This window comes from Hevea brasiliensis, chromosome 3 (assembly GCF_030052815.1).
Source record: "Hevea brasiliensis isolate MT/VB/25A 57/8 chromosome 3, ASM3005281v1, whole genome shotgun sequence".
Classification (NCBI taxonomy): Eukaryota; Viridiplantae; Streptophyta; class Magnoliopsida; order Malpighiales; family Euphorbiaceae; genus Hevea; species Hevea brasiliensis.
Genome location: NC_079495.1, coordinates 107,542,162 through 107,683,642, shown reverse-complemented (window position 1 = coordinate 107,683,642; position 141,481 = coordinate 107,542,162). Strand labels below are relative to the sequence as shown.

The 141,481-nt window shown below is 33.4% G+C and overlaps 16 protein-coding genes, 2 non-coding genes and 1 pseudogene across 33 annotated transcripts; 11 read left to right on the top strand and 8 right to left on the bottom strand.

Annotated features, from left to right (window-relative positions):
- Nucleotides 1-12,363: 12,363 nt before the first annotated feature.
- On the top strand, nucleotides 12,364-23,553 carry LOC110662543 (myosin-9). 2 transcript variants are annotated; one of them, XM_058144468.1, is made up of 36 exons: nucleotides 12,364-12,518; nucleotides 12,660-12,805; nucleotides 12,883-13,039; nucleotides 13,167-13,225; nucleotides 13,440-13,599; nucleotides 13,712-13,861; nucleotides 13,946-14,082; nucleotides 14,177-14,323; nucleotides 14,441-14,542; nucleotides 14,653-14,710; nucleotides 14,794-14,895; nucleotides 15,100-15,137; nucleotides 15,324-15,450; nucleotides 15,532-15,702; nucleotides 15,855-15,986; nucleotides 16,078-16,187; nucleotides 16,342-16,402; nucleotides 16,634-16,811; nucleotides 16,999-17,204; nucleotides 17,304-17,423; nucleotides 18,296-18,394; nucleotides 18,562-18,783; nucleotides 19,886-20,025; nucleotides 20,207-20,318; nucleotides 20,411-20,452; nucleotides 20,577-20,831; nucleotides 20,938-21,093; nucleotides 21,186-21,392; nucleotides 21,522-21,662; nucleotides 22,170-22,240; nucleotides 22,363-22,462; nucleotides 22,539-22,595; nucleotides 22,695-22,751; nucleotides 22,845-22,925; nucleotides 23,034-23,116; nucleotides 23,211-23,547. In XM_058144468.1, exons 1-36 carry the CDS (start codon nucleotides 12,411-12,413, stop codon nucleotides 23,332-23,334), a joined length of 4,416 nt encoding a protein of 1,471 aa, XP_058000451.1. In that variant the 5' UTR covers nucleotides 12,364-12,410; the 3' UTR covers nucleotides 23,335-23,547. The 2 variants fall into 2 exon arrangements, with proteins under 2 accessions (XP_058000451.1, XP_021677232.2); XM_021821540.2 differs by lacking the exon at nucleotides 12,364-12,518 and having other exon boundaries at nucleotides 12,645-12,805; nucleotides 23,211-23,553.
- A 2,707-nt stretch (nucleotides 23,554-26,260) lies between these two features.
- LOC110662542 (uncharacterized) lies at nucleotides 26,261-28,696 on the top strand. The gene is made up of 5 exons (XM_021821538.2): nucleotides 26,261-26,398; nucleotides 26,546-26,618; nucleotides 26,776-26,824; nucleotides 27,490-27,613; nucleotides 28,298-28,696. Exons 1-5 carry the CDS (start codon nucleotides 26,381-26,383, stop codon nucleotides 28,382-28,384), a joined length of 351 nt encoding a protein of 116 aa, XP_021677230.1. The 5' UTR covers nucleotides 26,261-26,380; the 3' UTR covers nucleotides 28,385-28,696.
- Nucleotides 28,697-30,844: 2,148 nt separating this feature from the next.
- On the top strand, nucleotides 30,845-39,061 carry LOC110662540 (AT-hook motif nuclear-localized protein 14). Its single transcript, XM_021821533.2, has 6 exons — nucleotides 30,845-31,390; nucleotides 35,795-35,847; nucleotides 36,802-36,933; nucleotides 38,024-38,176; nucleotides 38,365-38,665; nucleotides 38,741-39,061. Exons 1-6 carry the CDS (start codon nucleotides 31,012-31,014, stop codon nucleotides 38,803-38,805), a joined length of 1,083 nt encoding a protein of 360 aa, XP_021677225.2. The 5' UTR covers nucleotides 30,845-31,011; the 3' UTR covers nucleotides 38,806-39,061.
- Nucleotides 39,062-41,831: 2,770 nt separating this feature from the next.
- On the top strand, nucleotides 41,832-45,816 carry LOC110662539 (protein EIN4). Its single transcript, XM_021821531.2, has 3 exons — nucleotides 41,832-42,283; nucleotides 42,424-44,238; nucleotides 45,018-45,816. Exons 2-3 carry the CDS (start codon nucleotides 42,487-42,489, stop codon nucleotides 45,555-45,557), a joined length of 2,292 nt encoding a protein of 763 aa, XP_021677223.2. The 5' UTR covers nucleotides 41,832-42,283; nucleotides 42,424-42,486; the 3' UTR covers nucleotides 45,558-45,816.
- A 264-nt stretch (nucleotides 45,817-46,080) lies between these two features.
- On the top strand, nucleotides 46,081-49,387 carry LOC110662541 (uncharacterized). Of its 2 annotated transcripts, none has more exons than XM_021821535.2 (8): nucleotides 46,081-46,436; nucleotides 46,524-46,633; nucleotides 46,739-46,953; nucleotides 47,171-47,232; nucleotides 48,052-48,154; nucleotides 48,295-48,437; nucleotides 48,811-48,934; nucleotides 49,098-49,387. In XM_021821535.2, the coding sequence occupies exons 1-7, from the start codon at nucleotides 46,206-46,208 to the stop codon at nucleotides 48,931-48,933; spliced, it is 987 nt and encodes a 328-aa protein (XP_021677227.2). In that variant the 5' UTR covers nucleotides 46,081-46,205; the 3' UTR covers nucleotide 48,934; nucleotides 49,098-49,387. The 2 variants fall into 2 exon arrangements, with proteins under 2 accessions (XP_021677227.2, XP_021677226.2); XM_021821534.2 differs by having other exon boundaries at nucleotides 46,082-46,436; nucleotides 49,085-49,387.
- A 5,537-nt stretch (nucleotides 49,388-54,924) lies between these two features.
- Nucleotides 54,925-56,641, bottom strand: LOC110662537 (AT-hook motif nuclear-localized protein 19-like). Its single transcript, XM_021821526.2, has 2 exons — nucleotides 56,233-56,641; nucleotides 54,925-56,037 (listed from the first exon to the last, which is right to left on the bottom strand). Exon 2 carries the CDS (start codon nucleotides 55,934-55,936, stop codon nucleotides 55,085-55,087), a length of 852 nt encoding a protein of 283 aa, XP_021677218.2. The 5' UTR covers nucleotides 55,937-56,037; nucleotides 56,233-56,641; the 3' UTR covers nucleotides 54,925-55,084.
- A 5,110-nt stretch (nucleotides 56,642-61,751) lies between these two features.
- On the top strand, nucleotides 61,752-64,829 carry LOC110662536 (uncharacterized; annotated as a pseudogene).
- A 424-nt stretch (nucleotides 64,830-65,253) lies between these two features.
- LOC110662533 (pentatricopeptide repeat-containing protein At4g21065-like) lies at nucleotides 65,254-67,962 on the bottom strand. Its single transcript, XM_021821524.2, has one exon. It carries the CDS (start codon nucleotides 67,855-67,857, stop codon nucleotides 65,431-65,433), a length of 2,427 nt encoding a protein of 808 aa, XP_021677216.2. The 5' UTR covers nucleotides 67,858-67,962; the 3' UTR covers nucleotides 65,254-65,430.
- A 50-nt stretch (nucleotides 67,963-68,012) lies between these two features.
- Nucleotides 68,013-70,421, top strand: LOC110662538 (peptidyl-prolyl cis-trans isomerase CYP19-3). Its single transcript, XM_021821527.2, has 2 exons — nucleotides 68,013-68,189; nucleotides 69,553-70,421. The coding sequence occupies exon 2, from the start codon at nucleotides 69,575-69,577 to the stop codon at nucleotides 70,097-70,099; it is 525 nt and encodes a 174-aa protein (XP_021677219.1). The 5' UTR covers nucleotides 68,013-68,189; nucleotides 69,553-69,574; the 3' UTR covers nucleotides 70,100-70,421.
- Nucleotides 68,601-68,726, top strand: LOC131179001 (small nucleolar RNA snoR86). The gene has a single exon (XR_009148008.1). It is a non-coding gene; the product is annotated as a small nucleolar RNA snoR86 (small nucleolar RNA).
- Nucleotides 69,179-69,309, top strand: LOC131179000 (small nucleolar RNA snoR86). The gene has a single exon (XR_009148007.1). It is a non-coding gene; the product is annotated as a small nucleolar RNA snoR86 (small nucleolar RNA).
- A 1,265-nt stretch (nucleotides 70,422-71,686) lies between the features above and the next one.
- Nucleotides 71,687-73,458, bottom strand: LOC110662534 (rubisco accumulation factor 1.1, chloroplastic). The gene has a single exon (XM_021821525.2). The coding sequence runs from the start codon at nucleotides 73,322-73,324 to the stop codon at nucleotides 71,966-71,968; it is 1,359 nt and encodes a 452-aa protein (XP_021677217.2). The 5' UTR covers nucleotides 73,325-73,458; the 3' UTR covers nucleotides 71,687-71,965.
- Nucleotides 73,459-76,679: 3,221 nt separating this feature from the next.
- On the top strand, nucleotides 76,680-77,775 carry LOC110662508 (ethylene-response factor C3-like). The gene has a single exon (XM_021821483.2). The coding sequence runs from the start codon at nucleotides 76,846-76,848 to the stop codon at nucleotides 77,521-77,523; it is 678 nt and encodes a 225-aa protein (XP_021677175.2). The 5' UTR covers nucleotides 76,680-76,845; the 3' UTR covers nucleotides 77,524-77,775.
- Nucleotides 77,776-84,903: 7,128 nt separating this feature from the next.
- Nucleotides 84,904-101,724, bottom strand: LOC110662624 (uncharacterized). 13 transcript variants are annotated; one of them, XR_009147734.1, is made up of 10 exons: nucleotides 101,481-101,723; nucleotides 101,196-101,377; nucleotides 97,408-101,112; nucleotides 97,230-97,335; nucleotides 96,140-96,292; nucleotides 95,215-95,282; nucleotides 95,061-95,111; nucleotides 94,928-94,987; nucleotides 94,425-94,843; nucleotides 92,296-94,337 (listed from the first exon to the last, which is right to left on the bottom strand). XR_009147734.1 is itself a non-coding variant. In XM_058144466.1 (7 exons), the coding sequence occupies exons 2-7, from the start codon at nucleotides 88,149-88,151 to the stop codon at nucleotides 85,398-85,400; spliced, it is 636 nt and encodes a 211-aa protein (XP_058000449.1). In that variant the 5' UTR covers nucleotides 88,152-88,254; nucleotides 97,408-97,942; the 3' UTR covers nucleotides 84,904-85,397. The 13 variants fall into 13 exon arrangements, 2 of the variants coding, with proteins under 2 accessions (XP_058000449.1, XP_058000450.1); XR_009147739.1 differs by having other exon boundaries at nucleotides 94,425-94,860; nucleotides 97,230-101,112; nucleotides 101,481-101,724; XR_009147740.1 differs by having other exon boundaries at nucleotides 94,425-94,743; nucleotides 97,230-101,112; nucleotides 101,481-101,724.
- A 14,254-nt stretch (nucleotides 101,725-115,978) lies between these two features.
- On the bottom strand, nucleotides 115,979-117,458 carry LOC110662530 (uncharacterized). The gene is made up of 3 exons (XM_058143404.1): nucleotides 116,681-117,458; nucleotides 116,222-116,599; nucleotides 115,979-116,120 (listed from the first exon to the last, which is right to left on the bottom strand). The coding sequence occupies exons 1-3, from the start codon at nucleotides 116,896-116,898 to the stop codon at nucleotides 115,979-115,981; spliced, it is 738 nt and encodes a 245-aa protein (XP_057999387.1). The 5' UTR covers nucleotides 116,899-117,458.
- Nucleotides 117,459-117,466: 8 nt separating this feature from the next.
- LOC131168889 (uncharacterized) lies at nucleotides 117,467-119,126 on the bottom strand. Its single transcript, XM_058143403.1, has 2 exons — nucleotides 119,056-119,126; nucleotides 117,467-118,270 (listed from the first exon to the last, which is right to left on the bottom strand). The coding sequence occupies exon 2, from the start codon at nucleotides 118,256-118,258 to the stop codon at nucleotides 117,467-117,469; it is 792 nt and encodes a 263-aa protein (XP_057999386.1). The 5' UTR covers nucleotides 118,259-118,270; nucleotides 119,056-119,126.
- A 2,298-nt stretch (nucleotides 119,127-121,424) lies between these two features.
- On the bottom strand, nucleotides 121,425-124,451 carry LOC110662529 (uncharacterized). The gene is made up of 7 exons (XM_058143402.1): nucleotides 124,281-124,451; nucleotides 123,488-123,560; nucleotides 123,319-123,386; nucleotides 123,165-123,215; nucleotides 123,032-123,091; nucleotides 122,514-122,947; nucleotides 121,425-122,009 (listed from the first exon to the last, which is right to left on the bottom strand). Exons 1-6 carry the CDS (start codon nucleotides 124,449-124,451, stop codon nucleotides 122,687-122,689), a joined length of 684 nt encoding a protein of 227 aa, XP_057999385.1. The 3' UTR covers nucleotides 121,425-122,009; nucleotides 122,514-122,686.
- Nucleotides 124,452-128,834: 4,383 nt separating this feature from the next.
- On the top strand, nucleotides 128,835-136,655 carry LOC110662528 (serine/threonine-protein phosphatase PP1). 2 transcript variants are annotated; one of them, XM_021821514.2, is made up of 5 exons: nucleotides 128,835-129,029; nucleotides 129,177-129,373; nucleotides 133,750-134,309; nucleotides 134,686-134,958; nucleotides 136,304-136,655. In XM_021821514.2, exons 2-5 carry the CDS (start codon nucleotides 129,199-129,201, stop codon nucleotides 136,325-136,327), a joined length of 1,032 nt encoding a protein of 343 aa, XP_021677206.1. In that variant the 5' UTR covers nucleotides 128,835-129,029; nucleotides 129,177-129,198; the 3' UTR covers nucleotides 136,328-136,655. The 2 variants fall into 2 exon arrangements, with proteins under 2 accessions (XP_021677206.1, XP_021677207.1); XM_021821515.2 differs by having other exon boundaries at nucleotides 128,836-129,373.
- Nucleotides 136,656-139,660: 3,005 nt separating this feature from the next.
- On the bottom strand, nucleotides 139,661-141,135 carry LOC110662526 (phosphoenolpyruvate carboxylase kinase 2). Its single transcript, XM_021821513.2, has 2 exons — nucleotides 140,287-141,135; nucleotides 139,661-140,159 (listed from the first exon to the last, which is right to left on the bottom strand). Exons 1-2 carry the CDS (start codon nucleotides 141,068-141,070, stop codon nucleotides 140,113-140,115), a joined length of 831 nt encoding a protein of 276 aa, XP_021677205.1. The 5' UTR covers nucleotides 141,071-141,135; the 3' UTR covers nucleotides 139,661-140,112.
- Between the last annotated feature and the right edge of the window lie 346 nt (nucleotides 141,136-141,481).

Here is a 141,481-nt window from a genome sequence, read left to right as displayed (position 1 = left end):
CGTCCGTCTGGACATGAGCTACAAAATCCTGAATCTAAGCAGGTTTAGAAATGGTCCTAGTGCTATGTCTGAGTTGAATAGGAGGTGATGTAGGGCTAGAAATAGGTGAAACATGTGAAGAAGGATAGGAAGACTCTTTTAAAGTTAATTTTGGGAATATAGTTGGTGATTGTGGTAGGGGGAGATTAGAACCTGGGAGTGAAGAATTAAAAGGACTGGCTTGTGAATTAGAAGAAGTGTTGACTGGAGGAAAATGTAAGTCTTGTATAGAAAATAAGGGAAGTGGAAGAGAAAAAGAAGAAACTGAATGCTTAGTATTTCTGAAAGGAAAGATGGATTCATGGAAAACAACATCCCTTGAAATATAAAGATGATTTGAATTAAGATTATAGAGTTTATACCTATAACATCACAAATTTTTTTAAATAAAAATTATATTCTAATTTCTGGTATTGTGGGCTTCGCATAAGTACCTTCATTTCACAGAAATTTCACCGGTGCCCCCGTCTATATTTTCGAGCCGAATAGAAAAGCTGCCACAGTTGCCCTGCAAACAGGTTGAAATTACAATCCTCGCCACCATTTTCAGACGCCCCAGACACATTTCAAGCATTAGAATTGGCTTAGGTAAACCTGAACTTCGATTGTTTAGGAAAAAAATTCATAAAATATTCATGGGTGATTAGAAAATTATGATTCCTTTTGCAATAGTTTTATAGCATTGTTAAGGACTGCAGGAGAAAAATTTTAGAATTTTTAGAGTTAGTTTGAATGACTTTTGCAAAATGTCAGTTTTAAGCCTTATAATTGAATTGTCGGACTGTGTGAGATTTGTCTGTATTGGAGGGTTCAGAAGGGGCCAGGTGATTTTGTTGAGTTGACTTGTGACTTTAAAAGTGTAATTCGAGCTACTTTGCAGGTTGGGTAAGTCCTAGGTATAGAGAAAACTCTGCCGAATTTCTAGCATAAATTAGGGTGTCTTTTGACTCTTTAGAGTCTTATTTTGAGTTAGTGCTGATAAATTTATAACATAATTGTTTAGGTAATCAGGGTCAGCCATCCTCCTCCACTCAGCTGCTACAGTGATTCCCAGTGTACTGTGAGTAGATATTAATTGTATTTATAATTTCAATATTATTATACATATAAGGCATGCTCATGCATTCACTTATAATTATATGTATATAGCTATTATAGGTTCGCTTTGTGTTACATTATTTGTCACACCTTACCCCTCTGTAAGGCATAACTTGATTTCGTAGTATACCTAACGAATTACCGACTCCGTCTACCGATAACCCATTAAATACACTACAAGGGATTTTAAAATAATTTTCTTACTTTTTGAAAGTGGTGAGCATTTCTAGTAGGCATTAAAAACATTTAATTGAAGTTAAGTTATGTAAAATTTTTGTCCATTTTTATTTTTTTTGCAAATTTTGAAAAAATTTCGGTAGAGTGCCAGATGTAATTAAAAAAAAACTAAAATTTTTGACCTGTAGAAAAGTACTTCCTATAATTCACTTCATCAAAATGAACCACCATCACAATTCAAATCAACACAATTTTTCTCAACTCCACAATTCAAGTCAATACTCAACTCAATCATTTTCAAAACTAATACTAAAGAATTTCATTCACATTCCATTAAAGAAAGATTGATTTACATTCATTGGTTTAAATTCACATCAGAAAATCTAAAATAATATTAATACAAGTTCTGTACAACTGCTCAAGACCAATTTACAACCTGTATATCCAATCATATACATCAAAATAAATATGTACAAAGGGTATAATTTAATACTCGGCAAAATCTCAAAGGCAGTACTGTAGTCCTCAACAGCTTAGTCGACTGCTTTACTAGTCATTCTACCAGCGACAATAATAAAAAGCCATCGCTGAGTACAATGACTCAGTAGTGCACAACATACTAAAAATACTCCTTTCTGCATAATTAAATCACAAATATCAAATTTTAATGATGAAGTCAGTAAATAGATACAAAACATAATTTTAAATTTTCATCAAAGCATTTCTGTTTCAGAAGTCACAAAACAAACTTTATAAAAATACACAGTCATATCATGTCATCAATATAGTGTTTATCTCAATAGCCAGAGGCTTATGAGGCATATCAAGGCTAGCTAGCTCAAACTATAGGTACCCATTCAAATTTTTTCCTCTACTGGCACACACCTTAACACTTCAGCCAGAGAGGGAATTCAAAACTATTTCCTCCCACTAGTCATGCTAGTGAGGCATTTAGATATATGGTCATGTCACTGTGTTTTCAAAACTATCTTAACAATTTTCTAAACATTTATTTGCAATTCATCACATAATACTAAATTTTCCAACAATTTAAGTCAAAAGCATATTGTCCCATTAAATCACAATTTCCAATACAAATAAGTCACAATTTATTCATTCAAAACAATTTGCTAAAGAAAATTTACAGAAAAATTCTATGTTGTGCACAAACCTCGTGTGAGTCGCCTCTAAGCCTTGACTCGATGTTTCCTTTCCTTTCTCCGTATTCTTCTAAACTCAATCTTTGGAATTCAATCACCAATTTCTTTCACTTTTTCTTCTTTCTTTCTTGCTCAATCTTCTTCTCAAGTTACCAAAGTAAGGTTTAAGTAGCTAATTTGGAGAAATTGATAGAAATTTGGGGGTTTAAAACCTTATACTTAAGCTTTAATGGAGGTAAAAGAAAAATTTGAGAGAGAGAGGAAGAGGAGGTGACGGCAAGGGTGAAGAAGATGACCAATTTGTTTGTTTTTCTTTTATTTTTAAGGCATTTCATGTCTTATTTGACTTAGTCAAAATTTCCATAAACTAAACTTGAATTATGATGTCATGGTGAGGTAATCTTGATGATGTAATAAAGACTTTTCTTTTCTTTTTCCATTTTCCTTAATCTTTCCATAGTTCTTTAATTTAATTCACTATTCTGAAATTTTCATTTCTCCAATTTTATTGGACAATTAGGTCAGGAGTCACCTCTAGGGGTGAATTGACCAAATTGGCCCTCGTTGGTTTGACCCGGTTTGCAAGTAATTCAATATTTCTTCCGGAGTCTTGACCTAATTATTTGACCTACTTATCAACTCTTTTCTATGATTTTCTCTTTTTCACTAGGTTCACAACAGTCCTTAGGACCGCAGTGTCACATTTTTCGATTCAAAATCAGGGTTAGGACTGACCTCGCAGTCACTTCCCGGTAAGGTCACCCATCGCTGTGACCCCCGGCTCATTTAATTTTTTATGTTATGTTTTTCTTATTTATACTTAACCATCTGGCATTCACTATTTATTTTCATTCAGGATTTTCTAATTGTCTTAAATGTGGTTCTAATCCCCTTAATTGTTCGGACCGACACTGGTCACCGGAACATTGAAATATACCAGGCTATGCATATAGGGGTGTTACATTATTATTTGATGAAATTGATATGGATGTCACCTTAGGATAATTTAGAGCCGTGTATGTGTGTCGACGTGCATGAGGTGTGATACTGGATATGGGTAGGACAGACAGATAGGCTTGAGCTAGTCTCACTTGGGGCCCGATCCTTTTTGTGATAAGTTGAGGTGAGTACGGATTTGAGTTGATCTCATTGATCCCTACATTTGGATTATTAAGAGAAAGTTTGGCTCGAGTTGATCTCGCTAGCAGAAATTAGAATTAAAAGAGCTGTGTAGGAGATCAGTTCCCATATATATATATATATATATATGATTGATATGACACACAGGTGTGTGAGTGCTCTAAATTATTCTGCGCGGATATTATTTAAACTTGGTGTTGATATATGTTGCATTTCATCCTTATGGATGCATTAGCTCTAGATAGTTATAAAAATTGTATTTAAAATTAATATCTTATTCTATTAGTCGAACGTTCACTCCTGTTTATCCTATTTTTTTTCCAGGATACAAAAGAATTTATTTGTGATTAACCTGCTTCCTTCCTTGCAAGTCTATTAGCAGCAATTATCAATATTATACAGTATTGATTACAAATCTAGAACTCGGCATGTGTTATAAGTATTTAATTGGTTTGGGATTGTAATAGTTTATTTATTTTTGAAATTTTAAACCTAATATTTAAGCGTGTATGGATATATAGAATGGGTATTTCTCTTGGATGGGGGAGCTGAGCTCCCATTTAATAAAATTGTTGTGTTGAGTATTATGAGGGTGAGTTAAGCTCCCCAAATGGATATGATGATAGGTCGGGTGAGTCAAGAACTCCCCATTGGATAGTCCAGGTTATGGTCCAACTCTGTCCAGATAGTTTTTTGAATTGAGATTTAGAGTACTACGAGCTTTGGCAGCCTTATGCTGGCCCGAGTTCTAGTGCTGGTTCAGTCCATAATTTGGATCGTGACAATACCCTTTGTGCTGTGGAGTATAGCTAATAAGAACTGAAGGTATAGCTCTTAGAGCAAACTTGTGTTTATGAGGGTTGAGGTTGGTGGCGTAACAAAGACAACCTATTACTCTAAAGTAGTTGTAATTTGGTTGAGTGTTAAAAAGAACTTCAAAAGGGGACTTCCATTTTAAAATTTTAGTAGGTAATTTGTTAATTATGTGGGTTGTTGTAAGTGTAGATTCAGACCAGAATTTGAAAGATGATGAATCTAGCTACTTGTAAGAGGTGTTTATACTTCATTTCAACAATACCATTCTACTGTGGACTATAAACACAAGACCTTTGATGTAATATTCCTTTGGAATTGAAAATTTTAGTGCTCTTTTGGCGAATGACTCAGTCCCATTATTAGTTCTTACTCTCTTTACTAACTTGTTATACTAAGTCTAAACCATATGCAAAAAATTAAGAATGACAGATGGTACTTGAATATTAGCTGCAATCATGTAAGTCCATGTGTATAACATCAAGATGAATAAGCTCAAAAATAGCAGAAATACTAATATTACTGGTGGAAAAAGGTTTTCTTTACTGTTTGGACAAAGGACAAATAATACAAATAGGTATTTTATTGGAACTCATATTCAATACAGTAATGTGGCTCAACTTGGAACAAGAGACATGACTTAGTCTAGAGTGCCAAAGCATGACAGAAGACTCAATAGCAGAAGCTTTATTACAAGTAATAGCATAAACTTGACCAGAGTTGGAATTGACATCAACGTAAAATAGTCCAGCTCTAGCCTATTCCATAGAAGACTTCGTCACTCTACATATCCTGCAATAGGCACTTATCATGGAAAAAAGTTACTAAGATATTTGATGTTCTAGCAAGTGTACTGACAAATAAAATATTACATTTAAAATTTGGTAGAAATAAAACATTGGTCAGTATCAACATTGGAGTTAAGGTAATAGTGCCTGTGTGTGTGACATATTGGGATGAACCATCAGGTAGGTGGACAGATTTTGGGTGCGACAATAAGGTGGTACTAAAAAAATTGAATAGTGGAACACATATGGTTAGTTGCACTTGTATCTATAATCCAAGTACTATTGTGCTTAGAATTCATGCCAACATGACAACTATTAAATATTTCACATGTAAAATCAGTTGTATTGACGCTGATTGGCTCATTTTCCACACTCTTTCCCTTGATCATCTTTATGACTTCACTTGCTAGTGCAAAGAGATTAACATTAGCATTCCAGTCCTCATGAGCTTTCTGAGAGGTATCACTCATTGTGGTATTAACCAAATTAGTTGTGACATTGAATTGCTGCCTACCCTTGCTCTGCTTGAAATCCTTGTACCATTCTGGATGGCCAAAAAATCTAAAGCGTGATTCTTTAACATGACCCCTAACATTACAGTGAGTATTGAATCTATCATCTTTCTTTCCATAGTCCTTTTTTTTTTATATGAAGGTTTAAATCAACCACTTGGTCCACCATCCTTAGAAAAATCCTTCTTATAATTTTGCATTTTAGCTAACATAATAGCGGTATTCTCACTTGATTCAACAGTAGTATTTTGCACTTTCTATTTTTCTCAACCTTTTGTATCATAAAGTAAGCCTTCTGAACACTAGGAAGTGGATCCATCAATAGTATTTGATTCTTTCAATGTTCATAATTTTCATTAAGTCCCATCAAGAATTGTATAAGTCTATCCTCATTATGTATATCTGCAACAACTTTCGTTGAACCACATGCACAAATACCACATGTGCATGCAGGAAAAGGACGTAAACAGGTTAGTTCATCCCACATTTTCTTCAGCTTAGTAAAATAGACACTCGTAGGCAAATTGTTCTGAGTAAATCCACATATATCTCTTTTGATTTGAAACAACAAAGGACCATTACATTGCCCAAAACGCTACTGTAATTCTTCCCAAAGTTCTTGAGCAGAATTGGTATATAAAAAAGCTTCAACAATTTCTTTTGATATAGCATTTAAAATCCATGAAACAACCATACTATCTACCCTTAACCATTTCTCAAAGAAATGTGAGTCAGCAGCAGGTTTAACACATTTCCCATTAATAAAACTCAACTTATCTTTAGCTTTAAGAACTATCACCATGGATTTACTCCATGAAAGGTAATGATGACCAGTCAAGGGTGTGCTTACCAGAATGAGACTAGGATGATCTGAGATCTGCAAATACAGCGGTTCACTGGTATCCCACTCTTCACCCCTGGTGTCTCTTCTATCAAATTCATATTGCAGAGTATATAAAGGAATTTGCAGAAAAAATAGGCAAGTAACAAGAACAAAGAATCATAGCCTTCAGGCTCTGATAACATGTGGAAACTGAGGAAAAATTGTAAAATAAACCATAGCTAAAAATGAGAAGAAATGGGAAGAATGATACCCTCTATTATTTGTCAAGAATAACATTTATATACAAAAAGCAAAAGAAATAACTACACATGCCAACAGCACACAAGCTGACGTGTTGAGCAGAAAAAAAATCTTCTAACAAACTCACAGTTCACACCAAAACCAACTCTCCTAACAAACTCACAGCACACTCCAGCTCACACCAAAACCAACTCTTTATTTACATTTGATTCTTGCACCTACACTACAAAAATTACATATTTACAGTGATTGAAATTCAAAGAGCTGGCTCTCAGAAATATCTTTCCAAGAGAAACCATCCTCAAGCTCTAGTGATGAAGAACATGCATAGTTCAAAAAAATATCGTCTTTACTTTCACCGTCCATAGTTAAACGCGAAGTAGTTTCAGAGTTATTAGATACTTGCAGGGTATTGGTAGATGCAGTACAAGGATCCCAAGTGTCTGAAATCCTGGAATCCTTACCTGTCAATTCTTGAACAATTGCTCGAAACTCTGAAGCATTGGCAGCTCTAACCGTTGTTGGGTTGGAAATATATGTAATCTTCATTGGTTTTTTCTTTTTCTTGGAGGGTTTTTGGCTCTTGGGCCGCAGGAGAAGTTGGGAACTTTGCTGACTAAGCTTGTCCATTTGCGTGAACTTAATTTGTATTGAGGAATGATGAATCCTTAGAGAATAAGGGAAGGGAGAGAGATCTATCAATGATGGGTTTTGTGTTATTCTTTTGCGGGATTTTATAGGGAAGTATGGCTGTGTAAGGAACTGAGCTTCCAAGAAGCATGAATATGTACTTCAAGGAAGAAGATAAATTTGGAAAAACACAAGGATATGACTAGAGAAAAATTGTCATCAAACCATGGTGGGGTCGCACTAGAATTCTAAAATGGCTGCCTTCATCGCACCAGGGTTTGAAAAATTGGGCTAAAAACAACTATTAACATATAACAACTTAATGTTATTTATTGTTTAATGTCGGCTAGCTGCAATCATTCAAAAGAGAATTAGTAAAAACCAAGGAAGTAATTAAAATAATAAATTTATACATGATCTTTCCTTCCAATTTCTAAGGGTTAATCTATATATATATAGCATATTGAGTTGATTGGCCAAATCAGAAATATTTAAGATTTATAAAATTATAAAAAGTAGAGCTTCTTCTTCTTCTTATTATTATTGCAATGAAGGTATTATTGAATCAATTTTTATGCATCAAAAACTCTTCTTCTCAATCAATCTTAAGAACACACTTTTATATCTGACACATTTAAGATAATTAATTTTAAAGTAGTCATCAATGGAATCAAACACTAGTTAATTTTAATAATAATTTATATAAAAAGTTGTATTAAATGAGTGTAAATTAAGTTTAATGAACTACAAATTGTAGTTTCCATATAAATGGAGCACATGAATCTTAATAGATGTAAATTTACACCCATTAAAAAGCCCATAGTTTTAAAAATATTAAAAACTAAAGCTTTATTACTTTGACTTATTATTGTAGTATAATTTTTAAATAATTAATGTTAGTTTTCACCAATTAATTAATGTTAGTTTTAGTATCATCGTTTGGAATTGAACCTTTTATTAATAAGCTTGTTGTAATTAGCTAATTGAAATATAAATTTAAAAAATTATATGTTTCTTTATTTCAATTTAATTTCCATTACATCAGAAATTCAGATAATTTTTTGTATACTAAAATTTTCTTTGTTTAGAAATTAAACAATCATGTAATATCCTTTTTGAAATATAAAAAATGGCTAATTAATATATATGAAATTGTTTTGAAAATTTCATGGATATTTTTATTTATTATTTTATCTATGAAGAAATAGTGTAAGATTTTTGGCTTCCCTCATCTCATGAAAAATAAATAAAAATAAAATTCACACCAAATTCTCGTTGTGGTTATCTAGTGACTATTGAGGGCTGAAACTTACGTAATTTCCATCCTTAATTATGAATAATTTTTTATTATACATATCAATACCTATAATAGAAGTTAGAAACATCTTGATCCTACAATTTTTAAATTAATTATCTTCTTAACAATTCAATCCCATTTTAATTCACATATATTTTTTTTCCTTATAGAATGACATTGAAGGAGTGAGAATTCGAATTTAGATATGTCAAGTGAGTGATATGCTCTTCAACCACTCAACTAAAGTCATGTTCGGCAATAACTTTTAAGATAGAGTTTAGTGTTTTGACTTTAATTAATATACTACTTCTTTTATTTATATTGTTCATTGGCATAGTTTGAAGGTAAAGAGAGTAATTCATAAAAAATTAATTCTTTTAATTTTTAGAGGCTGAAGAAGCATTTTTAACTAAAATCAACAAGACGATGTTATTATTTTTATATTTAATAAGTAATTCAATAATTATCTTTATTGAATTCCTACTTTAAATCACTATATAAATAGCTAATTACTATTAGCTAATTTTAATAATTAATAATTATTAAAATAATTTATAATTATTAAAATAATTAATGTTATTATAATAACTAATATTACAGAACAGGACTTAATTTACCACAAATTTAATAGGAACTTAATAAAACTATAGCAAACATAAACCTTCTTTTTAATTAATTAAACCCAATGAAAGTCAAAATAAATGTTATAATGACTTAATTTTAGCCCACCAACATATTGTCATAGGTAAAAGCACTAAAAATTTAATTAAACATAACGTATCCACATCAAGACTCGTCAAAACATTGAATTGCTGATCCAAAGATATATGTATGTATGTCTGTTGTCGCTATTAGTGTAGTAAAATTTGTGACCTAAAATTAATATAAAAATAATAAAGATTGGAAAATTATAAAAATTAATTTTTATGGTAAATTATTTTCCCACTTTATATTCAAGGTCTATGAAATTATTATCTAGGTTTTATAAGGATTTATCATATTCATTTTTAATTATAAAGAAATAATGAAGTTGAAAAGACTCTTAAAAAGGAAGAACAACACTTTATAATGATTAATGAAAAGTTTTAAAAGTTAAACAAATATTATAATTAATTTTAAAATAAATTTATTAGTTTATTTAATTATTAAAATTATAAAATAATTAAATGAAGATTTCAAAATATAAAAATGATATTTTTGAAAAAATAATTAAATTACAAAATTTAATCTTTATTTCATAATTATAATTTTTTTAAAAACAATTTCCATTTATTTATTATTTTTTAACTACAATTATTCATTTAAAATTTAGAAAGAAATTTTGAGGTACTTCACTACAAGAGAGGAGTAAAACTAAAGCCCAACTACAAACTTTGACCTTGGATTTGAATCCAACGGCTATCACAACGAGCTCTAGCACAGTACGATGAGATTAGTAATAGAGAGTTGAACATTTCCGAAGGGAGGGTGAGAGAAGAGAAGACTTGGTTTGTAGTAAAATGGCAGCCACGAATTGGCGCGAAACCAAAGGGAAGCAAACCGAACTCAGTGCTCTTTCCAACCGAGACTCTCTTCTTCTTTCTCTTGGCCACAACTCTTAACTCACTAAAATAAGAACTCTTTCCACTCTCCGATCTTTCCCTTTTCTTTCTCTCAAACAAACGATTTTCATTTTTTTTTTCACATTCATTTCCTCTGAATTCGTCTTGCTTTTCATTTTCATCAACTGGGTATCTTTTCTTTTGCAGCCATTTCGCTATGCTTGATCCAGTTTTCATGAAACTTTGGTTTTTATTCGTCTTGGTTTTCAAAAGGGTGTGATCATTTTCTGGGATTTTTTTGATCAATATGGTAGAATTTTTCAGCTTTCTAGGAAGTTGAATGGTTAGATTTCTACAATTTATGCAGGTGGAACTTGCTTAGCCACCGGCCTTAGATTCAAAACAGTAAAAAATGGTATGTGGATGTTACTTCTATTCTTTTTTTGCTTTGGTGATACAATCAATACTTTGAAGCGACCTTCACTATAGAATCAATACACTGTCATTTGAGGACTGTAGGTTAAACTATTGAATTATTGAGCTATAATATTTATAATCATAATTTTTCCCCCTTTTCATTTTTCTACCATGATATATTATTTATGGGTTCCAATTTTAAAATGGAAAATAAATGATATTCCTTGATAAGATTTAAATATGCATGCCTCGAGTGATTTTTTTGTGGGAAATGAGGAACACTAGGACATTATACTTGGCTGCTTGGCAAGGTTGCCAATGATAAATAAAAAAGCAGTCAAGTTGGTCATTATAAAGAAAAATATGACCCTGTTAAATAGTTTGCTAATGATTGGAAAGATATCAGGATATGGAATTGTGAAGTGTTGTGAAAATGTTAGGATGTTGCTCATAAATCATAAAGTGGGGAGGAGCAGAAACAGGAATATGGATCAGAAGGGCAATGTAACCAGCAACAGAACATAGTTGTCAAGTAATAATATAAATAATCTGACACCGACTTGATAGTGGGGAAATGTTTGTGAGAGGGATGTCATGTAGAGGTTTCTGTGCTTTGATAAATGTTGCTAGTTACAATGCGAAGGAAAATTGGCTATGCGGATGGGATATTTTCCGTGTTCTCTTAGGGAAGAACATGTCTGTAGTTGTCATTCAATTGTAGGGGTGAAATGATTTATGTTTCATTGAGTTGGCTAACCTACATTGCAGTCAAATTAACCATACAGACAAGTATGCAAATCATTATAACTCTTTCATAAAGAATTATGATATGGATGGGATAAAACAATATACTTGTGGCATTGGTGAACATTTCTTACTACCACTATGCATGCTTATTTTCAAAGGCTGAACAAATTTCATAGATGATTACATCAATTGAAATAAAACAGATATGTAAACATCTTGGGTTTGAGAAAGATTGGAGAGGAATGCTGGAACTATTGACATCATTGAGAGGTCAAGGATAGATAAGAAAAAAAAGAAGATTTTATACTTGAGAAATATTTATGGTAAGAAATTTCAAAAAAAAATTGTAGCACATACATTTTTTGTCTGTTGAGATCTCATAACCAGTTTTGATAAAGTATATTTGATGACAATGAAAATCTTAAGATGACTGATGATAGGATCGAGCTCAAAGATCTAGTTATTGCTGTACATTCACAGAGAATTTATCTACATCTTTAGATGTCACCATGAAACCCTATTCTGTTTAGTTATTAGTATATACATCCTGTATATTCACCTCTGATGTTTGCGTCTGCAGGCAACAACGGTGAATATCATTGAAGGTTCTCATGTCTGGGTTGAAGACCCAGGAGACGCTTGGATTGATGGACGGGTATTGAAGATTACTGGAAAGAATGTTGATATTGAGACTCCAGATGGAAAGAAGGTAAGTATAAGCTAAAAACTGCAGGGAAAAAAAATTGAAACTTCTAGCTATTATTATTTTTCTTTTTCCTTGTTTCATACATGTCTATAATGTGAAAAGGAGAAATTAACCTTGTAATTCATATGTATACTTTAACTAAGTCATAGGCATTGGTTATGTGATATTATAATAAAGTAGACATGATTCATAGTAAATTATATATGTACTTTTCGAAAATTGAAGATTACGGCCACCTTATCAAAAGTATATCCAAAAGATATGGAAGCTCCTGCTGGTGGGGTTGATGACATGACAAAGCTTTCTTATTTGCATGAGCCTGGAGTTCTGCAGAATCTGAAAACAAGATATGAACTGAATGAAATCTATGTAAGTTTTATCTTCCCTTCACATTAGTTGAAAGCGACCATTATAATAGATAATGAGAAAAAGGAAATTAAGATTTAAGGAACTCTTACTTTCTACCTCAGTGGTATGTGCAATAATTATGCTTCTCTGCTTCCACTGCAGACTTACACTGGAAATATTCTTATTGCTATTAATCCGTTTCAAAGACTGCCTCATATCTATGATGCTCACATGATGCAACAATACAAAGGAGCGCCATTCGGAGAGCTAAGTCCTCATGTTTTTGCAGTTGCTGATGTTGCGTACAGGTTATTCCCATTCCCATGTCACGTGATATACATTCTTTATCTGTAGACACTCAATGGCAATGTTTTACTATTATCAGGGCAATGGTCAATGAGGGGAAAAGCAATTCCATTTTGGTCAGTGGGGAAAGTGGTGCAGGTAAAACTGAGACCACGAAAATGCTTATGAGGTACCTTGCCTTTTTAGGTGGTCGAGCTGCTACTGAAGGACGGACAGTGGAACAACAAGTTCTTGAAGTATATTTGAAAACTTGACTTTTTTTCTAAACTTTGATTAAGTTTTACCACTCTATATTGCTTTTAATTGATGAAGTTTATACGCTTTCTCATTTGAATTCTGACAAGACTTTTTTATTATCTTCAGTCAAATCCAGTCCTTGAAGCTTTTGGGAATGCTAAAACTGTGAGAAATAATAATTCCAGGTGAGACACTCCATTTGGACCAAAGAGTATGATATTGATTATAGCCCCTTCACATCCGATGCATACAATGAAAGATAATATTAGCAAAGTTGCTTCACTCTCATTTATCAAATCTTCCTAACTAACATAAGTGACCTCCTATACTAAATTCTCACATTTCAACATGTGTTGGTCATTTGGCATTGATGTTCTCCTACAATTAATACTGGTGCAGCCGTTTTGGTAAATTTGTTGAGATCCAGTTTGATAAGCAAGGAAGAATCTCGGGAGCTGCCATCAGAACTTACCTTTTAGAGAGATCTCGTGTTTGCCAGATTTCTGATCCTGAGCGCAACTACCACTGCTTTTACCTTCTTTGTGCTGCACCACAGGAGGTAACTTGTGAAATGATCGCTTTTCTTGTGATCCTAATTATCCTGTAGTCAGTGCAGATTTAGGTTATTTCTATTTTATGCAACTTCTAGTTGAAGTTAATATTGTTAACAGGAGATTGAAAAGTATAAGTTGGGAAACCCAAAATCATTTCACTATCTTAACCAGTCAAATTGCTATGAACTGGTTGGTGTAAGCGATGCCCATGACTATCTTGCCACAAGACGAGCTATGGATATAGTTGGAATAAGTGCTAAGGAACAGGTATAATTTGTAAACAAGGATGCTTTTAACTTCTACCAGTAAGATTAGCATCTTACTCTCTCTCTCTCACACACACACTTACAGGAAGCAATTTTCAGAGTTGTTGCTGCAATCCTTCATCTTGGCAATATTGTCTTTACTAAGGGAAAGGAAGTTGATTCGTCAGTTCCAAAAGATGACCAAGCTAAATTTCATCTTAAAATGACAGCAGAGCTACTCATGTAAGAGTTCTGTTATCGTATCGCCATCATCGATGATATTCTAATATGTTTGCTTTAGTTTAGATGCAATTATTGCATTTTATTTTTATTTCAGGTGCGATCCTGTAGGCTTGGAAGATGCATTATGTAAGCGTGTCATGATCACCCCTGAGGAGGTTATCAAACGAAGTCTGGATCCTCAAAGTGCAGCAGTTAGCAGGGATGGTTTAGCTAAGACAATTTATTCACGCCTATTTGACTGGTACAAAATTATTGTATTAGATATTAATTAATAGTATTTCTGATAATTAACCTTGAGAATGAGATGAGAATTTTGATAACTACAAGATGCTAATTTTTTCTGTGTGATTTTGTACAGGCTGGTGGATAAAATTAATAATTCCATTGGACAAGATGCTAATTCAAAATGTCTGATTGGAGTCCTTGACATCTATGGCTTTGAAAGCTTTAAGACTAACAGGTAATAACTAATCAAACTACGTATACAATTATAACTGAGTAAATTGCATGTGGTATTGCAGGAAATTGCTAATGGAGTTCTCATAACAATTCACAATTCCTACTGTGCAGTTTTGAGCAGTTCTGTATCAATTTCACAAATGAAAAGTTGCAGCAGCATTTCAACCAGGTAAGTCTCACAGATCATGCTGACCACTTAGCTGGATTTTATTCGTTCCTTTTAACTGAAGAGAGTTTGGTTATTACTTTCAGCATGTCTTCAAAATGGAACAAGAAGAATACACTAAAGAACAGATTGATTGGAGCTACATTGAGTTTGTTGATAATCAAGATGTCTTGGATCTTATTGAAAAGGTTATTCCTCTGTACTCCATATCAAATGTGATTCTTTAGCTATTAACATTTTATTCCATATATCATATCCTCACTGGGTAGAGGTATTACTTCTCTTTGTCCTCCAACTATTTTGAAGTGTTTTTGGGCTCATTCCATTATATTTGAAGCAATACTCCAAGAAGTTACATTTCTTTTTTTTTTTTTTTATCTTGTCTCATGCAGAAACCTGGGGGAATAATTGCTCTCCTTGATGAAGCTTGGTATGTTTTTTTTTCTTTTCCTTATCACAATATTTTACTACTCAAGGAGTGTTGTATCTAGTAATTGTATTATGTCAGAATTTTTTTCTTGACTCCTGTCAGCTCCATATGAAATCTTACTTTAAGCTTGTGGTTGAAAGTCATATTAGTTTTTCTCATTCATGTTAACCTTTCCTTGCTATTCAGCATGTTTCCAAAGTCAACGCATGAAACATTTGCAAATAAGCTTTATCAGACGTTTAAAGTTCACAAACGCTTTATCAAGCCAAAATTGTCTCGAACAGATTTCACCATTGCTCATTATGCTGGAGAGGTATGTTTACTAGAGAATCAATTGCACAGAGTGAGCTGCATTTGCATTAATATTGTCTTCCTCGTACTGTAATTTTTACAGGTCCTGTATCAGTCTGACCAATTTTTGGACAAGAACAAAGATTATGTGGTTCCTGAACATCAGGATTTGTTAGGTGCTTCCAAATGTTCATTTGTAGCAGGCCTTTTCCCTCCACTTCCAGAAGAAACAAGTAAATCTTCAAAGTTCTCCTCAATTGGTTCTCGTTTTAAGGTAATTTTCCTCAAGTTATCTTCATGGCAATAATAGTTTTTTTTTTTTTTTTTCTAACATGAACAATATTTCATGTAATTACTCACATACTACCCACTGCAATGCCTTCTTCCAGAACTGAAAACTAATGTTCTATGCCATAAATGATGCAGCTACAACTACAACAATTAATGGAAACGTTAAATTCTACTGAACCTCACTATATCAGATGTGTAAAGCCAAATAACTTACTCAAACCTGCCATATTTGAGAATGTCAATATCATGCAACAATTGCGATGTGGTGTAAGTACGATTTTAAAATTTATTTAATTTATTCTTTTTTCTTTAAAATGCACTATTTTTTTTTTAATTTCACTTCTGGATGTTCATGTAGGGTGTTCTAGAAGCAATCAGAATCAGTTGTGCTGGATACCCTACTCGCAAACCTTTCTTTGAATTCATAAACCGATTTGGGCTTCTTGCTCCAGAGGCTTTGGAAGGAAAGTAAGTACCTCCTTTTGGATAAGTTTCAGTTTAGGAGGATAATTATTGTAACCTGTTTGACTTGAAAAGTGTAGCCAGATTGAATTTGTTCTTTAATTTGCTGATTAAGCTCCAATAAATGTGGATTTATTCATTGTAAATTTGTTGTGAGCAGCTATGATGAAAAGGTTGCTTGCAAAAAAATTCTGGAAAAGAAGGGGCTTCAAGGCTTTCAGGTAATACAAAATAAATGATATGTAATGTTTTCTGCTGCTTTGACAATAGTTAATGGCCTGATAACCTATAAAATCTTATGGTAATGCTTCCTAATATAAATGGATGGCAAATGGAATATGTTACCTACAATGCATGGTTGAGCTGTGTGTCAAAATAATGAAGGTTCTTGCTTCTGATTATATTTATGTTTATCAAAGCCACTTATTCTATTGCCCTGAAATGCCTTTCAGATAGGCAAAACAAAGGTATTCCTAAGAGCCGGTCAGATGGCTGAATTAGATGCACGGAGAGCTGAAGTACTCAGCAATGCAGCAAAAACTATCCAACGTCGAATACGAACTCATTGTGCTCGTAAACGGTTTATTGCCCTTCGGAAAGCCACCATATTCGTTCAGGCGCTATGGAGAGGTGAATCATTATAAAAACATAATAACATATTCCCCTTTATAAAGAGCTTTTTGCTTGTCTGGATATTTTTCTCATTTGTTCTACTAGGATAATTTATTTATGGTTTTCTTGTTTTCATTTGTCTTTTATCTTTTTGTATCATTCCCTGTTCTTCACTTCTTTTCACATAAATTTGTATGACATCTAGGAAGACTTGCTTGCAAACTTTTTGATCGCCTGAAACGGGAGGCAGCTGCTATAAAAATGCAGAAGCATATACGCAAATATGAAGCAAGAAAAGCTTACAAGAAACTTCATGTCTGTGCACTTCTCTTGCAAACGGGTTTAAGATCAATGGCTGCTCATAAGGAATTCAGATTTAGGAGGCAAACTAAGGCTGCAATCACTATTCAGGTTATATCCTTAATTACATTATATTTCCTGGAGATTTACGTTTTGGCAAATTTGATTGTCAAACCTATTACTTTTTTGATCTGAAATGACAAAATGCAGACCCGGTGGCGCTGTCATAGAGCTGTTTCCTACTACAATAGGCTCAAGAAAGGAGCAATTGTCTCGCAAACCAGATGGAGGGGAAGAGTTGCCAGGAGGGAGCTTAGGAAGCTTAAAATGGTTTGTACTGGATAATCTTTTGCAAATAAGGATTTACAGAATTCACATCTGTTGAAGTTGAGCATTATTTTTTAGGACCTGAGATTGCGGCCTAACCTTTGTGTTGACAACAAGAGAATGGAAAGAAATGAGAGGAATATTAGAGAAAAGACATGGGAAGAATAGAAAGAAGAAAAATTCAGATATCAAGATGAGAGTGGAGAAAATAGAATTACAGTAAAAGAGTAACAATTCGGTTACTGATTTTCCATAGCAAAACTTATCCAATCTCTACTATTTATTCTCTGTGGAACCAATTTTCTAAGGACATCTCAACAAACTTAACAAGCAAAACGTTGAAGTAGTAAAACTTTGACCCAATTGACAAAATCTCAACTACAAATTGACCTTTGATTGCTCACTTTATTCTATCAATAACTATCAACTTTGAGTGCATTAGTCATTGAGCCAAGAAAAGAGCATCATTCAATGAGTGGAATTGTGATGCCTATACCAACGCAGTTTAAGATATGTGAGAAGATTGATCAAGTGAAAACCTGTGGTTTTTAGAAATTGAATTAAAATTTTAGGAAATGCTATAGGGGCACAACCAAAGCTTTCAATTAAATATCTGTGCTAACTACAATGATTGTATAAATGCATATGGTCAACAATTGCAGTGATATACCTGTATCTAGTTACATTTGGGAAAAAATGGTTATTGCGCTATGTATTGGTATGATAACTACAAAAGCTACAATGATGGATAGCAAATATTGATATGCAGCATATCTTGAATAGTTTCTCTCTCTATAAAATTCTCTAAACCTGATTCAGATTAATGCTTCCAGCTTTAAATAGGAATCCTGACATCTACCTCCAATTTTCTGCAGGCAGCAAGGGAAACTGGTGCACTAAAGGAGGCCAAAAATAAACTTGAGAAACAAGTAGAGGAACTCACTTGGCGCTTACAATTGGAAAAACGTTTAAGGGTAACTTTCATCTTCTTGTGGAAATTATTCAATGAGCAAGATATTGATAAGACTTTTCATATGCTTCTTCTTTAGAACTTAAATTAAGCTTATAAGTTATAACGATTACATGACCATCATACCAATATTGCAACATCTTATGCCAAATCTTTAAATTCCATATGCAGACTGACTTAGAAGAAGCAAAAGCAAATGAGGCTACAAAATTTCAGAATTCAATAGAAGAACTGCAAAAGAAGATAGAAGAAACAAATACATTGCTAGTAAAGGAACGAGAGGCTGCAAAGAAGGCTATTGAAGAAGCACCTCCTGTTATCAAAGAAACTCAAGTACTTGTTGAAGATACAAAGAAAGTTGAGTCTCTAACAGCAGAAGTGGAAAAACTAAAGGTAAGAAGGTTCAATGTAGTAATACATGTACCCTTTCTTCTGTGTAAATCAAACGTATTATCTCATAGTCATTTCGTTACAAATAAAAATTTCTTTTTTCAAACAATTCATCTTTGGCAATGTCAAAAAAAAAAAAGAAAAGGAATTATCCTGACTGAAAAGAGATATAAATCAGACAATACTTTGGAATAATGATACTTGTGTTTAGCTTACAATATGTGAAACATTTCCAATTGATATATAATGTGACTAGATATAATCAGTGGTAACAAATGTATATGTGCTGAAATGCCCTAGTAAATTTTACCCGAGAGACACCTGGTTTTGCGTTTCTTATTATCACTGCAATGGCAGAGTTGGTCCATAGTGATTATTCAAACCATGGGAACAGCATCCTTGTAATGAAGGTGAAAGGTTGTAATATCTGACGCTCCAGGGCCTGCTAGAAGTTTCATGCCCTGGGACACCATATTATACCTTATTGTCACTGTTTTCACATTAAAATCAGATTGTTCCATATTGATTAAATATGAAATGGATTGTTGTCATTGTGGGCAACATTTGAAATACAAATTCAAGGACTTGACCTCAAACAATTTGTTAGGAATATGCAAGTGTGGAATTCTCACATTGGAAAAAGATGGAATGAGTGAGAGATATATAAGTGGGAAGGACCCATAGATCCATTGCCTTAAGGATTTGGGTTGGATATGGTGTCAAGCCCATGAGTGTATTCTTTAACAAGGCCCATCAAAGAAAGATTTTCCCTAGGTGCTTTGGGCTCCCCATATCTCTAACACAATAACTTTGAAGAAGACTAATATTAAGTTGACAAATGGTCATGAAAAGGATTGGACTTCTTACTGGAAATGATAAAAGGTTGGGAGTGTGATTTTTCACTGTACTTAATGTTGCCCAAGTTAGCTGTGGGAAGTTGCTATTGGATCTATTTATGAGTCAATCCACAACCATTCATTATATTTATGATTCATTGTTGAACCAAAAAGAAACTTGTATCTGAAAAGGTATTTTTATTACATTGTACAGTAGCTGCATTTCATCTGATATAGTTAACTTTGACTTTGGCCTTGTCTTCTCACAGGAATCTTTGGATTCTGAGAAACAAAGAGCTGATAGCAATGAAAAGAAATACAATGAAGTCCGAGAGTCTAGTGAGGAAAGACAAAAAAAATTAGATGACACTGAGAAAAAGTTTCAACAGCTTCAGGAATCTTTGCAGAGGTATTGTATTAAAAATCATTTCACTCACCTGTTTTAGTTGTATTATATCAATCATGTTTTTCTAGAAAGGGTAACTAGTGGACTGCAAGTTCAACTAGCTGAATCTCTACCATGAAGAGAAAGTGTCCATATTAACAATTTTTCTTGTGTAATTAACCAGCGTTTGTACTTTTTTTATTAGGCTAGAAGAGAAGCTCACAAATTTAGAATCAGAGAATCAAGTTCTGCGGCAACAGGCTGTGTCCATGGCACCAAATAAGTTTCTTTCAGGACGCTCCAGATCAATTATGCAGGTGCTTTCATGATGAATTTTACATACTAGATTTGGATTTTTTTTATTCATAAAAAGACCTGAGAGTTTTTCTGTTTCACTGATTGTTGGCAGCGGGCCGAAAGTCACATTCCAGTGGAAGCAAAGGCAGGCTTGGTAAGTATGGCTTACTTAAATCTACACCATTAATGCCGAATAAAGAACAAGGATTTTATATTTTTCAGTTATTGAAGTTTTCTGTGTTGAGGTTTTTAATGTGTTAACTGATTAACTGGATCAGGAACTGCATAGCGCTTCCATAAACCATAGGGACCTCTCTGAAGTAGATGATAAACCTCAAAAGTCACTAAATGAGAAACAACAAGAGAACCAGGAGTTGCTTATTCGCTGCATTGCACAACACCTAGGCTTTTCAGGGAACAGACCCATTGCTGCCTGTATCATATACAAATGCCTTCTGCAATGGAGATCATTTGAAGTTGAGCGGACTAGTGTCTTTGATCGGATAATTCAGACCATAGGCCACGCTATTGAGGTTTGAAATGGAAAATCTCACATGTTAGCATTAAAATCTATTACTTCTTTTTTTCTCCTACTCTAAATCTGCCTCCTCTAACATATTACTGCAATTTGGATATCAGACACAGGATAACAATGATGTATTGGCATACTGGTTATCCAATGCATCAACACTTCTCTTGCTACTTCAGCGCACATTGAAGGCAAGTGGTGCAGCAGGAATGGCTCCACAACGTCGCCGATCATCATCTGCTACTCTGTTTGGAAGAATGACACAGGTAAGGATAAGTATCTTACTGTAATCAGAGAATGCCAGTAGCAATTTTCTTTTCTTTAACTAATTCAGGTGTTTGCTGTTGCCTTTGTGTAGAGTTTCCGTGGAGCTCCCCAAGGAGTCAATCTTTCCTTAATCAATGGGGGCATTAATGGGGGAGTGGATACTTTGCGACAAGTTGAAGCTAAGTACCCGGCTTTGCTTTTCAAACAGCAGCTTACAGCCTATGTCGAAAAAATTTATGGAATGATTCGAGATAATCTGAAGAAAGAAATTTCTCCTTTGCTTGGATTGTGCATCCAGGTATACTACATATAATATACGTAAAGACTCGTTAAATTGTTATTTGAAACCGTATGCTTCTGTTGATAGATTTTAATCTCTTGTTTTGAATTACTTCAGATAACTTTCAGTTTGAAATATCATTGACAGGCACCAAGAATATCCAGAGCAAGCTTAGTTAAGGGAGTACGTTCAGTTGCAAACACTGCAGCACAACAAGCTTTGATTGCTCACTGGCAAGGGATTGTGAAGAGCCTTGGGAACTTCTTAAACACTTTGAAAGCAAATCATGTAACTGAGATCCCTTTCTTTTGTGTTTCTTCAACTTAGCTTTCCTATTTTCTGCATTACTAATATTATAGGGATTTGTCTCACTTTTCAAGCCTGCTTGCATTCTTTATTCTGCAAGCATCACTCCACAAATTATAATTAAAAGATGGCAAAGAAGATTTGGAAAACTGTCTTTTCCTCGTTTTTTTGAATAATGAAGAAATGAGAGAGGTGAATTCACAAGGGCCTTAGGAGTTTTGGAGTAATCATCCTTCCCCACCATTTCATTTTCTTTTCTATGCCTTTTAGCCACTTCACAAGAATGACTCCTAGGAATTTCACTTCTGTTTCTTCATTTCACTTATACTTCCAACCATACAGACTAGTTGATTAACTGAACTTTTGTTTTCTTTAGTTGACCATTTTCCTGCGTTCGCTTGATCTCTCAGAACATTATGTGAAAGCTCTCCACAAAATAAAAATAGTTTTCTAACTTAATTTCCCCTTCTTGTATGATTCCTTTTCTAGGTACCCCCATTTTTAGTTCGTAAGGTGTTCACACAAATATTTTCTTTCATCAATGTTCAACTATTTAACAGGTAATCAATCTATGGTCCCATTTTCAGTTGCTTTTTAAGTTGCATTTATAGTTTGCCAGAACAATTTACTTATTAATTTGTTTACTCTCTCCCCCTTTGGCCCTTCCCATCCTTCTCTGCAGTCTTTTGCTGAGGCGAGAGTGCTGTTCATTTAGTAATGGTGAATACGTTAAAGCTGGATTGGCTGAATTGGAACATTGGTGTTACAAGGCAACAGATGAGGTATTTCATCCACTCCCATTACTCATTCAGCTTGTAATAGAAATATTTACAAGCTAACCAAAAATTATAAATGCAGTATGCAGGTTCAGCTTGGGATGAGCTTAAGCACATAAGACAGGCTATTGGGTTTCTGGTATCTATTGTTGATGAAATATTTCTTCCACCACTACAATTCATGACAGTGAACAAGGAAAAACAGTGACATCATGAAATTTATTGTTTTCTGGTGCAGGTCATACATCAAAAACCAAAGAAAACATTGGATGAAATAAGCCATGACCTGTGCCCGGTGGGTGATGCATATCAAAGGACATTGAGATACACATGATTCTCAGTTGTCATCTTAACTATATCATAACCATATTAATTCTTCTTTTTACAGGTTCTCAGTATACAGCAGCTCTACCGGATTAGTACAATGTACTGGGATGACAAGTATGGGACACACAGTGTGTCCTCAGAAGTAAGCTTTCAGCAATTCCATTACATAAAATAGGGTAGAGTCATCTCTATCACATGGAAGCACAAACTGACAATGATGACCTTTCCCATGTGAATTGTTCTTTTCTAGGTTATATCCAATATGAGGGTGTTAATGACGGAAGATTCAAACAATGCTGTTAGCAGTTCTTTCCTGTTGGATGATGATTCAAGGTTCATCTTCTATTCTTCATTTTCTATTAATTGATTTTTTTTTCCTTATTTCTTTTCCATAGTATTTCAACTCACAAAATTTTTCCTGTTGCAGCATTCCATTTTCAGTGGATGACTTGTCCAAGTCAATGGAACAAATTGATATCTCAGACATTGAACCACCACCTCTTATTCGTGAAAATTCAGGATTTAGTTTCTTGCTGCCACGAGCTGATTAAACATGCAAGATTTGGGCTTGGTCTCTTTACTGATAAAAAACCAAAAAGGATGCAGATTCACAGTGCAAGATCTTCAATTTTGGATATGTCCTTATGGGGTTTATTCACTACTGATTTCTCACTTATGTATTGAAACTTTTTCTGTTTTGTTGTAAAAGTAGCTGATAATTTTCTAGGAGGCAAGGAAAAGATTATAAAAGCAAATATCATTCTTTTGGCATTTTTGTGTTATTGTCAGTTCTCCTCAATGTTTTAGATATTTATGTGTTATTATTTGAAAAGTGATTTCCTAAAAAGAAACCCATAGCCATACTACCACATAGACCCGGCCACTAGCAGGGTTGGACCTGATTAAATTTTGAGACAAATATCGATTAGTCTCCAAGGGCTCGAATTGAATCAGAATCAGAATCAGGAATATTGAAGGTCGAGCTCCATTTTTTATTTTCTAGGACTATGAATCCGACTGAACATGTGATTCAACTAAACGATTTGGTCCACTTTAAAATTTTTTTAAAGAAAAAATTAAAAAAAAAATCAATTGTTCAATTGTGCGAAACCCTAATCAAATTGAATTTGAAATCATTGGAATCAAACTTAAACCCAACCAATTCTCTATAGAACTGTTGGCTTCGACTTCAAATCAAGTCAAAATCGATCCATAGTTATTTAATTTAACTGTTGAATACAATTGATAAATATGTCCCTCTAGTAGTTGATAAACTATTATTAGTCATTTGGTGGGCATGGTTACTATTGTGCCCATTAAGGCATGGGATGGGTTCTATTTTAGTAAACTCAAAATATAAGGTTTAGAATTTTATTATTATAAGAGTCCATTATAAGTAGATTTTCTATTAGAATGAAAATTGCATCGATAATACAAGTTAATATCAAATAGGAGAATAAAGTAGAAAAATATAAAGATTTGCATTACACAAAAGAGAGAAAAATAATCTTTTTTTTGTGGTTCTATATTAATATTTTTCTTTGGTGTAATTTTGATCCTATTAAGGTACTTTTATCAGATATTTTATTCTCTATAATTTTTTTAAGAATTATTATATGCAATCTAGGTATATTTAGATTTTGAAATTTATGTTTAAGTTGTGGGTAATATGTGATTAAAAGTATACTAGTGATATAATATTGGTTATGAGTTAATATGCTTAACCTAATATAGTTAGGGCCATATTTATTTTTTTTTTTTAACATTGGTATCAGAGTTATTTTCTTATTTTCCTAGTCTAAATATGTTAATTGATATATTAAACACATGTTAGGATGATTAGAATTAAATCTGAGATTTAATTTTGTAAATTTGAATTTATTGAAACATGTTCAATATACCTACTTTGAGCAATTATATCTCTCTATATTTTTATCCGTTATGCATGATTTTTATATCATTATAAAGTAGAAATGACAAACTTTTCACAGGTATATTATTTATATTTTTTTGGATAAAAGATGAGAAAGTTAGGTTTGTATAAAGTTATTAGAAAATCATCCTAAATCTAGTATTAACAAGGTTAAATGAGACCTTTTTTAATAAGTTTTCAGTCAATATTTTTTAGAATATTTTTATTAATATTGTTCTAAATTATTTTCACTCGCTCGAAATATTTTTATTAATAAGTTTATTTTTATCAATATCTAAATAATTTTTAACATTTTAAAATAATTTTTAGATAATTAAAATAAATTTTAAAAAATAAAATTAAAATAATTATAAAAAATTCAAAAAATAATAAAATAAAAAATGTTTCAGAAATTAAATTTTTTTTATCCTCGATAGTTTTAAAATATTTTTAGAACCTTGTAGGAATTTTTTCCATTGAAAAAACTATTTTTCTTAAAAATATCTATTTTATATTTTTATATTTTTTATTTAAATAATAAAAAATATGTGATATTTCCTACTTGTTTGGGTAATGATATTTTCCAAAATAAATAAGAACTCTATTATAAGGTTTTGGACATGCATACGCTCATTGAAAGTCTCCTTCAACCTTTTCTAATACTAGATTTAAGATGACTTTTTAATAATTTTGAACAAATTTAATTCTCTCATTTTTTATCTAAAAAAATACAAATAATATACTTATGAATAGTTTGTCATGTCCACTTTACAATGGTATAAAAATCATATATAACGGATAAAAGCGCTGAGAGTTATAATTGCTCAAAATAGGAATATATTTTAATAAATTCAAATTTACAAAATTAAATCCTTATTTATTTCTAATTACCCTAGCATGTATTCAACATGTCAATTAACATATTTAAATCAAGAAAACAAGAAAATAGCTCTAATACCAATATTTAAAAAAAAAAATCAATATTGCCCTAACTATATTAGATTAAACATATTAACTCATAACTAACTTTATATCTCTTATCTCACATGTATCCACGAATTAAATGTAAAATTTACAGTCTAAATGTATATAGATTATAGATAATTTTCAAGAAAATTATATATTTTTTTACTCTTTTTATTTAGTTTATATGTATGTTATATTCTCCTATTTGATGTAAACTTATATTATCCATGCAATTCTCATTTCAATAGGAAATCTATTCATAATAAATTTTTATAATAATAAAGTTCCAAAAATTATACTTTAGACTTACTCAAATAGAATTCACCATGGATGTTTGTGCCTTCATAGGTAAAATGACTAATAAATATCTATAGTATATTATTTATTTTATTATCGGAATAGATATATACTTATTAATTTATTGGACTATAAAAAAATTAAATGTTAAAAGGGTAATATAACAAATAAAAAATAAAAGTTAATCCAATCACCCCAGGACTAAGGATGGTATAGAACACGCAAGGTGCTATTGGGCTTTGTCTTAAGTCCTCTTTTGGTTGTGGGCTCAACAGTAGCAGTTCTTACAGTGAGGCAGGCCCACCATTCTCTCAGGACAACATATTTTGGTCCGATGATTAATGAAACACTGTGAGGTAGAAGGAAAGAAGCACCCTGTGAGGAAGAAGGAACGCAGCAGACTCAGCAGCAGCAAATAGATCATGATGCGATACAAAGAGGTAATCAATCACTCCTTTTATCTATGTGCACACGATGCTACATTTCATAACCAGGCAAAGACTCTAATTTTGTTGTAGTTACTACGTGATATTAATTGCCAGATCTTGTTTTTGGTACATTCATGACTACCCATTTTCATTTCGTAGGAAAAAGAGGCAAAGAAGGAAGCTTTCAGGAAGTATCTTGAATCTAGTGGAGTTCTTGATTCTCTCACCAAAGGTATTTGCTTTTTTCTTTCTTAATTAGATATATATATATATATATATATATATATATATATATATATATATATATATATATATATATATATTTTTCCTTTCCAGGAATTTTACTCTCTTCGTACTTTTACTTTTTTGTTTTTCAATTATTTCTGTAGTTCTGGTTGCATTGTATGAGCAAAATGAGAAACCTTCCTCTGCCCTTGAGTAAGTCTTCCTTTTTCACCGTATCTGAAGTAATGGGTAGGAATCATTGTCATACTGTTTGGTTAAATTGAAAATTGAAGATGCCCTTTTTTCCCCTGGGGCATCCAACGATTTCAGTTAGTCTTTGGGTAGCATTCAAGCCAATTGTTGGGTAGAATTCAAGTCAATTGTTTTGTTACTTTGGAAATTTTTAAAGGGATAAGGTTGCCAAGTTTTGAACCCCTCACCTCATGCATCATGATGCAAACATTTGATCGCTGGATTGAAACCAAGCAAATTGTATTATCTTTCGTTTGGCCTCATGATATCTCTTTCATGTCAGCTTTTTGGATCTACATGTTGAAGTTTTAATTCGCTTAATCAATATTTATGTAGTAGACAGGGTGCTTAATGAAATCTCAAATTGAATAAATAAAATAAATTACATCTCCATTGGAGAATAAAACTAAATAAACTAAAATTCATTTTACTTGTTATGGACTTCAATATGGTTTCTTCAACCATGTCAGCTTTTGGGTAGGCTTGTGAAGTTTTAATTTGGCTTGATCAATAGCTATGTGGTAACTGGGTCTATTTAAGATTTTTTTTTTCCTTATCAATGACAATTAAACATAAATGCTTGCAATGGTTTTTTTGTGTGGCTAAACATATATTTGTTTTGACAGATTTATTCAACAAAAACTAGGCGGCCCAAGTTTGTCCGAGTATGAAAAGCTGCAAGCTGAAATGTCTGATTTGCAAATAAAGTATAATGATCTTTTGTCAGCACACCAGGAAACTTGCAAAGAGGTGAGATTTAGTATGCCATAACCTAGCATTGTACTCTTAATATTTTTGTGGGATTAACCATTGAGATATTATAGGATGCGAGTTTCTTACAAGGGAATCCTAAAATCTTGATTCATGCCCCAAAGAGATCAGGTTCACATTCTTCAAGAGTCCATGGACTGAGAAATCCATTACAACTCAACTAAGCTTTAATCCCATTCTAGTTTGGCTTTTCAACATCCTTTCAGTTATATAAATCAATTCCTTTTTTTAATCATGGTTTTCTCATGTTCCCTGGTAAGTTATTGGAGAAGTCTGTCAATAAACTGCTGGTCTGCTAAACATCATTCAGAATTTATGTATTTATCCATGCCGTGTTTACAAATACAATATAAAGTATGCTTCGCATGTCCAAGGAAATGCAATAAAAGTTGCTAGTGTTAGTTATCCCAGGCCCCCCACCACCAAGGTGATACACGTGGTATTGATATTGCTGAAGCAATTCATTTGTTACCTAAAGACAAATTTATGATGGTTGTTTGCTTTAGGTATTTGTTGTGTTTTATAATTAGCTAGTGTGTAGGGTGGCCATTTTACTGATGCTTAACTAGTTGCTGTGAATGATATTTACTTTCTTAGTTGTTTTTTTGTTTGAATTGCACATTCCTATTTGACTTTTTCCCCTGATTCTATGTTCTGTTACAGTTGGAGGAACTTAAGAACTTGCATAGTTTCACGTCTACTGAAGAAATGACCAATGGGGAGGCACCAAAAGACGTAACTCAGAACTGAATGTACAGAGGAGAACATGTGCAAGTGCCGTGCTTTACAAAAGCCTTCATTCAGATAGAAATATTGAGGAATTAAGTGGAACCATTGTTCCCAAAGATCAAGTGTTGTATCTATGTGACGCAGTCTTCAGCAGGACTCTTTGCTATGTATAATTGTATCACTGTGCCTATGTTTGTCCATATAACTACAAGGGTTTGCCTGCAAATTTAATTTATCTTCTTATTCTTTTCTACCATTTTAAGAACTTCCCTTTGAATTTTCATTGTAAGCATGGGCTTTGTTTGGATGTATGAATTATGCACATTTCTTGAATGTTGAGGATTCAATCTTTTTGATTGGTGAGATATAATTGGATGCATGTACCAGAATGGCTGGCTATAAGGCTATTTATGTTCTCATAACAATTTAATTATGCAGTCTAGAAATGTATTCTAGTGAATGTGTACATATTTATGTTAATTTACATTTATATCATATAACAAAAACCCTCCCCTCCTCATCTTTCTCATTATTTTTCCTCTCCTCCATATTTTCTTATTCTTGTGATTTCTCTAGGTGGCAACCGGTGAGTGTTTCCACTGGTGATAATCTTTTTCTTTCCTTTTAGGTTTTTCTTTTCTAATAACTTCCAAGTCAATGTCCATTTGGAATGAATTTTGGGCATATATTCTCATATCATTGATGATACAGACTTTGAGTTTGAATATGCGTGCTACCCCTTTAGTGGATTTTGTTATGTTTCTCTTACCGTTATTCTTTATTAAGAAATAAGAGTTTAATATTTGTTAGTGAGTCATTTTAAATTTTTTAGAGGAAATTGTATTACTAGGGATAGATTCTTCCTAAAGTAGATAAATTTTTACAAAAATTATTAGGTATACCCGATGTATATATACTATCTCTCGTAATTATATGGGACTCACTTTTTATATATGGTTCACTTTTTTTTAAGAGAGAAAAAATACTATTTTTTAGTACTATTGATGTTAACCTAAATGTAAATATTATTTAATAGTGGTTCGTAAAATGACTATATAATTGAAAAGTGGAGTGTGTAATAAGTCTATTTGCCAATCTATATATTTATCAATACTATTAGATCTTTCAAATTTTTTGTATTATTTTTCACAAGTAATTAATTTTATTTATGTAAAAATATAATATGTTAATTTGTACTTATTTTTTATTTCATTTCTAATTAATGAAATATTATATTTTTTTATAAAAAAATTATTCTATAGGACTTTTTAAAGTATAAATAAAGTTTAATGGTAAAGAGAAGACTATGGGCCTGTTTGGATTAATTGTTGAATACAACTGATAGCTGTTAGCTGATAGCTGTAAAATTATATTTAGCTGTTGCTGTTAATATGTGAAATGACTAATAAGGGTATATATCATATAATTTATTTTATTATTTAAATAAATATAAAATTATAAATTTATTATATTATATTATTTATTTTATTATTAAATTAAAATATATAATTATTAAATTAATATATTATATTATTTAAATAAATATATAATTATTAATCTTTTATATTATATAATTTATTTTAGTATTGAAATAAGAAAAATAATTATTTTTTTAAGATAATTAAATAATTTTAAAAATATAGATAAAATAATAAAATAATTATTATTGTTAATAGAAAAATTTATAATTAATTTTAAGTTTTTGGATATAAATAAATATTTTATATTTTATGTTATTAATAAAAAATATTTTAACAAAGTTGAAATAGGTTAATTAAAATTATAAATAAAAAAATAAAAATATTAATAATATTAATTTTCAAGTTAAATAAAAAAGGATAATATTGTCAAAATAAAAAATAAAATCATATCAGCTATCACCGAATTTTTAAAGTATAAATAAAGTTTAATGGTAAACCAAATACTCCCTATATTTAGGTGAGAATGGTAATATTTGAAACTCATTTATTACAAAATTTTCCCATACTGTAAACTTACAAAGTAGTTTTAAAAAAAAATGTTAATCCATTTAATTTTTTTTTTAATTTTTTAAATGTCATGAAGAGGTGATTAGGGTCCAACAAGTACGGTTTAGATAGGAATAGGAATGATCTGGTTCAGATAAGGAATCGGTTTAGTTTAATTCAGAGTTGGAATTATTAGAATTGAATCATTTTTTTTTCTAATTTTTAATTGAATCAAAATGGGTCCATTCAATTAAAGGTCATTTTCGGGTGTTCGGATTATCCAATTTAAAACACACGTGGACCAAAAAACATGCCAGATCTCTTTAAAAAAATAAAAAATAAAAATAAAATATTGATAAAGATAATAAAGAAATAAATTTTAAGTAACTGATTTATCGAAAGGAGCTTGAAAGTCAAAATGAAGTCCTCAGATAACCGAAAGGCCCAATCCAACGGTCAGAAATCGCTTGACACAAAACCCAATCCCTTCTTTTCGAAACTCTTGCTTCGGAACTTCAGTAGGTCAAATATGGAAGTCAAACATCACAACACAACAGTAATCCTACGGCTGCAAATCACTTCCCCTTTATAAAAACCCTAAAAAATCACAAATAAATATCAATTCCTCCAAAAAGAAAATAAAAAAAAATATCTCACAATTCTCTTCTCGCTCTTTACAAAATGGAACCCAACGATAGCCAGCACCACCACCTCAGCTCCTACTTCACCACCACCACTCCCACCACCACTACCCCCTCGCCGACCAATGGCCTTCTGCCACCGCCTCCCAATTCCACTACCGATAGTGGTGGGGGGCCCCATATGGTCTACCCTCTCTCCGTGGGTCCATCTTCGGCCGCAGTCACCACTGCACCAGCGGAGCCCGCCAGGAGGAAGCGAGGTCGGCCGAGGAAGTACGGGACGCCAGAGCAAGCTCTGGCAGCAAAGAAAACCGCGTCTTCTTCGAATTCTGTTCACAAGGAGAAGAGGGAAGGCGCTTCTTCGTCGTCTCCTTCTTACTCGGGTTCCTCCAGGAAATCTCAACAGTTGTTTGCTCTTGGTGGGCCTTGCTCTTTCTTCGATTGTTGTATTATTATCTTACTTTTGTGTTGCTTGTTTGTTTGGGAATTTACTTCATTTTTTGGGTTTTCCTTGCAAATCTCATTTTTTTTTTAAACTTTTAGCTAGAATTGTTTTCTTTTCATTATATTTATAGTTCATTTCGTACACTTCATTGCTTCAGCGGAAAAAACGTTTTGATTTTTAATGGAGGGTTGAGAATTTAGCTTACTTTTGGTGGTGTGTAATGGAATGTAATGCAATCAAATATTTTTACATCCCATTACACCCTACCAAACGTAGCTTAGTTGTTTTATAACATTTGTTTGCAAATTATTTTAATTTCAAGGTCAGAAGTTCTGTCGTCATAGTATTTTATTGTTAACGGTCTGTGTGGGCTATTCATGAAATGTTCCAGTAGCTAGTTTTGGAAAGGTGCTGCTTTTATCATTTTCAACTACAGAATTCACTATGCTGAATTTTTTTTCTGAGATTTAGTGTGTTCTGAGTTATTTTCAGTTGCTGGAGGATTTGGTGCATTTTTTGCAACATTTTCCTTGCTTTTGTCTCTGCATGCTCTTTATTTGCATTAAAGGTCTTCTATTAAGTCCCTAGTAGTTCCTCTGCAAGAAAACTTCCATGTGCTGCGTCACTATTTGTGAATTTCTTCAATTCTTGAAGCTTTAGAAGCAGAATTCTTAAGTTTGGTGAGGATTCAACGTTATGTTGAAGTTCATTTTGTGATTTTTGTAGTGGTGATTAATTGGTTTGTGATTCATAATCCCTTAATTTGTTTTTTTTCCTTATTGTATTTGAATTTGTTGAGTTTAGAGAGTTTTATTGCAAATTGCTTATTTCAATGGTTTCAGTTTATTCCATTTGCACCCGTATTTTCTAATTTCAGTTTGGTCTTCTCCATTTGTATCCAGGTGTGATTCACTGTGTGTGTGTGCATTTATCTATCTGTTTAATGTACACATATTTTTTCTTTAATTTTGGAAGAATCCCAACTTGTTGATCTTGAGGGTGTTATTGCAGTTAACTTTTGAATTTAGCAAAATCTTGGAGATTGTTGTTGCAAATTTATGGTGCTTGTAAGGGTTTGGATCATTGTGCCAGTTTATCTCTTTTTGGGTTGTGGTACTGTAGTTACTGATTCTTTCTTGTATTTCTTTTTAATACTTGTTCTGGTGAGTATCTTCGTAGCAATTCATTTTAAATACTTGATTCTAAATGCTGTTTTATTTAATTATGTCTTGAATGTATGCTAGTGTTTGTGATTTTCTAGTAGTCGGATGTTTGTTGCAAATAGTTGGCACTTCCAAGGAGTTTTTGATGCATTGTGTATGATATGAGTCCTACTTTACCTTTTTGTATCAAGTAGTTAGTATTTATGTGAAAAGTGTGTTTGTGCTTGATCTACCAAAATTATGAGGATTTCCTAGTAAATTATCCTGGTTATGTGAGGCTTTCTGTGCATCTTGTGTGAGCTGCCTCCTGTTATGATAGCTGCAATGGGCATAAATCTTCATCCTTTGGCAATTGAGTTTTTGGTGGGATTAATTGCTGTATATAAGTATGTATAATGTATATATATATTCACTTTGGAATTTTATGACTTTTAAGGTTATTTGCTTCTGTTACAATTTAAAGCGTTGATAGACTCATTGATTTTTTTTTACCAGATATTGTTGAGTGATTCATTCATATCTGCATTTGGAAAAGGGTTTTCACAGTTCTTGTAACTTGTTTTATAGAAATTTGATGAAAAAGAACTTAGTCACAACACCACTTAGAATAGTATGCCCTCTGATTATAATTTAGTAATATACAGGATATCACAGTTGGTGATGTGGAAAAATCCAAGATGTTCCCGCTGTTGAATTTTGTAAGTGTTGAATTAAGATATCAGGAAAAACAAATTAGGAATTGTGTTGTTTAATCTGATGGAAGGCCTAAAGTGCGAACAGGCCATTAAGTTAAACATTTCTATTTTCAGTTTACTTTTATATTTGAGAATGACTGTGCTTTTACGTAGTGCAAGGTTTACATTACATGTCAATTTTACCTGTTGCATTTGAGTAATCTGCTAAGGTGTAATGTGAAGTTTTTTTTGGTATGGCTATGATAAATTATACTCTTTTTTTTTTTTTTTGAAAGGTGAGTTAATGCTAAACTTAGTTTTGAATTCTTTTTACTGTATTTTCCCTGCTTGCTGACACTTGCCTTTAATGGGTGGTTTAGAATTAGAATCTTTGGATTGTTTTGCTGATTAGAATTAGTTTCTATGAGCCTTTGTTTTTTTGGTCAGCCATAAGTATATCTATGCATTCGGAGGGAGAACTCTACACCATTGCTTCAGCAAATAAATAACTTGTTCTAATATATACATCCATTTAATTTAAGTTTTTGGTATGCCTGGTAGTCATAAAGGGAAATATTGTGGCATCATCTTTGATACCAGTTGCTACTTCCAGGCATTTCCCATTTTCTTATATACTCATTTCAAATATTTTTACAATTTATCATTCCTGTAAGTCCATGTAAAGGTTTACTCTTGACTACACCGTCTAAACCATGTTGCTTGTTGGACATTCCATTTCCTAAAGCATGCTTGGGTTGGATATACAAGTGTTATTTGAACAAAGTTTTTAATTTAGACTATATGGAAATTCATGTGAATTGGAATTAAAAACAAAGTGATAATCTATATTTATATGTATCTATATAAAGTAGCAAGGCATTCCTCAAGGGCTGACATGTGGCATTGTCCTCAATGGTATTGCCACATGGTGTTTTCTATAGTATTGCCACATAGATTCTCTATTTAATTATCTTTTATTCTTCTTTTAAGTATATTATTATTATCATTACTATATTTTTATTTAATGTTCATATAATGAAGATAATATTTGAATATATTATATTTCTTTAATATATTAGTAGGATATAATAAAATATTGATATTTAAAATGATAAAAATAATCACATGATTGAAACGACTTCAAATGATTCTATATCTTTAATCAATATTTTTATTATATTACTATATTTTTATTATGAAATCTTCATTAAAAAGTTTGAGAGGTAAAAAATTAATTAAAAAATAAACAATATTTAATGAATAAAAAAATAAAATTTGAAATAATTAATAAAAAATTGAGCCATTATTTAATTTTTATATACTGAAATTAAAAAAATATATAAATTAATATTATTTATATATTAAAATTATTATTAGCCACGTGTATTAGTACAAGCAATTTCCTAGTTAGGATAAATTATCCTGGGATATCTTGGTCTGCTTTGTTGGTAATACATCATAATGTAGCCATAAACAAAATCAACTGGACATACTCAAATGACAATAACTTGTGTTCTTTTCTTTAGCTTGTGAACTATTTTAAAGAAGTTCTGCATAGGAAGGCTTGTAAAAATATGAATATTTGATAATTTTGTAAGTAATATTAAATTATGGGTATGCTGATTATATGTATGCATTTCTTCATTAGTTAACTAAAATTCTAATAGCTTTTTGCTTAGTGTGTTTGAATTTGTTCTTTTAATTGATGATAAAAAATTATTTTGCTTAGTGTGTTTGAATTTGTTCTTTTAATTGATGATAAAAAATTATCTGTTCAGTACCATGCTAAATTTTTTATTGTTGACTATGATATGCTTTTGTTTATTGGATTGGGCTTATTTCTTTAATGAGCTATGGAGTTTTGTTATTCATAGTGCCTCTACATGTTGTTAGTTGGTAAGAACCTTGTATTTTGTGACCTGATTTTATCATTCCAGTTTAGAGAGTATTTATATATATGCGTGTGTGTGTGTGTGTGCGTTTGTGTGTGTGTGTGTGTGTGTGTGTGTTACTTGGACTTGGGAATGGGAGTTAGAAATGGGTACATATCTGTGTGTCAGACTTGTTAACTTTCTAAGTAGAAAATATGGGGATATGGTTCTAAATTTGGATACGATTGCTCGGATACGTTATGTAAACCGAAAGGGTTGAGGTAATCTATTCAAAAGGGGCCAGCCACAATTAATTGCCATATGCGACATTGGATTCTCTAAATATTCAATATTTTATAACTTGTTTTGTACCTATCCTTTAATTCAAAGTTGCAACTTGTTTTTTTACCTATCCGTGACTCAATGTGATTTTCATCTTGAAAGATCTTTGTCACTCTTGAGTGTCTGACTGCATGAATAGGTGTCGGACACATATTCCTTTTTGTGTCCCATGTCATGTCATGTTGACACAGGTACGATAGGGCAAAATGAAGAGTTGGAGTATCAGAGCATATTATCTATATTCATTTTTGGGTGACTTTTCATAATTCTCTATTTTACCATATAAATAGAGTACTTACATTTTCCTGCTTCTAATTTTTTGTTGCAGGCAATGCTGGGCAGGGTTTTACTCCACATGTTATAACTGTAGCTGCTGGTGAGGTATGGAAAGTTTGTTTTCTTTGATGATACCATTGGTATTGTTGGTTATCCATTAGGAGCCCTCAGTAAATATGTGTGTGCATTATTTTCTGCATGCCTAGATCTATCAAGAAGCATGCATTCATCATTCCAACTTACTTTTTTGAAATTAGGTGTTGGACTGGTTTTCTGAAAAGCAAATTTAAAGAATGGATCATCAATTGAATATGTAGTTTCTCCAATAATTATCAAGACAAATGTAGTCTTTATTGTCAACACCTTATATGTATACCTCGCATCTAGTAGATAGCTAGATGATGGTCTTTGCCACTTAGTAATTGAGAAGATGTATCCTCTGGGTGGTGTTTGACATTATCTTTGGCTGATTATAAATGTCAGTGCTTGAGGAAGTTTTTACTTTTGAGAAAGGCATGTGTTATACTGTAATGTTGGACAATGATTAGGGGATGTGTATGTGGAAGATTTTGGATTGTGTTACAAAACCAAATTTATGTTCTTAACTCCCAAATGGGTGGAGTAGTTTCAGCTTCTATGAACTGCCAGTTCTAGTTACAAAATTTTTTCCTTATCTGTTTATCTAAATGCTGTATTGGCCAACTTTTAGCGTTTTGTTTCCAGATGGAAAGATATTAGATGCCATTTATTACTAAAAAAAAGGAGAATAAGTAGATAATTGGAGAATCAACATGCATGGCCTCTATGACATGGAAGATAAATTATTTTTCTCATGATCTGGACTTTTTTATGATTGGGGATAATTTCATTTCTGGTCTGTTTACACATGTTAGGATGGGCAAACCTTGTAAATGTAAGAAATATACATACATACATCCATATATATTATTCATTTGTTAATAACTGAAGCAAGTTGGGTGCTGATATTGATGTTTTATGTATAATTCAACATGTCCCTTTGTTTATTCCTGAGTAACGTAGTATGTGAATGCTCAACAGGATGTAGCTCAGAAACTTATGATGTTCATGCAACAAAGTAGGCGTGAGATGTGTATTTTGTCTGCATCTGGTTCAATCTCAAATGCATCCCTCCGCCAGCCAGCGACTTCTGGAGGCAACATTACATATGAGGTAATTGTTTGTGAGTGCACTCACCTTTTAAATTTGGAACCTGTAAATTTATGATAGTCATGGTATTATGAAACAAGAGAAAGAAATATCATCATAACAAGAGCCACAACTTGTACATTTTTGTCAACCTTGTCAACATTTGCTGCTTATATTCGGTCTCTGGTTACTTTTGTCAATATCATGTTTAATTATTTGATTGAAGTATGCTTGTCTGTAGAGTGCAACATGGAACAATATATTGATACTGATATAAAGTTGAGTGTGTTTTAGTCTTCTTTTTTTTTTTTTTTTTTTTTTGGGAGAGAGAGAGAGAGCGGGGAGGGGGGGAGAAGTGTTGGGGTGGAATAAAGGAAATGAACTGCAGAGAGATGAGCCTAACAAAAGTCCTGACTGAGTTCTGACAAATAAATCATGCTTGCTAATATCTTAGAAATTGTTACATTTTACTCTTCTGAAAGTAGAATTGTTCTGTGGAAGTTGAAGAGTGCTTATTCTTGTGAAATATAATGTCAAATATGTCCAGGAGCTCGTGTATCAGATGGTCTGGGTTTGCAAATTTCAAATTCTAGATGAATGGGAATCTGGTCTCAATGATACTGTTTCAGAATCAAAATATAGTGACCAACTTTTAAGAAACAAATTGAAAGTTAATGACTTTAATTTGATTTATGATAAGTTTGGTGACTGTGGGTGACAAGTTCGGTCCTGTGGTCAGACCAGCTAGGTGCAAAAGTATATTTGCAGTGCCCAATGGATGATATGCCATTGCCAAGCCTGATTATGTTACCATGGAACTTTGAGAAAATTCAAAAGCATTTGAAATACTCAAAGTGACATAGAAGATTACTTAGCAGTCAGTGTTGAAAGTTTTACGTTTTCATGTGACCAGAAATATCCTCTTTTAGTGCTTATCCTCATTAAAAAAAGGCTGTCAGTTTACTATTTGCATAAAAGGATCATACCTTTTGACTAATTTGTTTGCTCTGAAAGGAAGCTTCACCTTCACAAATTTAGGCATGGTTGAAGTCCTTGACATAACATAATTGTTAAACTGTCAAAATTAATTGTTGTCTGCATACTCTTAAATCAGGGTCGATTTGATATCATTTCTCTGTCTGGATCATATGTGCACACTGATATTGGAGGGAGAACAGGTGGGCTCAGCGTATGCCTTTCTAATACAGATGGTCAGATCATTGGAGGAGGAGTTGGTGGACCCCTAACTGCTGGTGGCCCTGTTCAGGTATTTCTTTCATATAATTGCTTGGAACAAGAATCTGATGCATAAAATCCAAGTAACCGGCACAATTATTATGTGCATGTGTGTGAGCGAAAGATGGAGAGATTCCTGGTTGTGGAAATTCTATGTTCATATCTTTAATATTTTGAGAGGTGTTTGATATCTGTAATATAGTGTTCAGATATCTACAGGTCATTGTTGGTACATTTCTGCTTGACAACAAGAAGGATGTTAACACTGGCGTGAAAGTTGATGCTTCTGCCAGCAAGTTGCCTGCAGCAGTTGGAGGGGCGTCGATGTCAAACATTGGCTTCCGTTCTCCAGTTGATTCATCTTCTGGGAGGAATCCAATCAGGGGAAATGATGATCCTCCAGCTATGGGAGGAAATCCTTTTATGATTCATCCTCGGGGTATGCATGTGGCACCTTTGAGGTCCACAGATTGGAGGAGTGGTCCGGATACTAGAGTCAATTCCGGTTATGATTTGACAGGTATATTTATTTTCCATCTTAAGAGAGTCAGGAAGGAGGGAAAGGAGAGACTAACATGCATTGTTTTCTTTTCAGGAAGATTAGGCCATGGAGCGCACCAATCTCCTGAAAATGGGGACTATGAACAACTTCCAGACTAGGAGATTAGTTTTAGGGCTTCAAACACCATTTTCCGGTCTCTCCCTCCCTAAATGACTCAGGTACTTTGACAAGAGAAATACATGTACAAACTTTTTTCATCTCCTGTGGACTGTAACATCGTATATCTGTACAGGTTACTTGCACTATTTAACTCTTTGTTAACTCTATTTAACTCTTTGTTAACTCATGCTTTTCTATCCTCTAAATTAGAAGTGTTGGCCTTGTTAATATCTTGGCCTGTACATATTATTGAAATGTTTGCTACTCTCCACCAAAAGGATTTGTTTTGCATTCTGGAGTCATTGGCTGATTCACACTTAGGTTTCATCGAATTTTGATGGAAACTCCCACTGGGGGAAAGGGGTGAGTAATGCAATGCAGTACAAGATTAATCACAGTTAAATAGAATCATCGTCTCAAGGCATGTTGTGTGAAATATGGTCTGCTTCTCTAGAAATGGAAGACCTAACATTATAATTTCAGTTTAGCTGTACTAGTGTAGGATCTATACTGCAGAGAAGTCAAGTCTTGTTTGGCACATTGCGATGCTAAATCCAGTTTTTGACTTGACACCACCTTGTGAAATAGGACGCGCAATTTGTACTGTGATCCCATCTGTGCACCTTGTGGCTCTGTCAACAGATTGCAGTGGGTAGGAATTGCAAATTGCAATAGTTTTGCTCAGAAAATCATTGGGAAACACCGACTTGTGCCGCCTTAGCTAGGACATTTGATTGCTAATCGAGCAAAATGTAAAACACCAACTTGTTATTTAAAAAAAAAAAAAATTCTTAATCAAAAGAAGTATTAAATCACAAGTTTTTTTTTTTTTTTAAATATTCGCTTTGTATAATGTAATGGGCAATTTAATAAAATATTAGTGAAATATAATTAAGTTTAATCTTTACCTAGAGTTAATTAATGTCAATTTTAAGCAACATCATGAGATAAAATATAACTTAATTAAGCAAAATTAGTGAAACTGGAATTTGGGTTTTTTTTTAAAAAAAAAAAAGTATACTGAAGAGAGATTGAACGCATCTGACACGAACAAAAATCAAGAAAATGGTTAGTGACGCATAGGATGGTGTCATATTAGTGAGCAAATTGAGTCTTCTTCTATAGTACAAATAAATTCTGCTAAAGTCAGCCAATTGCCCTTCAGTGTCAATGTCACGTGAGCCACATGATCAGTTCTTGCAAGCATTGCTCCCATAGATCTGAGGTAACAAATGGATGGGAAGAATTTGATCATTCCTATTCGAATCATTTGACTTTGTGGGTATTTTAATGAAATAATTAAATTTTTAAATAATTTAAATTAGACTGATCCGATTTTTCAATTATATTCATTTTCTGTTCTAATTCCGCCTAAATAGTTTGTGTTTAACCGATTTCAAGTCCGAATAAAGGAGGAGGGTTGCGGTAGGTGACAATCAACGTAAAAATTTCGTCACACCTTATGATATATGATCGCAAGATTCCCAATAAGTTGAACGAAAAATTTTACCGGCTATGTTATATGGTAGTGAGTATTGGGCACTGAAGGAGTCGTATGCGTCTAAGATAAGAGTTGCAGATATGACAATGTTAAGGTAGATGAGTGGCCATACTAGACTAGATAAAGTTAGTAATGAGAGTATTAGAGAAAAGATAGGAGTGATACCAATTGAGAATAAATTGAGAGAAGAGAGATTGAGATGGTTTGGTCATGTGAAATGTAGACATACGAAGGCTCCAGTTAGACAAGTAGAGTATATTAAGTAAGAGTATATAAAGAAAAAAAAATAATAGACCTAAATTGACTTGAAAGAGAGTAGTACAACATGATCTAGAAAAATTATATATTTCTGATAATTTAATCCAAAATTGTTTAATGTGGAGAAAGTGAATCCATATAGCTGACTCCAAATTTTTAGGATAAAGGCTTAGTTGGATTGAGTATTCATTTTCTGCTCCACTCTAGTAGGTGTGAAAATTACATTAACTACTTTTATATTTATATGAAAATTACGATATTAAACATTTTATAAAGGTGAATTTCATGGTCACTTCAGTTTAAACAAAATAAAATGACTTTATTTTATAAAAATTTATTCTATAACTCACAATTTGGTTTTTTGAAAAGTTACACACATAAATTAAACACACTAATCTTTCAACTAACTATAATTAATAAATATTTTTATTAATTAGAATACCTGGATGAAGCACTCTTTTGGTCTTTTATTAGGATCATGACAAAACTTTTTCTCTAAAAAAGTGAGTATCCATGTGGCTCAACATATGCTTAAATTTATTTTATCAAAAATAAAAACTTAAATTCAAGGATTTATTATTTATCATTTAATAGGGGAATAAATTTATATATTTTTTAAATTAAAATATATTACAAAATTATTATATATATATATTATAATTGTATATATTTTTTTATTTAAAATTTTTCTGCTATTTTAATATATATTCAATCATTTCAGTAATTTTTTAGGATTTTTACACATAAATTAAAAAAATAATTAAATAATATTATTTTTATAGAAAAAAAAATAATTAACTAAAGCATTCATATAGTATCATCAGAATATAGAAAGATTAAAAAGAGATAAATGCATTGTGAATAATAATAAATAAGAATTTTTTTTTAATTTTTAAAATAATTAATAAAGTGAGATAAAAAATTTTTCTAAATCACCTACCATAATTTGAAAATCTTGAAAAAAGAAAAAAATGCATACTTAAAGAAGAAATAAATGATTCTTTGAAAACTTAGGAAATCAATAAATAGGAAGAAAGAAATGGCAAGGATTAAGAAGTGCCAACTTGATTACAAGGGGATCTTTCTCTGATTGATTATATCCACTAAACTATGCCAACCAAAACACAAAAATAATTAATAATTTTTATTCTAATAAAAAGAAAAAGTATATACAGTAATAAATAAATACCTACTTGTTGTGTGTATACTATTTTAAAGGGTGAGGAGCGTCTAGGTTCTCATCACATACAATCTGTGGGTCCCATTGCTTAAACCCTTACTTCTCTCTCAGGAGAAACAGCACTTTCAGACACACTTGTTTGTCTCTCTTTCAACAGGAAGGAGAGAGAGAGAGAGAGAGAGAGAGAGAGAGAGAGAGGAGGTATAAGATCTCTTGTTCAACATATGTATGTCTCTTTTCTTCTCCTCCTTCTCCTCCTCCTCTTCTTAGTGGGTTATCGCTATTGGCTAGCTCAGACAATATCTACACTGTTTCTTTCTTAATTAAGAGGGCTGATTCTTTCTTTTTTTCATTTTTTTTGGTGAGTTTTGTTTCTTTGATGGTTTTCTATTTCCTTTTTATGAGAAAACGGGTTTCTCTTTTCTGGGGATGATTTAAGAGGGAAATTAAGTTTATCAAGAATCTAAAAGATTTAGTTTTGACATTGGAGGCTGATAAAGCTTGGATTTTGGTAGGTTTGTGACACGGGAGGCACAAGGTGTGTTCTTTTTAGCTCCCCTTTTTGGTGGACGTTTCTTTATCTTTAATTTGTCATTTTCATCCTTTTCTAATTGTAGTTGCTGTCAATTTAGATATTTCGTTTTCCCCATTTTATTTTTCTCTGTTTGTGAATTCTAGTCTGTAAGGGGCTTCTAAAATTGAGGAACTTTGACAAGAATAGCAAGTGTTTGGTTGGTTGCGATGTTAAGAGCATTAGCTCCTGTATTATTCTTTCTCATTTCACGTCTTATGATCTCGGTCTCTGCCATTGACAATGAATTCGTTAATTGTAACTGTGATGATGATGGTTTTTGGAGCGTGCATAGCATTCTGGAGTGTCAGAAGGTTAGCGATTTTTTGATTGCAGTAGCCTACTTTTCAATACCCATGGAGCTTCTTTACTTTCTTAGCTGCTCAAACTTTCCATTTAAATGGGTCCTCCTTCAGTTTATAGCATTTATAGTCCTTTGTGGATTGACACATTTGCTCAATGGATGGACTTATTATGGGCCACACTCATTTCAATTGATGATGTCTCTCACCGTTGCCAAATTCCTTACTGCTTTGGTTTCATGTGCAACTGCAATAACCCTTTTGACTTTGATTCCTCTTCTTCTCAAATGGAAAGTTAGAGAGCTTTTCTTGAAGCAAAATGTGTTGGAATTAGACCAAGAAGTTGGTATGATGAAAAAGCAGAAGGAAGCGAGCTTGCATGTTAGAATGCTAACCCGAGAAATCAGGAAGTCGCTTGATAAGCATACCATATTGTATACAACTTTGGTTGAGCTTTCTAAGACTTTGGATTTACATAATTGTGCTGTATGGATGCCAAATCAGAATAGAACAGAGATGAATCTCACACACGAGTTGAGACCAAGTTCTAAAAATTATCACCTTTCTATTCCTGTCTGTGACCCAGATGTGTTAGAGATAAAAGATACCAAGGGGGTAAAGATCTTGAGGCCAGATTCGGCACTGGGGGCAGCAAGTGGTGGTGGCTCTGAGGAGGCAGGTTCTGTGGCAGCAATTCGGATGCCAATGCTCCGGGTTTCAAATTTCAAAGGAGGCACACCTGAACTAGTTGACACTAGTTATGCTATACTGGTTTTGGTTATTCCAAGGATGAATTCTAGGACTTGGAGCTGTGAGGAAATGGAAATAGTGGAAGTTGTTGCTGATCAGGTGGCTGTGGCTTTATCCCATGCTTCAGTTCTTGAAGAATCTCAGCTAATGAGAGAGAAGCTGAGTGAGCAAAATCGTGCTTTGCAGCAAGCTAGGAAGAATGCTATGATGGCAAGCCAGGCAAGGAACTCATTTCAGAAGGTGATGAGTCATGGAATGAGAAGGCCAATGCACTCAATTGTGGGCCTACTTTCAATGTTCCAAGATGAAAGCATGAGCTTTGAACAGAGAATTATTATTGATACATTGGTGAAAACCAGCAATGTTCTTTCAACTTTGATTAATGATGTCATGGAGATTTCAGCAAAAGATAATGGAAGGTTTTCATTAGATATGAGACCTTTCCGTTTACATTCAATGATCAAGGAAGCTTTGTGCCTTGCTAAGTGTTTTTGTATGTATAAAGACTTTGGTTTTGAAATTGATGTTCAGAGTTCTTTGCCTGATTTAGTGATAGGGGATGAGCAGAGGACTTTTCAAGTGATTCTGCATATGGTTGGATATCTATTGAATGTCTATGATGGAGGTGGAACTGCTATATTTCGGGTTTTCTCAGAGGGTGGTAGTGAGGGCAAGAATGATAGAATGTTGGGGATGTGGAAACCAAATGCTCCAGAGGAGTATGTGTGCATCAAGTTTGACATCGAGATTAGGGAGGGAACTTCTTTGTTGGATGGATCAGTCTCAACCACACATTCTTCTGGAAGGAGGCAAAACAGTGATGAAGTTAAGGAAGGCTTGAGCTTCAGTATTTGCAAAAAGCTTGTGCAGGTGAGCAATCTGAAATGTTTTCTATGATTTCTTTCCTTCTTGTTGATGCCTTTGCTTTTAATGATTGTTGCACTATCTGCAAACTTCATCAGGGAAGATAGCCCATAGGATTGAAATATTGTGATTCTGTTTAATGATATCTAGAGATGAATATTGTTGTATCCCATATTTTTATTAAAATTTTCAAAAGAATGGTCCATTGCCTATTGTTTTTAATGAATGGTTTCTTTTGTGTTGATGAATGGATTGCATTGAAACCATTTTCCTGTCATGAGAGATACATTACCTCTCATGTACAACCTCTTTGTGCTAGTTCTATGTTAGAAAAAATGGAAGTCATTTTTGTGCTAGAGTCAGAGGGAGACTAAAATGCAACCATAAAAATATTTTTGCATTCTATTATTCATGTATACAATCCAGGACTAGCTAAAAACTAATGCCCACTACATGAATTAAACTCATACTTTCATCAAAGTAACCTCAAATGCCACAAGGAATCTGTTCAAAATTTAACTCGGTATTAGATTCAATAAGTCGTTCAGGCGCTCTGTTTTCTGCATCTGCTATTCAAAGTAATCAATTTCACTCTCATTTTTTATTGTTTAAAGTCACACAAATGCCTCACCTCCTTTTCCTTGAGTGAGAAATATGAAATTTGATTTTTCCTTGGACTATCCAAATTAGTATTTGAAGACTAGTCTTCATCATTACTTTCCTTGATGATGCTTTGTTTGTACCCGATTTGTTTTGTCATCCTTAAAATAATTTCATGTCTGCAGATGATGCAAGGTAATATCTGGATATCTCAGAACTCTCTGGGTTTTGCACAAAGCATGACTCTGGTTCTCAGGTTTCAAGTCCGACCTTTTGGAAGAGCTGTATTTGCCTCTGGAACTACCTCAGAACAACCAAATTCCAATTCTCTGTTCAGAGGCCTTCGGGTTATACTTGCTGATGATGATGATGTAAACAGGACTGTAACCAAGAGGCTACTTGAGAAGCTAGGTTGTGAAGTGACTGCTGTTTCATCCGGGTTTGAATGCCTTAGTGCTCTTAGTTCTTCTGAAAATTCTTTTGGTGTAGTTATTTTGGATCTTCAGATGCCTGAAATAGATGGCTTTCAAGTAGCAATGAGAATCCGAAAGTTCCGAAGTCGTAATTTGCCATTGATTATAGCCTTGACTGCAAGTTCTGAGGATCATGTTTGGGAGAAATGCCTACAGATGGGAATGAATGGAGTGATTCGAAAGCCTGTTCTCTTACGAGGGATCGCTGACGAGCTTCGTAGAGTTCTGCAAAGGGCAGGTGAAGGATTGTGAGAGCAAGTTATTTAGATAATCTTGCATTGAAATGTCTCAAGGGGTCTTGGTCATCTCACCATTGAGGTCCAACATGGAGACTGGTATACAACATGTAAACTGTAACTTTTTGCTAACCACTTCATTGATTGAACTCTATGACTAGAACTTCATAGAATGAATTATACCTTGATGTGAAACTTGTCAAACTCTTATCTAATAATGAAAAAAACATGAATATGATTCGCAACATTGAAGTAATACAGACTGGCTTTTTTTATTATTGTCTTGATGTTTTCTGAAAAATATTTTGAATTTTTTGGACTGTGACCTTTGAGCTTTTGGTTTCCTACCAGTTCATCAATTGAAAATATTGATCTAATCTCAATTAAATCGATCTATGAGGGCAAGTTTAAGTTATATGAATCTATTTTCAAATATATAATTAATAAAAAATCAATTAAATTAAATTTTTTTAAAATTTTAATTTTCATGCAATGTATAATATTAAAAAAAAAATCATTGAATTATTTGACTTCTTTACCCGCTATACATTTGGTGGGCTTCGGCCCTCCAGCTGCAAGGCCGTATAAACCCAAGTTTACGATACGAAGAGACCCCACCTCGTTCAGTGTCACCGCCCTCCTCCGTCGAGCCGGGAGAGAAGAAATGAACAAAGAAGCAGAAGCAGAGTACTTCTCCAAGGACTTCGAATGGGAATCTTTAAAACACGAAATAGAGAACAATCCCTCTTATGTATACCATTTACTTCCTTTCAATCAACAACCACAACCACACGAAGAAGAAGAAGAAGAAGAAGAAGAAGAAGAAGAAGAAAGCGGTGATTCTAAGGCATGGCAAATGTTCCACATCCGCCACTCTTCTGGCAAATTCTTCAAGGTTTTTCTCTCATTTTTTCTTGTATCTTCAATACCATAGTTGTTTCTTTTTGCCCATAAATTAAAAAAGGGAAATTGCTAAGTGCAGGAGAGAAGGTACTTATTGAAGGAGTTTCCGGAGTTGGTTTCTTGTGGAGACTTCTCTAAGGTCTTGGAGGTTGGCTGTGGTAGTGGAAGTTCTGTAGTTCCAATTCTGCGGTAATCTCAGCCAACATCTTAATTTTCCTGTTGCTTATTTTCGATTTCCTTGATTTTGAAGCCCGGCTTCGATTTCTGAAAACTATTCTGTTTTTGTTTTGCTAGTGGAAACAAAAGTATCATCGTTTATGCTTGTGATTGTAGCACTGAGACGCTTGAGAAGGCCAAACTGATTGTGGATGCCACTGATATAGTCTCTGTCCAAAACCGTTTTAAGCCTTTCTATTGTGATTTTGCTTTCACTGAGTTTCCCAAGTGGTTTCTTTGTGATTCTTGCCCGCTAATTCCTCCACCAAAACAACAGGAATGCTTCTCCTCAGGTTCTCTAAGTTCCTTTTCTTTTCTGATCAATGTGAATTTTAGTCAATTATGGGTAAATTTTTTATTTTTGGAATTTATGTTTCCTTCTCCTCAGGTTTTCTAATTTCCTTTTCTCTTCTAATCAATGTGAATTTTAGTCAATTATGGGTAAATTTTTTATTTTTGGAATTTATGTTTCCTTCTCAAATGTTAAAGAGACTTGTCCATTTGATGCAGATGATTCATATTGCTTCAAAGAAGGTGGCTGTTGCGTTGGCGGGGTTGATTTTGTTACCTTGGTATGCTTTATACTTTGGCTATTGTCAATTACTATGCATCAGAGCCATTTGGCATTGGGATATACCTGGAAAACATATCAAATAAATTACTAAATGATATCTTTCATAAATTTCTGTACACTAAATATCACTTCAATCAAATGTAGAAGCCGTGTGATCCATGACTGAATATAAGAACTTTGGAACATGGTATGGGTGCAGCAGCCTCCTTGGATGGTTTGGATGCTGTGTTTGATTCAATGGTGACTTTTAATGTTGGGGTTGTGGACCTATGATGTTCAACTCATTCCTCTTAACATGATGGGGAGAGACACGTTCTCAATAGAGTAACTGACTGAGAACACAAAATCCGCAGACTGCCAAGGAGTTCATTAATTCTAATTTCTCACTGAGCAGTAAACGTGGAGTTTATGACATACATATCTTGATAGCAAGATAAGATTCAATAATGTCCCTGTGGCATGTGCTTCCATGACTCTATGTTCCACTCCTTGTTGTGGTTTTAGTAACTATGTAGATGAAGCTACAGTTTCTATGCAGTTGTGGACTTTGCTTTTAGAAGTTAACAGGTTGCACATTTTCAATTCTATTTTTATCTGTACACAAATTTTTTCAGTTCTGGATTCTCTGCGTTTCTCTGTGATGTTGCCTAGCTCTTCTTGCACATAGTCTTTTGCTTCAGTGGACTATATCATCAATACCAAATAAATAAGGAAATGACTCTGGAGTCGTTCCAAGATTTTTTATAAGATGTAAAAATATATTGATATTTGAATATTGAATTACTCCTTTGATTCTTCCCTTGCATTTTTATACCAGATATTCACACTATCAGCAGTGCCACTCAAAAGAATGCCAATAGCCATCTTGGAGTGTTTTTCTGTATTGAAGCCTGGTGGCATGCTCTTATTTAGGGACTATGGTAATGAATTCACAACCATTAATTTACTATATATATATATATATATATATATATATATATATATATATATCCTTTTCATTGGTTCATTGTGTCAACAAATTTGGTAATTGCTGACAAATGTTCAGTTTGATTGAACTTAGGGCTTTATGATATGACCATGTTGCGATTTGAGGCAGACAAAAGAGTGGGGTTCCGAGAGTACATGCGATCAGATGGCACTCGATCTTACTTTTTCTGTTTAGATACTGTCAGGAATCTTTTTGTGGGAGCAGGCTTCATTGAGGTACTGACTTCATTTTTTCTTCCAATATTGGGTTATTGTAAAGAGTTGACATTGTAATATAGATTTCTGTATGATATGATATGTGCTGTTATACCATTGGCAACTTAACTGCTAAGTAAACTGGAACTAAAAAAGATTCTCTCAGTTGTTTGGTATTGGAATGTTTATTCTATTTCTTGATTTTGTTGACTGGTCCTTCTGGATAATTTGACTTGAACAAGCATAAAATCTATCATTAGGTTATAAACAAAGTCATAGGATTAGTCAACAAAGTCAAGAGATCAAATTTAAACATAAATGTTGTTGTTTAGTGATTGAACTCTAAAATACTTTTGTGTCTTATTCTGACTCCAAATTCAATTACTACATGCAGCTTGAGCTCGAGTATTGTTGTGTTAAGTCTGTGAATCGCAGAAAAGAGAAGAGCATGCGAAGGGTTTGGGTCCATGGGAAGTTCCAGAAACCCACAAGTAGAACACAAGATTTCTCTTGTTGAGGTACAATTTAAGATGATGCCTATAGTTTTGGACAACAAATTTTTATCTTATCATCATATAATCTTGTAACGCTATCCAGTGAATTTTGAATTGTGGAAAGAGTTAGGTGAAATTAATTGTTGAAGAAAGCATCTTTATCTTGCTTTATAGGATCTTTCTGCAGTTTGGTTGTAGCGAGATTGTTGCAATGAATGTGAATTGAGATTGAGGAAAAGGTGATTTTTCATCCTGGACAGGTGAGTTGATGATTTAAAAAAGAAAAAAAAAATTGTAACCTAATTTTGGTTCCAGTTAAGTAGGATCCTGAGAAGCTATAAATTACTGTAACGTCACCCATGAAATGCAATGAGATTGCTGAGGAAGCCATTGTACCCATGGAAGCGGTGCTCATGCCAATTCCAGCAAATGACAATATCATCTATTAAAGTTGAAATGCTAATTCTATTTTTTCAATTAGTGTTTCCTATATATTATTTATCTATTATACTTAATATAACAATATGAAATAGAATTTTTCAAAATATATGGTATAGTATATAACATTTTTAATTTTAAATTATTTTTCTATATTTTTCTACAACATCTATAGACAGGTCATTCCAAAAACTGATAGACCCAAAAATTGGTGAAAGTTTTGATTGATAAGTTTGGCTGAATGGGTTATAAAAGGAAAATGAAAATGAAGAATTGAACAAGTTGAATGTGGCCAAAATTCCTAATAACGATCTGCTGGATCAATTTCTAATTACCAAAATTCAACCTTCAAATGAAAAACCGAACACATCCAAATTGTGAATTATTTGTCCCAATCCAAGTGCAGGGTACATGTATCCATGGCCTGGACAGGTACGACCAAATCCGAGGCGGGTCTTGGGGGGGTTTTGCTAAAACGCTCGCATCGCGCCATCATAAAGTCAAAAGGTGGTTCCCAATTACCCTCTAGGAATTCGCACACTGATTTTATTAATCCACCCCCACACTTGTCTGTTTCTTCTTACTCAGTTTAATTTTAATTTAATTTAATTACAATTTAAATAATATCAATCCATTTTTGGAAATGTCATTGGTATATATTTTTATTCTAGGTTTAATTTAATCTTCAAAATTTCTTTTTATTAATTAGTATTTTGTAAGCCAAATCTTCATTTATATTAATTTCCTGCTCTTAATTAATTAATAGACCTAAATTAATTAATGATCACAAATTGCCTCTTGTAATTTGGCAAGTATGCATGTATAAATTACTTAATAATTTGACCAGCTATTAAGCTCATGTTCTTGATGTGATTGCTAAGATGAAGTGAGATAGAAATATCAACAACAATCAGTGCTATCTGTGTAATGACAAATTGGAGCATAGGGTCCTCAATTAATTATTCTTTATTCATATATGCATGATCAGCTAACAAAACTTAATTAGATCCATCGAAATGCAATGAGTTTGTTCTTTTGACTAATCTTCCTTTGGATCTATAAATTAATCTTGATTAGTTTAACTAACACACCTATTCATAATAAATCTAATATATATATATTTTTAATGTCCCCTTCAAGAAGATTAATTGTCGCGTAGCTGATAAAAATGTTCATTTAGATCATTAGATTAATTATACATATGAACCAGTCAATAATTATTAATTAATTAAGTTGTGCATTAAATAAAATTAGACCATTTCTAGAAGGAAATTGGAGCATAAAACAACGTAGACTGCACGGCAAGTGCGAGCAGAAAATATATATTTTTTTTATAATTTTTTAAAAATTAAGGGTAAAGTTCCATTGCTGATGCATGATTCCCCATTATCATTTTTTATTAAACTAATTAATTATATTGATTACTTTATTGTTATTATATATAATTTAGGCTTTATCTGGTGGTCCACATTTTCAGTAATGCTTGCTTTGTTGATTCCTTTTCAAATTATATAATATTGTCTTATTGTTAGACTTTCAAAACAAAGTAATTAAGGGGCTGGGAAACGTTGGTAAAATTAGACTTTAAAAATAGAATTTAACTAACGCTGAGAAAAAAGGAAGCAATTTGGAGATTATTTTAATGAGCTGATCAGATAGATTTAATTATCAAACCCTAGGTGGGCTCCAAGAGCACTGCTGCTTTTACCAATAGAATGTTGTATGCAAGTTACTAGGTCATATATATATAGAATAATAAATTAGGGTTCATTATCAATGGCATGTGAATCCATGTGAAGAGGGTCCTATGTGTTGCTATGAACTCTTGGATTTGAGTGTATACAAAACATCTTTTGTAAGAACATTGTACTAAGCCAGAAACTTATATTGTGCTGATTTAGCCACCCATGGTAAGCTGCCTGTATTTTGATGTTTCAGAAGACTTATTGATCATCTTATCATCTTCTGCAAGATTTGTTTGATACTTAGTATTAGCTAGATTTGTTTGAGAAGTGGGGCTTAGAATTGAAGTGCTTAATTAAGAGAACAGTTGTTGTGTATGATATGCTTATTATTACCTTTCTCAACTATTTAATTTACCTTAAAAATCCCACATCAATCACCTTAATTTCTCATCAGCTTTTATCTTCAAGGTATGTTTCTCCTAACCTCATTATTTCAGGTAAGTAAACTTAAAAGCTGCTGTCAATTATTTAAAGAGATCAATGAAATTAAACATATGCAGCTTCTGGAATTCATTAACAGCTCATGTAAGGAAAAGGGAAACTTATATAGTATGTAATAACCAGTAGAATGAGCTTGCATCCACTAGTTTCACTGAGAAATGTAATATTTGAAGAGCCTAACTTGGATGCAATTGCATAAATTTTTTATAATTAAGCTTGCAAATTAACAAATTATCCTTCATCAAATGTATAGAAATGGATCCTTAAATACTTGAAGCCATAGGCCCATAGCTCTGCAAATCCTTGTTTTCAACTAGTTTCCAAGAATTCAACTGTCAAAGAATTATTAATAATTAATTCACAAGAAAATTGCGCATGATGTATGCATTGGTCTTTTATATATATATATATATATATATATATATATAGTTGCCACCTTCACCCACCTCCACCAGTACCCATCACCCCTGCCAACCAGTGTTCACGGCAGATTAAAGCATTTACCATTGTTTCCACTGGCTAGGAATTTGTTTTCTATGCACAGCACCTGCAATGCACTATCCAGGTGATAATGCCTTTTCCCCCTCACTTTCCGCCTTTGGGCTTCCTTCACGTTCTCTCTCTTTCTCTCTCTCTACACACACACATATGATAAATTATTATTTTAATCCCTGTATTATGTCATGATTAACATATATGTGCCTTAATTTTTAAAAGCCAATTGTTTAGTCAATGTGTTTCGATTCCATCAAACAAATAAGTTCCTCTGTCCAATAAATCTGTTAGGTCAATAATTTAAAGCTGCTCAAAAGAATGAAAATAGTATTTATTCTCAAAAATACTCTTAATAATTCAGAAATTAATCCTTAAACCATTTAATCCCTAAAGCTCATGTTCATTCTTCTCCTTTTCGTTTTTCTTTCCCTTATTAACCCTTTAATACCCTTAATAACCCATAGATAAATCCCTTCACCCTTTAACAACCAAATATTAATGTTGATTTTCATTATTTTAAAATGCCAAACCCTAATAATCTTTAACTCGATGAGGGTAGTTACAGTTATAACAAGCAAAATTCTACCCATTTTCAATTCTGATATCAGAATCAAACTAAATTCACAAATTAAAAACTGTTAAAAAGCAAAAATCAATGACATGGAATGATGTGGGACATAACATGAATAATCGGATTCTGAAAGGAGATCTAAAAATCTCACACCCAGATGTATGCCTCCCGCAAGATCTCACAGCTAAGGTGTGAGATGAATTAGCCTTGTCATCAGGTTTTTGAGAAAATCTCACAATCAAGCTATGAGATTTCTAGTTTTGCACAGCCAGGTTGTGACTTTTTCGACCTGTTTTGAGAAAATTCGATTTTCAATCCTATTTTAGCCACAATTTAAATTTCTGATATGTTTACGTTCCTAATTAGCTCTGATTTATTTCCTATTGAATTTAGGGCTTCTAAAACATTATTTCTATTTAAATTAGGTCTTTTAAATTTTATTCCTAATTAGTTTAGGTCTTTTAATTATTTACTACTTAATTTATGATTTACAACTTTATATATGGTCATGTATTTTCATATTCTACAGCTTTTGCTTTGGTTATCTTTAAATTTTGGATTGATTCTTGTATTAGATGTTATTTATTTTTAAAGGTTTGATTATGTGCCAATTTTTTTCTATCATGGTACTATTATAAACATGCTAAGCTCCTACCTGAGGATCTTGTTGCCTTGAACCAATTGATACATTCTATAGGAGAAAGCACTAGAAGCAGCAAGGAAGATAACCATGGCAATTTATCCCTTATTGGGGATTCGACGGGTACATGGGACAGCTCAGAAGCCACAAAGATGGAGGTCGTCTTAGAGAATCAGCATGTTCTTCATGCTTACCATCCTTAACTTCTTCCTAATCACGGCCTCCGTCATCTTTGTGTGCATCATTGTACTTGTGAATCAATTCCAAATTGATAAATCTCTAGGAACAAGGTGAAATGAAGTTTAGAGAAGTAGAAAGATTATGGAAATAATGTGCAATTTAGGGTGTGGTTCAGTTAAGGCACGTGTTGGCCAAATCTGCGATGGTGGTTTGGCCAATTCACCAGGATGTTACTGTATCAATGTTGGTCATTTCAGGGATGATAGAGATAGTAACTCAGGTGCTGGTGACGGTGGAATTGTGGCTGTTAGAATAGAATAGGAGTGAATCATCTTTGGTGAAGAGGCTGTAAGAGCTTCCTGATGCATGTGTCCTGGTCAGTTCTTGTGAAGCTCTAATTTCAGTTGCTGTGGTTTTGCGACTAGTCACTTTTTTCTAGCTGCACAAATTTAAAATGGCTTTCAGATCGAAGTGATTAAGGCAGTGATTTTGCGAAGGAGAAGTTTGAAACGGTGATTAAGGTGATAGAGGAGGAAATGGGAAGGGAAAGCTGAGGAAGCCAAGGTGAAAGGCTGATGTGGTCCATGGCTAGGTTTTATTTGTTTGTAATTTTCTATTTGGTTACTAAAAAAATAGGTGAAAAGAAAGAACATATTTTTAAGAAATATTATTAAGTGTTTTAGTGAGAATTTTGAATGAAAAAATTTAAATGTTGATTATCAAAATTCAGAGATAAAATTATTAATTTTTAAAAATTAAGTTATATTTCTGTCACTGTAGGACTTTAGATTAAGAAAATATATATATATTTTTAGATGAGTAATATTTTATATGAAATCAATATATATTCATATTTCTTTGATGGACCTTATATGCAACTAATTAAATCAACGGCTCCTTCTGTACTTATATATATATATATATATATATATATATATATATATATATATATATATAAGCTCCTTCTGTAAATGCAATAATTGCATCCATTTTTCTTAATTACTACTGTTCGTTTGCCAAACTACTCAGCTAGAACATGCAACTAGCGATGGCATATGATGACTCATTATATGACTGAAAATCAATTATGAAATTGGAAAGATTGAATAGCTATACCACAAACTTTTAAGATGAAAAGATTGTAGATTATCAAAAATCAAAACAGAAAAAGCAGTGCTCAGAGAGAATTGAAGAATAAATCCTAAACATTTGCCTTGCAAGGCCATTAGCTACAAATCCTTTTCTTCTTTTTTTTTTTTTTTTTTTTTTGTTTTTAGAAGTTTAATTATTAGGATCTGCAGAGCTATACATAGAAATAAACCTAGCATATATGGTATGATGTAAATTAAAAAAAAAAAATTCCTACAACACAATCCAATAGAGCCAGTCTTCTTTAAGAATCAAGGAGCATACGTCTGAGTAATTATTCTTTAAGTTCACAATATAAAGAAGAAGAAGAAGAAGAAGAAAAAGAAGAAGAAGAAGAAATACTTGGTGCTCCAAATTCAAGTGAAATTAAGGCCACAGTCACATACCAAGAAAAATATACAAGATACAGACCTTTGAGTCTCTTTTATTCATCACTAACTTGATTCATTATCTCTCACTAATTTCCAACATAGGCCAGAAGATGAGACGAATCCTTCTCTTCCCTCAATCTTCTTCTAATAGGGTGGCCTGCCATGAGGCCATCCATATCCCTCAAGATTCAATTGTCCGCCATTTGGCAGCAAATTTGGAGGTAAATTATTAAACACTGCCGTTGATGCAGCAGCCGGATCCCCCATTCCCCCACTACCACCGTCTAGCTGCCCTTGGCCTCTACCAACCCCACCCTCCTCCTCTTCTTCCTCCAGCGGCAACCTCTCATAAGTAGCATTCGAAAACGTTGCTGCAATCAGCATAACCGGTCCTGACGCCACCAATGGTCCCATCACACTACCTCCCACCACTTGCCCTTGCCCTCCGGCTAAATATATAGTCAATCCCGTCGCTCCTGGTGGCGCTGGTCCCGGTAAGAAAGCTCCGGTCAGTGACAAAATCTCAAACCTTCCATGTAGTGCCATGACTGCTCCTGGCGCAGATGGTTGCTTAAGGGTTACATTAGTAACCATACCGCTTCCGCTGAGGACACAAACACCTCTTTGCCTCTTTCTTGCAAAGCAAGCTAAACTCTCAGCTACATCAGACCCATTAGCTATCTCCATTACATGACTTTTGAGAGCATTAGGGCTATCTCTGGTAACAAAAATGGGTGGTTTAGGTTTGTTCTTGGATCCTGCTGGGCGACCCCTAGGACGGCGCGTGGCGATGTCTATGGCTCCTTCTTTAGGCTCATCGCTGTTTTCTCTTTCTTCTTCTTGCTCCTCTTCTCTCCTGCCGCTTTCGGTTGGTTCTCTATTGCTGTTGGACATGGAAATACCTAGATCTGGTTTCTTCATAGGAGATGATGAGTTTGTTGATGTGTGATCCATTCCGGGTAGACCCACCTGCCCGGCCCACCACCTGTTCGCCATGGCTGTAAACAAACACCAACCTACCACAAGAAACTCGATATATAGCTAGGTAGGAAGGCTGTTCTCTCCTTTGGATCTTAAGTGAAGCTCAAGATAATTGCCTGTCCATACATTTAATAACAACTAGTAAAGAACTAAAACAATATATGGATCAAACAAGGAAGAAGAAAGAGAAAGGATGAAAGAACAAATTAATATATGGATCAAACAAGGAAGAAGAAAGAGAAAGGATGAAAGAACAAATTAATATATGGATCAAACAAGGAAGAAGAAAGAGAAAAGACGAAAGAACTTACCTTTACATAAGAAAAAGCAAAAGAAAGAAGCAAGAAAAGCAAGTTGAAAGCAACTGTTCAAACTTAAACCTAGGAGTAAAGAAAGAGGTGTAAAAGGCCAAAGATTCGAAGGGAAGAGATGAATATCTGAGTTCGATTATTAGATATCGATGGGTTTTCGTGGATGCGTGTGTGTTTGCCTTGATTTTGGGTGTGTTAAGTCCTTGGGGAGCTGTGGGTTCTTGTTCTTTTCTCTCGTTTAATGTTAGATATCTCTTTCTTTTCTCTCTGCATTTTTCTCTGCACACAACATGATATGTATATATAAAATATTTCGAAATGAGAAGATGATGGTCTTGGTCTACATGGAAATTAGGGTTTTTGAGTGTGGGGTCGCGTGCTCTTGACAAGGTAGGGTGCACGTCCTTCTCTCGCGTCCCGACATTTTTCAATTGATGCTCTTCACTACACCCCGAGAATGCTCCATTAACAATACAGCAGTATTCGTTGGATACTCTGATAGTTGATTATCATAAAATTCATATAAGACTCATTGCGATAAATTTTTTTATAAATTTTTTTTATAATTTATTATTCCCCTCTTCTTCAAAATTTAATATCCAATTAAATTAAAATTTATTGATCTTGTTAATATAAATATATGTATCACATGAAGTTAATAAATAAATATTGATTAAATATTTTAAAATTTCAATATTTAATTAATAAACAACATTATAAACTCATTTATATATTTATTATTTATTTACTTATTAATTTAATACAACATATTTAATGTGAACGAGGGTTATCAATATTATAATTGAAAATCGATTACATCTTATTATTATATTTATAAAAATAATTAATTGCTTTAAATATAATTATGGTGGGATAAAACATTTAGTGCAATATGACACAATGTTTCGTACTAGTGATATGATGTTTCTAATATATTAATATCCTTGATTTTATAATCTAAATGAATTTTATAATAGAGCTAATTATTTTTTAAGTAAAACTAAATTATTTCATTTTGTTGTTTTAGGAATACTAAATTTATTCTGTTATTATAATAATTAATTTAAGAGTTCAATTTATTAAAAATTAAAAAGCATGTCTGTTGAGGGTGGCTGATAATTAGTATTTTATACCGTTGTGGCTGAATATATGATTGCCATTTTTAAAAATATATACATTATTTTAAAGTTTTAATAATATTTAAATATTTATGAGATAATATTTTATGCCATTCATGGATAATTTAAAATAATGTTTACCAGAATTTCGAGTCATGAGGTCTAATAAATTTATGTTACTTGTTCCCACAAAGATTGATGAAATTTTAGAATATTTGCTAATAAAGAAAGAATGTTTTAATAATTAGAGAATTTCTATGTTAACTTTATATTTTTTATAAAATAAATTTTATTTTGTTGATAATAACTATTAGATAAACTATAAAAATTTAATTAAATGATGTAAAATCAAATTAACTATAGAGTACACCAATGTTTGAATTTTTATTAATAAATAACTCTTTTTAAAATATTAAAATGGAAATGGCTATAATAAGTTAGTAATAATTATTATTTTTTTTATAAAGGAGGAGAAAATATAAAGAAAATTTATTGGGTTTAACGTCATTCTAAAAGTCAATTTAAAATGAAGATGTACTCAAGTCTTATATTTAACTTAAATAATTTATCATAAATCATTATGAAATAATATACCACCCTCACGTCTAGACATGAGTATATGGAGTATGAAATTTACAGATAAACACATTTACAGTTAAACTAACATTGAAGTAGAGTAGTCCATAATAAAATATAGAGAAAATATAACGGATCTAATTTTATCTCAAAAATTAACTCAATGAAATATTTGAGTAAATCTTATATTAACTCTAATACCTCATCCCAAGCTACGTGGGACAATACACTTTTTATGTTTAGACATAAAGATTTAAAGTATAACGTTTACAAGCAAGTGACTGAATATTAAAATAAGAGTAAAAAAATAAATTAAATCTAATTTTATTTTAAAAATTAGTTTAATGAGTACAAATTTGCTTATATTTAATGCAAATACTTATCCGACTGTAGAAAAAAAAAAGTTGGCAAATGGCAATTACGAAGAATGCCCAAAAAGGCAAAAAGAAGTGCAGGAGATAAATTAATTAGTTATGATGGATCTACTAATCCACCGTCTTTGCATGCTCTCATTCACTCTCTTGGAGAGGTTAGATTTTTATTATTAATTATATTATTTCTTTTTTAATTCTCCAATTTCAATTTTCTGTCCATCCTTTAATTGCCACATCTACTTCTTCCAGTATTATATTTTAAACTCTTTTTTTCCAATCATTAACATTCTCCAAAGTTTGAGGAAGCTACAATTTTAATCTTTACATGTATAATTTTCTTTTTTTTTTAAAAAAAAAAAAAGACCATTGGCTAGTGTTGAGAAATCAGAAAATTATTTTATACTTTAAAAAAAAATGAACTTAATTTCTGAGACTCAGTCTCTCATATATTTATTATTGTTTTGTTGAAGTCTATGGAGTGAACAAGGCATGACAGTTCTATAACAGGGATGTAAAGACTTGAACTTATCACTTAAAAAAAAACATAAAATAAAATGTTAGCATCAATTACAGCTAGCTAGGTTTAGCCAGTTTTGCAGGCAAGAGGTAGTTGAGCTTTCACTTGGAAGTTCAACCTCAATAACCTTAACAATGCAACAACAAGAATTTTTTTTTTTTTTTTTTTTTTTTTAAGGATAGAGATTTTAGCCTTTCAATGAATAGTTTTAGTTTTATGACAATAGAGTCATCTCTATTAGGAATGACAATGGGTCGAATTTTTATGGATTCCATATATTCACAAAATAGATCAAAATTTTAATTGAATGGATGTTATCTAGGGAGAATTCACTTTGAAGCGACTATTCCCTAGATATACATATCATGATATTTTATTTTACAATTGAATCAATTTGAAAAAGACCTAAAGCTAGGGATTTATCAATAGGTAATGTTGCTCCAATACCTAATCAAAGGGCTACTGCAATACCAATAAAAAATACGGTTGTCACAATTGGACGATGAAATGGATTTTAGAATTTATTAACATTCTCTAAATACATATTCCAAAATCAATACTGTAATCAAGCAATCGTATCTTTTGAATGTCAGTTTTTAATTTCCAATAACAATAGGTAGATGTATAGGACATACACGAACACACACTTTACAAGCAATGCATTTGTCAAATTCAAAATGAATTTGATTACTTTTTAAACCCTACTTATATAAATACTTAATTAAATATAATATATATTTTTTTATACTAATATTTATAATTTTTTTTATTTTTTTATTTTAAATAAAAAAGAATTTAAATATTTTATGAGATTATTAAATTTTTAAATATAAATTATTAATAAAAAATAATTTTTTATGAAAATTATTAATTAAAATATATAAAATTAAATGGGTTCAAGTATTTTTCGAGTAATAATAATTAAAATAGGTTCTGATAATTGAGAATAAATTTTAATCAAATTTGATATTAATTAAATTTTAAAAATAATAATAGAATTAGATAGGGTGATTTTTGCGAATGCTCCACCTCTTACTATTGCTAATATCTGCTATTATGAGATTTGTAATCTCAATCGAAGTCAAATGGTTTTTTTTAACCTTTTATTTTATTATTAGATAAACATTCAATTACTTTGTGATTCATTTAAAACCAATAAATTTTAATTCAAAAATATTAAAATTATCTTTTAAGTTATAAGCTTTCAAATTGAAGTATCGATCAAAGTCATATGAAAATAAATAAATAAATAATTTAATGACAATAAAAAATAACAATTAATTTATTGGTCATTTGTTAATCAATTTAGCAATCAATTTTATTACAATTGATTGAAATAATTACTAAATCGATTAATAATTGAGTTTAATAGATTAGCAATGGTTGCTTATTATTTGTTTTAGTGTTAATTGTTACTTATCAATATAGGAAAATTAATTAATAAAATGAAAATATTAAGAAAAATAAATTTAGTAAGTGGAGAGAAGTGTTTTGACAAAAATGGGAAGCACAAAAAACAATAGAGGTGAAGCCAAATTTTGTTAAACTCAATGTAGTGAGCAGATGGATTCTCGTTTTTGTTGTTATGTTCTCAATTCAAGATGGGGAATCTTATAATGGGTGTGTTTTTGTTAATTAACACAAGGTTTTGGAACATTATATGTGTGGTCACCATTAGAGGAGCACCAACTACCATAGAATATGCAATTATTTTATTAAAATAACAATAAAGATTTTAAATAAATTAATTTATATCAATATGTTCCTTTTTCCCCTTGATTAATTAATTTAATCATGTTAATTATGACTGATTTGATTAGACTTTTTTCTAGTTTATTTAATTTTAATTAAAATTTAAAATTTTATTAATTGACTTGATGAGAATTTAGCATTAGTACAATTTAGGAACATATGTACATATACTTAACTACTAGTCTAAATCTCAAGCATTTGCTTATCTTGGTCTAACATGGTAATTAATTAATATGCTTTCATTTTGGAATAGGCATCTTTTATGATATGATGCCAATTTAATATTAGATGTCAAATTCTTTATTTCACAATTATAGATATATAAATAATAATTTAGTTGTATATATATTTTTTAAAATAATTTTTAATGAATAAAGTTGTGTTTGTTTTATGAAAAATATTTTTAATTTTTTTATATTTTTTAATATTTAAAGTATTTATAAAAATAAATTAAAACAAAAAATTTGTCTGATTAAAAAAATTATGTCTTTTTAAAAAATTATTTTTATTTTTTAAAATTTAAAACTATTAAATATATATATATATATATATATATATATATATATATAATCATATCAACAACTTAATATTTTTTTATTATAATTTAATGATGCCTCTTAAAAAGTAGTTTACTTTTTTGTTATTTTATTATTATTTTTTGATATTAACAAAAGGAAAATCATAGTATCTGTGTTTGACGTTGAGAGAGAGAGAGAGAGAGAGAGAGAGAATTGAAGGTCTATTATTTGGATGGAATTGAAATTTAGAGAAATTGTCAAGTTTAAGGTTTTGGGCCCTGGTTATATCCTTCAATGAAATTTCATTGTTTATAAAAAAAAATTAATCAAAATAAAATATTTTATTGATGATAGATTATAATCGAATTAATTAAAAAATATAATATATTTTTAAAGTATATTATTAATTAAATAAATATTAATAAAAATATTATAATATTTTTTATTTATAAAAATAATAAATGATATTGATTATTAATAAAATTATAAAAATATTATTTTATTATAATTCTAATTTAATGAAGCCTTTAGAAAGCAATTTACTTTTTGGTTATTTTGTGTTTATTTTATTATTATTTTTTAATATTAACAAAAAGAGAATCACATTAAGAGAGAGGAAAGATAGAGAATCCAAGGCCCATTTGTAGCCCAAAATAAAAGGCTTTGGGCTAGAAGGCTCCATTTGGCCCATCAGATAACCATCGTCGTCTTCCTCAATGGAGGAGGAGGAGGAAAAGCCGAAAAGGAAAGTCTTGTAAATTTTCTCGAGTAGTAGAGTTCCATGAATCCTTAGTTGCAGGTGAGAGAAGGAAAATGGGTGATAATCTATTCGAAGGGCTACCACGTCCTTCTAATCAACAGCTACAAAATCAACAAGTAGAAGATAATGCTTTAAATAACAGAGAACCATCTCCATTGCCACCACCACCTCCAGCCTTTGTTTTGAAAAGTGCCCTTAAGCGCTCCAAGCCTATGGAATCCAATCTAGACCCTGAAGGTACTTTCCAAGCTCTTGCTATTATTTACGTATTTTCCATCTCATTTCTGATTTTTTTTTTCCCTCTTCCCTTAATCCATTCTTTGGGTTTTGCGTTTTGGTTAATGCTTTTCGTGTTTGTGGAAGTGAAAATTGAATTGGTTTGTGCAAACTCGAAAGCGAGAAAAGTGCTTTCAGCTAGTGAATCGCATGTTACTCTGTGGCTTTGCGGTAATGCAATTACCTTCTTTTGTCCCTATATAAATTGCACTGTGTTTGGCTCCACTGAAAGATGGGGATAAGGACGTAAATATAACTGCTTGTTAGATTTCTCCCTCTTGTTGGTGAATTTTTATGAACTAAAAAGTTAAAAAAAACTTGGCTGATTTCTCGGTCTTGAGTGGAGACTATAGGAAGCGAATTGTGATTGTGGAGATTTTCGGACTTGCATAATGGTATCGTTCTGCATTCACTTTCTTTATTCTGGTATGTTTTTGGGCATTTTTCATTGATTTGGTGGAGCATATTTGGCAACTGAGAAGACAGGTGGAGAAAAGAAAATTCTGGAGCTTTGAATCTTTAAGGATTTTAATTATATAGGATCTACAGAAGCAAGAACTCCACTCACATGGTACATTTTTCCAATAGTGAAAGTGCTTTTTAGAATATGTTGACATATCTATTATTACTTTTTTTTTTTTTTGGTTGGGTGGGGGTGGGGTGTTGTAATTCAAATTGTTATTTTCCTTATAAATTTTGTTAAATAGAAGATAATGATTGCTGCAATTCTCAGTCACCGTGCCTGAAAAGGCAACTGCACCAGGAAAGCGGTTAAGGTTTAAAACCACCACGGATGCTTCAGAGACGCAACTGATAGAGGCCACGCAGAAGATAGCATCACACATCAAGACTCCAACAAACTTTGCTAAGTCTTCCAAGCTTTGCCATATAGCTAATTCCGGCTGGAAGTGTAAAGCCAGGAACCAGTGACCACTTCTTTGCCATACTTGAGGCTGCAATGTCATCAACCTGCTCTTGTACTGATCCTTCTGTGCGGGCAGATTATCATGCATTGTTCTCAGCAGCACAAGATGCTGCTGATGTGAGTATGTCATTTTCTACTCAATATGTAGATGAAGTTGTTTGGTAGAAAATGTCACCTTTGAGGGTTTCATCTTACCATATTGTCTTTTTGCAGTGTCTCACTAAGAAGCAGAAGAATCAATTGGCTACATGGACAATTAGAGCAGTGGTGGCAAATGACTTATTCACAGATGACAGCTTTGTGGTAGTTACTGCACTTTCGTTAAACTTTATTATTAGGGTTTTTGAATCATGACTTCTGCAAATTTTCTTCAAATGTCATGGAATGGGAAGTGTACCATGTATGCAATAAGTTTGTGTTTTCAAGCATGCTTTGCTAAATTTAGGTTTTTGTCCATTTAACTAATTGAATGAAATCCGTGGTTTTGGTTACTTTCCCCTTATTTGAAATAACATATGTTATTTTCAGCTTTTCTAGCCCATGACTTTTGAAACACTAGATTTGTGACATGAGATTGGCTTAATATGCCTTTTGTGTGATTTGGGTCAGTGTTGTTAAAATTGCTATTTTGTGGCTGGAGAAGGTTACTGGAGATGCGGTCAGATGCACTGTTGTAAGTTGTAACCAAATTATGTTTGTTCAATAATAGCAAGGAAAGATTTTGCATAACTTTGTTGAGTTCTGGGATTCGAATATTTCACTTGTTGACATCAACTTCTATGCTTTGCTTGGTTTTGGGATTCAATTGGTTTTGTTTATCTTATTCTTTTCAATTACTTGCAATTGCGTCTTGTCTGAAAGTATTTTTGTGTTAATGGTGTTATGGACCCTCATGCAGTTCTCAAAAGCAGCTGGACGAATGAAAGAAGCCATAACTAGTCTTCCAGTTGCATCTGAGGATGATGATATAGAAGACGCTGCAGCCCTAAAGGATGAGAAAGGAGCAACAACTGATGAAGACAGTGAAAACAGACAGGATATATCTTCAGGTTCTTCAGCTGATGAAAGTAAGATGGATGAGTCTGATCCATTTGGACTTGATGCTTTTATGAGTAATAAACCAAAGAAAGATGAAAGGACAAAGGGAAAGAAGGATACATTAGCGAAGATGCGGAAGGAGGAGGAAGAGAATAAGAGCTTCCTCAAAGCTCAAAGAGAATCCTTGATTATTTGTTTAGAGATTGCTTCGCGTCGCTACAAAACTCCATGGTAAGTCTTATGCCTTCATGCTATACTTCAATTGGTGAGAAGACTTTTTGCAACTACTACATATGGCTGTTCTCTCTCTGTCTCAAATTATATTGAACTTCAACTGAAGAAATCAAATATTTTCTTTTTAGGTGCCAAACGGTTATAGACATTTTGGTAAAGCATGCCTTTGATAATGTTGCAAGGTTCGCATCTCAACAATGTGATGCAATAGAAAAACTTTGGGCTTCTATACGGGAACAGCACACTCGTAGGAAGCATGGGAAATCAGTAAATGGGAAACTTGATGTGACTGTTTTTGAATGACTTCAACAAAAATATGCAACTGAAAAAATCAGTATTCGGCATTCTGTTAGTGGCAGTGGGGATCGTCGTGCTCAACAGTGGCTTGGTTAATACCTTGTTTCACGCTGTAATACAGCAGTTCTTATGACAGCTGAAACAAATTGAGAATCTTCAGTGAACTTTTATTTACTCCAATATAACATATGCATTACATTGTTTCTGGATTACTTCTACTCGGATCACTTGTTATGTTTTCCTTCTTTGGTTTGTTCCCAAAAATCAAGGGAGAAACTCTCATTATTACAGTATTATGGTGTTAGCTTATCAAAATCAGTTGGCATCTATTTTTGGCTCAAATCCAGCATTACGAATAGAGCGGAGGGATTGTCGGAAGCCCAAAGACCAACCCAAAAGCTATTAAATTGTTTGTTCAGACATAGGAACAGGAGATTTTCATTTTTACAGGGTTGCAAAAGTTTCAGTTCCATTTCTATTTCGCCTTCTATTGCAGTAGGAGAAGATATACCAGCGAGGTTACTTGCATGACTTTCGGAGTCAATTGGGTAATCATTGATTTTCAGAAGAGAAGGAAACTGCCGGTTCAAGTAGACAATTAGGCAAATGATGCTTAATGGTACAATTAGTCGAACATGAACATAACTTTCCTGTAATTATCAGCCTCTACATAAAGAAGGCAGCTCAAATAGGCAATTAGACGGACGACTTCTAATTCAAAAAGAATATGAATACAGCTTTTACTGTTATTATCGACCTATACAAAAGGAATTTATGTTACATTATGCTGTAGTCTTCTGGTAAGAGGTAATGCTACCAATAATCGCCACAGGAACAGGATCCTTCTTTAAAATGATGAAATCGATTACGGTCCCTGACTACAAATGTCCTCCCATAGACCTTGGACAGTAGTTTTGTTGCCGTGTGGCAATCATCGCAAATTCGGAGATTTTTCACAAGCCGAATTGGAGTGCCTGGAGCTGTACTAATAAGACCAAAAGCCATGGCCAACTTCTCACTGTGGTATGCAAGTGCAGTTTCTTTCTCTTCCTCATCAATATTCTGTAGCACTACAGATGTGTTAGGCATGTATCCTGCGTCTTTTAGTTTCTTGCTCATTTCAGCTAACATTTCACTTATTTTTTTAATTTGAGGGTGCGACATATCGCCCATTGTAAAATCATGAACTGAACCATTTACTTCAATTGAGCTGAGACCTGGTTCTTTTTCAATTCCAGTATCCTCCATTGCTTTTCTCATGCCTGCAACATCGTTCCATCTGTTTGCTGCAGCATATATGTTTGACATAAGAACATTATAACCACAATTTTGGGGTTCCAATGCAAGAATCTCTCTTCCTGCTAATTCCCCCAGATCAAGATTTTTGTGAAGCTTGCAGGCAGCAAGCAAAGCACCCCATACAGCAATGTTAGAGGTCATTGGCATGCTCTCAATCATTTCATATGCTTCATCAAGCAGTCCAGCTCGACCAAGAAGATCCACCATACACCCATAATGTTCAACCTTTGGATTCAAGCCAAAATCATGAACCATTCTCTCAAAAAGTCTTTTTCCTTCTGCTACCAATCCAGCATGACCGCAAGCATGCAGCGCTCCAATAAATGTTATGTCATTTGGTTTTATATCTAGTCTTTCCATCTGTGCAAAGAGTTTCAAAGCTTCAGCACCATAGCCATTCATTCCATATCCAGTCATCATGGCATTCCACAAGCAAATGTCTCGAAACATGGCTTCTCTAAAAAGGCTTTGAGCTCTATCTATATCCCCGCACTTAGCATACATGTCTACCAGAGCAGTTTTCAGTACCACATCTACTTCAATGCCTAGCTTGTCTATGTAAGCATGAATCCACTTGCCCATGTCAAGGGCTCCAACTTCTGCGCACAAAGAAAGAAGGCTAACCATTGTCACTTCATTTGGCATCACCTTGCCATCCCTCATCTGGACAAAGAGATCAAAAGCATGATCAATACAGTGAGCTTGTGCATAAGCCGAAATCATAGCAGTCCAAGTCATAATATCTTTGTTCTCCATGCTATCAAATAAAGCCCTTGCACTTCTTAAGTCACCGCATTTTCCATACATGTCAACCAAAGCAGTGGTTAAAACCAGTGACATTCTGGGCCCATTTCTAAAAATGTAAGCATGTAGTCGCTTGCCCAATTGTACAGCCCCTACAAACGCACATGCAATAATCAAACTCAACATTGTAATCGCATTGGGAACCGTATTTTCTTCAATCATTTTAACAAAAAGCCTTTCACCCTCTTGCAAATTATTGGACCTAATATAACCAGCAATTAACGCAGTCCAAGAAACAATGCTTTTCTGACTAAACCCGTTAAAAATGATTCTTGCAGAAGCTAAATTTCCACACTTGGCATACATATCAATCAAAGAAGTAGTTAGAGGAACAGCCATTTTCTCATCAGCACTATTCCTTATAACATAAGCGTGCATTGCTCTCCCCAGTTGAATGTTCTCAAGGTCAGCGAAAAGAGTAACCATGCTAACCATGGCAACCTCACTAGGCTTAACATTAGAAAAGTGCATATCTTTTATAAGTTCCAATCCTTCACGGAACAATCTGTTCCGACAATAGCTTCTAATCATTGTACTCCAAGAAACAACATCTCTTTCACCCATTGTATCAAACAGTAACCGTGCTGATGCTAAACCCCCACATTCAGCATACATCAGCATTAAAGCATTGCGTATAAAAACATCACCAAACAGTCCATTTTTAAGAACGAAACCGTGAATCTCTTTCCCCAAATGGGTCATTGAGATTTGACTGCAAGCTTTAAGAATTGATGGTACAATAAAATTGTCCACTTCAGTGTCCAAAGTCCTCATATAAACATAAATGTTTAATGCGCTTTGGGGTTCATTGTTTCTAATGTAGGCAGATAAAAGGAGATTGTGCAGGGCTTGAGGGCTTAAGCGGGAAGTAAGTGTAGAAGCATGGAGAGAAAACGTGTAAGTGTTATTGAAGTGGGTTTTGATGACGTGGGCATGGATTTGCTTTGTTTGATAAAGTGAGAGAAGATTATTAGGGGTAGGAGAAGAGTTTTGGTCCAGATGAGAAATCTGGGTGAGTCTGAGGGTGGAAGGAAGAGTTGGGAAGGGTGGTTGGAGTTTTTGAAGAGTCATGGGGATGAGGGAAATTGGCTTGCTGGTGAACTTAGGCGTTTCCATCATGTTCAGTTTCGTCTCCATCGTGTTCACTTGTTCAGTTTAGGCGTTGGCTGGGCACCAAACTCTATCATGAAAAAAAAATCACTTACTAGAAGTTGGATAAAGTGTGTGTGTAAGACATCAAAGTTTCTCTATCCTCTGTGTGTCAGCGTGTGTGTGTGTATATATTTATTTATTTATACTGGGCGAAGTAGAAATTATGTGAAAATGCCGGGGCAGTATAGCAACAAAGAACAAAACCCTAAACCTTCATCAGTTCATCTCCTCACTTTTCAGTCTATATAAATTGCCGCTAAAACCCTGTTCTCTCCATCTCTCTATACGGCGTCTCCAGCTGCAGCTTGACCTAAAAGGTGAGCACTTTCTTTGCCCTACTTTCCATTTTTTGTTAACCCTTCTCTTGATTGCATTTCGCCTTTCACTTGATCAATAGAGAGCTATATCCTTGTGTGTGATCATATACGCACATATCGAAGGCTTGCGGTTGATTTTACTAAAAAATCTGTGAGCTCAAAACCTGTGCAATATTATGAATCGTCCACCAATAATACCCTCTTGATTTATGTCACTATTTTTCTTGAGGATTCTACGCTGGATGATGTACATTTCATGACCCATTAGCGTCATATGTCTGTCTGTGTGTGTGGGTAGATTGGGTTTGCTTATTTTTTATGTTCCTTTAACTTGATTTGAGTTCATGTATTCATCATCTGTTTAGATTGTTTTTTTCTGTTATTTTTCTGCTTTTATAAAGCCAATTTGCAGAGCAAGAGCGTCGAAAATGGCGAAGTTTGCATTGAAGGTTGGCGATATAAATAGTAATAGCAATTCTCCGTGCCTGACAAATCTCATTTTCATTTTGATTATGGCCTCGAACAAGTTGCTACATTTTTTTCCTTGTTTATTCAAATACTTTTCCCAAATGGAATTGAAAGAACTGCATTTTAAGTTATTTTCCACTTTGTGGTGTGTGTTCCTTTCTCTTTTTTTTTTTCCTTTATTTTCCTCTGTACTTTGTATTTGGAGTTTTTGGATGATGAATAAAACTATTTGCAAAGCAATAAATCATGTTTAGATCAATAGGAATGGATTCTGTGCTGTGTGGATTTAGACTCTTCTGCTGCAGTTTACGCCTCGAGTCTGTATAAATTTTGTGTATTTCACTGAAATGCTTTATCTTTTGGATGGAGGTATATTTGTGTGTGTGTGTGGATGTGTGTTTTTTTTTTTCTGCCCTTTCATCTTGTTTTTTACATTTGCATCAGTGCATATGCGACTGTGTGTCTGCAGATCTTTCCTTCCTAAATTTTGCCCTTTTTGGTTTTATGAAAGCCAATTTGCAGAGCAAGGGCGTCATTGATAATGGCGTGATTTGCATTGAAGGTTGGCAATATAAATAGTAATAGCAATTCTCCGTGCCTATCAAATTGCTTAATTTCATTTTGATTATGGCCTCGAACAAGTTGCTACATTTATTGTTTTTGTATTTGAAGTTGTTAGCTATAAAGTTGTTTCTATGGAGTCTTAAAAGTGCATTGCTGAAGAGGAAGGAATTGTTTGATTTACGGGTTTTGACTTTTTTGTTTTACTTCTAGTCTATGCATCAGCATAAGCACCTAGTATGTGTGTTCTGGTGGCAATTTAAAATGTTGGATAAGCATATGCAAAATTGTGATTATGGGCACTGAAATACTTGTCCATCTTTTGATTTAACAGGATTTTAATTGGGTAATTGAAAATGTCAAATCCAAAGGTTTTCTTTGATATTCTTATTGGCAAGATGAAAGCTGGTCGAATTGTGATGGAGCTTTTTGCGGATGTCACCCCAAAAACTGCTGAAAATTTCCGTGCCCTCTGTACTGGGGAGAAAGGGATTGGAAGATATGGAAAGCCACTACACTACAAGGGCTCAACTTTCCACCGAATCATCCCAAGCTTCATGTGCCAGGGTGGGGATTTCACAAGAGGAAATGGGACTGGAGGAGAATCAATCTATGGCATGAAGTTTGCGGATGAGAACTTCAAGCTAAGGCATACTGGACCTGGTATTCTTTCAATGGCAAATGCTGGCCCAAACACTAATGGTTCCCAATTTTTTATTTGCACTGAGAAGACATCATGGCTTGATGGAAAGCATGTTGTATTTGGGAAAGTTGTTGATGGCTACAGTGTGGTTAAGGACATGGAGAAGCTAGGTTCAGAAAGTGGAAGGACTTCACAAACTGTTGTGATTGAAGATTGTGGTGAGATAACGGAGAATTGATAAGATGATATGGTGGGCTTCAAAATATAAATTAATAAGTGGCGATTGAGGTTCTTGAATTTGAATATGCCAACCGGGGGTTCAAGATTTTATTGTTCTATTTACCATGGAAAGCTACATTGCTGAACAATGTTTTCAGGAAGAACTTGTAAAGGGAATATTTCATTTGCACAGGTGGTTTAGGTCAAATTTCAGAAAAGTTTATGAATATTTTGTCATTCATTTCAAACTGGTGTCTTGAGGTCAATCTGTACTTTCTACGGAGTTATTGAAGGGCAACAATGCTTTAGGAATATATGTGGGGAAAAAGATTTGTGATGAAGTGTTCATGTTCTTTGTGAATTCCAAATACTTAAAAAAGATAGTTGATTGATTACTGCATGCATGCTTTCAATTTCAAAAGACCTTTATCAGGACCAATCAGCAAACTAATTCTTATTGCAACGTACGTCCGTAGAAGCAATAGGCCATTATGAATTGAATTGATATGGCTTCTATAGTTAACTGTGTTTCTGTTAGCTATATAAGCTCCTCTGGTGCATTGCTCATATGCATGCCCATGTTTGAGGCTCATTTGATGCCCTGTAAATTTTTCCCAAGCATATCATGATTGAATAATGTGCAAAACAAAATTGAACACCAAGCCTAACACCCAATCACGATGACGGTATAGTTTGGACAGATGTATTCGTTGAAGTTGTCAAGACTAAAACCAGACCTAATCAACTGTAATTTGGGTTCATAGAATGCTCCAGATGAGCAGCTTACTTGAAAGTCGATTGGAGATTTAAATTGGAAGTTAAGGGGTACTCAACATTATTTCTTCTGCTTTTCTTTGAAGTAACTGATATAATGGCTTATAATCCAAGAAAAGAGCAAACAGCTGAGCTGCAGGTGCATGCTATAAATTGATTTGCATATGATGACAGTTGCTTGTAATGACTCTGCCAAGCTAAGCCATCAATAAAGTAGGTTCAAACAACCAGGATAATTAAAGTTGCCTGTAATAGCCAAGAAATTGAGAGGGCTGCCAATGACAACTGGCGACCTTTCAATTTAGAAATCCTCAATTCAGGAGCAGTCATTCATATTTTCAAGGACTAGAGAGAAATGCACCAGTTGGGGAACAGTAGAAAATTATATTCCTGCTCCAAAGAATGCTGAAAACCATTATATTTATGCCATACACCGTAAAAAGATTCAGTTCCCATGTCAGGATCTTCAAAGAAGCTGTAGAATACAATTAAGTTCATTTACCTTTTCCCTCTTGATTCTTTGTGCAAAACATTAATTTCCTCGAGTTCTGGTAGTTTCTTCAAGAGCATGACAGTAGATTGCTCTTTACCTGATGAAGCCCAGTTCATAAATAATACATTGCAATAAAAGAATTAGCAATAACTTAAATTCCTCAGATTAATGTTGCTCTCTCTGATATGCACGACTAGTACTGAGGAAAATTAGCTAACAGATACTATCTCACAAGAACACTTGCTAAAACTTCCATTAGTTCAAACCAATTTCTTCTTTGAAATATCATAATAGCTAATCCAAACAATAACTGACAAAACACCCTCTAGAAGAAGATCATTGAACAATCCAATATATATATTATGATAAAGAAATGTAAAAGGACAATGGCTTATGAATTCGTTTGGTAAAAAAAAAAGGCAAAAAGAATTGGCTCTAAGGTATAAGCATTACACCAGCATAGCTAGTTTTGGCAACAAAATGGAAAGCAAAAACCTGCCACTGGGTATTAAATGAAGCCCTCATTAATAAGAGGTTCAAGTTTCCTTCTTTATCATTTACCAGCAATATCCTCCATCTAATCAAGATTAACACTGCATTGCTGTCCCACTATCCTTTTCACTCCCAATCTTCATCACTCAGTTGATCATCAGTCTCTTCTTTTGGTGGTCTTACCACTAATAACACTGTCGCTAAACTCTCCCCAACACCCCTTTTCTTCAACTCTGAACCCCTCTCCACCTTCAATGCACCACTACGACCATCACCATTGTCGTCAACAGCCATCAAGTAAAATCCATCATCCACATTCACCTCCTTCCTTCCCCTATCAGCCACCACCAAAATAGCCTCTTCCTTATACCATCTATTCACCTTCCAAGGTAAAGCCCTTGCATCTGCAAAAGCCACCACCACTCCCCCTTTCTCTAACCCCACCACTGGCTCCCACCTTGGCAATACCACCCACCTTTTCCACCCTTTCTCTGCCACCACCACACCAAACTCACCCTCAGTCCCGCACTCCCATGGAGCTTCTAAAATTTCTCTTTCCCTCTCCTCTGCCATACAAACAGGTAAAACCACTACACTAGTTGCCTCTGCAACCTCACCAATCCTCAATCTCACAACTGGAACACGAATTCCTTCTCCCATTTCCTCTTCCTTCCCATCTTCCCCTTCACCCTCCCCTTGCAGTTCGCTCAAGACCGCACTTTTTGCCTTTTCAGACTCTGCAACATCCAATGCCATCTCCAAAGCATTTGTCCTTAGCTCCGATGGGCTCTTATGCTCTCTGGATTGCCTGTAATACATAAACGACAGACAATCTCCAGGGAGAGTGTAATCAAAGCTCTCCCATGCCTTCTCCCCGCGCCTACGAGGGTAATCCTTCACGGCGCGTGCTAGGTCTTGCGCGCCCTTGACATCTAACTTGTGCTCGATGATGAAGCGGGCGGATGCAGCCCGCTGTGTTGCGCTCAGGAGCCTAATTTCATAAAGTAACTCTGCGCCACCAGTGTCAAATGCGGAAACAATTTCAGGGTCAGTGTTAGATTGAACAAGAGATTCACGAACCTGAGCTGCAACCACTAGACGGTTCTGCTCTACCCCGGAAATGCCCGTAGCTTCCTCAATGGATGGAGGGGTAAAGCCTTCTCGAATGAGGGAGGGAATTAAAGGTGCGTATTCATACCAGAGGCCAAGGCGATTGGCAAGGATATCGAGACGAGAGGCAGTGTCGAGGGAGCGATACTGGGAAGGGAGAGGGGAAGGAGGAGGTCTAAAGGGCTGGTATAATTGCTGCTTAGGAGGTGGAGAGGCGGGGATTAGAGAGGCTAATATGGGTTTTAGAGGGGCTTTTGGGGAGGGCGATTGGAAGATAAAGAGAGGAAAGCAAGGGCCAAGGAAAGAAGAAGAGAAAGGTTTATTGGAATTGGAAAGAGCGATGGTTGTGAGGGTGTTCACAGTTGCAGAGAACATGGTTTGAAAACTGAAGAGGAAAAGAGGTTCAAACTTCAATGGAAGAAGACGCCTGTTCACCTTATCTGATAAAAATGTAATATTTCTTTGATATTTCTTAGGTTTTTAGACTTCAGATTTTGAGATGGGCCTTATTGCATGAGCTAGGTTGTATAAAATCCTAGTTGAGACCTGAAATGAATCTAAAATTCAATTCCAAAGTCTTGATGGGCCCACTATTGTACTAAGAAAAATTTTTATATTTGATTTATTGTAAACTTGAAATATAAATATATAAAATTTAAATATTTAATAAATAAATTTTATTATATATTATATATTTTAAATTTATAATAAATTAAATTTTAAATGAAAAAAATTCATTATATCTAAATTCAATTTATAATTTCCTATTTCAGTGTTGTGTTAGACGATGAAACTAATTTTGTGTGTATAAGGAATTGTATATAATCATATAAGTAGTTAATAAAGAGGGTCCTCTGACATTTAGGGATGGCAAAAATTCTTGAATCTAACCCGTTCTGCCTTGAAATCACGTAAATAATTTATTTTTAAATATTTATATATTTAAATATTATAATTTTAATAAAATATATAAATATATTATTAAAATAATATATAAAACTTATATTTTTAATTATATTTTATTTTTTAATAAATAAATTTATATTATAAATTAAAATAAAATAAAAAAATTTCACATAGAAACCCGTCCCGCCTTGCACCCTGGTAGGGTATGCCCCATTACCCGCTGTCATTCGTAGTGAGATTTATGCCAATATATAAAAAAAGAAGAGAAAATAAACTTGACATTCCCTTCTTCAATAATCTATTCAGTAAGTATTCACTTATCAGTGATAATCCAAGGCAAGGATAATATTAAAATAAAAATTTTATTTAGTTTCATTTCATATTAATATTGAAACTTTTGACCAAATTAAAAATTTAGAACAAGTTGAAAAGGGACTTTCAAAATCTCTCCGGAGAGTCATAATTGAATGGCATCTCCAAATTGACCAACCTCTGCGAAGAGAGCACCATCAAAATCCATAGTTATTAATTTATTTCCTTCACAATCATAATCAGTATAGGTGGATGCCCATATATAATATATAAGCATATGTTGACCAGTGACCATGCACCTTTCTTTCAAAGCAATAATTATAAGGCATTGGTGAATTATAAGCTGTGTGCTAATTGACATCATCGGCTGCAAGGCCAAACTAAAGGATGCTATATATATTTATTATAAATTAATAAATAATTAGCATTCAATATCAGATTAAATTTTGTCGTCGATACTAAAATTATTTCTTGTTAGACTAATTAAAAATATAATATATTAATTTTTATATTATTTTTAATTAATAAAATATTTATTCATTTCTATAAAAAAAATAATTTGGTGTTGCTTGTAATAAAGAAAAAGGGTTCGTAGTGGCACGAGGGCTAATTAATTAATTAATTAAAAGAAACCTAGTTAATTTTTCGGCAGGCCTATGTGACCTATTTAATAGGCCAATGAATTTCCGGGGGAAAAAATCTATGGGCAAATCAAAGCAACGATTTATTTTAATTAATCAGTAATTATTATTTTAATTAAAAACTATGATAAATTTCACTTAAAAAAAATATAAATAATTTTTTATTATTAAGCATTTATATACATTTTAATATAGATAAGAAATTTAATTTTTTTTTACCCCTTTCTATTATAAAAAGCGAGGGATTACAAATTTGAATCAATATTTTTTTTTCTTTTCGACTTTATTTAGAATAAACTATTTATATGAAAAAATTTTAATTAAATATTTATATAATTATATTTAATTTTTATTTTTTAAAAAAATATTTTTTTTAGTTTAAAAAATTCAAATTTTGTTTTGTAAACATAAATTGATAAAAAAATAATTTAAATAAATTCCTATAAAATTTTAAATTTAAAGCTTTCATGTTGAAGTAGCCATGGAATGTATACATAAGAAAAGTACACATAAAACTTTATTCATGTATAAGTTCATTGCACTTATCATGAAGAGTTATATAAAAATAAGCATGACATCATGTATATATATATATATATATATATATATATATATATATATATATATATATATAACTCTTCATGATAAGTGCAATATATATATATATATATATATATATATATATATATATATATATATATATATATATATATTTGGCTTAATTTGAATTCAAATTTAGACCTCTAAATTTTGACTAATCCTTTTCATAATCTTTTTTGAACTTAGACCTCTAAATTTTGCTTTGTGTGTGCTTGAAAACAAAAGGCTTTATTATTATTATTATTGTACTTAGACAATAAAAGAAAAGTATACCTTTTTTTATAAGTAAAAAATTTTATTAATTTAAATGTTTTATTTATAATGGCCAACTAAGAAATTCTTTAAACTTTTATTTTGTTTATCATTTAATTTTAAATCAAGTTCAAATTTGATACTTCATAGATTTAAAAATACCTTTAATATAAAGTTACTAAATTAAAGCTCTTTAATTTAGTAGTTTTACAACACCAAACTTTCATAATCCTGCCAATGAAGAAAGAATTCAAAAACATGGAACTAGCAGCTATGGAATGGAAAAGGCCTGCTTGCAATTAAGTATCCATCCGTTCTCTGCTCTAAGAATCAGTGCTGAATAATAATGCTGCTTCTAGAAGAATATGAATAAAACAATTCATAAATGGTCAAGACATTATTGAAGACCAAACGATAACCCATCCTCCCAGAGAAGAAAATGGCAGAGAGATATATGGAATGTACAATGACGACTTGGTCTTTGAACCAAGAAAATTCAACCCAGTTGCTGGTCAAGGAATTAATTCTGGCTCTTGTTAGCTATATGCATTATTTCGTGCATAATTGACAATACAAATCGAATCACTGAAGCCTATTGGAACGCATTTAGGCTTGCCTTTGTCTGTTTCTTAGAGAACTCTAACTTGGCTTTACCTTGTCTCGATTTTGATTTTTCTTTGTTCATATCGAGAGTTTAGACTATCGCAATCTCTATATGTTTTAAATAGTTCTAAGAAGAAGAAGAAGATATCACTGAAACAAGTTGCCAGGCAAAGGACATTAATCACAAATCAATAATTTGCCAAGTGGAGTACTAAGACAAGGCCCCCCTTGAGGAGCCACCATCAATACCTCCCAAATGAAATCACTAATGCTGATGTCACTGTGAACTCTTATTTGACCTAGCCGCCATGCCCCACGGAACCTTTTGACTCACGTGCATTAACTCCTCTCCCATTAACGACCTAAATTTTCAAAGTGCCCACCATTCATGTAATCTATCCGATCCCTTTAAGGCCTCAATGTTCATTTCCTTCCTTTTTAGTTTATCTTGTGATAGGTTGTTCCTTCTCTATATATATCTTTTGCCTTCAAAACAAAGACCAAAGACCACCTCACTAGCTTAGGGTGTTGAAAAAGAGAGAAGATTTTCTAGTTTCTACTCTTTCAAACTAAGTTCTAGAAATGGATTCTTCTTCTTCTTCTTCTTCTTCTTCTTCTTCTTCTTTCTTTCATCAATACCAAAACTACTATTCCCATTTCTCCCCTGATCAGTCATCTTCTTCCTTCAACTCCCTTGAGTCGTCTTTCTACACCCAGCCTCTTCCCTTCAACGAAAATGACTCAGAAGAAATGCTTCTCTTGGGAGTCCTTAATGAAGCTCCCATTTCCTCCACCAACAGTGCTACCCACTATGAGGAGGTAAGCTCCAGAGATGATTATCAAGAGGAACCTATTCAAGAAATTGCTTACAGAGGCGTTAGAAAACGGCCTTGGGGAAAATATGCGGCGGAGATAAGAGATTCAACAAGAAATGGGGTAAGAGTGTGGCTAGGTACATTTGATACAGCTGAAGCTGCAGCCTTAGCTTATGATCAAGCTGCATTGGCGATGAGAGGTTCAATGGCTATACTAAATTTTCCTATGGAGAAAGTTCTCGAATCACTTCAAGAAATGAACCACGAATTCAAGGAAGGTTATTCCCCAGTTTTAGCATTGAAAAAGAAGCATTCAATGAAGAGGAAATCGGAGAGCAAGAAAAAGATCAAAGACAGAATGGAAAATGCGGTGGTTTTAGAGGATCTAGGAGCCGACTACTTGGAGGAGCTCCTAACCATCTCGGACACCAATACTCATTGGTGACTCTCCTCAAATTTCTTTTAAAAACTGGTATTCAAAGATTTTGAATTCAAATTTTAATAAAATAAAAACGAAATTGAATTCTGATAATTTGATATTGAATTATTAATTCGGAAGTTCTATCACAGTGTTTAAAAGTTTAATATTTTGTAAGTTAGTGGGTACAAATTTTTAGGTGTGATAGTTCTCTTTGGATAATGTATTTATGCGTCGTTATGTAATAATGTTGAAGAATACTGTTAAAGGTTTGATTTTGATTGGCTGTGGAGGCTCTTGGCTAAAGACAGAAACAAGTGTTATCTCACTAATCTTTGTTTAATATAAAGTGATTGGTTTTATTATTCTAAAGTAGGCAAACCAGTGGACAGATTGTGACTGTTAGTGACATAAATCATATAATCTGCCCATGGGTTGATGCAAGAAATCAAAATCAATATAATTACCCACAGATTTAATTAATGGTGCTTAAATATTTGTTTAATTTATTACAATTTGTGTTCACATGGCTGAGTTCTTTAAGTTTATGGATAAATGATCCATGGAATGAAATACTAATTGAAGTTATACCCTTTTTTCCATACTCAGAAATGAAAAATAATGGATTTCAAGGGGAAAAAATTATTTGTAAAATCATTAATTACATTATTTGATTTTAAATAAATAATTTATTAAAAAATTGCAAAAAAAAATCTTAAATGATTATGTATAAATTTTATTTTTTTAGAAATAAATTATTTTCTTTTAAATTTAAAGAATTGAAATTAATTCTTTAACTTTAAATATAAAAATTAATAAAATAAAAAAATTAATTAAATTGAATTATTATAAAATTATAATTTTTAAATAGAAAAAATATAATAAATAAATCTCGAAACCTGTATACGAATATATTCAGGTAATATAAACTAATATGATTGAAAAGCACACTACTTATCTTAATTTATTTATTTATTTTTAAATTAAATATAAAAAAACGCACGTATATAATATAAGAAAGACTTGTTATATACATTTACACTTTCAGGCAATTATTCATTGAAAGATAGTTATGCACACGCTTATATACCACACACGCGATGATGTGGAATTCAAGACCAGAAGCAGTAATACAGGGAAAGCATTATTTTTTTATATTATCTACTTATATATTCTGTCTTAAGTGGCATAAAATATTAATTGTATATTAGCATTCTGCAAATAAATAAAATTTATTATAATAAGATAATTCCTCAGAATTCAATAAACATGCAAATATTTTAAAAAATATTATATAATTAAAAAAAATTACTTCTTGCTCTTGTAAAATGTAATTAGTATTTTACTATGGGAATGAAGCACAACTCTTCTCCTTATCACCAGCCCATTTTAACTTCCACCAATAAGCTCCAATAAAATACCCATCCTCAAAAAAAATTTAAAATATAATCATTATACACATTTTTATAAGTTTATTTAAAAAAATTAAATAAAATTATTATGATTTTAAAGTTTAGTTGCAATAATACAATTAATCAAATTTGAAACTAATACAATTATAATATAACATAAATTACAATATGATCAAAAACAGATGGAGAATGCATAAAATAAATTATATATATGTGATTAATTTGTCTCTTTATTAAATTTTTTATTAGTTAATAAATTTTAATATTAGTCAAATTGCTATTTAATCTCTTTATTTTAGTAAAATTAATAATTAGTTGATTATTATATTTTAAAATATTATTATTTAATCTCTTTATTTTAATAAAATTAATTCATTCTTATATTTTAAAAAATATATTTGTAAATAAAATATAAAAATTTTATCATATAGATATTAAATTTAAAATTATATTAAATTTAAATTAAAACTTTAAAAATTATTCTAGTATTATTCTAAATATTTTGTCATACGGTGATCTTTATTATTTTTCTGATGTGTTGTTATTATTATTATTATTTTAATTAATTAGTAGTCTGCCAAGGATCTTCTTTTGGGTGCAAGGGGCTAGGCCTTTTGGTATTGAGTGGTTCAGCCGTTGGGTTTGTCCTCTCATTTTTTTTTTTTTAATAAAAAAAAATTTGCTCCTGAAGCAATAAAATCAATTAATATAGAATAATTTTATTGTAATTATTAATTATAATATTAATTATAATAAATTCTATTATAATAAAAAATTATAATAAAATCGTTTTATATACGCTGATTTTACCAAATAATAGCCAACTTTTTAGCCTAACAAGCTTACTTTGAGTACCCTTCATTGTAACTGAAGTCAAAATTCTTGGCTGTGAAGAAAAGTTGGATATGTGAATGTTTAATTTGTCAATAGAGCATTTAATTTGTTTGAATATTGAAATCTTCATTTGCACTTCCTATTTAAATCCTAATTTTTTTATTTTTCTTTAAGAGCCTTTCAAGTCAAATTGCCAGCTATTCATTGCTAGCAACTTGCTTCATGTCTGAACCATGTGCCAATCTGTCATTCACAAGGAATTTGTTCTTTTTATAGATTAAAATAATAAAATCAAACATTTACAATACTTAAATTTGATATTATCTTTCAATTTGATTAAGATTTCAAATTTAATTATTAAATTCTTCACTTACTTCTTTATATATAATAAAAAAAAATAAAAAAAAATGGAAATACAATTGAAAGCAGAAGAGACATCTTATTAGTTGAATACTTGTTGAGCAATTGATACCCATCCCAAGAACAAGCTTACAAAGAAAGATCAAAAGGGAGAGAGAGAGAGAGAGAGAACATTAAGGCAATTAATTGGTGGTTTCAGCCTAGCTACGAAGTGGTGGTGCCCTTGGTGGCCCCCCTTGATTACGCCTGGAGTTGAGTTGAGGAGGAATCAGAGTTACAGGAGGCCTTCTAAAACCATCAGCTTTGGCAACCTTCTGCAAGGACATTTTTGCAAGCTCCGTCTTGTAGATGCTGCCATGGCAAGTTCTTGGACCCAACGCAGCAACAAATCCAAGAAGCAATATGATTATAAGCATATATGGACGAGCCTCCATTGCTAATGTCTGATTGAAGGTGAAGGTGTATAATGATCGGAGACTCTATATATAATGGAAAGATGGCTCCAAGTCCAAGGAATGGTGTGAAAATAAGAACTTGTTTTTCGTAAGCGAACCTCTCGAAGTCAAGTCCTCTTAGCTCAAGTCAAATAACTAGCACATGCATGCTCCATTATATTCTCCTACTCTTTTTTTAGGACTGAAATAGAGTATTTAAGAAAATTATTATACTCAAATTGAAATTCGATATTTTCATAACTTGAATTTATAATAATTAAATTCAATTAAAATTTATTTTCAATCATCTAAATTCATCTAAAATTTAATTATTATTACTAAAAAGTAATTGAACCAGTTTAATTTTATATATAATTGATAATATATATGAAAATTGTTTTTAATTAATAATTTATATTTTAAAATTTAATAATTTCATAAAATATTTAATTTAATTTTATTTAAAATAAAAAATATAAATTTTATAAATATTATTACATGGGGACTTTCTTATATACTAATTATTTGCAAATTTAGATTATAAGCATATACATACCATGATCACAAAAAATGAAAAACCTTGATAACGTGCAAGAACTACATATTATAGTGCCAAAAATGCTGTCCCAGTTTCAACCCTAATCTAGCGGCAACATGGTGGTGATGATATTGGAGAGGATGGCGGTGGTGGTGGTGGGGGGAGCTGAGGAGCGAGAGGATTCTGATGAAAAGGAGAATTAAGCACAGGAGGAGGTGGTGGTGGTGATATTCCACCAACCCTTTTGGTCACAACTCTCAACTTGTAATGATAATTAGAAAATTCATTGGAAGGGGGTTCCCATTCAAGAGCCTTCCCTGCAAAACTACCGCGGGGCAGCCCATGGATCAAGAGCAAAGTGAGCAAATATGAAATAACATTCATTTTGGCTCCTGCTGGCCTGCACACTAAGACTAAGGGATTCCCTTTTATATATACTCGATGAATTAATGGCAAATGTACAAAGACTTTGTCAATAGTTTTTATTTTATTAATAGTGATTAGTTAAAATATAGGTTTGATTATGTTTTCACTCTTTCGCATAACGATTTGAAGTTTACCAATTAATTAGTGGTTAAGGAGCCTGTAATCTTGATATTTCTGGGCTTATTTTAATTGTCGTGTCCTCTTCACATGGTATCAATGAAAAATCATAAAAAAATAAACAGGAAAATTTCCAAGGAAAACCCAGAAAAGCATTCATGCAAATAGCAAAGTTTTGAAACCCAACCGTTATTTACCATAAATTATTAAAATCTAATAAATTTCACTATATAATTTTCTTTTAAAATTAAGATAATTTTATAAAAAAAATAGTTTGAAGAATAAATTGAATTGATCATCAAGGATCAACTTTTTTTTTTCCTGGTTGAATTAGCGAAGTCGGTGCAAGTTTGACAACGATAGTAAATGGTTGGTGAAGGCAGCCCATGGATTCAGAATCAATATGAAAGCAAACAAGTGCGAGTTGATAATTCCAATTGCCGAACAAGATGAATGGATAGATCCCATATGCATTAATTACTTATTATTTATTAATTTATCTCAATTAATTAATTCATAAATTTTTTTTAGAAAAATTAATTCATAAATATTACAGTGTGTGAACTAGCTGTTACTGATTAAAACAACTGAACTATATAATTAATGTGCTGATGAATATTGACTTTTGACAATATCCTTTCTTTTCAAGTTTATTTTATCGTATATTAAATTTTCTGTCAAACTTAAGATTAGAAATTTCTATTTGGAGCAATTGTTACAATGATTTAATTGTAATTATTAATTATAGTGAGACCCAAACATCAATTTTATTATATAATTTTTCTAAGATTAGCCTGTTTCATTATAAGTAGTATCATGATAAGCATAGTGACAGATTAAAAACCCAAAGAAAAAAAAATTCTAAATAAGCAGTTTCAAAAGAGCTTTTGAACCATGAAATCTAGTGTGGACATGATGTTGGAGGCGGTGGTGATGGGAGCTGATAAGGAGTAAAAGGATGCTGATGATTAGGACGATTAAGCACAGGAGCTGACGGTGATGTTATATGAGCCCTTCCGGTGGCCACCTTCAACTTATAATGATAAAAAAATTCATTGGAAGGGGCTTCCCATTCGAGGGCCTTCTCTGCATGACTAGCACGGAGTAGCCCATGGAGCATGAGCAAAATGAGGATACAGGAGATGAATTTCATTTTTGGTTCCTGTTGTTGGCACATAGAAGATCCTAAGCAATGGCATTTTATATTTGTTGAATGGAACATTAGACTGCACAACATACATAGCACCCAAATTGATTATCAACTATGTATCAAGACTTTGTCAATAGTTGTCGCTTGTTACTTTGCTAAAGAATGTTATAGAGAAAGTTAGGATCTTGAAAATAAATAAATAAAACGACAGAATAATTTCCAAGGAAGACCCAGAAACTAAAGTATATATGAGTTGCACTCATGTAAATAGTTGATGAAGATCTAGATGAATGTGAACAACTATGACCTGAAAATTCCAATTGCTGAACAAGATAAATAGTTTGGATCCCATCATCCTTCATAGTATTTATTTATCACTGACCATTTCAACCAAATTTCTGCATCTTTACTCCATTCATATTTATAATGTAAATTGATATCATGACGATCCCCAATAAACAACTAAACTAATAAATATGAGTACATTAAAAACCTGGAAAAGAAAAACTAATCTGAACAGAACAAGTGTTGAAATTTAAGCAACAGGGCATTCAAACAAGAAATTGCAGAAAAGTAAATGAGATAAGGAAATGCAGAAATTGAAGCTATCTGCTGCATATTTATTCCATAACTGAAAGTGCACAAGCAAACTGAAAAGGCTGAAAAAACCTCAACTAACATCAGATATTAAGGAACTAACATCAAAGACAAAGTCTAATTTTCACTAATTTTTGAATCAGATTTCAACACAAAGAAGCTTCTGAACCAAGAAAAATATAGCGTCAACATGAAGGCGATTATATTGGATAGGGTGAGGGTGGCGGTGGTGATGGCAATGGCGGTCGCGGTATAGGCCACTTCTGTCGAGGACGATTGTTAAGCTTAGGAGGTGGTGGTGGTGATATTCTATGAAGAGGCCTTCTGGTCAACACCTTCAGCTTGTAATGATGATGAGAAAATTCAGTACAAGGGGGTTCCCATTCAAGGGCCTTCCCTTCACAACTACAAAGGAGCAGCCTATGGATCAAGAGGAAAGCGAGCAAATACGAAGTAACTTCCATTTTTGGCTCTGTTCAAAAAATTAAAAAAAAAATAATACCTAATAAATAAGACAGAAGAACCCGTCTCGGTCTCCGTCATCGAAACTTGTCAAGAGTTGCTGGGTTGTCATTCCAGCGTCCATTCATTCAATATCCTGAGATGCCTAATGAGTGCTTGACACGTCCCCCGCGGATTTTATTGACCTAGATAATTTCATTTCGAATATATGGTTTAAGGTAATGAATTTCAGTTTAACATTTCTGTTAAAATTATCGATGAGAAAAAAAATAAAATATATTAAAAGTATTAAAAATTAATTTAAAATTAAATAAACACATTTTAATAATAAAAACTCTAAAATAATTAACTTTTTTCATATTACTTTTTTAATAATATTTTTCCAAAAAAAAAATTCCAGCCTCTTACCACAATTCTATGAGTACGGTATGAGCTAGTTTCAATCCAAATATGTTAATAATTAGTGTACAGGTGCTAAGAATAAAATACAGCAAAAAGTAACAAGCTAGTGAGCAATATTCACTGATGGGAGGCTGACTTCAATTTTTGCAACAAAAATTAACTTCATGTCACTTGTGTTAGTGTTCAAAACTTATTCCCATAGCAACCAAAGTGAATTCAGGATGGCTTCAGCCCTCTAACTGCAGCAGCCAAAAAAATCTAGAAATCCAAAGATGAAACTTGTCAAATAATGGACACTGAATTACCAATCATATGAAAATTAACGAAGTCTGTTTTTCTGTCTTCTGTTTCTTTCAGAAAGCATTTACTTTGTTCTCAACCAAATTCCAATTTCCATTTAAGGTTGCTCCTTAATAGACAAGGAGTTCCTGACCCTTACACAGCAGAGAGCCTTGTGCATACAGAGCAGCATTTCTTTATGCATGAGAATGGTTACAGTTGACTCTCATCAACGATATCTACTTCTCCATACTTCATACAGAGACAAATGTGAATTAGATGCTTACCTCAATTTTAATCAATCAACAAACAAGCCTCAAACTTCATCCGGAAAAATTATTTGATATGTATTACTTGGACAATGTAACTTGCAAGACAAGCCTGAGGTCAGATAGGTTTTGCTTGTATCACATTTTTCCATTCACTTGAACAATAGAGCATATTCACAATAGACCTTATGACACAGGAATAGAACAACACAAGTCCCACCAAATAAAAAAAATGAAAAAAATACAAAAAAATTAAACAAAGCTCAGAGAGAGAGATCCAATTAGAACCCTTTCGAGGTAATCTGAACTAGCAGAAGAGCATCTAGATCCAATACCTATAATTTTTATCCATGACCAAACACAAGTCCAAATGAATTTGGACTTACATTGAGTCTTAAGAATTCGATACAACAGCCTGTTACAGATCATATTATTAAGAACTTGAGGAAAAAAGTAGTACCAATGAATATAGGTTAAAGGAGTAGGATTCACGCCTTAACTGGAGCTCCAGGAAGCTGTTTCATATCTGTACTCGTTCAACTTTGGCTACTGCTTTCCTCACACTTGATGAGATTGCTTTGTTCTGCCTCATTTGACACAGAATGTATGACATTGGAGACTTCATATAAGCTTTTTATGTTCTTCCAAAGGTTTGCTGTTCACTTGGTCACTTCTAGAATTAAAATTGTTAATCTGGACAGTATTTGCTAGGAGATCTTGATCTTTCATGTTGAACTGAGTAGCTGCTGCACGTGCAACAGCAATGGCTGCTGTGAGACTTGATGATTTCTCCAATTCAGATGCTTTCTCAGGGTATAGCACTGAAATAGACCCTGGTTTTAAGGAAAAAGGATCATGAGGATTTGGAAGGGGAAATTTTACTGACATTGGACCTTTAACTGGAATGAGACCTCTAACTGCAGCTTCATATATCTGTCCAAGGCAAAATACTCATCCAATATTAAATTTGCATCACCAAAAAGGGACAGATGCATTAACTTTTGCTCAAGAAATACCTTCTTTTCCAAGTTATAAACACCTTGATAGCCTCGCATCTCAATTGGAACTAGCAATTTCTGCATCAGGTGAGGAGCAGGCAATTAGTGCACGAGTATACTTTCAAAGATATGGCCAACGCAAATGGCACACCTGTGGCTGTTCACAAAGCCAGCAAAAATCTGTTTGTCCTTCTAACCTTGCCTGTAGGAGAAGAAATGATCCAAATTAATCAATGTGGTACACATGATCAACAATTGAATGCAGTGCAGGGATACTAAAAAGCAAGAAAAACTAGTTTACCCACCCCTTCAGGTACTGCCTCCCAGCTTGCTCGCTCTTCACATCTTGCACAGCCAACTACTTCAACACACCCTATATAATATATGAATAAATTATAAATTATCAAAATTTTGGAATTAAGAAAAGCCAAAATTAAGAAAATCATGTTAAGAATGCTCCCAAAATATCTCCACAGTTTTGTAAATTCAGGGTTTTCTTTAGTCTAAATTCCAAGATTGAAAAAATGGCAAAGAAACAAAGGTATCTCTATTTCAGCTGATCAAAACCTTTTTAGCGTTTCAAGTCATGAATTAAGAAAAACAATATATAGGTAAAGAGCAGAGGAGACCATGTCAATAATATCTGACCCAGATGCTTGATTTTATATACAATAGTCCAATATGGTCTGAGTACTAGTTGTCCTAACCTAAGCCTAGCAGGCTGTGTTCATCACATTCATTGGTATCATGTACGCATGCACACACTAAGTCACCATCAACCTGGATGAATAAGGTCCACTTAGACCTGCACATCCTACAAACCAATTGAATATTTGGTTGATGCCAATGCAATTACCTAAATGCCTAGAAAATCAATGTAGCATCTTTGGAAGCACCATTATAACCACATCTAATTTTTCCAGTAAACTATTCTACAAATTAATCCCTTCATTAGTAAAAAGCCGCACAAATCTAGGACTCAAGATGAACACTAATGGTGGTAGACCTAACGCATGATTTTAAAAGTAAACCTAAATTAAGTAATTAACCCTGCAAATTTGAGTAAATTCCAAGTTTGGTACGTATACTAAATGTGGTAAAAAGGCACAACACTTACTGGATAGAGGGAAAATAAAATAATGAATAAAGCAAGAAGCCGGTCATGCAGTACCCACAGAAACAAAGACTAATCCAGTGGACATCAGCAAGCCAAAATAAATCAACCAAACAACAATAAAGTCTTGAAAAATACCAAAACCGTACCTAAAGGTCTTGAAACAGGATAATGTTCTGGAAAATTAATTTCAGTGACGCCATTCACTGCATAGATTTCCCTATAAAATTCCTCCATTGCTTTGATCGTAGTTTCCTCTGGAACTTTACTTGCAGCATGAATCCAAGCGGCCTTCAAAAGGCAAGACATGATTTGTTAAAATTAATAAAATCTTCAACAAGGAAAGGGGGATGCACTATACATTGTAATGTTAAATATGAATCCAATGCTCCACCTTAAATGAATTAATTATCTCTTGGCCTTTCTGCTCAAACCACTTGTAGCTTTCAATTTAAATCTCGATATGCACCAATTTGGAAATGCAGACATGATATATGACTCATTTACTCAGTTTATGAAATGAAGTGAAACCAAAGTGATAATGTTTCAATGGAATTCATAGCAGTGTATGCTTGAATCTTATGTGAAATAAAAACATTTAGGTTTCAACGAATCACTCTTGGAGTATTTATTACACAATAATTCTAAATCTCACAGTCGCAGTCTCTGCATTGACTTCTCTCTAAATACAAAGATTCCAGTCCAAACTCAACTAGAATAAGATTTCTCCATACATGTTTATTATTTTACAGGTTTTTCAAGATAGAGTTATTACCTAAAATTCCAGAGACATAATCAAGAAAGGGAAAGCATTTTGCAAACAAATCTGGAATTCAAAAACTTAAATCAAGTAACAGAAAAAACATCTAATAACTGAATAAAGATTCATTAGAGAACTTTTCAAAATTACTGCTATTATGGGATAGTGCACGAACGTGGGCTGACATCAACACCTCATACTCTTCCCTTGCTAAAGTCACAGCCTAGTATAATTTCATTGAATGGTAAGACAAGACAAATTTTATTTGCTACTCTTCTTCCTAATCGCATGGTTTTGACAGCATTGAATTGCCTAATGTAAAAACAAGCCTAATATAGACAGTATAAAAAGGGAACGAGTTGCTAGCACTGTCATCAATAAGGCAGTGGAGCATTTGCTGTCTGTGATAAATTAACCTAAAAGAAAAAAAAAATAAAAGAAGGGCAGGACCCCAGGAGGCCAACAGTGAGAAAAAGAATTGTAGGAAAGATAACAATTACCATTCAAAATAAAAAATTTGGCTGAGTGAAGTTCAAAGTTGAGAAGAAAATCAAGTCTCTCAATCACCAAAAATCCAACCTTTTTCTTCTCTTCTTTTCCAAATTCCTAGCAAGAAATCTCCGCATTTTAAATTTTTTTTTTTTATTTATAAGACGTTCCTTATCCCCGTCATTTTTATCTTTCTTTTTGATAAAAAATTTTCGATCTATAACATACGTCAATTTATCATCTCTCACATCACAAATCCTCTACAACTTCTCTAGTTTTTGTAAGTCTACAATTACAAGTCAATACCCCTCTCCACTCTTGCTCTAGCCACTAATTTTGAGTATGAGTATAGTCCAAATTCATGGCAATAGCGAATTTTTATTGATAATTATCATTTTTTATTTTTATTTAATTGTTACATTTAGTTTTCTGATTCTTCTATTACTTGATTCTAGAATTTATTTTCTTATTTTTCTTATTTGTTAATAAGTGATTCCATTTTATACATCTATATTAATTCAAATAGTGAAAGTAAAGTTTAAAATAAATTTTTATATATCTAAAATAATAGTAAATATATTTTAATAATCTTTATATTTATTATATCCTAACATACCATTTAGCTAATTCTATATTATATTATTTTTTTAAACATATTAATAATAAAAATCATACAATATAATACTACCTTATATTAATAAATCATGCAATACTCTATACTCTATCCGAACAAGTGTAAAAGTGAAGCCCATGGTTGGTGCATGGTCCAGCAGGGGTTGGTGTAATTCCCATGCCCCCTTCTCCCTCCACTGCTCATCACTGGGTTATCAATTTCTTGTCTTTTCTCTTTGTAGTCGGAATCAGCAGTTGGCAGGGTTTCAGGTTGTCTTTTGAGATGGGCTATTTGGCAGTTATGGCTGATTTCTTTTGATTTGATACTTTTAATATTATAATGATTTTCTTTAATTTCTTGCGCAGATTACAAAGACAAGTGAAAAGGAAGTTATAACAATCATAATTTTTAAATTTATTATTTTTATGAATAAATATTAATATTTTATTTTAATTAAATTTTAAAAAATTATTTAAAATTTTTTAAATTTTATAAATCAGGTTCGATTTTTTAAAAATATAAAATTTTGATAATTTTTAAAAATTAATTTAAAGATCATGTGGCAAAATTAAAAATATATTTAGACTCTATAAATTTTTATGAGTTTTCTAAAATTTTTTTGAAATTTTTGGACCTCATTTTCGATCTAAAAACAGAGTAAAAAATTTAAAATTTTATATCTTGAATTGGACCGACCGAATCGAACCTAACCGGATTGGATCTATCAAATCGGACCGACCTTTTCTTTTTCTTCTTCTTTCTCTCTCGCGCGCCCGATGTCCCTCCTTCCCTTTCCGTTTTCTCTCTCCTCTCACCTCCCCACCTTGCCGTGAAGCCCAGCCGCTTCCACCGCGGTTGGCGCTCAGTGGCGGAAAGCGGCCCTCGAGTCCCCTCCCCTGCGCGGTGTGTCTTTCGGCTTCCCGGCCAAAATCCGGTCTATCCGACCACCGATCGGACCGGGTCTTGTGTCAAACTTCATCTAAACCTCGATAGCTTTCCATAGACACCAAGAACACTAAAATCCATCGAGTGGTTTGCCCAATTTTTGTCCAGGAAATTTTAGCTCATTTCGATTTTTGGGTTAGATTTCTCACAAACCGTGAACCCCACAAGAAAACAGAGAGTACCAGAGCTCTCCACTCGTCGAGAGCTTCGCGGCAATATAAATATCAAAATTTTTCGACACCGTTTTTCGGTGGATCCCACAAAACTTCATAGTATTTTTCCGAGCATCAAATGAGTTTAGAAAATTTCGTAAAAATTTTATACTAACCCTCGTGTTGTGGGCTTCTTATAGGTACCTTCAATTTCACGGAAATTTAACGGTTGTCCGGGTCTGTAAATTTTCAGCTAGATAGACAGGCTACTGAAAAAGTCTTTGAATTGGGTTGAGATTTTGGCTACCCCATCGTTGTCCAACGTCACGAGCGCATCCCCGAGGTTGGAATCTGCATAGGTAAACCCGAACCTTGCTTTTTCTTAATTGTCTAGTACTTGAATTAGATTAAAAATCCATAAAATATTTGTGATAGCTCAGAAAATTATGATTCTTTTTGCATTAACTTAGTAATATTACTAAGGACCGCGAGGCAAAGTTTTAGAATTTTTAGAGTTTATTTGGATAGTTTTTGCAAAAGGGTCAATTATAAGGACTAAACTGTCATTTTACATATTGTGATTGATGACTGTTTGGATAGGCCTAGGAGGGGTTGTGTGATGTGATTGAGTTGTGGATGTATGTTTTGCGGATATAGAAGTGCGTTTAAGCCCTTTTGCAGGTTGAGTAGGTTCTAAGTATAAGGGAGATTCTGCCGAAATTTCGGCACGACTTAGAACAATTTTGGTCTTTTCTCAGTTTGTATTGAGTAAAATATATTAAATAATTATAATAAAATTATCAGGTGAGCCGGGACAGCCTTCCTCATTCATCCAGCAGCCACAGTGACTGCGGTTAAGTCTGTGAGTAAAATATTAATTTTAATTGTAATTTCGATATTACTATACGTTCAAGCATGCTCATGCATCACTTATATGTATATATCAATGTAGTTAAACATTAGGCACGTTTTATATTGCATTCTTAATTGATGAATTGCCATGGGTGTTGTTTGTGATAATTTGAAGCAGTGTGCATGTGTTGGCGTGTGTGTGATATGGTACTGGATATAGACAGGACGGATAGACACGGCTTGAGATCTTCGCTGGGACCCGATCATTCAAGGTAGACACGGTTTGAGATCTTCGCTGGGACCCCGTATGTGGTTTATTAAGCGAAAGTCCGACTTGAGATCTTCGCTGGCAGAGGTTGGATTAAGAGGGCTGTATAGGGGATCAGCTCCCATATATGTATTGTTTGACATTATCAGGTGTGTGCGTGCTTTACGTTGCTTTTTTGATGTGATTTGTATGAAATGTATGACGATGTTGCATTTCACTTCACAGGGTACATTAGCTTTAGATAGCTATAGAGATTATGATTAAAATTAATATTTTACTCTCTGAGTTGAACGCTCACTCCTATTCATCTATTTTTTTTCAGGCTACAGGAGGATTTTTGTTGTGCATAACCTGTTCTTCTTCTTCGCAGGACCATTGATAGTTTTTAATGTGTTTTGTTCTATTGGGTTAAAATTCTTAGATTCTGCATGTGTTAGAAATATTTATTTGATTTAAATCTATAATAAAATTGCCATGTTAGACCTGTAAACTTATTAAAAGCATTTATGTTAGACTGGATGAGCCGAGCTTCCATTTATTTCTATTGACATTTGATTATGAGGAGAGTGAGCTGAGCTCTCCAATTTATTATATATTATGTTTACAGGTCGGACGAGTCAAAAACTCCTTGATCCATTTTATGGCCGAACTCTGTCAGGTTGAATTTTTAAAATTGGACCCAAATGGGCCTTAGAGTTGGATTAAGGAATAGTTAAGCTTACTACAAGCCTCTCTAGAGCTTTAGGCTGACTCAGGTCCTAGTGCCTGTCCGGCCTATAGATTGAATCTTGACAGATGTTTTTACTATTTTTTTTTAAAAAAAACAAGTCAAAACCTCCAATTCATGATTACTCATGACTGCATTGCAGCAAGTCCTGAGAAAATCTGTGGCTCATGATGGTAGGCTTGTTACTTTGCTAAAGAATGTTAGGATCTTGAAAATAAATAAATAAAACGACAGAATAATTTCCAAGGAAGACCCAGAAACTAAAGTATATATGAGTTGCAGTCATGTAAATAGTTGATGAAGATCCAGATGAATGCGAACAAGTATGAACTGAAAATTCCAATTGTTGAACAAGATAAATAGTTTGGATCCCATCATCCTTCCTACTATTTATTTATCACTGACCATTTCAACCAAGTTTCTGCATCTTTACTCCATTCATATTTATAGTGTCAATTGATATCATGACGATCCCCAATAGACAACTAAACTAATAAATATGAGTAAATTAAAAATCTGGAAAAGAAAAACTAATCTGAACAGAACAAATGTTGAGAATTTAAGCAACAGGGAATAAGAAATTGCAGAAAAGGAAATAAGATAAAAAAATGCAGAAATTGAAGCTATCTGCTATTTATTCCAGAACTGAAAGTGCACAAGCAAAGTGAAAAGGCTGAAAAAATGTCAACTAACATCAGATATTATTGCCAATACTTCTAGATTCATTCTATCAACTGAAGACAGAAAATTAAGGAGCAAGAATCTACAGCCAAAACTAACATCAAATACAAAGTCTAATTTTCACTATTTTTTGAATCAGATTTCAACACAAAGAAGCTTCTGAACCAAGAAAAATATAGCGTCAATATGAAGGTGATTATATTGGATAGGGTGAGGGTGGCGGTGGTGATGGTAATGGCGGTTGTCGTCTAGGCGGCTTATGTTGAGGACGATTGTTAAGCTTAGGAGGTGGCGGTGGTGATATTCTATGAACCGACCTTCTGGTCAACACCTTCAGCTTGTAATGATGATGAGAAAATTCAGTAGAAGGGGATTCCCATTCAAGGGCCTTCCCTTCACAGCTACTGAGAAGCAGCCCATGGATCAAGAGGAAAGCAAGCAAATAGCAGGTAACTTCCATTGTTGGTTCCTGTTTAAAAAATCAAAACAAAATACCTAATTCTGGAGGAGAACTCCAGAATTATATGGTCTTGAGTTGGACTCTCAGTGAATTATACCAAAGAAAAAAATTTAATAAGACTCGGAGAAAAGCATTAATGGAAGTTAGTACGTAGTGGGTGAAAGAGCAGCTCGTGGATTTAGACCGAATTAATTATGAGATGATTACAAATCCGTCAACGAAACTTATCAAGAGTTGTCGTGTTGTCATTTCAGAGTCCATTCATTCAATATTCTGAAATGCTTAAAGAGTCTTTGACACGTCCCCTGCGGGTTTTATTGACCTAGATAATCTCGATTCCAATATATGGTTTACGATAATGAATTTCAGTTTAACATTTCTGTTAAAATTATTGATGAGAAAAATAAAATAAAATATATTAAAAATATTAAAAATTAATTTAAAATTAAATATAACACATTTTAATAATAAAAACTCTAAAATAATTAACTTTTTTCACATTACTTTTTTAATAATATTTTTCCAAAAAAAAAAAATTCCAGCCTCTTACCACAATTCTATGAGCACAGTATGAGCTAGTTTCAATCCAAATCTGTCAATAATTAGTCACGGGTGCTAAGAATAAAATACAGCAAAAAGTAACAAGCTAGTCAGTAATATTCAACTGATGGGAGGCTGACTTGAATTTTCGCAACAAAAATGAACTACATGTCACTTCTGTTAGTGTTCAAAACTTATTCCCATAGCAACCAACGTGAATTCAGGATGGCTTCAGCCCTCTAACAGCAGCAGCAAAAAATCTAGAAATCCAAAGATGAGACTTGTCAAATAATGGACACTGAATCAACAATCATATGAAAATCAACAAAGTCTGTTTTTCTGTCTTCTGTTTCTTTCAGAAAGCATTTACTTTGTTCTCAACCAAGTTCCAATTTTCCATTTAAGGTTGCTCCTTAATAGACTAGGAGTTCCTGACCCTTACACAGCAGGGAGCCTTGTGCATACAGAGCAGCCTTTCTTTATGCATGAGAATGGTTACAGTTGACTCTCATCAGTGATATCTACTTCTCCATACTACTTATAGAGACCAATGTGAATTAGATGCTGACCTCAATTTTAATCAATCAACAAACAAGCCTCAAACTTCATCCTGAAAAATTATTTGATATATATTTCTTGGGCAATGTAACTTGCAAGACAAGCCTGAGGTCAGATAGGTTTTGCTTGTATCACATGTTTCCATTCACTTAAACAACATGGCATATTCACAATAGACCTTATGACACAGGAATAGAACAACACAAGTCCCACCAAATAAAAATAATAAGAAAATAAAAAAAAATTAAACAAAGCTCAGAGAGAGATCCAATTAGAACCCTTTCAAGGTAATCTGAACTAGCAGAAGAGCATCTAGATCCAATACCTATAATTTTTATCATGACCAAACATGAGTCCAAATGAATTTGGACTTGCATTGAGTATTAAGAATTAGATGCAACAGCCTGTTACAGATCATAGAACAAAATTATTAAGAACTTAAGGAAAAAAGTACTACCAATGAATATAGGTTAAAGGAGTAGGATTCACACCTTAGCAGGAGCTCCAGGAATACGCGTTCGACTTTGGCAACTGCTTTCCTCACACTGGATGAGATTGCTTTGTTCAGCCTCATTTGACACTGAAGGTATGACATTGGAGACTTCATATAAGCTTTTTATGTTCTTCCAAAGGTTTGCTGTTCACTTGGTCACTTCTTAAAATTGTTAATCTGGACAGTATTTGCTAGGAGATCTTGATCTTTCATGTTGAATTGAGTAGCTGCTGCACATGCAACAGCAATGGCTGCTGTGAGACTTGATGATTTCTCCACATCAGAAGCTTTCTCAGGGAATAGCACTGAAATAGACCCTGGTTTTAAGGAAAAAGGATCATGAGGATTTGGAAGGGGAAATTTTACTGGCATTGGGCCTTTAACTGGAATGAGACCTCTAACAGCAGCTTCATATATCTGTCAAAGGCAAAATACTAATCCAATAATAAATTTGCATTGCAAAAAAGGGACAGATGCATTAACTTTTTGCTCAAGAAATACCTTCTTTTCCAAGTTATAAACACCTTGATGGCCTCGCATCTCAAATGGAAATAGCAACGTCTGCATCAGGTGAGGAGCAGTTAATTAGTGCACAAGTATACTTTCAAAGACATGGCCAGTGCAAATGGCACACCTGTGGCTGTTCACAAAGCCAGCAAAAATCTGTTTGTCCTTCCAACCTTGCCTGTAGGAGAAGAAATGATCCAAATTAATCAATGTGGCACACATGATCATCAATTGAATAAAGTGCAGGAATAATAAAAAGTCTGAAAAACTAGTTTACCCACCCCTTCAGGTACTGCCTCCCAGCTTGCTAGTTCTTCACATCTTACACAGCCAACCACTTCAACACATCCTATATAATATATGAATAAATTATAAATTAACAAAATTTTGGAATTAAGAAAAGCCAAAATTAAGAAAATCATCTTAAGAATGCTCCCAAAATACTTCCACAGTTTTGTAAATTCAGGGTTTTCTTTAGTCTAAATGCCAAGATTGAAACAATGGCAAAGAAACAAAGGTATCTCTATTTCAGCTCATCAAAACCTATTTTAGCGTTTAAAGTCATGAATTAAGAAATACAATATATAGGTAAAGAGCAGAGGAGACCATGTCAATAATATCTGACCTAGATGCTTGATTTTATAGACGATAGTCCAATATGGTTGTGTTCATCACATTCATTGGCATCATGTATCCATGCACACACTAAGTCACCATCAACCTGGATGAATAAGGTCCACTTAGTCCTGCCCAGCCTACAAACCAATTGAATATTTGGTTGATGCCAACGCAATTACCTACATGCCTAGAAAATCAATGTAGCGTATTTGGCCATGGTGGAAGCACCATTATAACCACTTCTAATTTTTCCACCAACCTATTCTACAAATTAATCCCTTCATTAGTAAAAAGCTGCACAAATCTAGGACACAAGATGAACACTGATGGTGGTAGACCTAATGCATGATTTTAAAAGTAAACATAAATTAAGTAATTAACCCTGCAACTCTGAGTAAATTCCAAGTTTGGTACGTATACTAAATGTGGTAAAAAGGCCCAACACTTATTGGATAGAAGGAAAATAAAATAATGAATACAGCAAGAAGCCGGTCATGCAGTACCCACAGAAACAAAGAATAATCCAGTTGACATCAGCAAGCCAAAATAAATAAATCAACCAAACAACAATAAAGTATTGAAAGATACCAAAACCATATCTAAAGGTCTTGAAACAGGATAATGTTCCGGAAAATTAATTTCAGTGATGCCATTCACTGCATAGATTTCCCTATAAAATTCCTCCATTGCTTTGATCGTAGTTTCCTCTGGAACTTTACTTGCAGCATGAATCCAAGGTGCCTTCAAAAGGCGAGACATGATTTGTTAAAATTAATAAAATCTTCAAAAAGGAAAGGAGGATGCACTATACATTGTAATGTTAAATATGAATCCAATGCTCCACCTTAAATGAATTAATTATCTCTTGGCCTTTCTGCTCAAACCACTTGTAGCTTTCAATTTAAATCTCGATATGCACCAATTTGGAAATGCAGACATGATATATGACTCATTTACTCAGTTTATGAAATGAAGTGAAACCAAAGTGATAATGTTTCAATGGAATTCATAGCAGTTTATGCTTTAATCTTATGTGAAATAAAAACATTTAGGTTTCAACGAATCACTCCTGGAGTATTTATTACACAATAATTCTGAATCTCACAGTCCCAGTCTCTGCATTGACTTTCTCTAACTACAAAGATTCCAGTCCAAACTCAACTAGAATAAGATTTCTCCATACATGTTTATTATTTTACAGGTTTTTCAAGATAGAGTTATTACCTAAAATTCCAGAGACATAATAAAGAAAGGGAAAGCATTTTGCAAACAAATCTGGAATTCAAAAACTTAAATCAAGTAACAGAAAAAACATCTAATAACTGAATAAAGATTCATTAGAGAACTTTTCAAAATTACTGCTATTATGGGATAGTGCACGAACGTGGGCTGACATCAACACCTCATACTCTTCCCTTGCTAAAGTCACAGCCTAGTATAATTTCATTGAATGGTAAGACAAGACAAATTTTATTTGCCACTCTTCTTCCTAATCGCATGGTTTTGACAGCACTGAATTGCCTAATGTAAAAACAAGCCTAATATAGATCATCAATAAGGCAGTGGAGCATTTGCTGTCTGTGATAAATTAACCTAAAAGAAAAAATAAAATAAAAGAAGGCCAGGACCCCAGGAGGCCAACAGTGAGAAAAAGAATTGTAGGAAAGATAACAATTACCATTCAAAATAAAAAATTTGGCTGAGTGAAATTCAAAGTTGAGAAGAAAATCAAATCTCTCAATCACCAAAAATCCAACCTTTTTCTTCTCTTCTTTTCCAAATTCCTAGCAAGAAATCTCCGCACTTTAAAAAAATAAACAAATAAACAAAAATCCTTGGCGGTTAACTGCAATTACCGGGTTATCGAGATTTCCGCAAGTTGAAAAGTTGAAGGGCTGATTGACCTTGAATAGGAGCAGGCCATGACCTGCCTTCAATGCGTTTGATCCCATAAACTAACCCCTTGTTTGAAGTGTATGGAATGATAATACTATTTATTTGTGAAGATTTTTTTTTTACCAGAAATTTATTTGTGAAGATTGTTAATGTTACGACGGTGGTTTCGAATTGCAAAATGATTATTTTACCACATGTTTTTAAATTATTAAATTTGTAATTTTAAGTAATTTAAAATTTTTATACTTTTTAATTTTATATTTATATAATTTATAAAATTTCAATTACACCTTATTCTTTTTATTTATAAGACATTCCTTATCCCTCGTCATTTTTATTTTTCTTTTTAATAAAAAATTTTCAGTCTACCATATCAATCTATCATCTCTTACATCACGAATCCTCTCCAACACCTTCTCAAGATTTTATAAGTCTATAATATTGCTTCAATATTCCTCTTCACTCTTGCTCTAGCCACTAATTTTAGGTGTTAGTACAAATTCATCGCAATAGTGATTTTTATTGATAATTATCTTTTTTTTATTTTTATTTGATTGTTAGATTTAATTTTCTGATTCTTATATTACTTAGTTCTAGTTTGATCTTAAAACTGGATTTTGACAATTGGGTATTAACCCCTCTGATAGGCCTAAAACAACTTTCTGCATTCCCACAGTGACAAAACTAGGCTTTATTATATTCTCCAATGGAGGCAAACCAATTTTGTAAGGTGCCAGTAGTTCGAGAGATAAATTCTCTGAGAACAGTATGAGAATCAGCACCTTCTCTGAGCATCTAAACATCGAGCCAAGCTTTGAATTCTGCAAGACGACCCCTAAGAAAACAACTAGCTGAATATCTCTGTGAAATCAACAGCTATTATTGTCTGGTGTCTCCCCATGTAAATTGAACAGCACTTGGTCCCATCCGGTCTCTCACTGATGAGCCCATTAACTGAACTCATCCCATGTGGCAAGATTCTCAGATCCAATGGACACAGAGTCACGGGATGCCATTCAAAGTGCTGACCCACCATTTCCTGTACACCGACAGTGGCCAATCAGAAGACAACTCTTCAGATGACTTATCTGAAGATGACAGTGAGGACGGAAGAATGGACATCACGACATTGCTCATGGCTGATCCTCAACCAACTGCATCTCAAATAGGTCCATCCTCAACTACAGATTCCACCAATGGCACTACAGGCCCTCCCACTAGGCCTCCTCAAGCCCAAGATGCATCTTTATATAGCAAACAGCTACGCCAAGAGTTCTTTGACATGCGATGTTGCTATTTAAAGAGAACAGATATTGAAAAGCATTATCAGTGCATGGCTCAGCGGGTTGGTATTTTTCATCATTGAACTTCATTCCAAGGAAGTCAATGTCAGTTTGGGCCAATGAGCTCTTCTTTTCTGATAGCATAATTCCATAGGAATCCACCAATTATTGAAATATAGAGAGAAGTGTCTCATGGGCCGTAACATCTTTGGAGAAGAGAAATTAATAAGTGATTTCATTTTATATATTTATGTTATTTCATCTATTTTATCAATTAAATAATTCAAACAGTAAAAACAAAGTTTAAAATAACTTTTTATATATCTAAAATAATAATAAATATATTTTAGTAATATTTATATTTATTATATCCTATCATACCATTTAGCTAATTCTATATTATATTATCTTTTTAAACACATTAATAATAAAAATGATACAATATAATACAACCATATATTAATAAATCATACAATACTCTGTCCGAACAAGTGTAGAAGTGAAGCCTATGGTTGGTGCATGGTCAAGCAGGGGTTGGTGTAATTCCCATGCCTCCTTCTCCCTCCACTGCTCATCACTGGGTTATCAGTTTCTTGTCTTTTCTCTTCGTAGTCGGAATCAACAGTTGGCAGTGTTTCATGTTGTCTTTTGAGATAGGCTATTTGGCAGTTATGGCTGATTTCTTTTGATTTGATACTTTTAATATTATAATGATCTTCTTTAATTTCTTGCGCAGATTACAAAGATAAATGAAACGGATGTTTTTACTATTTTTAAAAAAAAAAACAAGTCAAAACCTCCAATTCATGATTACTCATGACTGCATTGCAGCAAGTCCTGAGAAAATCTGTGGCTCATGATGGTAGGCTTGTTACTTTGCTAAAGAATGTTAGGATCTTGAAAATAAATAAATAAAACGACAGAATAATTTCCAAGGAAGACCCAGAAACTAAAGTATATATGAGTTGCAGTCATGTAAATAGTTGATGAAGATCCAGATGAATGTGAACAAGTATGAACTGAAAATTCCAATTGCTGAACAAGATAAATAGTTTGGATCCCATCATCCTTCCTACTATTTATTTATCACTGACCATTTCAACCAAGTTTCTGCATCTTTACTCCATTCATATTTATAGTGTCAATTGATATCATGACGATCCCCAATAGACAACTGAACTAATAAATATGAGTAAATTAAAAATCTGGAAAAGAAAAACTAATCTGAACAGAACAAATGTTGAGAATTTAAGCAACAGGGCATAAGAAATTGCAGAAAAGGAAATAAGATAAAGAAATGCAGAAATTGAAGCTATCTGCTATTTATTCCAGAACTGAAAGTGCACAAGCAAAGTGAAAAGGCTGAAAAAATCTCAACTAACATCAGATATTATTGCCAATACTTCTAGATTCATTCTATCAACTGAAGACAGAAAATTAAGGGGCAAGAATCTACAGCTAAAACTAACATCAAAGACAAAGTCCAATTTTTACCATTTTTTGAATCAGATTTCAACACAAAGAAGCTTCTGAACCAAGAAAAATATAGCGTCAATATGAAGGTGATTATATGGGATAGGGTGAGGGTGGCGGTGGTGATGGTAATGGTGGCGGTTTTGGCTTCTGTTGAGGACGATTGTTAAGCTTAGGAGGTGGTGGTGGTGATATGAAAAGGCCTTCTGGTCAACACCTTCAGCTTGTAATGATGATGAGAAAATTCAGTAGAAGGGGATTCCCATTCAAGGGCCTTCCCTTCACAACTACAAAGGAGCAGCCCATGGATCAAGAGGAAAGCGAGCAAATACGAAGTAACTTCCATTTTTGGCTCTGTTCAAAAAATTAAAAAAAATAATACCTAATAAATAATACAGAAGAACGCGTCTCGGTCTCCGTCAACTAAACTTGTCAAGAGTTGCTGGGTTGTCATTCCAGAGTCCATTCATTCAATATCCTGAGATGCCTAATGAGTGCTTGACACGTCCCCCGCGGATTTTATTGACCTAGATAATTTCATTTCGAATATATGGTTTAAGGTAATGAATTTCAGTTTAACATTTCTGCTAAAATTATTGATGGGAAAAAAAAATTAAAAGTATTAAAAATTAATTTAAAATTAAATATAACACATTTTAATAATAAAAACTCTAAAAAAATTAACTTTTTTCATATTACTTTTTTAATGATATTTTTCCAAAAAAAAAAATTCCAGCCTCTTACCACAATTCTATGAGTACGGTATGAGCTAGTTTCAATCCAAATATGTTAATAATGAGTGCACAGTTGCTAAGAATAAAATACAGCAAAAAGTAACAAGCTGGTGAGTAATATTCAACTGATGGGAGGCTGACTTGAATTTTTGCATCAAACTGCAGCTTCATATATCTGTCCAAGGCAAAATACTCATCCAATATTAAATTTGCATCACAAAAAGGGGACAGATGCATTAACTTTTGCTCAAGAAATACCGTCTTTTCCAAGTTATAAACACCTTGATAGCCTCGCATCTCAAATGGAACTAGCAATCTGCATCAGGTGAGGAGCAGGCAATTAGTGCACGAGTATACTTTCAAAGATATGGCCAGCGCAAATGGCACACCTGTGGCTGTTCACAAAGCCAGCAAAAATCTGTTTGTCCTTCTAACCTTGCCTCTAGGAGAAGAAATGATCCAAATTAATCAATGTGGTACACATGATCAACAATTGAATGCAGTGCAGGGATAATAAAAAGTCAGAAAAACTAGTTTACCCACCCCTTCAGGTACTGCCTCCCAGCTTGCTAGCTCTTCACATCTTACACAGCCAACCACTTCAACACACCCTATATAATATATGAATAAATTATAAATTATCAAAATTTTGGAATTAAGAAAAGCCAAAATTAAGAAAATCATCTTAAGAATGCTCCCAAAATATCTCCACAGTTTTGTAAATTCAGGGTTTTCTTTAGTCTAAATTCCAAGATTGAAACAATGGCAAAGAAACAAAGGTATCTCTATTTCAGCTCATCAAAACCTTTTTAGCTTTTCAAGTCATGAATTAAGAAAAACAATATAGAGGTAAAGAGCAGAGGGGACCATGTCAATAATATCTGACCTAGATGCTTGATTTTATATACAATAGTCCAATATGGTCTGAGTACTAGTTGTCCTAACCTAAGCCTAGCAGGCTGTGTTCATCACATTCATTGGTATCATGTACGCATGCACACACTAAGTCACCATCAACCTGGATGAATAAGGTCCACTTAGACCTGCCCATCCTACAAACCAATTGAATATTTGGTTGATGCCAATGCAATTACCTACATGCCTAGAAAATCAATGTAGCATCTTTGAAAGCACCATTATAACCACATCTAATTTTTCCAGCAAACTATTCTACAAATTAATCCCTTCATTAGTAAAAAGCCGCACAAATCTAGGACTCAAGATGAACACTAATGGTGGTAGACAGTATAAAAAAGGAAGGAGTTGCTACCACTGTCATCAATAAGGCAGTGGAGCGTTTGCTGTCTGTGATAAATTAACCTAAAAGAAAAAAAAAATTAAAAGAAGGCCAGGACCCCAGTGTCACGGGGCCACTTCCTAGCTCGGACAGTAGTCTCGTGCGGCGCCTAGACTTTCACCCAATCTAGGCCAGCTTACTCGTATTCAAGGGTCTTTCCCCCTTATAAAGGATCTCAAGTGTTCTTATCGAGGGTCTTTCAAGTATCTAGCCCGATCATCGAGCATTGACATTCCTTGTAGCACGATGTCGCCCTTCATCGTGTACATCCACAAGTATTATCCGAAAGCCTAGCAACACGCATCGTCCGAAAGCAAGGCAACAAGCAACATCCGACCGTATGGCTGAACCCAAAGCCAATCTATAATATTTGTTCCCCTTTACCGAGTAGCATCATTGGCCCGTATACCGAGCAGCATCGTCGGCCTTATATAGAAACCTCGGGCCTAGGAGAGACGCGCACTACAAGCCCCTCGGCCTTGTAGTGTCCATGAAGCTCCTTCTTCATGGAGACACCGAGCTCCTATCTCTCGAGAGCCCGATGCCCGCCGCCTAGTACAATGAGTACGTAGGGAGCTCACTTAGAGTCACGCCCTTGCGCCAGTGACCCCGGGGATGGTGGAGAGCTTGACACCAAATTCGGAGACTAGCTGGGCCCGATCGTGCTCACCGGTGGCCAACTAGTCACACCCCCCTAAAGAGCATTAGGAGCATAGTGACCTCTGGCAGGAGGAGACATCAGTATGTCTCACCCATCACACCCCCCTGGACTTTTCCCTATTTATAAAAGTGTCCGCCAAACTTCTCATTCTCTTCAACTGTGCCCTTATACCATTTCATAGGCCTACGGCTTGGCTGGGTTGGCCAATCCTCGAGGGATAACGGGCTGTCCCCCTTACATTCTCCCCCACTTAGACAATCGATGTCCTCATCGATTTGCCGCGAACACCTCCTATTGAATAAAGCTCTCCATGTTAGTCACTATGTTGAACAAAGCTCTCCCAAATGTGCCTCTTCATGTTATTCATCATGTTGAACAAAGCTCTCCCCAAACATCTTGTGCCTCTTCAAATCTTTCGTTGTGTCTGGTTCCCACATATTGATCTCACGATTCCCTTATGTATCTTTATGTGAACTTGTATATGTCTTTCATACTCCTTCTAGGATTATGGCATGGTTGCCCCACTCGGTCAATGATGGAATGGCTGCCCCGCTTGATTAATAATGACATTACCATTTTCTTCCTTGTGATATTCTCTCCCACTTAGACAGTCGATGACCCTATCGACTACCGCTGTTGCTACTGTGGCATTGCCTTCTAGCGAGTTCTCACTATAATGGATCTGTTCAATCATCTGCATACTCCCCCACTTAATTCTTCACATCTCATGTTGTGATGGTTCTTCCGATGCTTCATTTCTCCGTATTGTGATTAATATGCCTCCGCATGAATTTCATTGGGCCTTCGCTAAGTCATTCTTGTGGCTTTGCCTTATGATCGCACCATCGTAAGTACCTCGCAAAATAATCACAATATAAAACAATAGCGTTATACATGAACTCAAGCATAAGGAAGTAATAGTATTCCATTTCGGAGCTATGCTATAACATTATAGTTGCCAATAAGGAACAACATAGTCATCATGCCAATGAATATAGAAACTTACACATTACCGATTTCGGGTATCACCCCGTTCCTCTCTGGAACTCGCATTATACTCGTGGGACTCATTGCTCATGTTAGTTTTGCCCTCCTTTCCTACTGCACACCCATTGTTTGTATACCCATCTCTTGATGCTACCGCTTATCGATGATAAATAATTCTCGGCTACCAATGGCTTCTGCTCGCCTCATTCTCCTTCTGTTTGGTTTTGATTCACCTTGGGCACCACCAAGTGAGTTTTGCATTTATGTTCTCTTGCGGTCTCCACCTTTTGCTACTTCTCATCTTCCACTTGGAATGTGGTTGACATCTCAATGGGCTACCATATTGCTCATGATTGCACTCTCCACCTGCAAAATTTCCACAAAATTGCCTCGAGGGACTTCCCTTATCCCGCATGCTTCTCATTTTAGTTTCCTCGGTGAAAAACACATATACAAGACTGCCACAGTCATCAAGCTCATCTCGTTATCGCAATCTAAATGCTTGGCTATCACAATTGCTTAGATTTCCCACAAATGTTTAGAACTCTATTTGACACCACTATCGTCACAATGGTGATCCCAAGATCATTCGTTTGCCCATAACTCAATGTCACTTGACAAGTGCTTCATCATCTCTATGTATTCTCACTTCATAGGTATTCAAGGTGGCCTCAAGCTCTATTGGCACACCCAATACATCAGGGAGTCATTACCCTCTCCTCAAAAGACTATATCTAATGAGGCGTGCAGCCCTCCCACACGTGGTATTTCCACTTTTATCACAATGTGGCTCTGAACAGCACCATCTAGCATTTTAACATTGTTTGGGCAAGCTTTTCTCATGTAAGCTGCCACCATCAGTATTATGACCTAGTTACCAGTACTAGGCATCCGAAACTTTTTGAGTTTCATGGGGACATTCGGGCTACCGTTTGCCAATGCAGCTTAATAGTGCTTACATGCACAATTGGGCCTCCGCCCTTTCTCGTGCTACCACAAGCCAACTTGTTACCCTCGAAATTGGACCTTGGGTTTTATACCCTTTCTAGGCTTATCGTAAGCCAATTCAATTTCTACGCAATATGATTTAGGATCCACCTGTCCCTTTTTCGAATTTATCTCATAGCTGATTTTGCTTCAGCCACTCATAGCATCTATCGCTTCGTAATTAAGTGGGATTCAACAGAATCCACACATAATCTGAACTTGCCATCAATGGCATTTCAAGGACCGTCTCGCCTCAAGTTGCACTCTAGCAACAATTTCACTTTCTATGTTATCCATAGAATAGCAACATTCTTTATTTAAGGGACTCAATACATTTCTCACCCTTCATTTGAAGGTTATAGTAGCCAACCGCAATGGCATTCTCCAAGGAGAAAACAACCGTCTCCATACCGATTAGGGTATTCCAACCCATAATTCCGAAGGTTCTCATAACCATTAGCTATCTCGAATTTCCCATCTCTTTACCCGCACAAAATACTTTATCGGCTTAGCAATCCGTTAAGGTATTTTGAAGGCTTTCATAGCCAATAAGTAGCTCCCGAATTCCAAGTTGTACCCCAACCAGGGTAAGACACCATATCAATGAGATACGCCAACAGTTTCGTAACTCTTGGGGATAGCACACCCCATATGTCGAAAGACTTCCACGGTCTATTAACAATTCGTAGCCGTCTTATCAATCCTTGGGGCTCACTCGTCCCCAACATCTCGAAGACTTTCACAGTCTTTTAAGCAATCCCGAGTATTGGATCTCATCACCCGACAAGGGTCATTCACCATCTCAATGGCTTTAGGGCTACCAGTTGCCCCATATTTTCTAATGTTTTCTCAATATCGATCGCCTCATTTTTATCCGACCAAAGTCTCAAATGATGTTACTTGCTTGGCAAATGTCATTTGCCAACTTCGCACACCGTTTTGCCCACGTTAGCATCCTTTGCATTGAGGAGCCCCAATTGGTGTACTGCACTCGCATACCACCTCTTCAGGGCTCAACAACATCAAGAATACTCATTTGCCCAACATATCACTTATACGTTGTGCATGCCACAATATGTTTCTAACAAGGACATCATGCCCTTCCCCCATTTCGGGGTTACATACTCCGCTCACCCTTTCTCAAGGTGAACACACGGTTAGCTTCCATCGCTTTATTTAACAACTATCGCATTCTATCGTTTCTCATTATTTTCATATCTTGTGCGCATCACACAACTGAAGGTTTCTCAAGGAAGGCATGGATCATTATCCATCAAGAGCACTGACCTTGCTCTGATACCAACTGTCACGGGGCCACTTCTTAGCTCGGACAGTAGTCCCGTGCGGCGCCTAGACTTCCACCCAATCTAGGCCAGCCTACTCGTATTCAAGGGTCTTTCCCCCTTATAAAGGATCTCAAGTGTTCTTATCGAGGGTCTTTCAAGTATCTAGCCCGATCATCGAGCATTGATATTCCTTGTAGCACGATGTCGCCCTTCATCGTGTACATCCACAAGCATCATCCGAAAGCCTAGCAACACGCATCGTCCGAAAGCAAGGCAACAAGCAACATCCGACCGTATGGCTGAACCCAAAGCCAATCTATAATATTTGTTCCCCTTTACCGAGTAGCATCATTGGCCCGTATACCGAGCAGCATCGTCGGCCTTATATAGAAACCTCGGGCCTAGGAGAGACGCGCACTACAAGCCCCTCAGCCTTGTAGTGTCCATGAAGCTCCTTCTTCATGGAGACACTGAGCTCCTATCTCTCGAGAGCCCGATGCCCGCCGCCTAGTACAATGAGTACGTAGGGAGCTCACTTAGAGTCACGCCCTTGCGCCAGTGACCCCGGGGATGGTGGAGAGCTTGACACCAAATTCGGAGACTAGCTGGGCCCGATCGTGCTCACCGGTGGCCAACTAGTCACACCCCCCTAAAGAGCATTAGGAGCATAGTGACCTCTGGCAGGAGGAGACATCAGTATGTCTCACCCATCACACCCCCCTGGACTTTTCCCTATTTATAAAAGTGTCCGCCAAACTTCTCATCCTCTTCAACTGTGCCCTTATACCATCTCATAGGCCTACGACTTGGCTGGGTTGGCCAATCCTCGAGGGATAACGGGCTGTCCCCCTTACACCCAGGAGGCTAACACTGAGAAAAAGAATTGTAGGAAAGATAACAATTACCATTCAAAATAAAAAATTTAGCTGAGTGAAATTCAAAGTTGAGAAGAAAATCAAGTCTCTCAAACACAAAAAAATCCAACCTTTTTCTTCTCTTCTTTTCCAAATTCCTAGCAAGAAATCTCCACACTTTAAAAAAAATAAACAAATAAACAAAAATCCTTGGCGGTTAACTGCAATTACCGGGTTATCGAGATTTCCGCAAGTTGAAAAGTTGAAGGGCTGATTGACCTTGAATAGGAGCAGGCCATGACCTGCCTTCAATGCGTTTGATCCCATAAATTAACCCCTTGTTTGAAGTGTATGGAATGATAATACTATTTATTTGTGAAGATTTTTTTTTACCTTAAATTTGTTTGTGAAGATTGCTAATGTATGACGGTGGTTTTAAATTGCAAAGCGATGATTATTTTAGGACATGTTTTTAAACTATTAAATTGGTGATTTTAAATAATTTAAAATTTTTATACTTTTTAATTTTATATTTATATAATTTATAAAATTTCAACTACACTTTATTCTTTTTATTTATAAGATGTTCCTTATTCCTTATCATTTTTATCTCTTTTTGACAAAAAATTTTTGGTCTATTACATACGTCAGTCTATCATCTCTCACATCACAAATTCTCTGCAACACCTTCTCAAGTTTTTGTAAGTCTACAATTACGCTTCAATACCTCTCTTCACTGTTGCTCTAACCACTAATTTTGGGTGTGATTATAGTCCAAATTCATCGCAATAGTGAGTTTTTATTGATAATTATTCTTTTTTATTTTTATTTGATTATTATGTTTGGTTTTCTGATTCTTCTATTACTTAGTTGTAAAATCTATTTTCTTATTTTTCTTATTTGTTAATAAATGATTTCATTTTATATACCTATGTTATTTCATCTATTTTGCCAATTGGATAATTCAAACAGTGAAAGCAAAGTTTAAAATAACTTTTTATATATCTAAAATAATAGTAAATATATTTTAGTAATCTTTATATTTATTATATCTTACCATACCATTTAGCTAATTCTATATTATATTATCTTTTTAAACATATTAATAATAAAAATGATACAATATGATACTACCATATATTAATAAATCATGCAATACTCTATCCGAACAAGTGTAAAAGTGAAGCCCATGGTTGGTGCATGGTCAAGCAGGGGTTGGTGTAATTCCCATGCCTTCTTCTCCCTCCACTGCTGATGGCTGTCGAATCCACTAGAAATTTAATTAACTGAAATTACTAGTTGTGAAATATTTTCTGCAGTAAGTGGTAAATCCAGATCAAACCCTAGAGACTAAATTATTAAATTTCGTACACTTGTGTAATGGAAAAAGAAACAATGGTTGGGGGGGGGGGGTCATTCACAATCCAAAGAAAAAATCAAAAATCAAAAATTAAGATCTAAAATTAAATAAAAAAACTCTTAAATTAAACAAACTTCAGTCCAAGGTAATTCGCATTCCAATGTATTGATTCGATCATAGACAAAAGAAATACAATCATCTCTTATTGAATACTTAACGTAGATTTACTAAACAGCGAAGTAAACCCCTAACTTCCCTATACTCATCAATTTGAGCCCAACACTCTTATTGACTCTAATTATTAACTGAATTGGTATTAAGCAATCCTCATCAAATTAATAACTGCTTTAAGAATAGGAAGTAGTTAAGCTGAACAACAATTTATAAATCATAAATCATTTAATTCACCCTATTGTTTCCTTAGGTTATTATTGAAAACTGGGATCATAATCAATAAAACCTTATTACTACTCATGTTCAATCTTACACAATAATTATGAATTATGAAGATGAACTAGCAATTGATCAAATCAAATAATTAACTAATAAGTATTTTTAGCAAATCATTCAATAGATAAAAAATAATTAAATCAGAAAACAATAGATATTCAAAAAGACATAAATTAAATTAAGAACCTGATCTCACAAATCACACATAAGAACTTGAATCCCTTGAACTAAATTAAAAACTTAGCCACTCATGCTCATGGCTTACAGAAAAATAAAGGAAAAATAAATAAGAAATCTAAAAAAGAGAATGGAGAATGAAGGTGTTTTTGAGGTCGAGAGGCTGCTGAATGGTTATGTTTTAGCTGCTGCTCAAAGAAATATTTATAATCAAAAACCTAATCCCAAAGATAGGAACCAAACTAAGAAAAGTTTTGAAATTCAAAAGACAGATTTTCAACCTGCATTCACGTCTCTGAAATCAAGGCTGATTTTCAATAACTTCCTTTTTGAATCTGTCTCTGCCCTCTTCAGGAAAGTTGTAGCCCTATTTCTTAGCTTTCCAACGGGTACTCATTTGCCTAAATCCGAGGTCTACAGCCCAAGTTATGGCCCAAAAACCGAGACTAGTTCAGACAGATGGTCCAGCCCATAGTGACAACTTCATTGCCATTTGTTACAATTAAAATGGCATCATCTCGCGTCCAGCCCTTCATAGAAGTTGTAGAGGTAGCTCTTAAGGTTCAATTGGACTTGGTCTTACTTCATTTGAATGTCTGGAACTCCATATACAAAATAAATACTGAAATTGGTCGTGACACATTAAGTTTGGGCTTTTGCAATAGATCCATAGCTCATTTTGTCAACCTTGGAGACTGATTTAGGCTTTGGTCCCTCTTTATCATTTGTAATGCTCTATCTTAGCTTTTCAATGGATTAAACAGCACTCACTTTGGAGACCCACAACTTTAGAAACACCTGAAAAATATAGCAAAGGTCAAATGCTGAAAATTTCTCCATTTAACACAATTATTCCAACATTTAAAAATATGCCTAAATGATAAATATACTTTAATCAACTAAATTATGCATAAAAACACACTAGAAACACTAAATGTGATGGGAGTAAAATTAATAAATTATGCACTTATCAAATTTCCCCACACTTATTCCATGTTTGTCCTCAAGCATGACTTAAACTCTCAATCAACTCCACTTAGAAGTTCCTTAACTTCACCCTATCACAACATTCTCTAATAAAAGATTAAAAGTTTGAAAGAAGATCCAAGTAAGGTAATAACCATCACAACAAATTCCATTAACACCGTACCAACATATCAACAATTTTCCAACATAAAACAAAAGGATTGAAATCAATTAAGCTTACACAATTAAAGTTCCATAAAATTTTAAATCAATACACACCAAAATACAAGGCTAATTTATCAAGGCACAACAAGTATTGCTCTTTGCAAATCTTAGGGGTGATAGAAATGCCCTTTTTTTATATATATTTAAAATTGGTACTTCTCTCTTGTCACAACTACTTTTTTTTTTTTTAACCGTCACCTTCAGAAAAGTACCTTGCTCATATCCTAGCTAGCTTTTGGCCTGAAAATCGACATGGGGTTCATGAAGACCCCTGGTTACTTTGCTTAACTAGAATAGCGGAGCAATTTTCAAGTTCAGCCTTTTATTTCCCCTAATTTATGCATCTACATATTATAAAGTGCCCTGATAGATTAAACAAAGTTCTGAAATATGCATGACACTAGTTTAAAGCACACATAACTAATCATTTTACCATTAAATCAAGCCTAAATGATTTATGCAGAAAAAAAAAATTGCTCTATGGTATGGAGAAGAGGGAAAATTCATCATTAAAGTTACTATTACCTTGCCTAAAATTTCAAAAATTCAACCTAAATAGAAAAGTCATTTCAAGGACAAAGCACTTCTCTCATGGAGTTAATATAGAATCATGAATCAAGCTTATGAGAATAATTTTTTTTTTTTCAAAATTGCAGCAACAAATTTCTTCTCCCCCACACTTAAAACTTACATTGTCCCCAATGTAAGTCCCAAGTGCAAAAGAAAAGAAATAAAATAAGATAAGAGAAAGAAAATAAATCTGATTGTGGCTAACAAGCCACCCATGGGTTGCCTCCCAAGAAGCGCTTTTATTTATTGTTGTTAGCTCGACATGGCAAAGCTCCTTAATCCACTGAATACTCCTGAAACCCCTCATAAAATGGCTTGAGTTCATGACCGTTGACCTTGAACACTTTGTTAGTTCCTAAACTTTGAATTTTAACTGCACTATAAGGAAACACATTAGTAACAATAAAGGGTCCAATCCAACAAGAACGCAACTTACCAGGCATCAGCTTCAATATGGAATTATACAATAAAACTTTTTGCCCAATCACAAACTGCTTCCTTATTTTTTCATGGAATGCCTTTGTATTTTCTTTACAGATCCTAGAATTTTCATAAGCCTTAAGGCGAATTTCCTCTAATGTATGCAATTGTGATTTTCTTTCCACACCAGCAGTATCCAAATTCAAGTTACAATGTCTAACAGCCTTATATTCTAACTCATCCTCCATGCTTAACTCAAACACATCCTGCACAAATGTATCAACAACATCAATAGAAAAGACAGAATGATCATCAGCAGGATACTTCATAGCATCAAAGATATTAAATTTGATAGTCTCTCCATCAAACTCCATAATTAAGGTACCCTCATCCACATCAATTTTTGTCTTGGCAATTTTTAGGAAAGGTCTTCCAAACAAAATCAAAGCTGACTTTGATGAAAGAGCACTATCATCCATATCCAGAATGTAAAAATCTGCAGGAAAAATCAATTCTCTAACCTGTACCAACACATCTTTAACTACTCCCGATAGGTAAGCATTAGAATAATCAGCTAACTGAATAATGACACTAGTTTCTTTCAAAGGACCCAAATTTAAAGTTTGAAAAACTGAATTTGACATAATATTAATAGATGCTCTTAAATCTGTCATTACACTTTCAAATTTAGAATCACCTATTCTGCAGAGAATGGAAAACGAACCTGGATCCTTACACTTAGGGGGTAATTTTCGCTAAATTAATGCTAATACATTTTCCCCCACACTGATCTTCTCATTATTCCTCAAATTGAGCTTTATAGTGCATAATTCCTTAAGGAATTTAGCATACTTGGGAACTTGTTTGATCGCATCAAGTAATGATATATTCACCTCCACCTTTTTGAAAGTCTCCAAAATTTCTTTCTCTTGTTCTTCTTTCTTAGTCTTAGCCAACCTGCATGGGAATGGAGGAAGAACAAAATTATTAACCTTATTCAAGTTAGGTTCATTATTTACCTCAACTTCAGGAACTTTAGACTCTTTTGGCTCTTTTGCTCCTTGCTTTTTCTTTTTCATTGGCTCATGTGGAGTCTGGTTATCAACTTCTTTCCCACTCCGTAATAGTATAGCACTCGCATTTTCTCTGGGGTTCATGACTGTTTGTGATGGAAGCTTTCCAGAACCTTGAGCTTCCAGCTTACTCACAGATGAGGCTAACTGACCAATCTGCCTCTCTATGTTTTGAATGCTATTTGTGGTCTCCTGTCGAAACTGTTGTGTATTGTTAGCCAAAGCCTTAACAATTTTATCAAGTGGCATACCTTGATTTGAGGGAGGTGGAGGTAGAGGTGGTTGATTCACTTGTCTCTACTGTTAGTGTCAGTTTTGCACAGGTTGATTCCCATAACTCAGATTAGGATGATCTCGCCATCCTGGATTATAAGTATTGGAAAATGAATCATACCTGTGTTGTGGCTGTCTATAATTTCCTACTTCATTAACATGTTGCATTGATTCATCCTCTTGTAATGCAGGACACATGTCAGTAGCATGACCCGAACCCGAACAAATCCCACATACCTTAACAGTTTGCATTTTCCCTACAGCCAATTGCCTTACCAAAGAAGTTAAATCAGAAATCTATTTCTCAAGGTTAGATGTACTTACCTCATTAACCTTCATGGGTGTGTGATCCATTCTCATTCCAAATTGCTGAGAGTTTGCTACAATGTTAGCAATCAGCTTCCTTGCTTCTTCTAGTGTCTTGTCAACCAAAGCCCCTCCACTGGCAGCATCTATCATATTGTGGTCCATTGGTAGAAATCCCTCATAGAAATACTAAATCAACAGCTGCTAACTTATTTGATGATGAGATAGCTTGCACACAACTTCTTAAATCGTTCCTAATACTTATACAAGCTCTCTCCATTATACTGTCGGATGCCACAAATTTCTTTTCTTATATTGTCAACACAGGAAGCAGGAAAATACTTCTTCAAAAATATATGCTTCATCCCATTCCATGAGTTGACAGATTCGGAAGGAAGGTAATAAAACCAATCCTTAGTTGTGCCTTCCAGTGAGAAAGGGAAAGCTCGAAGCTTGATTTGATCCTCTGAAACTCCTTAAGGTTTCATGCTGGAACACACAACATGAAATTCTTTTAAATGCTTATGTGGATCCTCACCTGCAAGACCATGAAACTTAGGCAACTAATGGATTAGTCCTTATTCTAACTCAAAAGCAATATTTAAAGCAGAGTATTGAATACACAAAGGCTGTTGGTTTATATCAGAAGCAGCCAACTCTTTCAAAGTTCTAGCAGCCATGGTTTCATTTTTGGAATTTGAATCCAAATCCGAATACAAAATTAACTCCCTTGGAGATTAGACTCCTTCAGATGTACTCGGAATCTGCTTAGCCAATTTTCTTAACAGTTTAGCTATTTTTTCTACTTCTGGATCAAAGATCAACTCACCAGATTGAGAAGTTCTTGTCATAAGCAAAAAGAAATCAAAGTAAAAACAGAAAAATGCTTCAAAACCCTAGAAAACGATGGAATTTGGCCTCAAGAGGGTGGGGCCAAGGAATCCTACGGATTGATTAGTCTTGATCAAAGCGTCATTTTCTTCAAAATAGGTATGGGCCGCCCTCCAAATTCAACCAAACTTATTGATGAATAGTAACACCGTAATTTTTTTCCTTTTTTTTTCTTTTCGAAAACCTAAAAACAGCAACAACTCACAAACAAAATTAATAATAGAATATCCTAACACTAAAAACACGAAATCCAATAAATTTCAGTCCCCGATAACGACGCCAAAATTCTTGATGGCTGTCGAATCCACCAGAAATTTAATTAACTGAAATTACCAGTTGTGAAATATTTTCTGCAGTAAGTGGTAAATCTAGGTCGAACCCTAGAGACTGAATTATTAAATTTTGTACACTTGTGTAATGGAAAAAGAAACAAAGATTGAGGGAGGAGGGGTAATTCGCAATCCAAAGAAGAAATCAAAAATCTAAAATTAAGATCTAAAATTAAATAAGAAACTCTCAAATTAAACAAGAAACTCTCAAATTAAACAAACTTCAGTTCAAGGTAATTCGCATTCCAATGCATTGATTCGATCATAGACAAAAGAAATACAATTATCTCTTATTGAATACTTAACGTAGATTTACCAAACAGTGAGATAAACCCCTAACTTATCTATACTCATCAATTCGAGCCTAGCACTCTTATTGACTCTAATTATTAACTGAATTAGTATTAAGCAATCCTCATCAAATTAATAACTGCTTTAAGAATAAGAAGTAGTTAAGCTGAACAACAATTTATAAAGCATAAATCATTTAATTCACCCTATTGTTTCCTTAGGTTATTATCGAAAACTGGGATCATAATCAATAAAACCTAATTGCTACTTATGTTCAATCTTACACAACAATTACTGATTATGAAGATGAACTAGCAATTGATCAAATCAAACAATTAACTAATAGACCTTTTTAGCAAATCATTCAATAGATAAAAAATAAATAAATCAGAAAACAATAGATATTCAAAAAAACATAAACTAAATTAAGAACCTGGTCTCACAAATCATACATAAAAACTTGAATCCCTTGAACTGAATTAAAAACTTAGCCACTCATGTTCATGGCTTAGAGAAAAATAAAGGAAAAATAAATAAGAAATCTAAAAAAGAGAATGGAAAATGAAGGTGTTTTTGAGGTCGAGAGGCTGCTAAATGGTTATGATTTAGCTGTTGCTCAAAGAAATATTTATAATAAAAAACCTAATCCCAAAGATAGGAACCAAACTAGGAAAAGTTTTGAAATTCAAAAGACAAATTTTCAACCTGCATTCACGTCTTTGAAATCAAGGCCGATTTTCAGCGACTTCCTTTCTGAATCTGTCTCTGCCTTCTTCAGGAAAGTTATAGCCCTATTTCTTAGCTTTCCAACGATTACTCATTTGCCTAAATCTGAGGTCAACAGCCCAAGTTATGGCCCAAAAATCAAGACTGGTTCAGACAGATGGTCCAGCCCATAGTGATGAATTCAATGCCATTTTTCACAATTAAAATGGCCACATCTAGCGTCCAGCCCTTCATAGAAGTTGTAGAGGTAGCTAGGTAGCTCTTAAGGTTCAATTGGGCTTGGGCTTGCTTCATTTGGACGTCTGAAACTTCATATATAAAATAAATACTGAAACTGGTCATGACACATTAAGTCTAGGCTTTTGCAATAGATCCATAGCTCATTTTATCAACCTTGAATACTGATTTAGTGTTTCTAAAATTGTGGGTCTCCAAATTGAGTGTTGTTTAATTCATTGAAAAGATAAGATAGAGCACTACAAATGATAAAGAGGGACTAAAACCCCACAACTTTAGAAACACCTGAAAAATATAGCAAAAATCAAATACTGAAAATTTCTCCATTTAACCTATGTAGCACGGAAACGGAAACGCGGACACCGGGAAACGCGGAAACGGACACGGGGAAATGACATTTTAAAAAACATAGGAAACGGAAACGTGGGGGAAACGTGTAAATATAAAAATATAGGGGTATATTTATAAATAAATAAATAAATAATATATATATATATATATATATATATATATATATATATATATATATATCATGAAAGATGTTTAATAATAAATAAAGTTCAAATCAACATTTAAATTCAACTATAAAAATACATATTTAGAAGTTTCATACTTATAAGAAATAAATATCAACTACAACACATTCAAATGTTAAAAAAGAAAAGATAATAAAATTTATAACATTTCCTCAACTTCACTGTCTTTCTCATTCTCCTTTTCCATGCTTGTAGTTGCATTTTCATCAAACAAAACAGACTCTAACTCTGGTTCATCCAATGAAAGGTTGGCAAATTCAAGAACTCCCACATCTTCCATACTTCCAAATTGATCACCACCAACATCCCACAATTTTGTCTTCTCATCATAATATTGGGAGGAGTTTCTGGACAGAAGACGAAGATTATTATGGATAAAAACCAAGTCCGTTTTGGAGTTAATTTATTCCTTCTGCATGAATGAATGAAGGAATAAATACTCCAATTTCTTTCACAACAAGAGGAGGAAGTAGGTTGTCCAAGCACTTTAAAAGCCAACCTTTGAAGTAAATGTGCATTAGAACCAAAACATGCCCACCATTTCCTAGGATCTGTAACATACATACTTCTAATAGAATCAGGATCAGCAAAAGGTCCACTTTTCAAAGAAAAATTTGCAAATTCATCATTTGCTCTAATTCGCTCATCTTCATTAGAAAAAATCCTCCTAAAGCATTTAATTCTCTCAGTTGATACTTCTCCATCCATATGAGGAGGCACTCTACCTTCTCCCTCTTGAAGCAATTTTTCATTATAAAATCTTCAAAAATAAGAAAATAAATTCAGAAAATAATAAAAAAAAATTAGAACAAGAAGATGAGTATGTAAGTTAGAAATTTACCTTGGATTTAATGAATGGGCTAAACAATGAAGGGGAGTGTTGCTCTTTGCCCAATAATCAACAAGAATTCGATGAACCACATAATAAAAAGGAGAAAACCCATCTGCTTGCTTTCCTTCATGATCAAAAATAACTTGCTTCACCTTTTCAATCATAGAATCCCACAACTCATAAACCAAATGAAGGCATGGTTTGTCTGTGTCACAAACTCTGATCATGTCATAAATGGGCCCAGTAAAAGCAATGATGTAATCAACCTTTTACCACCAATCCTCATCTACCACTTTATTACGAACAAATCTAGCTTTGCCTTGGTCATCTTCTCGGTATTGTGCCCATTGATCACTCATAACCATTGCTTCTAAAGCACACCTAATAAGTTTAAATCTTTTAAGCATCACAACAATAGAAGCAAAACGAGTGTCAGCAACTGAAAGCAATTTCAAAGGGCTAAACCGATTATAAATTGCAAGCCTCATGGAATGATTCATTATAAAATTCTTGATTTGCAAAGCATCCCCATGGATTTCAGTGATCCAGTGACACACATCATAAGTTTCTTAATTAGTTTCCAAATTTTTTGCTGCAAATATATTCTTCAAAGCAAGATTAAAAGTGTGCACAACACAAGGAGTCCAATAAATATGTGGAAACACTCCCTCAATGATTTCTCCAGCACCTTTACAATTTGAAGCATTATCAGTAATGACTTGTACCACTTTTTGATGACCCACCTCATCAATTACTTCTTTTATCAAATTAGCAATAAATTGCTTATCTTTCACTTCACGTAACAATCTCTGATTTGATAAACATGGGGCCAGACTCAGAAACAACCATAAAATTAATCAAAGGCCTCCTATGGGGATCACTCCATCCATCACTCACAATACTAACACCCTTTTCTAACCAAGTACTTTTAATTGGTTCAAGCAACCTCTCTACATTTGCTTTTTCTTGCTGAAGTAATGTGGTTCTCAATTTGTTATAACCAGGCGGCACATAACCACCCAAAACATGATTAGCAGCAAAAGAATAAGAACTCACATAATAAGGATTTCTAGCAAAATTAAAAGGTAGACCCCCAGTGTAGAACATTCTAGCAATCTCTGCATCTAATTGAGCTCTAGTTTGCAAGTCAAAAGCTCTACCAAGAGGAGAATCATTAACTCTTCTTTTCTTCAAAGCTGCTGAAATACTTGGTTCAGTTATATTCAATGAAGGAACAGAAGTTATACTAATAGGCAAAGAAACTCGCCTAGATTGTGAATTGGTAATTTTGTTTGTTGCCTCATCCTCCTGTTTCCTCATTTCAGAAATACTATCATTCATCACTTTTTTACACACACCAATCCTTTTTCCAGTGATTTTCAATAAATGAGCTCCCACTCTAGTATAAGTCCCTTGCTTTTCTTGTCCACAAAAATTGCATATCCATTTACAATTACCCCCTCCTTCTCCAGTTTTCTCTAGTTTAGTTACATATCTCCACAGAGGATTAAATTCTTCCTCCCTAGTTTTTGAAGAAGTGCCACTAGTGCTATTTGCTTGGGGAGAATTTGAGTTTGAAGAATCCATTCAAATATTGTCCTATCAAAATGACAAAAAGAAAATGCAATTTTATACAATTTACAAATTATTTAAACAAATTATATACTAAGGATTAAAGCACAATGTAAATTATATATTAAATGATTAAAAAATTAAATAATAGAATTGAATAAATTGACTATATTATGAAAAATTTTAATATATAATATAACGATACATTAAAACAAATTATATTAAACACATTATATATAAACTATTACAAAAATATAAAATATATTAATATAAAATACAAATTTTGAATGTTGGAATTTTTTTTATTTATCATTAATTAGAATTTAAACTTGAAATTTTATAATTTTAAAAATAACTTTAAAAATATATTTACATTTGTCCTTAATTTCCTTCAAAATGTTGATTGTAAAAATATGGCAAATCTTGAAAATTTTTAGTGAATTTGGGAAAATTTTTTTTATCTTTTTAAAAAAAAAAAATATTTATGATAACTCCTCAAATTTAGTTTGAGAAAAATCTAATTATGGAATATACATTTAGAGAAAAAAAATTGATATTAAATATGATAAATTTATGATTAATTAATAGAATAAAATTATAATTAATTAATAAAAATTGCTTGATAAAATTATTTTACAAAAAAATTAGAAAAGAAAAATAATAAATTAATAATAAAGAAAATAATAAATTAAATAATAATAAATTAATAAAACCACCCCAATATAATAAACCTAATTATTCAGCCCAGCCCTCATTCATTTCACAATCGGGAAATCGGGAAGGAAAAAAAAAAAAAGGGAAACGCCACTTACCTGGGAGAATCGGCTGCTGCTGCTTCTTCTTCTGCTTCTTCTTCTTCTTCTTCTTCTGTTGAGGGTTGATAAGAGAGAAAAGAGTTAATATGGCAGATCAAAGAGAAAAGAAGAGAAATGTGGTGTTGCGATTCTTACCCGATGCTGCCGAGTGTCGACTGCCGTTGAAGCCTTGAAGGTACCTCTTTTCCTTTTCTTTTTCTTTTTCTTCTTCTTTCTTTTCTGTTGTTGGTGAATGTTGTGAACTGCGAGTGTGAAGTAATCGATTTTAACCTACCCATTTTTCTTTTTTTCTTTTTTCTTTTTTTTTAATTTTCTTTAAAGAAACGCGTTTCCGCAACGGAAACGCGTTTCTGATTTTCAATATTTTCGGAAACGGCCCGGAAACGTTTCCGAGCCGTGTCAGTTCGTTTCTCCGTCGAAAACGTTTCCGACACTGGGAAACGGCACTCGGAGCCGTTTCCGTGCTACATAGCATTTAACACAATTATTCCAATAATTATCTAAAAATATGTCTAAATAATAAACATACTTTAATCAACTGAATTATGCATAAAAATACACTAAAAATACTAAATGTAATGAGAATAAAATTAATAAATTATACACTTATCAACTGCTCATCACTGGGTTATCAGTTTCTTGTCTTTTCTTTTCGTAGTCGGAATCAGCAGTTGACAGTGTTTCAGGTTGTCTTTTGAGATAGGCTATTTGGCAGTTATGGCCGATTTCTTTTGGTTTTATACTTTTAATATTATAATGATCTTCTTTAATTTCTTACGCAGATTACAAAGATAAATGAAAAGGATGTTTTTACTATTTTTTTTTTTAAAAAAAAAACAAGTCAAAACCGCCCTTTCATGATTCCTCATGAGTGCATTGCAGCAAGTCCTGAGAAAATCTGTGGCTCATGATGGTAGGGTTGTTACTTTGCTAAAGAATGTTAGGATCTTGAAAATAAATAAATAAAACCACAGAATAATTTCCAAGGAAGACCCAGAAACTAAAGTATATATGAGTTGCAGTCATGTAAATAGTTGATGAAGATCCAGATGAATGTGAAAAACTATGACCTGAAAATTCCAATTGCTGAACAAGATGAATAGTTTGGATCCCATCATTCTTCATACTATTTATTTATCACTGACCATTTCAACCAATTTTCTGCATCTTTACTCCATTCATATTTATAGTGTCAATTGATTTCACGACGATCCCCAATAGACAACTAAACTAATAAATATGAGTAAATTAAAAATCTGGAAAAGAAAAACTAATCTGAACAGAACAAATGTTGAGAATTTAAGCAACAGGGCATAAGAAATTGCAGAAAAGGAAATAAGATAAAGAAATGCAGAAATTGAAGCTATCTGCTATTTATTCCAGAACTGAAAGTGCACAAGCAAACTGAAAAGGCTGAAAAAATCTCAACTAACATCAGATATTATTGCCAATACTTCTAGATTCATTCTATCAACTGAAGACAGAAAATTAAGGAGCAAGAATCTACAGCTAAAACTAACATCAAAGACAAAGTCTAATTTTCACTATTTTTTGAATCAGATTTCAACACAAAGAAGCTTCTGAACCAAGAAAAATATAGCGTCAATATGAAGGTGATTATATTGGGTAGGGTGAGGGTGGCGGTGGTGATGGTAATGGCGGTTGTAGTCTAGGCGGCTTCTGTTGAGGACGATTGTTAAGCTTAGGAGGTGGTGGTGGTGATATTCTATGAACCGGCCTTCTGGTCAACACCTTCAGCTTGTAAAGATGATGAGAAAATTCAGTAGAAGGGGATTCCCATTCAAGGGCCTTCCCTTCACAACTACTAAGGAGCAGCCCATGGATCAAGAGGAAAGCAAGCAAATACCAGGTAACTTCCATTGTTGGTTCCTGTTTAAAAAATCAAAACAAAATACCTAATTCTGGAGTTCTCCTCCAGAATTATATGGTCTTGAGTTCTACTCTCAGTGAATTATACCAAAGAAAAAAATTTAATAAGACTCGGAGAAAAGCATTAATGGAAGTCAGTACGTAGTAGGTGAAAGCAGCAACCCGTGGATTTAGACGAATTGATTATGAGATGATTACAAATCCGTCAACGAAACTTATCAAGAGTTGTCGGGTTGTCATTTCAGAGCCCATTCATTCAATATTCTGAAATGCTTAAAGAGTCTTTGACACGTCCCTTGCGGGTTTTATTGACCTAGATAATCTCAATTCCAATATATGGTTTACCATAATAAATTTCAGTTTAACATTTCTGTTATAATTATTGATGAGAAAAATAAAATAAAATATATTAAAAGTATTAAAAATTAATTTAAAATTAAATATAAGACATTTTAATAATAAAAACTCTAAAATAATTAACTTTTTTCATATTACTTTTTTAATAATATTTAAAAAAAAATTTCCAGCCTCTTACCACAATTCTATGAGCACAGTATGAGCTAGTTTCAATCCAAATATGTTAATAATTAGTGTACAGGTGCTAAGAATAAAATACAACAAAAAGTAACAAGCTAGTCAGTAATATTCAACTAATGGGAGGCTGACTTGAATTTTTGCAACAAAAATGAACTACATGTCACTTGTGTTAGTGTTCAAAACTTATTCCCATAGCAACCAACGTGAATTCAGGATGGCTTCAGCCCTCTAACAGCAGCAGCAAAAAAATCTAGAAATCCAAAGATGAGACTTGTCAAATAATGGACACTGAATCACCAATCATATGAAAATTAACGAAGTCTGTTTTTCTGTCTTCTGTTTCTTTCAGAAAGCATTTACTTTGTTCTCAACCAAGTTCCAATTTTCCATTTAAGGTTGCTCCTTAATAGACTAGGAGTTCCTGACCCTTACACAGCAGAGAGCCTTGTGCATACAGAGCAGCCTTTCTTTATGCATGAGAATGGTTACAGTTGACTCTCATCAGTGATATCCACTTCTCCATACTGCATATAGAGACCAATGTGAATTAGATGCTGACCTCAATTTTAATCAATCAACAAACAAGCCTAAAACTTCATCCAGAAAAATTATTTGATATATATTTCTTGGGCAATGTAACTTGCAAGACAAGCCTGAGGTCAGATAGGTTTTGCTTGTATCACATGTTTCCATTCACTTAAACAATATAGCATATGCACAATAGACCTTATGACACAGGAATAGAACAACACAAGTCCCACCAAAAAAAAAAAAAAAAAAATTAAACAAAACTCAGAGAGAGATCCAATTAGAACCCTTTCAAGGTAATCTGAACTAGCAGAAGAGCATCTAGATCCAATACCTATAATTTTTATCATGACCAAACATGAGTCCAAATGAATTTGGACTTGCATTGAGTCTTAAGAATTAGATACAACAGCCTGTTACAGATCATAGAACAAAATTATTAAGAACTTGAGGAAAAAAGTACTACCAATGAATATAGGTTAAAGGAGTAGGATTCACACCTTAGCAGGAGCTCCAGGAAGCTGTTTCATATCTGTACGCATTCGACTTTGGCAACTGCTTTCCTCACACTTGATGAGATTGCTTTGTTCTGCCTCATTTGACACTGAAGGTATGACATAGGAGACTTCATATAAGCTTTTTATGTTCTTCCAAAGGTTTGCTGTTCACTTGGTCACTTCTTAAAATTGTTAATCTGGACAGTATTTGCTAGGAGATCTTGATCTTTCATGTTGAATTGAGTAGCTGCTGCACATGCAACAGCAATGGCTGCTGTGAGACTTGATGATTTCTCCACTTCAGAAGCTTTCTCAGGGAATAGCACTGAAATAGACCCTGGTTTTAAGGAAAAAGGATCATGAGGATTTGGAAGGGGAAATTTTACAGGCATTGGGCCTTTAACTGGAATGAGACCTCTAACAGCAGCTTCATATATCTGTCAAAGGCAAAATACTAATCCAATAATAAATTTGCATCGCAAAAAAGGGACAGATGCATTAACTTTTTGCTCAAGAAATACCTTCTTTTCCAAGTTATAAACACCTTGATGGCCTCGCATCTCAAATGGAAATAGCAACGTCTGCATCAGGTGAGGAGCAGTTAATTAATGCACAAGTATTCTTACAAAGATATGGCCAGTGCAAATGGCACACCTGTGGCTGTTCACAAATCCAGCAAAAATCTGTTTGTCCTTCCAACCTTGCCTGTAGGAGAAGAAATGATCCAAATTAATCAATGTGGCACACATGATCATCAATTGAATAAAGTGCAGGGATAATAAAAAGTCTGAAAAACTAGTTTACCCACCCCTTCAGGTACTGCCTCCCAGCTTGCTAGTTCTTCACATCTTACACAGCCAACCACTTCAACACATCCTATATAATATATGAATAAATTATAAATTAACAAAATTTTGGAATTAAGAAAAGCCAAAATTAAGAAAATCATCTTAAGAATGCTCCCAAAATACTTCCACTGTTTTGTAAATTCAGGGTTTTCTTTAGTCTAAATTCCAAGATTGAAACAATGGCAAAGAAACAAAGGTATCTCTATTTCAGCTCATCAAAACCTATTTTAGCGTTTCAAGTCATGAATTAAGAAAAACAATATTATAGGTAAAGAGCAGAGGAGACCATGTCAATAATATCTGACCTAGAGGCTTGATTTTATAGACGATAGTCCAATATGGTCCGAGTACTAGTTGTCCTAACCTAAGCCTAGCAGGCTGTGTTCACCACATTCATTGGCATCATGTATGCATGCACACACTAAGTCACCATCAACCTGGATGAATAAGGTCCACTTAGAACTGCCCAGCCTACAAACCAATTGAATATTTGGTTGATGCCAACGCAATTACCTACATGCCTAGAAAATCAATGTAGAGTCTTTGGCCATGGTGGAAGCACCATTATAACCACTTCTAATTTTTCCACCAACCTATTCTACAAATTAATCCCCTCATTAGTAAAAAGCTGCACAAATCTAGGACACAAGATGAACACTAATGGTGGTAGACCTAATGCATGATTTTAAAAGTAAACTTAAATTAAGTAATTAACCCTGCAACTCTGAGTAAATTCCAAGTTTGGTACGTATACTAAATGTGGTAAAAAGGCACAACACTTATTGGATAGAAGGAAAATAAAATAATGAATACAGCAAGAAGCCGGTCATACAGTACCCACAGAAACAAAGAATAATCCAGTTGACATCAGCAAGCCAAAATAAATAAATCAACCAAACAACAATAAAGTCTTGAAAGATACCAAAACCATATCTAAAGGTCTTGAAACAGGATAATGTTCCGGAAAATTAATTTCAGTGATGCCATTCACTGCATAGATTTCCCTATAAAATTCCTCCATTGCTTTGATCGTAGTTTCCTCTGGAACTTTACTTGCAGCATGAATCCAAGCGGCCTTCAAAAGGCGAGACATGATTTGTTAAAATTAATAAAATCTTCAAAAAGGAAAGGAGGATGCACTATACATTGTAATGTTAAATATGAATCCAATGCTCCACCTTAAATGAATTAATTATCTCATGGCCATTCTGCTCAAACTACTTGTAGCTTTTAATTTAAATCTCTATATGCACCAATTATGGAAATGCAGGCACTGAATTGAAACCAAAGTGATAATGTTTCAATGGAGTTCAGCAGTTTATGCTTTAATCTTATGTGAAATAAAAAACATTTAGGTTTCAACGAATCACTCTTGGAGTATTTATTACACGATAATTCTAAATCTCACAGTCCCAATTTCTGCATTGACTTCTCTCTAAATACAAAGATTCCAGTCCAAACTCAACTAGAATAAGATTTCTCCATACACGTTTATTATTTTACAGGTTTTTCAAAATATAGTTATTACCTAAAATTCCAAAGACACATAATAAAGAAAGGAAAAGCATTTTGCAAACAAATCTGGAATTCAAAAGATTAAATCAAGTAACAGAAAAAACATTTAATAACTGAATAAAGATTCATTAGAGAACTTTTCAAAATTACTGCTATAATGGGATAGTGCACGAAAGTGGGCTGACATCAACACCTCATACTCTTCCCTTGCTAAGTCACAGCCTAATAAAATTTCATTGAATGGTCAGACAAGACAAATTTTATTTGCTACACTTCTTCCTAATCGCATGGTTTTCACAGCATTGAATTGCCTGATGTAAAAACAAGCCAAATCTAGACAGTATGAAAAGGGAAGAAGTTGCTACCACCGTCATCAATAAGGCAGTGGAGCATTCGCTTGTCTGTGATAAATTAACCTAAAAGATAAAAAATAGAAGAAGGCCAGGACCGAGGAGGCCAATAGTGAGAAAAAGAATTGTAGGAAAGATAACAATTACCATTAAAAATAAAAAATTTGGCTGAGTGAAATTCAAAGTTGAGAAGAAAATCAAGTCTCTCAATCACCAAAAATCCAACCTTTTTCTTCTCTTCTTTTCCAAATTCCTAGCAAGAAATCTCCGCACTTTAAAAAAATAAACAAATAAACAAAAATCGTTGGCGGTTAACTGTAATTACTGGGTTATCGAGATTTCCGCAAGTTGAAAAGTTGAAGGGCTGATTTATCTCGAATAGGAGCGGGCCATGACCTGCCTTCAATGCGTTTGATCCCATGAACTAACCCCTTGTTTGAAATGCATGGAATGGTAATCCTATATTTGTGAAGATTGTTATTGTATAATGGTGGTTCTCAGTCATTATCACATATTTTTAAACTATCATATTGGTGGTTTTAAATAGTTTAAAAATTTTATATTTTTTAATTTTATATTTATATAATTTATAAAATTTTAATTATATTATGTTCTTTTTATTTATAAACTTTTCTTACCCCTTATCATCTTTTCTCTCTCCTTTCAATAAAAAATTTTCAGTTTATTATATATATCAATCCATTATCTCTCGCATCACAAATTCTACACAACCTCTTCTTAAGTTTTGATAAGTCAGCAATTACACTTTAATATTCCTCTTCACTCTTGCTCTAATCACTAATTTTAAGTGTTGGTATAGTTCAAATTCATCACAAATATGAGTTTTTATTGATAATTGGGTTTGATTTTCTTCTGATACTTAATTCTAGAGTTTATTTTCTTATTTATTAGTGAATGATTTTATTTTATATACCTAAATTATTTTATCTATTTTATCAATTGAATAATTCAAAATGTAAAAGTAAAATAATTCTTTATATATTTAAAATAATAATAAAAATATTTTAATAATCTTTATATTTATTATATCCTATTACATCATACTTTTAAATATAATAATAATAAAAATCATAGAATACAAAATGATATCATATATTAATAAACCATGCAAGGCTCCGTCCGAACAACTGTAAAAGTGAAGCCCATGGCTGGTGCATGGGCAAGCAGGGGTTGGTGTAATTCCCATGGTTCCTTCTCCCTCCTCTGGTCATCACTGGGTTATCAGTTTCTTGTCTTTTCTCTTCGTAGTCTGAATCAGGAGTTGGCAGTGCTTCAGGTTGTCTTTTGAGATGGGCTATTTGGCAGTTGCGGCTGATTTCTTTTGATTTGATACTTTTAATATTATAATGATCTTCTTTAATTTCTTATGCACATTACAAAGATAAATGAAAAGGATCTTTTTACTATTTTTTTTATTTTAAAGTCAAAACCTCCGTCCATGATTACTCATGACTGCATTGCAGCAAGTCCTGAGAAAATCTGTGGCTCATGATGGTAGGCTTGTTCGAGGTCTTCACGAAAGTGCAAAAGTAATTGACAAACATATTGCCAGGCCATGTCTGTGGCCGAGGACCCCAACCAGCATGGCTATAATGTGAAGCTTGAGTGTTGGCCTCTTAACATTTTCCATTGCGAAGACTCTTGCCAGTCAGGAGTGGGTTGGAGTGAGCGTGTTTTCTTTCTTGAAAACAATTCAAGTACCCTCCAGTGAAGGCCATTGAGTTTTTTTTTTTTTAATCATTTTATTTCTTCATTTTGTATCTTTGGCTTCCAATGGCGTTGAAAGTGCTCTAGGTATACAGGAATTTTAAGATTTTTTATAGGGAATTTTTTTAAGGAAAATTTATTAAAATAATATTTTAACTTTTCTGTGTGCCATAAATTTAATCATGAGCAATATAACAATAAAAAAAATCTTTGCTGAACTAATTTTATATATGGCTAGAATTATTAGATGATGTGAGCTCAAACTGTAGAGTGTTGGCAAGTGGTTCAATCAAATTTGGTAATAAGTCCTTTTCATAGATTATTACTTGACCAAAACATGAAAGGGGACAAATTTTGTACTATAATTTGCTCGTATAATCTAGAATATTATAGGACATAAATTTCATGGACCCATTAATTTATAGCTTCAAGCCAAGTGACCCAATTGCTTCATTTCCCAACTACCGTTCTAAAATTTTCCTACCCCTTTCCAGAAATTTTAATTTTTCATAGAAAATTTAGGCTAAAGATGTTGAATTTTGCCTTCCCTTTGTGTTTACCTTGAGTTGGTAATTTCTACAATCTGTGGAATTCCCTAAATATATGAAAAAAATGAGCAATTATAAATTTGTATGAACATTTCTTTTTATAGTAATAAAAAAAAATTATTAGAGGAGCTAACTCTCTCTATTTTTTATCATAAATAAAATAACCTTAAAATAGACAAAGATTCGAACTTAAGACCTTAACACAGTTTATTTTATTTTTTTTAACATTTTGCTCAATTACATTAATTTTTTTTTCAAAATCCCTTTTGTCAATGTCATAATCCCTAAAATTTAGATTTCCATTTTCTATGAGAGAAACCTGCTTTTTTCCATGTAGAGCTTTCCATGGAGTAAAACAACCCCATACTTATGAATCTTTTATAGAAAATTAACACTGAACATTAAGCTAAATTAATGACATTAAATTTCTCTAAATCAGTGAAATTTAATAGCCCAACCCCAGTTAAAATTATATTAAGAAAATAAAAAAACTAAAATTTTGGCATATAATAAAAGGGATTTGAATCTTGCTAAATCAATCACAGCTTAATACTATATAATTAATAAATAATTAAAAGATATATTAAATAATATATTATTAATAAGTAAAAATTAACTTCAATTATCTCACAGACTTCGAGTCTATTTGGTATTACTATTAAAACTGTTGTTGATAATATTATATTTTTAAAAATATTTAAGATATTAAAAAATAATTTAAAATTAAATTTAATAAATTTTAATCATAATAATATTAAATAATAAAATATTTTTTTAAATTATTTTTTAAAAAATATTTAAAATAATATTTTTATTAAAAAAACAGTTTTAATCTCTTACACTCAATCCGGTTCTTGTTAATGGTCTTTGTTGATCAAATCTGTCTGCTAGTTTAGTGTAGGAATCTTTTTGTTACTGTTTGGTGGGAGATTCAGGGAAAATATATCTTTATAAAAAATTATTTTATTATTATAATTAAAATTTATTAATTTTAATTTTAAATTATATTTTAATATTCTCTAATTAATAACTGTATCTATTTATAATATCCTAAACGCAGATCATTTACTGAGAAATTCTGTCAAGCTAACACCAAACTTCTTTTACAATAATAACTACATGATATATGAATTAAAATGTGAATCAAAATTAAATGAAAATTAAAGCATAAAATGAATAATATATTATTACATTTATTTACTGGAAAAATATCATTACAATTATTAAAATTATTTAAAAATTTATTAAGTAATTATTATTTTATAAAATTCAATTCATATAAATTATAGTACGTGCAATAATTATCGGATATAAATTCTCCAAAATCAGTAAATCACCATCCTCTGTTGGCTGTGTTTATTTCTGCGTAAGTCCAAGTCAGCCCACTTCCAAGCAAAACCCTTGCCATTTTCTCTTCACTCTCACCGCGAGAAACAGCTCGTGTCTCAGGCTTCTTCTCACCCTCGTAAAACGGCATTTCTCCCCTAACAAAACGACAGCCCCACCCCCATTTTCTCTATCCCCTCTAAGGCATGCTACTCTCTCTCTTTTTCGGTCTCCTCGCTCAGCTTTTCCATCTCTCTATCACATCCATTAGATAAACCCGTTGACTTTTTTTCCTTCCTCCTTTGATTTTTAGAGACTCTAAAAAAGATTTTTTTTATTTTATTTTTTAAGCGGTGCAAAATAGTATCAGATAATGGACCAAGCGGTTCTCGATGATATTATCAGGCGTCTTTTAGAGGTGAGGGGCAAGCCCGGCAAGCAGGTTCAGTTGTCGGAGGCCGAGATCCGGCAGCTTTGTGTCGTTTCTAGAGAGATTTTCGTGCAACAGCCTAATTTGTTGGAGCTTGAAGCACCCATCAAGATTTGTGGTACTTTTTTTTTCTCTTTTTCCATTATCGAATGCTATTTTATTTTATTTTGTTTGATTGGGTTTTCTGTTCCTTGGTTTTATTTTTGTGTTCTTTTCGCTGATTATTAGTAGTTGGTTAAGTTTAATTATGGCTTAATTTCTTACTGGAAATTCATTTTATGAAATTTAGGATAACCCCATTCGGATTTTTTTGCTTTCTATGAGCCGCCGGTGTTTTAGGCACCTTTTTTTTTGTTTAGATGAAATTTTACATAGCTTAAGCCGAACCCCTTTGGTGTTAAAGGTTAGTCTGTGCTTTAATTTGGTACACCTGCTGTGTTTTAAGTGCTTTTCGTGACCCTTGTTTGTATTTTATTTTTAAGGACGTTTGGTTTTTATGTTTGATTCAGAAGTCTTTTGTCTCATTCTGGATGCTGTCTGCTGAACTCCATTGAACCTAAAATATGCATTAAGTTGAACTATTGATGATTATGTGCTGTTTATATTGAGGCTATGTCGTGTTTTGGGTGTGGTTATATTGCTTGAATTGGAATATGCTTTGTGAGTTGTGACCATTTTTGTTTTTGGAGTGTACTGCTTTTTCAAGTGCTTTTTTGGTGAGCTATGGTTGTCCCCCAACAAAGCCATCTAGATTTGTCTTGGTTTTCTGCAAACAGAAGTTGGACTTTTTAATTTACCTAATGAATTAAGTTGTTTATTTCATAATTTGTTTAGTTTAGAATATTGTTTTCATAACTTGACTGGACTAGATTTGCATTAAAATGAACCATTGTGATTTACACTATTTGTGCTACGGTTTTTGGTTTTTGGCCTAATCAGTGTTTTCAGTGAACCTAGCACTAAGCCAGCTCAAAATGTGATATGTAAGCTGGTCACACTTGTATTTGAGCATGTTTGATTGTTTTCATGGCAGTATACGCTTATATTTTGATGAGGTGAACCCATCAGGGCTAATAGTGTTTTCTGATGCCTGTATGATTTGTCGAGTGGTCTCAGTTTCTTGGATTGACTTGTGAAGCAGGGTTATGATTGATTAGTTCTGTTTTTGATTATTTAGTTTTGTGACTTCAAGTTTGTGGTTAGTGAACATGCAAACTTCTACTGTGTTTGTAAGCTTCATATGAACCCAATTTGTGTTGACTATTTGGACTGCTTAACCCTTTGGGTTTCCTTTTTCGTTTTATAATTTTTATTTGGATTGCTAGAAGAACCTCACTAATTAGTTCAAGTCTGTGTTAACTTCATTGGTTAATTGGGAACTTGCTATAAATCTATTTTGTATCTACATTTTTTAATGCATCAAATGCCTTGAGGTAAAGTATGTCTTTATTTTGCAGATTTCGGTTTATTCATAGATAATGTGGATCAAGTATTTTGCGTTATAGGAATTAATTTTTAAGCAGCATAAAATTTATTCATGTTTTGACTTTTGACAATGAATTCATTTTCAGCATAGGTATAATTGTTTTCTATCATTACTTTTTATTTTTTATATGGTAGAGGAGGAGAGTATCATGGCTTGAACATGTGATCTCTGCCCAATGCATCCACCACCTGAACTAGGCTCAAGCGGTGTTCAGTTGCATACCTGACATGCACTGAATTTTTCCTAAAAAATATTTGTCTTTAGATAAATGTTAATTGGCTATTATATGCATGGGATACAATGTCATCTATGGTAATTTTAATTATTTTATGATGTTGACATGGCATGTATCTAGTTTAATTGCTCTATTGCTATATTTAAACTTCCTATAAATGTCCAGAACTTCATTTGAGATGCATTGGTGCAGTACAGTTGTCTGATGCGTTGGGATGTAGGAGTTTGTATAGGTTAGGAAAGAAATCAAGGTAAGCAATATAACAGGACTTGTATTCAATTTGAGTAAGGTCAGTGTTATTAAGGCGAGAGGCTACACTAAGGCAATAGGGGACTCTATGGTCTTAGGCAAGAGGCGAGGTGTAGGCCTTTTTGAAGTGAGGCACCATAGCCTCAATTACGCACACACGCACACACACATGCGCGCACGCGCACACACGCACGAACGCACACACACTTTTAATATAAAAATTCATGATTCCCAACATGCATAGAAAAAGTATATCACAATACCCATCTAACAAAAAAAAAAAAAAAGAAAAAATAACACGTGCACTTTTAATATAAAAATTCATGATTCCCAACGTGCATAGAAAAAGTATATCACAATACCCATCTAACAAAAAAAAAAAAGAAAAAATAAATAAAGTGCTGCTGCCTGCTGGAGTGATGATGGCGTGAGTAAGAGAAGAAGAGAAAAGGAGGAGAGAAGAGAAAGAAAAAAATTAAAAAGAAAAAAAAATAAAAAAAAATGTATTTGCAGGTACTGCTTTGCTGCGCCTCGTGAGAGAAGAAGAGAAGAGGAGGAGAGGAGAGAGAGAGGGAGGAAAAAGAGAGAGAGAGAGGAAGGATGAGAGAAAATTACCTGTTAGGTTGTGGTCTGATGGAGTTCTCCAGCAGGGTGGTGTAAAATGGAGAGGCTAGGTTAGGTTAATCTTTGCTGTTTGAAAAATTAAAAACAAAAAACAAAAAATATACATTATTTGCTTGTGGTGGCGCCTCTTGCCTTTTGGCCCAAGGGGCTCGCCTTTTGGAAGCAGTATGTGACTCATCCAGGTTAGGCGCCATTGCCTGGCCTCGCATCGCCCGGCACTGAAACTTTAACAACTGAGTAAGGTAGACCAGGTTTTATAGAAGCATATTACTTAACTAGAATGCTGGCTTTGCATTAGATAATGTTATTAAATACAGTCTTATAGAGTCATAGTCATCACAGAATAAGGGTCTTTCAGTGATGTATCCTTATATCTAAGATATGCATGAAATTGACTGGGCCACTTGTTGCACTTGCATTATAGGAATGTTTATAATGGCTGTGCTGAGTGAATTGTAATACATGACTATTGGAATGCACTGGGTGCGCTTTTCACTGATTAATGGCGAGAGTTGCATGTTCAGTTTTCTCTTAACGTGGAGTGTTAGAATATTTTTATTTGGACATCTATTCATTTTTGCCCCCTAACATAGTAAAACAAAGTCTGTTTGTTGATCTGCAGAGTGTGACTTATATCATGGATTCTACTTTTGTTGTCATTTCTATTTGGTTAGTGTTGACATATTAGTATCTTGTATGATGTTTTAGCGCACTTTCTCTTTGTCTCTCTTGATTTTTTTTTTATCTCCTTCTTTTAAACTTTCTCAAGATCTAAGAGTATATGGCGAATAAAACCAAAAGAAATGCATAATACAATTACAAACTAAACAATAAAAGATGCGTAACTCTTTATAATATAATAATACAATATAAATTATAAAATCTAGGGAAGATAGTGTTATAATTGTACGTGGCAAGTCACCATTAGCTTGGGGAAGCATTGGAATAGTGGGAGAATTCCGAAATAGTAGAGGACATAGATGAATCATATATAAAGAGTCATTTGGTTTTATTTATTGTATGTAAATTTTTTTTTTTAATATTTTTTATATTTTAGTCTTAGTGCAGATTACTTGTGGCTGGGTTTGATTGTTCTTTCTTGCTAAGATTAAAGTTAAATTTTGATTTTTAAATTTGTTTACTGTTAAAAATGCAATAGGGAAAGAATAAGGTGAGTCGGTCTATTCGTATTGATTTTCCTGATTCATGTATATTTGCGATTTGTCCTATAAATTCAAATCACTCGGGAGGGATTCAAGTCAAATCGTACAATTCTAACAACACTGATATAGCCAAACTTGTAGAGGCATGACTTCTGTTTGAGTCTAATAGGCTAACTTTAAGATGCTATGCTATAAATATAGATTTTTCTCATTTTATTTTTGGTGTACAGACAGTATTTTTGAAGTAATTGTGTGCATCCCAACAAGATTGCAGGAATGTCCAAAATATTCTGTAATGACATTATTTGCTCTGGTGTAGTTTTTTGTGCCTTAGTAATCTCTTCAGTAAACCTCAGACTCCATAATGTGCAAGATGATGAATTTTTTGCTATACAATGTTCACTTAAATATTTTGTTGGAAATGTCCTATGATCTTCAAAAGTTTGAGTTGGTTTGCTTCATGCATTATCTTGTCTTCATATTTATTGTCTCTGGCTGCATTCATTTATTGTTTATTAATGGTACATCAGTAAGGGTTTTGCACATTTTGTGATTAAATCTTGGTTTGAAATTTTTTTTCATGTTGTGTGTGCCATGAAAATGATGGAACTGGCTTATTGGTGAGAATGATAGCAATGTTATTAACATCTGAATGTGTTAATGGGTCAACTTTTATTTAAAAAAAAAAAAGAAAACAATTTGCAACTATCTGCTGATGGGGTGTTTATTATATGCAGGTGACATCCATGGTCAATATTCTGATCTTCTAAGGCTGTTTGAATATGGTGGATTACCACCGAATGCAAACTACTTGTTTTTGGGGGATTATGTTGATCGAGGCAAGCAAAGTCTGGAGACAATATGTCTTCTCCTTGCATACAAGATAAAATATCCTGAGAACTTCTTCCTCTTGAGGGGAAACCATGAATGTGCTTCTATAAACCGCATATATGGTTTTTATGATGAGTGTAAGAGAAGATTTAATGTTAGGTTATGGAGGATATTCACAGAATGTTTTAATTGCTTGCCAGTGGCAGCTCTAATTGATGAGAAGATTCTCTGCATGCATGGAGGTCTTTCTCCTGACCTGCATAATTTGGATGAGATTAGAAACTTGCAACGCCCCACTGATGTACCAGACACAGGTTTGCTTTGTGATCTTCTCTGGTCAGATCCCAGTAAAGATGTTCAAGGTTGGGGAATGAATGACAGGGGAGTTTCATATACCTTTGGTCCTGACAGAGTGACAGAGTTTCTCGAGAAGCATGATTTGGATCTCATTTGTCGTGCTCACCAGGTTTTACCTACCATATTAGTTTAATTTGTTTTTCAGTCTTCTACTCAAATTCATATCCTCTCAATTACTTTAAGGCTGTCAAGATTAAACAATCTGGAGCCATAGATGTATCTTTTCACAAGTCATTTAGTTATCTTGTGATAGTTCTTAATTTTTAGGACAGTTTTTAGGCCCGTTGACTAATTTATTTGATGATCTACAATAAGATCTGAGCCTCTAGCGTCCTATATTCCTCCCTGTCAATTCCATATGTCCAAGTGGTAATGGCTCTGCTTGTCCATTCTTTGCAGTCCTTCAATGAGTTCGAGTTCTCATTGGGGATATGTTTTCTCATTGCTGCTAGCACTTCTGTAACTGAATTTTCTGTGTTGTTTAGGTTGTGGAGGATGGATATGAGTTCTTTGCCAACAGGCAACTTGTAACTATATTTTCAGCGCCTAATTATTGTGGGGAATTTGATAATGCTGGTGCCATGATGAGTGTGGATGAGACTCTAATGTGCTCTTTCCAAATATTAAAGCCTGCTGATAAAAAGTCAAAATTTAACTTTGGGAGCACTGCCACAACAAAGCCTGGAAACACTTCTGGCGTTGGTGTTTTTGGGAGTACAACTACAGCCAAGCCTGGAAACTCACCAGCAGGAGTAAAGGTAAAGCCTAACCTTCAAAAACACAATTGAAAATTTTCACCAAAGTTTACTGTTAAAATGCTTGACATTGTGTGATGCAATGCCCCGTAAGTTTGTAGTTTTCATGTTTGATAATCCGTGATCGTTGAGGATCATAAGTACTTCATGTGTTCCTTTAGTAAGTAGGTAGGAGGTGAAGTTCATATGTAAAACTCTATATACTTCGGCTCATGTGATGGTATTCTCTCTCTTTTCAACATTTGAACTAAGCTTTATTTTTTGGTCAAGAGACAGAATACAAGATACATTGTCATAATCATGTTAGTTATAAGTAGAACTAGCCTAAGTCAAAGCACGTTTTCAAAGCAAACATAAACAAACATCCAAAGAATATGGAAATACAATCAATCCAACATTAGTGGGACTTGAACCTTGGACCTCACCAATAGCTAGGTTTACCACTAGACCAAGGCCTCATTGACCATTTGATCTTAAAGCTATCTGATTAATTTCCTGTTCTCCTATAGCCTAACTATGAACATAATGCCCAGTGAGTTGACCATGGTTTACAGTTTGAACGTCATATTAGTTTTATTTACCTCTCTTAAATTATTGCTTATCGTTACTCCATTCTTTGATCATTTGTGCATGTGCTTTCTCCTTTTATCCCATTAGAATGAATTGTTAAGTTTAACCAGTGTATTGGTTCATTCTTCTACAATTTTAAGTTGAATGTGGAATATTAAGAATTAACGGATGTAGTCTTGAAGCAACAGTGCACTGAGAAAAGGAAGTACAATCTCTAGTTACTATAAGGATTTTTCCCCTTTTATTAAGGGAATATTTGTACTTTTTTTTTTTTGAAAAATTTATACTGGATAAGTTGAGAAAGAATGAAAGATGATTGTTTAACAAAGAACAAAAGATAATTGTCTAACCCTAGCAATAGGTTGTTAAGAGTGGTAGCAAAAGAAACTATAACCTGAATATGACATTTTGGATAAAGATATTTTAGGTAGGAAATTTAGGGAAGTGGAGTTGTTCAGTGGAGAAGAAACAATCAAAGGATGTCATGAAACAACTGGATTTGCAAGGACTTTCAAACTAGGATCTTCTCCTTTTTTGAACTGAGAAGTTACATACCTTGAAGTTTTTAATTTGGAAAATTTTGCTTGTTCAATTCCATAGAACTTTAAATTTGCGTGTCTGGAGTATTCTGCTTGGATGGGTTGGATATGCTGCATTTTTATATTTGACAAATGAACTGGCCTGATTCGTGCCTGCCTTCTATGTGTGCCACGCATGATTGCACGTTATAGTTGATTACTTCTATTTGTAACTGTACCAATCCTTTTTCGCCATGCAGTCATTCCTGGGTGCAAAAGTATGACAAGTAGACTTCTGGTTAGAGTCCAAGCATAGTTGGGTCATGAGCACACCAAGATTGTTATGACAGGAAATTTGAGGTCCATTTTAGTTTCAATATAATTTGCTGAAATTGTATAAAATGGAAGAGAGAAAAATAGAAAACTAATGCGAAAGACTATTTTCCCGTTTTATAAAGTTGGGTATGAAGATAGAAGGCTGTTCTCCTTCTCTTCCTGGTTGTACACTAATAGCTGCTAGACTTGCTGCTATGAATTATTTCCATGTTGCCCTTAATTTTTAAATGTTTAGCTCATCTCTGAGATGATGAAGAATGCCAAAACATTTTACTCTTTTTGTGACTGAAGGCCGGCAGCAGGGAGTTGGTCTAGCCTTTTTTTCGTTGTGCTCCATTTTGTTTTAAATTTGAAAGATTGAATTTTTGATTTGCCAAGCTCGCCTTTGAATAGGAAGAAACCGTGGTGAAAGTAATGAGATGACCTAATTAGTAATCCAGTTTTATCTTTTCTCCTCCGAGGCAATGGATTGGAATCAAGCATTTCATGATTGCTGAAGTTTTATGGTTGTTTTTTGGCAATGTTCTCGCCAAAAAATGTTTTATTTTTCTTTTACAGTGGATTTTTTCAGTGGTTCAGTTTCCAGGATTCAACTTTCTATGAGCTCTTTGCCATTTTGTTTGTGATGCAAGAAAATAAAACTAAACTGGGGAAACGATTGAAATGTTTTACATTGAGACGAATGGAAATTTTCTCCCAGGAGATCACACTTGAACAGTAATTAATACCTACAGAAAGCCAATTCATGGTGTAATCTTAAATTACGTAGAATGAAGGACAAGAATTCATGTTGTCAATTCTAACTGAATTGAGTTGAAGTTTTAATGGTTGGATCTTAAAATTCTTTTTCTGAAACCCACCAGAATAAATTACTATTTCATCCTTGATTTCATCATTTTTACCATTATTAACACTTCAGTTCTGATTCACCTCTTTTCATTTTCTTAATTAATGCTTAAATTGATAAAAGTGCATAACAAAATTAAAATTTAAAAATATTTCTATTCATTTTTTAAAAGTCTAAACATTAATTATGACAATATAAATATTTAAAACATGAGATTTTTTTAAATAATGCATAAATTTCTTTAAATGAGTAATATATGAATTTAGATTTTATAAATATGGAAAAAAAAATTCTTAAATATGGGTTTGAAATGTTTTACAAATATATGTGATTTGAATATCGAAATTCAAACTTTTATTTAAACAATTTATTTCTTATTTTAAACCATTATGCATAATTACATTATCAAATTTAAATTTTAATTAATAATAATTAAATAAATAGATTCCTCGTCTTCTAATTTCTCCTCTCTTTTAGTGATCTTTATTTTTTTTTTTTTCTTCCTCTTCAAAATTATCCCTTTTTTTTTAAAAAACGACATTTCAACTTAATCTAGAGGAGCCTATCCATCACGTGTTTAAATTATCTGATTATTCCCATTCATTTTTTAAAAAATAAAAAATAAAAAATAAAAAATGTCCTTTATTAATAGCACGAAGATTCCATGTCATATTTGTAATGGGACATCAGTTCTTTATTTGAACAATATTTTTCATGAATTTAACAAATCTGATCACTTGCATTGTAAGATTTGTATTTTGTATTTTCTTTTATCCTTTTTTTACTTCTATAAAAAAATTTAATGACATTCTCAATTTTAAAAACATTTCATCTCATTTTTTAATTTTTATAACTTAATAAATTTAAAAATGTTGAATGTATAAATTAATATCTAATCAATTAGTTTGCTTTTTCTACTTTAATTTTGATACTAATTAATTTTATTATTTAAAAATAGTTAAATTGGGGGATGAGACGTTTTTAAAAATCAAAATGTTACTATATATTTTATAGGTAAAAGTTAAGAGTTAAAAGGAAAATACTTATAAAATATAATTTTAATTTTCTTGATTATAAAGAAAGCAATGAGCTTTTAGAAAAGCAATGAGTTTTGATAATTCACTTATAAATTATTTTCTTGAAAGCAATTAATGGGTTAACACGCTTATTAAAATAGCTTGTAAAAATAAAAAATATATATATATATAATAATAAAATTAAAAAAAATAATGAGAAAATTATATATATAATATCTCATTTTAATGACATATAACAATAAAATATTTTAATTTTAATTTATAATATAAAATTTTATTATTTTTAATTTAAATAATATAAAGCCTTCATAATTTTTAATTGTTGATTCTACGTTTTTAATACTAAAATGACATTTATTAAATTAAAAAAATAATAATATTTTTATGAATTAATAACTTCAAATAAACATGTTATAAGTTATTGAAGTATCGATCAATATAAAATTGAATAACCAGAATTAGGAGCAAGGAAAAAAAAGTTTATTTTTTATTAATAAATATCAAATTAATAAAAAATATTATTTTTTTCTTCTAATAAATATTATATTAATAAAAATAATTAAAAAATTAATTAATAAAAATCATATAAAGAGTAGCAAATTAAAATTTATATACTTTATTATTATATATTTTTAAATTAAAATATTATTTATATAACTTAGCCAAAAAGTTGCACAGTTTAATTATTTTCCAAATTAAAATACCTAAAGAGAAAAGCATGGGAATTGGGAAAAGAAATCTACCGTACTTACCGCTGGTCCTGCGTCACCTGCAAAAAAATAGATCCCAAAACTAGGAACTATGATAAGCTATCAAAGAGCTTTCACACCTGATTTTTATTTTTGAGGAAGTCTGCTCAGGTCCCATATATAGAATATTATATTTGTAACAATAATTCATGCATATATCATTTTCTCATATTTTCTTTTCAGGATGATTTAATATTTTGATCTCTCGTCTACTTGTATGCAAATCCAAGGAGGACTTATAGTATTATTTTTTTTTAAATTTCTTTTTTTTTTCTATATTCTTAAAAAAGTATATAAATAAAAATTTATTCATAAATGAAAATTTTAATATCACTTAGTCAATGCTCAAATGCAAATTACTCGTTTTTAATTGATAGGATATTTTGGAAATTCTAGTCTAGAAACTTTGACAATTACACTCGTTAAATTCCAACCATGAAGCCAGGAAACAGGCAGAGAACTCAGAAAACAAGAAGACACGGCATAAATTAAAGCATATGCTGTTACTACAAAAAAAGTCAAATGCTATGGTTTTGCTTCTGTTTATGCTTCTTCAGCGTTGAGCCATTGACTTCAAGTTGTGAAAAACGTTCAACTTCACCCAAATTCAATTATACGATCAAACCATCTTAACATGCTCCATGGTGATTTCAAGTCACAATCAAAAGAGAAACATTCAGATTATTAAAGAACAAAACCTGAAAATACACAGGCAAAAGCAATTTATTCGGACATACTTCTTTGCTTTCTCACTTCCTCCAAAAAAAAAAAAAACAGGGCAAAAGCAGGGAAAAAAATGAAAGATAGGCTTCTGTGTCTTTTCATTATATATTTACACACTCCCAGATTCTCATAAACAAAAGCCTGAGACAAGAAGTCAGTGCTCAGTTTCTCGGTAGATGAGCTTATCACGTGAAGCACTTGTCGATTTCTCCTTCTCTGGCTTTGAAAAACTGGAATTCTGGAAGGTACCCTTCATTGGGCTTCGAGTTGTACAGAGGACACTTGGATCCTATGGGGCTGATAAGTACAATTACGACTACACAGTGATAAGCTATTATTGCTTTCAGCTGTATTTTCTTAGTTTTCCTGAGGGCGGTTCAGTCCATTGAAATTGTATCTCCTCCGCTTACAAACCATGGGTGCCCTGTCATTAATTCAAACAGAGCAAAACAGAGTGTGAACTACGGAACTAATGTCAGAATCGAAAACCCAATTCAAAGAATACCAAATAAACAAGGATTTTCTTTGAAAAAATGGAATTGAGAGCTTACTTAGCGCTTGTTCAGCTGAGAATCGCCGAGAAACATCTCTGCAAATCATCTTTCTCAATAGATCCTTCGCCGCAGGCGAAACCGTCCTAAATATCCTCGGCGGAAATCTCAGATTCCCTCTAATAACCGCTTCGAAGGTCTCCTCCACAGTCTCGCCGTAAAACGGCGGGATCCCAGCTAACATCACATATAAAACGACACCAGCGCTCCACACATCAGCTTTCTCATTATACTCCCTTCCCATCACCACCTCCGGCGCCACATAATACGGCGTTCCCACCACACCACTCATTGTTCTTTCCTCCCCCAGCCAATCAGCCGATCCAAAATCAGCCAATTTCACCCTGTTTCGCGAGTCGAACAATATGTTATCCGGCTTAATATCCCTATGAACGATATTGAATCTATGACAATGGGCAATCGCATTTAACAACTGTTTCATAATGGAAGCTGATTTGCCCTCGCAGAATCCGCCATTACTCTTGATAATCCGATCATAGAGAGTGTAGTGCTCGCAGAGCTCCATGACCATGGTGAGGGATTCATCGGTATCATAGACGTCGTGGATCTGAACAATGTTTGGATGCGGAGACAAGATTGTCATGATCTTGGCCTCGTTCTGGAGACACTCGCGGTCAGTGGGATCGGTGAGGAGGTTCTTGTCGATGGTTTTACAGGCGAAGAAGTCGTTCTTGATGGGTGAGAAGCAGCGGGAGATGGTGCCAAATCGGCCTCGGCCAACCTCCTCGCAGAGGTGATAGTTGTTCTTCAAGTTATCGCACATTTCCGGTGATCGTAGGGTTTTGTGGGTTTGGTTTTGGTTAAGTTTTAGTAGAAGTTGGCTTCAGTAAGGATTTTATAGAGAGAAGGGAAGGAATATTCGGTTGTTGGTGAGCAGTGCACAGCCAATGAATATTCAATACGTTTCTCTAATTTTTTGACCGTTTTAAGGTTAAAAACACAAGTTTTTAAATATATTAGTTTAAGGCAAATTATTAGAAAATATCACATGAGAGATGATATATATTTAGATATATTTAATATTTTTTAATTATTTAATTATATATATTTTTATTTATAAAATTATGAGTCACATATTTTTTAATTTAAAAAATAATTAATTTTTTTATAAGCAATGAACACATTATTTTTCAGTATATCGAATATGTTTAATAATTTTTTTTAATTTAAATGT

Bases quoted from the DNA above. Each gene is read 5' to 3' on its own strand.
- LOC110662543 (XM_058144468.1), top strand. From the start codon at position 12,411: ATGGAAGCTCCTGCTGGTGGGGTTGATGACATGACAAAGCTTTCTTAT. The intron at 12,519-12,659 runs GTAAGTTTTATC...CTTCCACTGCAG, and splicing joins ATGAACTGAATGAAATCTAT to ACTTACACTGGAAATATTCT. The intron at 13,600-13,711 runs GTAACTTGTGAA...TATTGTTAACAG, and splicing joins TTTGTGCTGCACCACAGGAG to GAGATTGAAAAGTATAAGTT.
- LOC110662542 (XM_021821538.2), top strand. The intron at 26,825-27,489 runs GTAAGTCTTCCT...TTGTTTTGACAG, and splicing joins AAACCTTCCTCTGCCCTTGA to ATTTATTCAACAAAAACTAG. The intron at 27,614-28,297 runs GTGAGATTTAGT...GTTCTGTTACAG, and splicing joins ACCAGGAAACTTGCAAAGAG to TTGGAGGAACTTAAGAACTT.
- LOC110662540 (XM_021821533.2), top strand. From the start codon at position 31,012: ATGGAACCCAACGATAGCCAGCACCACCACCTCAGCTCCTACTTCACC. The intron at 31,391-35,794 runs GTGGGCCTTGCT...TTTTTGTTGCAG, and splicing joins TCAACAGTTGTTTGCTCTTG to GCAATGCTGGGCAGGGTTTT. The intron at 38,177-38,364 runs GTATTTCTTTCA...AGATATCTACAG, and splicing joins CTGCTGGTGGCCCTGTTCAG to GTCATTGTTGGTACATTTCT.
- LOC110662539 (XM_021821531.2), top strand. From the start codon at position 42,487: ATGTTAAGAGCATTAGCTCCTGTATTATTCTTTCTCATTTCACGTCTT. The intron at 44,239-45,017 runs GTGAGCAATCTG...TCATGTCTGCAG, and splicing joins TTTGCAAAAAGCTTGTGCAG to ATGATGCAAGGTAATATCTG.
- LOC110662541 (XM_021821535.2), top strand. From the start codon at position 46,206: ATGAACAAAGAAGCAGAAGCAGAGTACTTCTCCAAGGACTTCGAATGG. The intron at 46,634-46,738 runs GTAATCTCAGCC...TTGTTTTGCTAG, and splicing joins TCTGTAGTTCCAATTCTGCG to TGGAAACAAAAGTATCATCG. The intron at 46,954-47,170 runs GTTCTCTAAGTT...CATTTGATGCAG, and splicing joins ACAGGAATGCTTCTCCTCAG to ATGATTCATATTGCTTCAAA.
- LOC110662537 (XM_021821526.2), bottom strand. From the start codon at position 55,936: ATGGCGAACAGGTGGTGGGCCGGGCAGGTGGGTCTACCCGGAATGGAT.
- LOC110662533 (XM_021821524.2), bottom strand. From the start codon at position 67,857: ATGGAGACGAAACTGAACATGATGGAAACGCCTAAGTTCACCAGCAAG.
- LOC110662538 (XM_021821527.2), top strand. From the start codon at position 69,575: ATGTCAAATCCAAAGGTTTTCTTTGATATTCTTATTGGCAAGATGAAA.
- LOC110662534 (XM_021821525.2), bottom strand. From the start codon at position 73,324: ATGTTCTCTGCAACTGTGAACACCCTCACAACCATCGCTCTTTCCAAT.
- LOC110662508 (XM_021821483.2), top strand. From the start codon at position 76,846: ATGGATTCTTCTTCTTCTTCTTCTTCTTCTTCTTCTTCTTCTTTCTTT.
- LOC110662624 (XM_058144467.1), bottom strand. The intron at 86,148-87,037 runs GTACGGTTTTGG...TATATTATATAG, and splicing joins TCCTGTTTCAAGACCTTTAG to GGTGTGTTGAAGTAGTTGGC. The intron at 85,977-86,079 runs GTGGGTAAACTA...CTTCTCCTACAG, and splicing joins GGGAGGCAGTACCTGAAGGG to GCAAGGTTAGAAGGACAAAC.
- LOC110662530 (XM_058143404.1), bottom strand. From the start codon at position 116,898: ATGATCAGAGTTTGTGACACAGACAAACCATGCCTTCATTTGGTTTAT. The intron at 116,600-116,680 runs GTAAATTTCTAA...TTATTTTTGAAG, and splicing joins GCCCATTCATTAAATCCAAG to ATTTTATAATGAAAAATTGC. The intron at 116,121-116,221 runs GTTTTTATCCAT...TCAATTTGGAAG, and splicing joins TTAACTCCAAAACGGACTTG to TATGGAAGATGTGGGAGTTC.
- LOC131168889 (XM_058143403.1), bottom strand. From the start codon at position 118,258: ATGGATTCTTCAAACTCAAATTCTCCCCAAGCAAATAGCACTAGTGGC.
- LOC110662529 (XM_058143402.1), bottom strand. From the start codon at position 124,451: ATGTCTCGCCTTTTGAAGGCCGCTTGGATTCATGCTGCAAGTAAAGTT. The intron at 123,561-124,280 runs GTATCTTTCAAG...GAGCTGAAATAG, and splicing joins GACCTTTAGATATGGTTTTG to AGATACCTTTGTTTCTTTGC. The intron at 123,387-123,487 runs GTGGAAGTATTT...TATATTATATAG, and splicing joins AACCCTGAATTTACAAAACA to GATGTGTTGAAGTGGTTGGC.
- LOC110662528 (XM_021821514.2), top strand. From the start codon at position 129,199: ATGGACCAAGCGGTTCTCGATGATATTATCAGGCGTCTTTTAGAGGTG. The intron at 129,374-133,749 runs GTACTTTTTTTT...TATTATATGCAG, and splicing joins AGCACCCATCAAGATTTGTG to GTGACATCCATGGTCAATAT. The intron at 134,310-134,685 runs GTTTTACCTACC...TGTGTTGTTTAG, and splicing joins TCATTTGTCGTGCTCACCAG to GTTGTGGAGGATGGATATGA.
- LOC110662526 (XM_021821513.2), bottom strand. From the start codon at position 141,070: ATGTGCGATAACTTGAAGAACAACTATCACCTCTGCGAGGAGGTTGGC. The intron at 140,160-140,286 runs GTAAGCTCTCAA...AATTAATGACAG, and splicing joins CTCAGCTGAACAAGCGCTAA to GGCACCCATGGTTTGTAAGC.